The 130,395-nt window shown below is 37.3% G+C and overlaps 2 protein-coding genes and 2 pseudogenes across 2 annotated transcripts; 3 read left to right on the top strand and 1 right to left on the bottom strand.

Moving 5' to 3' along the window:
• The first annotated feature begins 8,854 nt into the window (after positions 1–8,854).
• Positions 8,855–72,862, top strand: LOC105226069 (ATP-dependent Clp protease proteolytic subunit). Its single transcript, XM_049446168.1, has 3 exons — positions 8,855–9,011; positions 48,603–49,019; positions 72,475–72,862. Exons 1-3 carry the CDS (start codon positions 8,976–8,978, stop codon positions 72,718–72,720), a joined length of 699 nt encoding a protein of 232 aa, XP_049302125.1. The 5' UTR covers positions 8,855–8,975; the 3' UTR covers positions 72,721–72,862.
• Positions 40,057–41,032, top strand: LOC125775611 (putative nuclease HARBI1). Its single transcript, XM_049446262.1, has 3 exons — positions 40,057–40,348; positions 40,484–40,631; positions 40,711–41,032. Exons 1-3 carry the CDS (start codon positions 40,230–40,232, stop codon positions 40,942–40,944), a joined length of 501 nt encoding a protein of 166 aa, XP_049302219.1. The 5' UTR covers positions 40,057–40,229; the 3' UTR covers positions 40,945–41,032.
• An 11,165-nt stretch (positions 72,863–84,027) lies between the features above and the next one.
• On the bottom strand, positions 84,028–84,157 carry LOC125775914 (small nucleolar RNA U3; annotated as a pseudogene).
• Positions 84,158–89,717: 5,560 nt separating this feature from the next.
• LOC125777785 (uncharacterized) lies at positions 89,718–90,904 on the top strand (annotated as a pseudogene).
• Positions 90,905–130,395: the final 39,491 nt, after the last annotated feature.

Here is a 130,395-nt window from a genome sequence, read left to right as displayed (position 1 = left end):
CTGTACATTATTGGGCATCCACAAGACACGGACAACAGCGTTACATCCACAATCAGATGGAATGGTGGAGAGATTCAACCGAACGCTCGAAGAACATCTGCGGAAAATCGTTGATAAAGATCAACGGAATTTGGACAAGTGCATCCAGATGTTCCTGCTGGCGTATCGTTCAGCGAAGCACGAGACAACTGGTTACATGCCAGCAAAGATTATTTTCGGATCTGAACTGCGACTCCCTGCTGATCTTAAGTTTGGAACGAATCCTACAGCCGTAAGAAATGATGGAGATTATTGTTCTGCCTTAAAGGAAGAAATGAATGAATTGCATCTAATGGTAAGACAGCACACGCATCTGATGAGCAATAAGATGAAGGACCGGTTCGATCAAGCGGCAAATTCAAAAGGTTTTGAAGAAGGTGATCTGGTCCTGTTGAACAATCCACTTCGAAAGAAAGGCTTGTCCACGAAATTGCAGACAGCCTGGGAAGGACCCTATATGGTGATGAAACGACTTAATGACGTGGTATACCGCATACAAAGAAATGGAAAAGCACGATGTAAAATGAAAGTAGTACATTTGGAGAGGCTCGCCCCATTTGGTTCAAGAGGATTTGTGCCTAATCGGGACGATTAGGCTTTAGTGGAGGGCAGTGTTACAAAAGTAATATTAAGTTGTATTTGTGTTGCTATATGCATCCCTTATTATGAACAATAGCTGTAGGTATATGGAATAGCATTTATCTTGTTGTAGACATCTGGCGCCGCAGCTGTCTGCTTGTCTACTTCAACAATCGCTGCGTCTGGCACCGCGGCTGTCTGCTTGTCTAAACGATAGCTGCATTTGGCGCCGTATAGCATTATGTTCTTGTAATTTCCAGACGCAATATTCTAGAAGGACACGTCGGCATCAGCTAGGAGTGCGTGGCTATATAAGCCGTGGCAGCGCCAACGTAATCAACCAGTGCTAAGAGTAAACTGATATAGTGTAGACGAGTTGTAAAATAAAGAGATTTTGTTGAAGTGAAGAAAAACGGCTTTTGGTTTCATTTGTCAATCCAGAGATACGAACTCAGTAAAGTAAAACTAGCAAGGAGTAAATTCGTAACAATATATTAAAATAAAACGATTTTCTTTTGAAAATGTATTAAACTTTTATGTATAACCAATATTTTTGGGACAACTTTTCCATAAATTTTAAGAAAATAACACAATGCAACCATTTTCCGGTTAAAAGTCAGCCATCTAGGACTCCAATAGAAACTCAACCCCGGACTACACTTGACGTTTCTACAGTGGCACCTCTCAGCTGTGTCTTTGTTTACATAACATCAGCTGATAGTGACCTTACTCCACCTCTACCGTGACTAAACTGATGTTTGACGTGTTAATTTGAACGTTTGCGGGCAACACACAATTGAACATCACTAACACATATGCACTGTTTGACGCAATTATTTGATCGTCTCCAGGGCACTTAAGTCCCTGCTCGGGCGCTATGAAAATTCTCAAGCGTTTTTGAGAAGCGATAATATAACTTAGGGAATGCGTGAATAAAATAAAGAAGCCTAATTGCTTGTCGAAAGAAAATTACGATAAAACGTCCGGTCGATTCCACGGTTCAATTACAATAGAGCATTTATTTAATTTCATTTAGTTGCTTAGCCTAAATCTTAAAACTAACGGCTTAAACTAGTGGTAATGTTCATATGTATAAAACAAGGGTAAGTATAATCACTTTCAACTTTCGTTAAATATTGTAAAAGATTACGTTGAGGTAAGTAATATTTTAGTATTACAAATGTATTATTAAGGTAAGTATACAATAATAATATAATTCAATATTTTACAATTTTTATAATTCATTTTTCTTAGATTTAGTTTTACAAAGATGTCGCTTGGCGCAACAACTTCGTTAAAATACTTTGTTATGAACATATTCTTTGCCATACCTCAGTTCTGGGTGTGAATTTTTTTAGGAAAATAGCTGATGCAATCTTATTAAGAACTTTCCTTTGAAAAATTTATCCAAACTAAATTATAATGTATAGCAAATGTATTTTTTCAGAATGTATCAAGTTAATTTTTGAGGCAACAATGCAAATCTAACACCCGAGTGATGTTACTAGGTAACGAAAAAGCTATCATGCTTGGCAATCTGGTACTTTGTTACTCGGTAAGACGGTAATCTGCTAATTTTACATAAGCAAACCGCACGTAAAAAACTAAAGAGTAACGACTAACAAAGCGGGTCTGGATATCTCTTATGAGCTTTGAACATGTGCGCATGCTACAAATTTTCGATGCGTGAAAACATCTGTCAGCGTATGGTATATATACGAGTATGTACATATGTGTTTGAAATGTACAGCAAGTGGAGGAGTAAATCAGTGGATAGGTTGTTATACTATATATTACAACTCAAACGCTGTCGAACATTTAAATTTTTTAGGAAATGGGTATGAATCATTTACGTTTATCTTCTGCTAAAGCGAACGTTTATAAGCGACTTTTCTTCTCTACTGGAGAAAATAGCCGAGTTAACAACCGCGCGCCAGTCGTTTCTTCTCTTCTCTACGTGGCGCCAATTGGATATTCCTAGCGAAGCCAGGTTCTTCTCCATTTGGTCCTTCCAACGGAGTGGAGGTCTTCCTCTTCCTCTGCTTTCCCTGGCTGGTATTGCGTCGAATAGTTTCAGAGCTGGAGTGGTTTCGTCCATTCGGACAACATGACCTAGCCAGCGTAACCGCTGTCTTTTAATTCGCTGAACTATGTCAATGCCGTCATATATCTCACACAGCTCATCGTTCCATCGAATGCGATATTCGCCGTGCTCAACGCGCAATGAACCACAAATCTTTCCCAGAGCCTTTCTCTTAAAAATCATCGCCAATGCCTTTGTACTATATAGCAAGACGGAAATAATGAGTGACTTATAGAGTTTGGTTTTTGTTCATCAAGAGACTTTACTTCGCAATTGCCTACACAGTCCGAAGTAGCACCTGTTGGCAAGAGTTATTCTGCTCTGGATTTCCAGTCTAACATTGCTGTTTATACTAATTTCAAGATACAAGTTGCCGAAATTATCTACGACTTCAAAGTTATGACTGTCAGCAGTGACTTGAGAGCCTAGTCATTAATTAATTAATATCTGCAGCTCGAATTATTTTCTCCAATTGCTATTCGAACTTCTGCATGGTCGGGCAATGGTACGTCTGCTCCATCGTCATCTATTGGGGAATCAGGTTCGCCTTATCCTGGCGTTATTCTTTCACTGCTATTCAGCAGGCTGGAGAAGTGTTCCCTTCATAATTTTAGTACGCTCTGGGCATCGGTCACTAGATCACCTTTGGGGTTCTAAAGGAGTATGCTCCAGTCTTGAAACATTCTGTAGCCACCTCAATTTTTCGTTTCATTTTCGAGCATTACCTCTGTCGGTCATTTCGGCGTATTTTTTTTCTGTCTGCAAATGCGTCTCTTTTCCCTCTTAAACTATCGGTATCTATCGGGATGGGATATGTTGTGTAACGTTACGAAGTAGGCAGTCTGTTTTCCCTCCGCAGCTGTTTTTTTGCATTTTCCGAAAACCAATGGTGTTGGTTGCAGCTGTACGTAAGGAGTTTAAAATGCCGTCCCACAGTTCCCTTATACCGAGTTGTAGGCGAGTGCTCTCGGAGAGTAGGGGTGCAATCAAAGTAGAAAATCGTTCGGCTGTCTGTTGTGATTGCAGCTTCTCTACGTCGAACCTACCTTGTGTTTGTTGACGTGCGTTTTTTGCTGCATTAATATAGTTGTCTGAGTCGATGTTAGGACCTCGGAGCGTACGCACATCTAAAACACTGGAGACGTGTCTTCCGTTTATCACAACATGATAGATCTGTTCTTCAATCCGGAGACAGCCAGGTAGCTTGATGTATTTTCTTGTGCTGGAGTCTAGTACTTATTCTTCTTGATTGGCATAGACACCGCTTACGCGATTATAGCCGAGTTAACAACCGTGCGCCAGTCGTTTTATTAGTACTACAGATAACCATATTTCGGGCCCCGGCGAAGTCGAACAGCCTCAACCTTTTTTGGGATGTTTCAACGTGTTGGCTGAATTTAGCAACCATAGTGCCAAAGATACCTTCTTTACCCATCCTGTCGTTAAAATCGCCAAATACGATTTTGATATCGTAGCGGTGGCAGCTCTCATAGGAGCACTCCAAGCGCTCATAGAAGGCATACCCAGTCGCATCGTTTTTCCCTTCCGTCAGACCGTAGGCATAAATCAACGATATGTTAAAGAACTTCGCTTTGATGTGGATTGTGACTGGAAGTTCATCCACCGGGATGACGACGTCGGCGACGGATCTCTCTCCCACCACGAATCCCACACCAAACTTGCGCTGCTTTATATGGCCACTGTAGTAAATGCCACAAGGACCTACTCGTCTCAGTCCTTGTCCCGTCCATCGCATTTCTTGGACGACGGTTATGTCAGCCTTCACTCTAACGAGGACATCAACCAGTGAGGCAGCGGCGCCTTCTCAATTAAGGGACCGGACATCCCAGGTGCATGCCCTCAAATCGTGGCCCTTAAGTCTTTTGCAATCGTTGTCATCAAAAGGGTGGTCTCTCATCCGAAACTGGTTGTTATTTTTCATTGGGTGTGCTTTTTTACGTGGCGGGTCCCAAACCCAGCGCACAACCCTGTGTAGGGGATGTTTCGCCTTCTCACCTTAGCTCGCCTTCAAACGGATGTTCTTATGCTACCCAGAGGATACATAGTGATAGACCGGAAGTCGTTAGCTGCTTGAGCCATACGTAAAAGGATCATTTCTGGCCACTCCCAAGTGAATGGCGATCAGAGAACCTTTTTCAATTGTGTGAACTTCTACACATGGGTCCATCTTCCATTCAACGTTCATAAGCAAATCAAGTAAAAACTGATCCCTAGTGATTCAAGGTTGTTCTCTTTCCCTGATTTGAAGACAAACGGTTCGATTCGTGAAGATGAATCGTACTGACAGAATCAAACAGAGTAACAAATCAATACCCGATTATGAACAAAAATTTATTAATCGTTGTAGTTCTCTGGTGTGTATTCATTATTTTTTTGCGAAGAACTCCTAAATTCGTTGGCGGTCTTCGGCCGCACTTACAAGTAAAACCATAACGGTCCAACAGCGTAATATCAATTTCTTTGGGTATTGCGGTGTTTTAAAAATGTAACCCTGGTGAATCAAACACCGGAGGTTCTTAAGAGAAGTGAAACACTGAAAGATTTCATTGGGAATCAACAATTATGATCCCTTTCCTTGGAGTGATACAGTCTCAAGTCTCTAAATTTGAGATTTCAAGTTAGAGACAATTTTTAAGACTTGACACGATATTGCTATTCTGTAAGTGACAGTCATATTTCATTATTCAGAGATGTTTTTACACTTGAATGAAAATAAATATGTCAATAACAAATACTAAATTTTTTATAACATAGTCAAAAAACATAATTATCAATAAAAATAAAAAAGTCAACAGACTTTGTTTCATAATATTTACGAAATTTATGTAAAATTTATTCGTTACCTTTGCGTGTGTGAGTTGCTTACAAAATATTAAAAAACGACAATCGATTAATATCTATGATGATCTATTCCGTATATTCAAAATGCAGTCGCAACCGAGTTGTCAAACCGTACGGTCGCATTTTTCTTTTTCTCTCGCGGTCATTCTAGCGGTGTCTGTGTTATAACGGTACTTTACAGTTGTGCACAAATAACTTTTTTACTGTTAATTTCTCGTTGTGTTTATTTCGTATTATTAACTTGTGCTACATTCATACATTTTCGCATACATAAGAAGTAATATTTTCACAATGCCCCCTGGGGCCAACAATCTGGGTGATAATAGGTTTACCCTATTATCCTCAGCCCAGAAGACTAAAAGAAAAAAGCTTGAACAAACAACGTTGGACCCATTTCCGAACTCCTCATAACAAAGAAGGATGACCCCAAATACCTCGTCATTAAGTCGCGGGATGCCAGTAAACCTATTACTTCCATCTCCTGCTTCGCTATTTATAAAGGTATTCAATCTATCAGTGAAGATATTAACAACGTCTCGTCACTTCGCGATGGCAGCCTACTCCTCCTTGTAAAAAATCAAAAAATTGCTGATAAATTCCTTTTTACTAAGAATCTACCCGGTGCAGGTGCTGTTGAAGTTGCTCTTCACAGTACCCTTAACTCAGTCAAGGGCACAATTTATGCCCCCTTTATTTGCCAACTTAGCGACGATGAAATAATTGAAGGTCTCAAAGAACAAGGTGTCTCTGCAGTTCACAAGTTTAACAAAATATTTAAAGGCGTTCGTGTACCTGCTGGTGCCGTATTATTAACATTCAATAAATATACACTTCCTAACGGAATTGATGTAGCCTGGAGAACCCTAGATGTCCGTCCGTACTACCCTAATCCTATGCGCTGCAAGCTATTAGGACACACCGCTAAACACTGCGTAAAAACTCCTTCCTGTGTCATTTGCAACCTTCCTCCTAACCACTCTCCTCCTTCTGATTGCACCAGAGTTTACTGCCCTAACTGCGCAGGTGAACACCCCTCGTTCTCAAATGCTTGCCTAAATTTATTTAATCGAAAGAAATATTAAAAATTAAAACTATACACAAATGCACCATGCGTGACGCCATTACCATGTATAAAAATCAACTTCCTTCCACCCCATCCCCCTTCTCCTTCGCCAACATGTCAAAAATGCAAACTAACAGTGATATAAATACAAATTCAAAAAATCCTAATAACAAAGATAATACTTCAATATCAAAAAACTCTAACCTCAATAATAACGCAACCACAACAAAAACTAACAACGATTCATCCTCCACCAACAATCAATTGCATCATATAGAACTTCCAGAAACTTCAAAGAACTCCCCTCTTCTATACCCTCCAACCTTAGATTCTTCCCCCTCCCCATCTTTCTCTCCTCTTTCCAACATCTCATCGCCCTCCTCACACACACACTTATCTCCCCTGGCATCTTTTGCCGTCTCCCCTCTTGCTCATAACACCCATCGAACTTCCTCCTCCCTTTCATCTTCGTCATCCTCGTTGATGGAACAATAAATTCCCATAACCTCACATTATTATTTTTTCTTTATTTTTCTATCCACCTTATCCATCCTTCAGTGGAATATGAACGGATACTTAATAATTACATCGAACTCCAACTTTTATAAACTCATCATTATTTGTTCCTATTCCCCTCCTAATGAATCTTTCACTTTAAGTTATTTCAAAAGTTCACTAGTTTAACCTTCTTTTTTCCGATTTCTCTCCTCCATTCTCCTCGTGGCAATCTACTATATCCGCAAGATATAGCCTTAGAATTTGCTCTTCAAAGTCAGTACAATTTTATCTGACTTCCCTAATATCAGTCACCAAAACTATGCTGATGATTTAGTATTATTTTCTAATTCCTCCGATTTGTCCGTTGTTACGTCTTCCTTTTCTAAAATCTTATCTAAATCTAAGTTATTACATATTTGTAAGAAACATCATTGTAATACACCCACACTTACCGTTAATAATATAAATTTAATCTGTACAGATAATTTTAAGTTCCTAGGCTTAATATTAGACTCTAATACTATGTTCAGACCGACACTTAATCACACGATTTCGGCTGTTGAATGGATTATCCCACTAATCTTAAAAATTTATCAAGATTTCGCCATACAAAAATGACAGTTTCAAATCACTTCATTGAAATGATTTGAAACTGATCCACGCTAAATCTGTCCGTGCGACTCTGATTTTGCGCAATCTACTTGTCAGCACTGGAAAAATACTAGTCAGCACTGGAAATCTGTTACGTTATCACAGCTGATTTAGACACTACAAAGGGAAAAAAATGTAAACAAACACATTTTTTTTAGAGCAATGAATCTAATTTCACCTGAAAATCGACCAGAAAAATGAAAAAATGCATCCATTATTTCTATTATATGGAAAATATTAAAAAAGACGGCTTTTATTTCAAAATACTATATGACAATCTTTTCTTTTGATAAATATTAAGCGATGTGAATTCTTGAATGACAACAACAGCTGTTTTTTATTCTTTCTAACGGCAGTGAGAACACTTTTGGGTTATGAAATGCTTAAATGTAATCTAATCTTTTAAATTTTCGGTCTGAACATAGTATAAGTATTCATTTAAGCAACATTGGCAATATGTAAGAAAAAGACTAGTTGTTACCAATATCTCCGATAAAAAACATATTGCCTGAATCTGGACTGCCTTTTTAAAAAGACAATATGGAAGACAGCTTATATAATCTCTATCAACAATGATGATCCTGCTCAGCTTTTAATGAACCCAACTATTATCGCACCAGTAAGCCGAAAGCCTATGATGCTACTGCTGCGTACTATAGTTTATATAATAATTTGTTTATTATGTAAGCTTTAATAAAATAAAAAAAAATATTCAAAATTGCAGGCAATATTTCTTTTTAGTTTTATGTCCTGCTAACTACCATGTCTCAAATTTGAGGCAATATTTTGAAATTAACGCTAGAGACTGTTTAGTGAATAGTAACTAGTCACAAATTGATATTTTAGCTCAAAATACCTCAAATAGAGACTAGAGACTGATTACAAAATCCCGCTAAAAAACTTTTTGTTTTGTTTAATATTTTCAATATAAAATTTATAAGTCTAGCGTTAAACGCATTCTAAATTGGAGAACCACACATTAAACTATCCGTACGTTCCCTTTTTAACCTTGAATTTTAGGGTCTATATTCTAAATTTAACAAATAAATAACTATTTACATATGAAATGAACCGACTTAATGGCAATATGTAAGGTGTTGGCTTGACAAGTGTTATTGCTTGTCGGTACATGTCGTTAGATAAAATTTTTTTTATTACTAACCTTAATTGGAGTGAAAAATTTAATTACTTAAGATAATAATGCAGTCATTGCAAAGAATTTGGAATCTGTCCGTGGTACGTGCTTTTATATTTACCAAGTACTTAGAATGTTCAGGAATATATGTGTCTGACTTTGTAAAATGTTATACGATACAGCATTTTGGCTTTTCATGTGGTACTCATTGAAGGTGATTTGTATCAAGGAACAATCAAGCCTCTGCATACCTGTACTTATATGGAAGTTACTGAAATTGGAATTGCGTGGTCTAATAGCTTTAATATACAAATTATAAATCGAAATTGTTTCGTTTAACTCAGAATTTGGGGAATGTTTAGTTTCGCGCCGGTTAAGTATCGTTTATGGTGAAAAACGGGGGGGTTACCCCCCTCACGACACCTTATTGAAAAGAGGAAGGATCGAACTTTTTAATAAACCCTCCTTCGACCCCCTAGATTCCCTATAGATCTGTAGGGAGCCGTTTGAAAATGACCAAAAATCAGTGTTTTTGCTCATTTTTCCATACAAACTGAAACCACTGCAACCCAGCCAACATTTTCGTATGGACAAGAAATCAAAATAAAGAAAACCAAAATGTTTCAGTGCAATGTATATATGTACATATGTATTTTTTTATTTTTATTTTATTTTATTAAAGCTTACATAATAAACAAATTATTATATAAACTATAGTACGCAGCACTAGCATCTTAGGCTTTCGGCTGACTGGTGGGATAATAGTTGGGTTCATTAAAAGCTGAGCAGGATCATCATTGTTGATAGAGATTATATAAGCTGTCTTCCATATTGTATTTTTTAAAAAGGCAGTCCAGATTAAGGAAATATGTTTTTATCGGAGATGTTGGTAACAAATAGTCTTTTTCTTTAATATTGACAATGTTGCTTAAATGAATACTTAGAGTCTAATTTTAAGCCTAGGAACTTAAAACTATCTGTACAGATTAAATTTATATTATTAACGGTAAGTGTGGGTGTATTTCAATGATGTTTCTTACAAATCTGTAATAACTTAGATTAAGAGGAAGAAATTGACGTGCCCGAAGAACCGAACCAATGGAATAAGAGGGATAAGATTTTAGAAAAGGAAGACATAACAACGGACAAATAGGAGGAATTAGAAAATAATACTAAATCATCAGCATAGTTTTGGTGACTGATATTAGGGAAGTCAGATAAAATTGTACTGACTTTGAAGAGCAAATTCTAAGGCTATATCTTGCGGATATAGTAGATTGCCACGAGGAGAATGGAGGAGAGAAATCGGAAAAAAGAAGGTTAAACTAGTGAACTTTTGAAATAACTTAAAGTGAAAGATTCATTAGGAGGGGAATAGGAACAAATAATGATGAGTTTATAAAAGTTGGAGTTCGATGTAATTATTAAGTATCCGTTCATATTCCACTGAAGGATGGATAAGGTGGATAGAAAAATAAAGAAAAAATAATAATGTGAGGTTATGGGAATTTATTGTTCCATCAACGAGGATGACGAAGATGAAAGGGAGGAGGAAGTTCGATGGGTGTTATGAGCAAGAGGGGAGACGGCAAAAGATGCCAGGGGAGATAAGGTGTGTGAGGAGGGCGATGAGATGTTGGAAAGAGGAGAGAAAGATGGGGAGGGGGAAGAATCCAAGGTTGGAGGGTATAGAAGAGGGGAGTTCTTTGAAGTTTCTGGAAGTTCTATATGATGCAATTGATTGTTGGTGGAGGATGAATCGTTGTTAGTTTTTGTTGTGGTTGCGTTATTATTGAGGTTAGAGTTTTTTGATATTGAAGTATTATCTTTGTTATTAGGATTTTTTGAATTTGTATTTATATCACTGTTAGTTTGCATTTTTGACACGTTGGCGAAGGAGAGGGGGGATGGGGTGGAAGGAAGTTGATTTTTATACATGGTAATGGCGTCACGCATGGTGCATTTGTGTATAGTTTTAATTTTTAATATTTCTTTCGATTGAATAAATTTAGGGCAAGCATTTGAGAACGAGGGGTGTTCACCTGCGCAGTTAGCGCAGTAAACTCTGGTGCAATCAGAAGGAGGAGAGTGGTTAGGAGGAAGGTTGCAAATGACACAGGAAGGAGTTTTTACGCAGTGTTTAGCGGTGTGTCCTAATAGCTTGCAGCGCATAGGATTAGGGTAGTACGGACGGACATCTAGGGTTCTCCAGGCTACATCAATTCTGTTAGGAATATGTATATTTATTGAATGTTAATAATACGGCACCAGTAGGTACACGAACGCCTTAAACTTGTGAACTGCAGAGACCCCTTGTTCCTTGAGACCTTCAATTATTTCATCGTCGCTAAGTTGGCAAATAAAGGGGGCATAAATTGTGCCCTTGACTGAGTTAAGGGTGCTGTGAAGAGCAACTTCAACAGCACCTGCACCGGTTAAGCGGCCCACTCACGACAAATTTGTTTGACAAATCTGTTTGAGTTTGAGGTGGTTTTTGTCGTGAGTGGGCATGTTGTCAAACGGATTGAAGGTTTGCGACAAATTTCAAAAACTAACAACCGATTTGTGGATTCGTTTGTCGTGAGTGGCGTGGTTTACAAACATTTGGTCAGTTGCTTGAAATTTTTGCAGAGTAAACATCAGCGGATAAAAAAATGGCAAGCGTGAGCAAACATTTTTTGGAAGAGTTTATTGAATTATTTAAAAATGAACCGGCCTTATGGCAATGCAAAAGTGAAAATTATAAGAATAAATGCCAAAAAGATAAGTCGTGGAAAAATTCAGCTCCATTGAATTTAATAGTTTTACATGTGAGTGGTTATATTTCTCACATAACCACTCTTTCATCCATTCTTTCTTCATTATTTTTTTTTTTTTTTTGCATTTGGCTTTTTTCGCTTCATGCACTGGTGTATTACTAGTAGCGCAAATACATCATCCGCGTTATAATCAGACATGTTAACTCCGCGAAGCACACAATGGAAATAAAGTTTGTCAAATCGGTTTGTCGTGAGTGCTCAACCGTCTTCAAACAGATTTGTCAAACAAATTTGTCGTGAGTGGGCCGCTTTAGATTCTTAGTAGAAAGGAATTTATCAGCAATTTTTTGATTTTTTACAATGAGGAGTAGACTGCCATCGCGAAGTGACGAGACGTTGTTAATATCTTTACTGATAGATTGAATACCTTTATAAGTCGCGAAGCAGGAGATGGAAGTAATAGGTTTACTGGCATCCCGCGAATTAATGACGAGGTATTTGGGGTCATCCTTCTTTGTAATGGGGAGTTCCGGAAATGGGTCCAACGTTGTTTGTTCAGGCTTTTTTCTTTTAGTCTTCTGGGCTGAGGATAATAGGGCAAACCTATTATCACCCAGATTGTTGGCCCCAGAGGGCATTGTGAAAATATTACTTTTTATGTATGCAAAAATTTATAAATGTAGCACCAGTTAACAATAAGAAATAAATACAGCGAGAAATTAACAGTAAAAAAGTTATTTGTGCACAACTGTAAAGTAGCGTTATAACACAGACACCACTAGAATGACCGCGAGAGAAAAAGAAAAATGCGACCGTACGGTTTGACAACTCGGTTGCGACTGACATATGTATTTAATTGAGGTAAATGTTCAGGAGAGCGGCTTTTCCGAAAACGTGCACCAATTTTCACGGGACAGGTCTTAAAATACTCGTTTTTAATTCTACTTTACGAATATGTATGGCGCGTGCCTTTAAAATCAATATTTTCTTTGTTTTTTTTTCAAAAAACATCATATTTCCCGAAATGATAAATTCACTTTTGCGCTTTACACGTCTCGATCATCCTCAAATTTTGAGAATATCGATATTTTAATTTATTTATATTTTCCCAATTATTATTATTTTTCTATTGTGTATTTCTCATTTTTACCAATTTTCTTTCAAACTCGAATATTGAAAATATCGATATTTTAATTTATTCTTATTTTTCCAATGAGAAATACATAATAGAAAAATAATAATAATTGGAAAAATAAAAATAAATTAAAATATCGATATTCTCAATATACGAGTCTAAAAACGAGTATTTTAAGACCTTTCCCGTGAAAATTGGTGCACGTTTTCGGAAAAGTGTAGTACTCCTTTTTGCGTTGGCGGCCTTCGGCCGCGCTCTAATATAATAATCCTGGTCGAGCGAATACCCGGGTTGACCGAAGTACTTTCGTGTAGTACTCCTTTCTGCGCTGGCCGCCTTCGGCCGCGCTTTAAAAAAATAACACTGGCCGGTCCAACGCCGGCTACGCCATACACAGTATTTTAGCATTGAACACCTTTTCGCGTTCACTTCATACCTTTATTGCTAAGTGGGCTTAATTTATTCCCTTTTGTTCGTGCTTTCTCGGTAATTTGACAGTTCAAATTAGGCAGTCATTTTGGTTTTTCGCATTATTGAACTCAATGCAGAAAAAGGTGTATTTTATGTAAAGATTTACAAAGAAATTAACAAACAAAAGTAAATAAAAACATTACTAGTGGTTTTCATAATTCATTAGTAATATATGTGCGTGAAAATGTTTCCATAATTGGTTTCGTACAATGCACAACAGATGAAAATGCTAGTATATTTAGAAATTTGCAAAAAATAGCATTTTTTAAAGTGAATTTGTGGAAAAACTTGTGAACCGATTTTTATAAAATATGTTTTAAAATAAAGTTCGATAATTTAAGCATACATGCGTGTTTAAAATTTTCAATTTGATTCTCTCGTTTAGTTACAGTGATCCAAAATTAACCGGCGCGATACTACACTCAACCCCAGAATTCGACTTTAGAGAAACCAGAGTGCAGGTTATCCACGTTATTTGAAGGAAGTGGTCTAAATGACTTCTTAAGGGGGTATTCTAGTAAAGAGGCTCGAATTTCGAGCTTTTCTCAACAATAAATAAAAAAGAAGCTCTAGATAATATTTTTACTATCGGTTTTTGGGTCCACTTTAGTATACCATCCCACGATTTCAGGGTTAAAAGTGGTATGGTTGGATAGAACTGATGCTCCAGATTAAGAATCTATATTATTGCCGCCGCAAATTTACGGTGGTTCGGCCTTAGTATACCATCCCACGATTTCAGGGTTAAAAGTGGTTTGGTTGGATAGAGCTGATGCTCCATATTAAGAATATACATATGTATATAATTATTGCCGCCGCAAACTTATAGTTTTCGCGATATTTGCATTTAAAGTTGAAAATTTGCAACTTTATCTTGCAATTTCTCGATTTCTAGTAATTATTTCTTTCATATTATGCACTTATACTCCATTACATTGTTTCTACATATTTATTTTTCACTAATTATTTAGTTATTTGCTTAAAATAAGCATTTTATATTTTACTCACATTTCACATTTAAAAAATAAGATTATACCCCAAATACATAAATCATTGCCCCTTTTCTTGATACATCATGATTTTTCATCGGGCAGGCTGCCGACGCCAAAAAGGAGTTTTACTCAAAAAATACCTGACACACCCGGTGGTGGGTCGGCCAGGGTTATTTTTTTGAAGCGCGGTCGCCAACGCAAAAAGGAGTTTTACTCAAAAAAAAAAAAATCTGACACACCCCAGTGTTGGTTCGGCCAGGGTTATTTTTTTTTTTTGAAGGGCGGCCGCCAACGCCAAAATGAGTTTTACTCAAAAAAAAAACCTGACACACCCCGGTGTTGGATCGGTCAGGTTTATTTTTTTCCTGAATTTGAGTTTTTTTTTGTATTTATTTTTATTGTTTTCAATCGTTTGGGATAAGGTAACACTTATTATTTGACAACACGGAACACTTATGTTATGGAAGGCATACACGCACCAATTAGTTGATTGATTGAGTTGGGCTAGAAATTGCCCTTGTCGCTACATACGACGCAACTTTTAATACAATTTTGAGGCCAACTTCATTTTGAATATTCACTTCGTTGCTTAAACATGAGTTCGGAAGTTGTTGCTTTACTTATTATATATGACGCGCTCTCTTTGACAGTCGAAATAAAATGGCGAAATCGAAGTTTCTCTAATCTGTTTCTATACCGCTTTCCTATATGTGCAACACTTTCGAAGTTAAAAATGAATGTATGAAGGGAAAAAAGTATTTTTTCCTAAAAATTTATTTAGAGAAACTGTAATTCTTAATTTTTTTTTTTTAATGTTTTTTTTTCAATTTTTCTTTTCACTTCCTTAAGTGAAATCCATATTTTTGTAGTTGTTTCGATATTTCATACTGAATGGCCTTACATTCATCTATTGAATCTGCTCCTGTCATTAAATCGTCCATGTAAAGGGTGATTTTTTAAGAGCTTGATAACTTTTTAAAAAAAAAAAAACGCATAAAATTTGCAAAATCTCATCGGTTCTTTATTTGAAACGTTAGATTGGTTCATGACATTTACTTTTTGAAGATAATTTCATTTAAATGTTGACCGCGGCTGCGTCTTAGGTGGTCCATTCGGAAAGTCCAATTTTGGGCAACTTTTTCGAGCATTTCGGCCGGAATAGCCCGAATTTCTTCGGAAATGTTGTCTTCCAAAGCTGGAATAGTTGCTGGCTTATTTCTGTAGACTTTAGACTTGACGTAGCCCCACAAAAAATAGTCTAAAGGCGTTAAATCGCATGATCTTGGTGGCCAACTTACGGGTCCATTTCTTGAGATGAATTGTTGTCCGAAGTTTTCCCTCAAAATGGCCATAGAATCGCGAGCTGTGTGGCATGTAGCGCCATCTTGTTGAAACCACATGTCAACCAAGTTCAGTTCTTCCATTTTTGGCAACAAAAAGTTTGTTAGCATCGAACGATAGCGATCGCCATTCACCGTAACGTTGCGTCCAACAGCATCTTTGAAAAAATACGGTCCAATGATTCCACCAGCGTACAAACCACACCAAACAGTGCATTTTTCGGGATGCATGGGCAGTTCTTGAACGGCTTCTGGTTGCTCTTCACCCCAAATGCGGCAATTTTGCTTATTTACGTAGCCATTCAACCAGAAATGAGCCTCATCGCTGAACAAAATTTGTCGATAAAAAATTTTCGAACCGAACACTGATTTTGGTAATAAAATTCAATGATTTGCAAGCGTTGCTCGTTAGTAAGTCTATTCATGATGAAATGTCAAAGCATACTGAGCATCTTTCTCTTTGACACCATGTCTGAAATCCCACGTGATCTGTCAAATACTAATGCATGAAAATCCTAACCTCAAAAAAATCACCCGTTAGAAGTCGTTTTTAATGATGTTTGAAAGCAAATAGTTGTGGGGTTCGCATAATTTGGCAATTTCTTGTAGAGTTCTCGTTGCCAAGAAAGGAGCTGATGCTGTCCCATATGTAACTGTTTGTAGTTTGAATTCTTCTACCGGCTCTCGTTTTGTTGCTCTCCTCAATAAACGTTGGTAATCTTGATCACTATCTGTTATTTTAATTTGTCGAAACGTCTTTTCAATATCACTTGTTAATACATATTGCCAAAGTCTCCATTTGACTATAATGTGAAATATATCTTTTTGGAGTCTCGGTCCTATGAAGAGGATGTCATTTAAGGGGGTGCCTACTTTAGAGGCTTCAAAAAATCTATATTTTCAAGGATTTTTTTGGAAAGGAAAGAAATGTCTGATTGAAATGAAACTTTAAGGTTATTCTTATATATTTGAAGAGTTTTCTCAATTTTTTTATTATTGTACGTTAGATATTCTTCATGTTTGAAGAAATTTACGGAGTCGCCTTGAGTGTTCAATTTCTGTGTGGCGGGAAAGATGCAGGTCGCAATTTTCATCTGAAGCAAAAAAACAAAAGAAATCCTTAATTTTCAATAGTGTAATTCTTAGGAAAACCAAGAAAATTCAACAAAAATAGAAAAATTAAACAATTTTTCGCAGATTAAAAAAGAAAAATGCATTAAAAGAAAAATTTACTTTAAATCGTTTAAAAACCTGATTAATGTTAACTTTCTTAAGGTATTTTAGGTTCACCTAGGAGAGAATTTAATTCCAAATACAACGCATTTTGATTCGTTTCGATAGGACGTTTACTTTTTTTCCTATCTTGCCCGCCAATCCAGTAAAATCATAAAAATGAAAAACCGAGAAATCGCCCGTCAAAGTTTTCGCTTTCTGCTCAATCGCTCAGATATCTGCTAGACGCTCGGTCGCTATTTTCCTTCTAGCTTCGAAAATATTTCGAATTCCCATCTATAACTTTGGGGACATATTCTTAGATATTTTTTAAAGAGATTTAAGCAAAGAAAAAATATTCGATTTTTTGAAGTTTCTAAAGCAGGCTCCCCCCTTAAACTATTTCCATTTGTAGTTTTTGCAGAGGCATCGCAAACTACTCGTAGTTTAGTCGTTCTACTGTCTTCTCGAATCACTGCTTGATGTGGCAAATAGTATTTTCCGCATCTATTTTCACTTGCTTTTTCCATGTGGCCCATTTCTGAATATTTCTTTCATAAATTGCACATATTGTTCTCATTTGTAGCGAACCTTTTTTCAAGATTAAGAAACCTCGCCATAGCTTGTTTGCGAGAATCGCCCAAATTCTTTTTCTTGTTTAAAAGGTAGATTACCGACAAATCAATTATTTTCATCTCTCACTGTTGTTTTTTCAAAAATTTTTAGGCACTCACCATCATCTGCTGTATCTGCTGGAGTTGTGGTGTCTTCTATTTCCCAAAACTTCTCCAATGTTGTGGTAACCGCCGCTAAAATTGTATTGTTTTTTCTCGGTTGTTGTAAAACTCCCGACAATATCGTGGCTTGACCTAGTACTCGATCCTTTTTAAATATTCCTTCTTCTAGTATGTCGGCTTAAATGTCACTTTCAATGACAATATCGATTCGATCCGTTTTGTCTGGTGGAGCACTCGCTCATTTCGGCAAAATTAGTGCTTCGACATTGTACGCCTCGTTGCTTAGGAATCTCGCCTTGATTTTAATGTTGATTTTAAATTTGAGCACTCCCACTGTGGTATTTCCTAAACCTTGTAGTTCAGTTACTTCTCTTCTTCTTGGTAAATGAAGTATTTGAGCTGCTTCTTCGCGAAACAGTAGTCTTTTGGGATCCTTGACCGATTAGAGCTTGCAATGTCACATACTCTCCATTTGCTGCCTTCATCCTTATCTGTGCTGTTGCTAGGAATGTTTCGTCATCATTGTGGAAGATGTTTTTGTGATATTTTCTTCATTTCCTTTTTGGAATTCATTGAAGTGCAATAAATTATAATGATTTCTTTCGCACTTATTGCACTTCTTATTACTATATTTGCCTTCATATACATACGTGATCAAGGCAAATGTTGTAGCTTGTTGTTTGTTATGAATTTTCTCGATTCATCGTAGTCAATATCTGAAACTTTGCATTCACCAATTTGATGCCAGGAACCTTGCAGTATACACAATTTTTTGTGCCGCTGTGTAAAATGTAGCTGTTCGCTGGGGCTGCTTTTGATTATTCCATTTAGCTGGTTTTCTGTCTCGTATTGCTCCTAGAGCTTGGTATTGCTGCTCCAGAAAACTGAAGACGTCATCTAGTATTTTTATATCCCTACTTTTTTTACGTTCTGCTCATATAAACGTAGACTTTTTTTGTCTAGTTTTCGAAACACTATCCGAGCCATGATGGCTTGTTCGTCATTTAAATTTAGATTTAATCCCTTTAATGCATAAATGCATTCTTTGGTGGTATCTAACAGCTGCGTCATGCTTGCTGCACTTTCTCCATTTGCTGCCGGTTGATCAAGTAGTTTGTCTACTTGTGCTGTGAATTGGACCCTTCTATTCTCATATCTTTCCTTGAGAATTTGCCAAGCAGCTTCATAATTTGTTTCTGTTACTGGTAGATGTTGATTAATCTCCCAGCTTCTCCACCTAATGATGTCTTCAATCGGAACATCTTTTCCACTTCTCTCATTTGCTCGAGAGAATTCAATTCATTTTCTTGAATTCCAACGTAGCTAGATCGCCCAACCTCTGCTTCTTGACTCTTCTTAGCCATTATTTTGTTATGATTTGCAGTAAACTCTTTCATAACAATCTGAATATGATCCATATATTCCAGACAGGAAGCCTTTCTTATCTTTCCGCTCAGAATTTTCTGCTCCTCCAACGCAGCTAGATCGCCCAACCTCTTCTGTAGTGTTAGCAAATTCTTCATATTTGCTTCTTTATAGTTGGTTTTTGTAGATATACATTATATATATATAATTTTTTTTGTACTGTTCTTGTTGTTATAGCTACAAGGACGCTTTTAAACTTGTTTTTTAACTTTTACGAAAAGTAATTTTTATATATATATAGCCTATTCCGGCTTACATTTATTTTTATTTGGCTAAGTAATGCTCTTTTTCTTTTAAGAGGCTTCTAGTACTTGCACTTGCTCGATTCTTTTTCAAAAAGAGGATCGAAGGACCAAAATGTACAGAAAAACACTTCTTTTTAATCCGTACTGTGAGAGTTCACGTTTGACTCTGAAATTCTTTATTTAAATCTGTTTCGTCAATACATTTCTTAATTCTAATCTCTTAACTAGGTACATGTGTACAGTACTTGTCCAATAAATTACGAACGAAGTAAAAAATAGTTCTAACTTTAATCATTAATAAAAACATAAATATTTGGCTAATTTTAGAAAAAAATTATTTTTTATATGCTATATACTTTAAACTTAAATTATTATATTTTTGTATTGAATCATATTCAATATTTTGTCGCCATATATATATATATATATATTTGTTTTTTTTGCTCTCGTTCGTAATTTATTGGACAAGTACTGTATATGTGTGCATGGTTAGTGTACATACGCATGTGTAAATATGTATTTTATTTTTATTGCATTCTTCAGATACCAAAGCATAAAGGGGCAGCAGACCAGAAAAGTTGGCAAAAACTAATTTTTTCAAAATAGCCGGTAGCACTTTTCGTTTATTGCTTTGGATTTATGAATATAATAGCAACAATAAACCAACGGTTTTTCAATGTCATTTCCACCACCTCTCTTTTTAGAGCCTTACAAACACAGAGCTTATTTTCGCAATAAGTGCAGTTTGATTTTTGCGCATTTTCTATTCACAGTTTGAATATATATTTTCCAGTCGCTTATTATAATTTAGCAACTTTAATTATGGAACCATATTCATCGGGTATTTATAAAGATTCATTTATGTTCACTTTGTGCGTAATTGTGATTTTCACATTTTGGTCGTTTTTTTCGGAAACCTATCTTAATAAGTTTATTTTCCTACAGTTTAAGTTTTAATAATTGGAAAAGTTAGTGAGCCCGGCATGATCGGCCGGAAATTTTTTAATTATCCTATAATATGTATTTTTATGTACTTAATTGGAAAAAAAAAATTGTGCGGATTTTTTGCGTTTTGGCATTTGCTCGCATTTATGTATGTGCCTATGTACTACCTTTTGTTGTAATTTAGTTCGAAGCTTTTTTTTACTTTGTTTTGATTATTTGTTTGTCAAACGTCAACTACAAGTACAAATGTGAACTGCATTGATCTTTATTATTTTAGTTGTAAATCGTCAAATAGAATCCAGCTTTGCCATACTATCTTAATTTTATAATCTCTTAGTGGTTGATTTAACTTTTCATTTTAGGTGTTAGTTCAAAAACAATTTTTGTCAATCGTAGGGAGCACATTCAAATAATATTTAGTTGTGAAAAAATCACAACTAATGAAAAGTTTATTTTTTTTTTAAATGAATTGGAAAAACAAAGAAAATTTCAGCAAGTGACTAAAGAAGAATTGAATAAAACATTGAACCGCCTGAAGTCTGAATTTAAACTTCGTTGGAACTAATCGTACCGAAAAATAGACGTTTTTAATGAAATTAATAAAACATGGCTGGATTGCTCAATTTGTTTTATGAAAAATTCAAGCCAAAAAGGTGGTCGGCCTGAGAGATCTTTTGAAGAAAGCTCAGAGCGTACCAAACGAATGAAAACAAAAGAGTTGAGGGAATCTACGCCAGTTGATGTCCTGAGTTATGCTACTCAAATGAAATTAAGGGAATCGGGTAAAGTGAAGGCATCAAAACTTTTGATCAAAAGCTTATCTCCGAATTATGATAGCGCAAATATGTGTTCAAACACTTCATCTTCTTCTTCTTCTTAATTGGCGTAGACACCGCTTATGCGATTATAGCCGAGTCAACAACAGCGCGCCAGTCGTTTCTTCTTTTCGCTACGTGGCGCCAATTGGATATTCCAAGCGAGGCCAGGTCCTTCCAACGGAGTGGAGGTCTTCCTCTTCCTCTGCTTCCCGCGGCGGGTACTGCGTCGAATACTTTCAGAGCTGGAGTGTTTTCGTCCATCCGGACAACATGACCTAGCCAGCGTAGCCGCTGTCTTTTAATTCGCTAAACTATGTCAATGTCGTCGTATATCTCGTACAGCTCATCGTTCCATCGAATGCGATATTCGCCGTGGCCAACGCGCAAAGGACCATAAATCTTTCGCAGAAATTTTCTCTCGAAAACTCGCAACGTCGACTCATCTGTTGTTGACATCGTCCAGGCCTCTGCACCATATAGCAGGACGGGAATTATGAGTGACTTATAGAATTTGGTTTTTGTTTGTCGAGAGAGGACTTTGCTTCTCAATTGCCTACTTAGTCCGAAGTAGCGCCTGTTGGCAAGAGTTATCCTGCGTTGGATTTCTAGGCTGACATTGTTGGTGGTGTTTACGCTGGTTCCAAGATAGACGAAATTATCTACAACTTCAAAGTTATGACTGTCAACAGTGACGTGAGTGCCAAGTCGCGAGTGCGACAACTGTTTGTTTGATGACAGGAGACATTTCGTCTTGCCCTCGTTCACTGCCAGACCCATTTCTTTTGCTTCCTTGTCCAGTCTGGAGAAAGCAGAACTAACGGCGCGGGTGTTGAGGCCGATGATATCAATATCATCGGCATACGCCAGCAGTTGTACACTCCTATAGAAGATGGTACCTTCTCTGTTGAGTTCTGCAGCCCGAACTATTTTCTCCAGAAGCAGGTTGAAAAAGTCGCACGATAAGGAATCACCTTGTCTGAAACCTCGTTTGGTATCGAACGGCTCGGAGAGGTCTTTCCCGATCCTGACGGAGCTTTTCGTGTTGCTCAACATCAGTTTACACAGCCGTATTAGTTTTGCGGGGATACCAAATTCAGACATCGCGGCATAAAGGCAGCTCCTTTTCGTGCTGTCGAAAGCAGCTTTGAAATCGACAAATAGGTGGTGAGTGTCGATTCTCCTTTCACGGGTCTTTTCCAAGATTTGGCGCATGGTCAATATCTGGTCGGTTGTTGATTTACCAGGTCTGAAGCCACACTGATAAGGTCCAATCAGTTTGTTGACGGTGGGCTTTAATCTTTCACACAATACGCTCGACAAAACCTTATATGCGATATTGAGGAGGCTTATCCCACGGTAGTTGGCGCAGATTGTGGGGTCTCCTTTTTTATGGATTGGGCATAGCACACTTACAGTACTTGTCCAATAAATTACGAACGAAGTGAAAAATAGTTCTAACTTTAATCATTAATAAAAACATAAATATTTGGCTAAATTTAGAAAAAAATTGTTTTTTATATGCTATATACATTAAACTTAAATTATTATATTTTTGTATTGAATCATATTCAATATTTTGTCGCCATATATATATATATATATATTTTTGTTTTTTTGCTCTCGTTCGTAATTTATTGGACAGGTACTGTAAATTCCAATCGTTGGGCATGCTTTCGTCGGACCATATTTTACAAAGAAGTTGATGCATGCTCCTTATCAGTTCTTCGCCGCCGTGTAGCTCGGCCGGCAATCCATCGGCCCCTGCCGCTTTGTTGTGTTTTAGTCGGGCAATTGCTATTCGAACTTCTTCATGATCGGGCAATGGAACGTCTGCTCCATCGTCATCGATTGGGGAATCGGGTTCGCCTTCTCCCGGTGTTGTGCTATCACTGCCATTCAGCAGGTTGGAGAAGTGTTCCCTCCATAATCTAAGTATGCTCTGGGCATCGGTAACTAGATCACCTTGGGGGGTTCTACAGGAGTATGCTCCGGTCTTGAAACCTTCTGTAAGCCGCCGCATCTTTTCGTAGAATTTTCGAGCATTACCCCTGTCGGCCAGCTTATCCAGCTGTTCGTACTCACGCATTTCGGCCTCTTTCTTCTTCTGTCTGCAAATGCGTCTCGCTTCCCTCTTCAACTCTCGGTATCTATCCCATCTCGCACGTGTTGTGGTCGATCGTAACGTTGCGAGGTAGGCAGCCTGTTTTCTCTCCGCTGCGGCACGGCACTCCTCGTCGTACCAGCTGTTCTTTTGCACTTTCCGAAAACCAATGGTTTCGGTTGCAGCTGTACGTAAAGAGTTTGAAATGCCGTCCCACAGTTCCCTTATACCGAGTTGTTGACGAGTGCTCTCAGAGAGCAGGAGTGCAAGCCGAGTAGAGAATCGTTCGGCTGTATGTTGTGATTGCAGCTTCTCGACGTCGAACCTTCCTTGTGTTTGTTGGCGTGCGTTTTTTGCTGCACAGAGGCGGGTGCGAATCTTAGCTGCAACAAGATAGTGGTCCGAGTCGATGTTAGGACCTCGGAGCGCACGCACATCTAAAACACTGAGACGTGTCTTCCGTCTATCACAACATGATCGATTTGGTTGGTAGTTTTTCGATCCGGAGATAGCCAGGTAGCTTGATGGATCTTCTTATGCTGGAATCTAGTACTACAGATAACCATATTTCGGGCCCCGGCGAAGTCGATCAGCCTCAACCCATTTGGTGAAGTTTCGTCGTGGAGGCTGAATTTACCGACCGTAGTACCAAAGATACCTTCTTTGCCCACCCTGGCGTTGAAGTCGCCAAGCACGATTTTTACATTGTGACGGGGGCATCTCACATAAGTGCGCTCCAAGCACTCATAAAAGGCATCTTTGGTCACATCGTCCTTCTCTTCCGTCGGGGCGTGGGCGCAAATCAGCGATATGTTGAAGAACCTCGCTTTGATGCGGATTATGGCTAGACGTTCATTCATCGCAGTGAATGATAGTACTCGGCGACGGAGTCTCTCCCACCACGAAACCCACACCAAACCTGCGCTCCTTTATATGGCCACTGTAGTAAATGTCACAATGACCTACTCGTCTCTGTCCTTGTCCCGTCCATCGCATTTCTTGGACGGCGGTGATGTCAGCCTTTGTTTTCACGAGGACATCAACCAGCTGGGCAGTGGCTCCTTCCCAGTTAAGGGACCGGACATTCCAGGGGCATGCCCTCAATTCGTAGTCCTTATTTCGTTTGCCATGATCGTCATCAAAAGGGGGGTCTCTCATCCGAGGCTGGTTATGACTATTCACTGGGGGTGTTTTTTTGGCGGGTCCCAAACCCAGCGCACAACCCAATGCAGGGGATGTTTCGCCTTCTCACGTTAGCTCGCCTTCAAACGGATGTTCTTAGGCTACCCAGAGGATACTTGGTCAAAGACCGGAAGTCGTGAGCTGCTTGAGTCACATGTAAAAGAATCGTTTCTGGACACTCCCAAGTGAATGGCAATCAGAGAACTTTCCTCACTTGCGTGAACTTCTACACATGACTCCATCCTCCTTCATCAGGCCATTACGAAAGTACTTGTTTGTCAGGTGAAGAAGCTTTGGCTGTCGTGGTAGATGCCAAGTTGACAAGGAATCAGTACAATATAATAAGATTGGCTGCTCGGGATAAATTTCCTTCCTATAAAGTAATACAGGAAGAAAAACAGAAATGTTATGTAATGAACACATCAAGGCAACTAATACGCTTGTCTGTGCAACTTTACAATCCTTACTGGACCACACAATATGTCGTCTGATTATTGCACAGAGGACTGTATTAGATTCCATTTCCGCAAAGGATTTACACAAATTGCGTATGTACACAAAGTGGGTATTCGATGGTAGCTCAGGCCATAGCTCATATAAGCAAGTATTTCATGGTATTGAAGCTTCTGAATCTGCTGTTTTCATAACTAGTATTGTGCCTATTCGTATTGTGTTGGGCGAAAAAGTTGTTTGGCAAAATCGACGCGCTATTGCAGGCCTTTGAAAATTGAATTTATTAAGGAATGCTTTGAAGTTTCAATAGCGGAGAAAAACAGAGTTACTGAAGAGTTTGGAAATCTTAAAAAATCTAAAACGATATGTGATGGAAAATCTATTGAAGTTGAGCACGCTTTACTTTTTACTATGGTGGATGGGAAAGTTTGTAATGCGATAACCCAGACGATATCCACTCAAAAGTGCTACATTTGTAGTGCAACATCAAAAGATGTTAACAATATTGACAAAATGAAAAATACATGCAGATATCTTAAGCTTTGGATTATCAATATTGCACGGATAGATAAGATTCTTTGAGTGTCTTCTGCATCTGTCATATAAACTGCCAGTAGAAAAATGGCAATTTCGAAATGACTTGAAAAAAAATATTGTTGCAGAAAATAAAAAACGAATACAAAACGAATTTAAAAAACGCTGCGGTTTGATTGTTGATGTTCCAAAGCCAGGGTTTGGAAATTCTAATGATGGCAACACAGCGCGACGATTCTTTAGGGAGGCAGAGGTTTTGGCTGAAATTACAAAATTGGATTTAACTTTGATTAAAAGATTGCACAATATATTAATAACTGTAGCCAGCGGACATGAAATAAATTTTGAAAAGTTCACGAAGTATTGCCAGGACACTGCTAGGTACTTTGTGGATAAATACCCTTGGTATCGTATGCCTCCAACAATGCATAAGTTTTTAATACATGGCCCTGAAATAATTTCTCACGCTTTACTACCAATCGGCCAATTATCGGAAGAAGCACAAGAGGCTTGCAACAAGGATTTTAAAAGATATCGCGAACACCATTCAAGAAAATGCGACCGTGTGGAAACTAATATTGACATATTCAATTAATTTATGCTAAGGTCTGATCCGGTAATAAGTTCAAAGAGAAAATTCAAAAGAACTAATAACCAAAAGTTACCAACTGAAGTATTGGAATTATTGATATGTCCACTTATTCCTAATAACGATGAAGAATATGATATTTACGATGATGACGGTCAACAAATCGAAAATTGGTCTAGTGATGAAAGTAGCAATATAAATATATAAATAAAATAAAGCAGTCGCCACCAATCACTATATCGTCACCTAAAATGCAAAAGGCCGTAACTAACAAAAAATTCAAAATTGACTTTTTGATAATATACCCTTTACATCTTAAACCTATTCTAATTTGCTATTTGTATTGCAGGTTTTGTTGTTTTCAAATGAATTATTTTGTTTTTCTTAACTAGTTTAATTTAATTTTATTTTCTCGAATTAAATGTATTAATTAAATAATTTCTTTTGTGTTAAAATACTTACAATAAATAGATACAAAAAGACATAACTTGTTAAAAACTTTTTTAGTTACAGCCTAAAAGCACATTTTCTTATTTTAACCATTGCTTTCATTTTATACACAATTTTTTTCAAGTAGTTACGGCTTTTTGGTTTCAGAAAAATAGAGTGCAAAAGGCCGTAACTAACATTTCTTAAAAACTGCTTTTTTCCAATTAATTTGGTTTTCAGAAACAAATCCGTCTTTGTTTTCTAAGCTTAAATCTACAATTTGGATATTTAGCTTTAAGTAGTCTTTAATCTATAACGTTTTTTGCTTCTCCTGTAAAATACTAAAAATGTTAGTTACGGCCTTTTGCATTTTAGGTGACGATATGAACGGTTCAGGTAAATCTGATACAGTCTAAAAACTTCGGTTGTAAGCGCAATATTCTGAAATTTGCTACACATACTTACTTTAGTAAGAGGAATCAGGGTACCAATTTCCAACTTCCTAGCTTAAGCCGTTTAGTTGATGCCAACTTTTAGCTCATTCTGCCCCACTGTGCAGCGCATTGATATTTTACAGCTATTTAGATTATACACATACATATGTACGTGGTAAAGGATAATGCATTGATGGTGCTCTCAGTTAATTCGGTGAAGCCGACCTTTGTTTTGTTAAAGTTGACGTAGCTACGGTTGGCCACAGAAATAAAATCAGGGGCTTTTATCAGGGGCAATTATCGGTATCACTTCTCTTGATTAACCCCGGAGTTTTATTGACCAATGTCATTGTTTGAGGCGCTAATGCAATCATGTGTTGTACTGTGTTGCACCCCCACACAGAGGGCAGCAGGATGGGTTACCTCTAGTTAAAAGATGAGAATGAGTAAATATTGTATGCCCCAGCCTAAGACGAATGTATGGCTTCAGAACATTTGCTGGCAAGCTTGCTGGATGAGAAGGTGTAACTCTCTTTGGGTTTAGTTTGCAGTAGTGATGACCTTGGATTGCCCAATCAGTTAAATCGAGTTTAAGTCTTTCGTTTTTTATAGCGTTGTGCAGATCGGATTTGGTCAGACGGTTAAGAGTTAGTGCAGGAGACTTTATCACATTTTTGGCAGCGATGTCAGCTCGTTCGTTTCCGAAGATTCCGACATGACCAAGGATCCACATTAGCTTAATTTTGTTTGGTGCTGCGATTAATGAGTTCCTAATGAAGGAAATTATTTTATTCGTGTTGGAAGGGGATTTGATTGCAGTGATGCTTATTTTTTTTTTTTCGCGTACTCGACCGCCAACTCAATTGCTAAAGCTTCAGTAGTAAAAATTGTGCACATGGGATAAAGAAGCCACTGACATATTGCATCTCCATCTTTGTTTGTTACAGCCAAGTGAATATAAAATCCCATCCAGTAGCGCTGTAAGTTTCGACTGCATCTGAGAATGATGCTCTATAGACCGAAGTTTCAACAACTCTTTTCTCTCGGTAAACAGATATGAAATTCTCCTTGACGAAAACAAGAGATCTCGATAACGCTGATGGGATCCTCAGCTGCCTTTTACGTGAAATTACGTTGTTGAATGCATTTGCTAACGCTGTGTTTGTAGCGTCAAGTAGTTTTCCAAGAACACTATTTGTTGTATCGGACACTCTGTTGGATATGCTCGGTAGGCCAGATTCGGCCAATAGAAATTTCGTTGGTGAAGTTGGAAAAGCCTTGAGACTTCGGCGGATAGCTGCATGATAGGGAGCTGAGATTCTGGAGATTGTAGATTTTGCACAGTGTCCATAGATCGGCAGGGCGTAATCAACTTTCGGTAGTAGTAGAGCTCTGACAACATTGATAAGCGTAGCAGAATGTATATAGCTATGTTTGTATGAAAGATACTTAATAATATTTACCGTGCGATTCTGTAACGTGAGACAGTCTCAAGTCTCTAAATTTGAGATTTTGAGTTAGAGACAATTTTTGAGACTTGAGCCGATTTTGCTATTCTGTAAGTGACAGTCACAAAATCTATTACATTTCATCATTCAGAGATGTTTTTACACTTGAATGGAAATAAATATGTCGATAACAAATATTAAATTTTCTATAACATCGTCAAAAAACATACTTTTCAATAAAAATGAAAATATATGTTGACTTTGTTTCATAATATTTACGAAATTTATGTAAAATTTATTTATTTTTAACTTTTTCGTGTTTGAGTTGCTTACAAAATATAAAAATACGACAATCGATTAATATCTATGATGATCTCTATTCAGTATATTCAAAATGGCAGACAAGAGCTCTTTGTAGTTTTGTGACCGGCTAACTACCAGGTCTCAATATTTTGAGACTAACGCTAGAGACTGTTTAGTGAATAGTAACTAGTCTCAAATTGAGACTTTGCCTCAAAATGTCTCAAATAGAGACTAGAGACTGGTTACAGAATCCCGCTATTAATCTAGATATTAAGGAACTTCCAATATAATTACAATGTTGCTTAAAGCAATATTTGGAGTCTACGATTAATCCTAGTATCTTTAAGCTATCTTTAGTCTTAATTGTATGATTTTCAACATTGAGTATAATGTTACACGGCGTCCTCTTTCGACATATATGTAGCAGGTTGGTTTTTTCTAGTGAGAGGAGTGGATCAAAGTTGTGGACCATGCTGCAATGCCGTTTAGAACATTTTTAAAAATTTTTTGCACAGCAGAGATATCGTTGACCTTTGAGAAGATGAGGACATCATCTGCATAGATTTGATGCTCTATTTTCTTGTGCTTGGATAAAAGGTTGCTTAATTTATCGAATGCGATAACAAAAAGTAGGGCGGAAAGGAGTGAACCTTGAGAAGTGCCGTTTGATAAATTGCGCGTTGGTGAGAGGAAACCATTAACCGTCACTGATAGTTTCCTGTTAGTAAGAAAAGATTTAATGAAATTTAAAATCTTGGGGCCAACCTTCCATTTTTGTAGTTGTTTTAATATAACGTGCATTCCTATGCGATCAAATGACTTTTGGAAATCTAACGACAACAACGATACGTGATTTTTGCTAGACAAAGCAGTGGTCACAAAATTATCGAATAAAAGTAAAGTGTCCATGGTACCATGACCTTTCTTGTAAGCAACTTGACGGGGCTAATTAAGTTGTTTCTTCTCGCGAACCACGCCAGACGAGTTCCAATGATCTTATCGAAGACTTTCCCGAGACAACTCAAAGAAGAGATAGGACGATAACTGTTGACATCAGTTGATAATTTTCCGGGTTTTAGTATCGGGATTATGTTTGATGTTTTCCAGAATTGTGGATAAACAGCGGTGTCAAAGATGTTATTATACAGTTCAACTAGACGTATCTTAATTGAAATCGGAAGGTTTTCCAGCATTGGGTAAGATATTTTATCTAACCCAGGCGTTTTCCCTTTTACTGAGGAAAGAGCATATTTAAATTCAGAAAGCGAGATTCTCGATTCTAACATTTTTGCAGTTGAGGAAAGGTCATATGTTGTATCAGTGAAGCTCTCTGGAATTGATGCTTTGCTATTACGAATTTGAAAGCTAAAGTGTTCATCAGAACTCGCGGCAAAAAAGTGGTTTGCAAAGAAATTCGAAATTTGTTCAGACATGATTAGCGGTTCAACAGGAGTGTTAATCCGTGGGATATACGAATTTTTAGTACCACCTGTCAATAAATTTATTTCATTCCATATTTTTTTGGGGGAGGAAGCAGAATTGATATTCGCTGTGAACTTTTGGAAGCAGAGTTGTTTCGCTTCTTTAGTCATGCGTCGAAAATTAGCGTTCGATCTCTTGTACTCTATTAAGTTTTCAAGCGTTTGACAACGTTTGTATTCGTGCCATGCCTGTTGCTTCTTTGATCTAAGAGACGCTAGATTGGCGTTCCACCATGGTACATTGTGCTCGGATTTTCTACCATTTGTATGTGGTATAGACAGATTTGCTGCGGAGCGAATAATTTTTTGAATAAGAGCAGCTTCTCTATTATTGTTATTAGAGATGGGTATTTTGTTATTTGCCTCTTCACATAGATCTGAAAATTTACGCCAGTCAGCGAAGATAGTTTTAAATATGAATTTTGGTTTGAATTTGGAACGATATCGCTGCGTGTTGATTTTGCAGATAATTGGATAGTGATCGCTACCGTGTAAGTCGCTTGACAAACTCCAACTGCAATTTGTGGCAAGGGATGCTGAGCAAAAGGTGAGGTCAAGATGCGAGAATGTGCCATGAGTTGAAAAATGGGTTGCACTACCATCGTTAAGGCAAATGAGGTCGGAAGTGAGCAAAGTATCTTCAATGTGTTTTCCTCTTGTGTTTTCTTTTGGAGATCCCCATATTGAACTCCAAGCATTAAGATCACCTGCGAGTATAACAGGTGATGAGACTTGTTGCAGCAAGTATATTATGTCTGCGTTTGAAAAGGTTTGTGTCGGCGGTATGTAGGCGCAAATTATATTAAGTTTAAACCCTAAATCAACCTCGATGGCAATAGCAGATATTGAGGATTGAAACATTATTCTTTTAAAAGGCAAGCCTTTTTTAACCAACACTGCGACACCTTGTTTACTTGAAGTTATGTTTGACAAGTTTTGGAATATGCCTGAATAGCGCTTCGGGTGAACTGCATTCGCATTGTAAGGTAAATGCGTTTCATTTAGTAGAATTACTGAGGGTGAGTGGGATTGCACCAAGAGCTGAAGCTCATGGTAATTGTTGTAGAAACCATTCATGTTCCATTGTAAGATGGAAAACATGGATGTAAGAAAAGAAATAAAGGTTTAGCTTGGAAATATGATTTGTGTTTTGAGTTATTTTCGTTTGTTGAGTTATTTGTCAAAATGAGACATGGCCTCGTCGTCTTCTGAGGACATAAGAGAATCGCCTCCATGAGAAAGACAGATATTGTTTGAGTTATAAACTGTGTTACTTGTGTTGTTGGTATTTGAGAGGTAAGTTGAGAAGTTTATAGGTGAGTTTGAGTCAGAAATTGTTTTACTTGTTGGTTGATAGTGAGTTTTTTGTTGTTGCATGAGAGCGTGACAACTTTGCTCAAGTTCTTTATAGTAGCCGGGTGCTGTGAGATCGTGTAAATTGGGATCGGGAAATTGAGAAGAGAGTTCTTCAACTATGTATTATGTACTCGTATGTGAGTTTGTATATTGTTTTCTGATAATTGTTGTTCGTTTGAAGCATTTTCGTAAGAAGTTGATTGCGAATTGGTAGGTATGGGAATTGGGGTTGAGTAAAGTGCTGAGTTTCTTGCTTGCTATTTTGCTGATGAGAGACTGTCGCTGAGAAAGAAGGCGAGTTTTCGGGGAAAGAGACAGTTGAGTTATAAATTTTAATAGCTTCACGCATGGTGCATTTCTTTGTTGTTTTAATTGCTTGTATTTGCTTTGCTTGCATATATTTTGGACACTTGTTTTTGAAGAAGCTGCGTGATCAGCCTGGCAGTTGGCGCAGAAAGTGCGTGTGCATTTTTGAGGGTTGTGGGGAGGAAGACTACAAATATTACAAGCTGCTTTTCCTTTGCAGTACTTTATGGTATGTCCAAGCAATTGACAATTTTTGCAACGCATGGGATTTGGTATATATTGTCTGACGTTGACTCTACGCCAGGCAATATCAATTTGTCCAGGTAAGTTGAACAAATCGAAAGTAAGCAACACAACGCCATTTGGAGTAAATTGGTTGTTTTCATTTTTCCTCTGAAATTTTAAAGCGGCAACTACACCTTGTGCACTTAGCTCGCTAACAATTTCGGTTTCACTTACATTGTGTAGGAAGGGGGCGAATACTGTACCTTTAGTGAAGTTCAGGTTGTCGTAGCTTTGATGCTACAGATTCCTGGAAGTTGCTTTAGTTGCTATGGCCACTGGATGCGACTTCATGTCTAATGGCAAGCCGACTTATTGGGCTTCCGACACAAGAAAATTACCTGACTTGATCGACTTTTTCTTTACTCGACAAATATCCAAGATCGTCATTACTATGGAAAATGGATTGGACTTAAATTCGGACCACTCGCCAGTATATCTATCCCTAAATGGGCATCTACAAGAAATCGGCATATCGCCTTATCTTTCTAATAAGCATACGGATTGGGAGTACAATATTGATATTTTAGAAGGTGAAGTTTTTACATTTACGAAAACCATTCAAGAATCGGCTTGGAAAAGTACTCCTGTTCCTAAACAAAAAATGTATATACTAAAAATCCATCAAACATTTTAGATCTTATAAAGAAAAAGAGAAAATTACGTAAATAATTACAAATCACGCGTTTTCCTGAATACAAAATAGAATTGAACAATTTAACTAAGGTTCTCAGTACCAAAATAAAGTTATTTACAAACCGAAATATTTCTAATTATATTGAGAAATTATCGCCAAACAAACGTTCCGATTATTCTCTTTTGGAAAGCGTTCGATAGAGTATGGCACTATGGCTTACTTCATAAATTAAGACTTCTCTTTCTACAGCATCTAACTGACCGCTATTCCGAATCAAACAGGGACAATGGTATACTCGTACTACGTTACAGCCAATAAGAACGGGTGTACCCCAAGGAAGTGTCCTGGGACCACTCTTATATAGGGTGGACCACATAAAATTTTAAATTTCGAAGATAGGGCGTAAAAGATTGAGTGTAGCGTTTGCTGTATGGCACGTAGCGCCGTCCTGCTGGAACAAAATGTTGTCCAAGTCTCCCTCTTCAATCTGCTTGAAGAAAAATTCGGTTAACATAGCTCGATATCGCTCACCATTGATGGTTACAGTTCCTTCTTCATTTTCGAAGAAAAATGGGCCGATGATTCCACCAGACCAAAATCCGCACCATACAGTGGTTCGTGCTGGGTGCATTGGCTTCTCGACGATTACGTGCGGGTTTTCTGTGCCCCAAATGCCGCAATTCTCTGTTGGAAATGAGCCTCGTCCGAAAAGATGATTTCGGTAAAATTGACCATCCTCGGTCAAACAATCTTCTGCCCAATCTGCGAACTGTAAAATAGCGAACAGGGACCCATTTCGTAAATTTTAGACTTCTACTGAATATTTGTCACTTTCCGAATGGTATTTGACGTTTCCAATGTCAAAATATAGATAATTCAAATTTAAAACGTTAGATGGCCCACCCGTTACATTGACACAGTTTTTTTTTCATTTATGTACATACATATGTTGCTCATTTTGATATCCGTCAATTTCATTGAATTATTTCTTTGCATTTATTTCATATTAAACAAATCAAAAGTTGCAAGGGTTACAGTTCAAAAAATAACTATTGATAACTTTACTGGATACATTATTTATTAAGGGTGAGCGTTCGTTGCACCTGTTGATTTCCTTTAAAGAACTGCGAACATAAATCGATGTAAACTGAAAACTTCATCAACGCCCTCCAAAAAATGCGGTGGACGGAACAAGGACTGAAGCGATTAGGTCCTTGTGGCATTTATTACAGTGGCCATATAAAGGAGCGTAAATTAAGTGTGGGATTCGTGGTGTTAGAGAGACTCTGTCGCCGAGTACTATCATTCACCCCGGTAGATGAACGTCTAGCCACAATCAACATCAAAGCAAAGTTCTTCAATATGCAGAAGAGAAGGACGATGTGACCAAAGATGCCTTCTATGAGGAAAGATCTCCAAATGGGTTGAAGCTGATCGACTTCGCTGGCGCCCAAATATGGTTATCTGTAGTACTAGATTCCAACATAAGAAAATACATCAAGCTAACTGGGTGTCTCCGGATTGAAAAGCCATCAACCCGATCGATCAAGTTGTGATAGACGGATGACACGTCTCTAGTGTTTTAGATAAGCGTACGCTCTGAGGTCCTAACATCGACTCGGACCACTATCTTGTTGCGGCCAAGATACCCACCTCTTTGCAGTAAAAAAACGCACGTCAACAAACACAAGGAAGGTTCTACGTCGATCGCAAATACATCAGACAGCCGAACGGTTTTCAACTTGACTTGTACTCTTACTCTCTGAGCTTGACAAGCTGGCCCACAGGTTAAAATCCCCGCAGCGATTTTATAGATATTGTTGTAGCTTGTAACTGCGCTATAGCATGAGATTCTAATGCGTGATGGCTTAACTGGTTTCTAACAAACACTGCTGTTCCAACATGTGCCTTTCGATGTGGGTGATTCGTAACATGTAGTCTAAATATTGGTATAACGAAATTGTGTACACTAATTTTTTACTTAAAACGTTTGCAATATTTGTAGAACATGGTTGGACGAAAGTATGTACGACGATTGGAATTTAAGTGTGCTCTGCCCAATCCACAAAAAGGGAGACCCCACAATTTGCGCCAACTACCGTGGGATACCGCGCCTCCTCAACATCGCAGTTCTCTCGATCGTATTGTTTGAAAGATTAAAGCCCATCGTAAACGAACCTGGAAAAACACCAAATATTTGTCGATTTCAAAGCTGCTTTTAACAGCACCAAAAGGAGCTACCTTTATGCTGTCTATGTCTGAATTTTATATCCCGGCAATATTTATACGTCTGTCTAACCTCTCCGAGCCGTTCGATACCCACCACAGTTTCAGACAAAGCAACTCCATTTCGCTCCGTCAGAATCGGGAAGGACCAAACGAGGTTTCAGACAAGGCGATTCCCTATCGTGCGACTTTTTCAACCTGTTTCTGGAGAAAATAGTTCGAGCTGCAGCACTAAATAGAGAAGGTACCATCTTCTATAAGAGTGTACAACTACTGGCGTACGCTGATGATATTGATATCATCGGCCTCAACACCCGCGCCGTTAGTACTGCTTTCTCCAGACTGGACAAGGAAGCGAAACAAATGGGTCTGGCAGTGAGCGGGGACAAGACGAAATATCTCCTGTCATCAAACAAACAGTCGTCGCACTCGCGACTTGGCACTCTCGTCACTGTTGACAGTCATAACTTTGAAGTTGTAGATAATTTCGTCCATTTGGGAACCAGCATTAACACCACCAACAATGTCAGCCTGGAAATCCAACGCAGGATTACTCTTGCTACTTCGGACTGAGTAGGCAATTGAAAAGTAAAGTCCTCTCTCGACGAACAAAAGCCAAACTCTATAAATCACTCATAATTCCCGTCCTGTTATATGGTGCAGAGGCTTGGACGATGTCAACAACGGATGAGTCGACGTTGCGATTTTCGAGAGAAAAGCTCTGTGAAAGATTTATGGTCCTTAGCGCGTTGGCCACGGCGAATATCGCATTCGATGGAACGATGAGCTGTACGAGATATACGACGACATTGACATAGTTCAGCGAATTAAAAGACAGCGGCTACGCTGGCTAGGTCATGTTATACGGATGGATGAAAACACTCCAGCTCTGAAAGTATTCGACGCAGTACCCGCCGCGGGAAGCAGAGGATGACCTCCACTCCGTTGAAAGGACCAAGTGGAGAAGGACCTGGCCAATTGGAATATCCAATTGGCGCCACGTAGCGAAGAGAGAAACTACTGGCACGCTGTTGTGGACTCGGCTATAATCGCGTAAGCTGTGTCTACGCCAGTAAAGAAGAAGAAGAAGAAGATGCTTTAGTTGGCATTTAGATTATTTCTCAACAAAATACTAACTTCGTTATTTTCGAGGTTCGAAACACCCATTGGGTAAGTATATATTCTGGGGTATACCGCTTCTTCCACTTCTTTTCAAATAGTTCATGTTGAAAGGTTTATCTTTAATGTCATCAGCTTTTGATCGACTGTAGTTTGATATTCTTATTCCTCTTGAAAATAAGAATTTTTAGTCTGTTAAATATAATTTTGTTGCTTTGGGCCCGTATACCTTGCAGTGCCACTATTTGGCCTTTTGATCTGATTCGAAAGTGATACATAAGGAGAGAAACTTCTAATTCTTCGTTTGATAGGCTGTCTGATTCTGGCTAAACTGTTAATGTTCATTAGTTGAGGTGGCTCCTGTTCTCTCTCCTGCTTATTAAAAAATAGAAGGTTGTTCAACCCGAAAAGCTCTTTCTTCCAAGCTTTTAGCAAAATTATTTGCGAATTGAAAGCGTTCACGATTAGACTAAACTTCTTGACGTGACTTAAACGCGGATTGCAAGTCACTTGGACGAATACCTAACGCTTACTAATGTTTCGAACTTCCCTTGTACTTTTCGAAAACCTTATACTACTGTGAGCAAAAAATATTCATACTTTTTATTTTAAATTTCGCGCCAAAACCCATCCGTCGAAATATTTTTTTCTCTAGGTTGGTATGACTGTCAGTGACGTATGTGCCAAATGTCGCATCGAAATAATCATTAGTGTTTAGTGTGAGGTACAAAAAGTGCATTCGGCGAATTTTACGATTAGTGAAAATGCTGACTGCATCGAATAAAATTGCCCGCTACATTGCGTTCCAAATAAAAATGCACGAAACCGCAAAACAACGAGTTAAAAAGCTGAAGGAAGATTTCGTTACGAAATTCGAATACTGCATAATGGATGACTAGACCTACGTTTTAGCGGACTTTTTTCAGCTACCTGAACATGAATTTTATACAGCCGATTCTCGAGGAAATGTTTCTGAACAATTCAAAACCAAAAAGTTAACAAAATTTTCAAATTGCAGTTGTGACAAAAGAAACAGCTCATTCGTTACATCGGGTACAATCAACAGCGATATGTATGTGAAGGTGTTCGAGTTTCCCTGCGCCATGAGACGTATGTATGTTTCGTGTTTACTTTCAAAATCAGGTACTAACAAATCATATCTAAATGATTCTACCTCGGCTATCGTTACTAAATCAATTAAATTTTTGTTCAAAACTTTGAACATGGTTTGTGAGTGCAGTGTTAACTGCAAACTCGATAAGCACTTTGATTTCTGATTCTCTGAACCACATTTTATTTGTTAGGCTTTAATAGGACCACCAATTTTCGCTATCACCTGGCTTTAAGTTATTATTTTGACTTGGTCAATACGACTTGATTTAATTTTTTACACATTAAGTTAAAATTCTTTTTTGTTTTACTTTGTTTTATAGTTTTTGCCGTTGGGCGCGAATTAATACGTTTTTATTATTTTCCTTATTTGCTCTATTTATTAAGAGCGGGCGTTCACTGCACTTGTTGAGTTCCTTTACAGAACTGCTAAGTTAAATTTAAATAATCTTAGAACTAAAGCAAAGCCATTCGGTGCTACATACGTGAGGGTTGCCAATAAAATTCACACAAGCAACAAGCGAAGAATACGTATATGCAGTCAGGGTGAGAACGGAAAATCGCAGACTCAGATCACGCGCGGTCTTTAATGCATCTCTTATAACATTTACAATTCTTTCTATTCCATTTTATTTTTCTCCGTTCGCAATAATTCTTGTTTTGTTAATGTGTAAATTAGTCAAATTTAATAAATTTATAATTACGATTTAAAACTATTTGTGCATTATTTATGATTAAAGAAATGTCTAAAAACTATTTGGCGAAGTGTTAGTGCATATAATGTAGGATAATATTACAGACTTTAATTTAACTTAAAAAGCTAATATCTCGAAAACTATCGGTTTTCTGCGGTTATATGTGTATATAGTATATTCTTAATTTGGAGAACATCCTGTCTCCGCCCATACCAATTTTATTTTCGATTTCGATTCATGCTATACTATAGTTTTCGCAAACGGTTTAAGGATTTGCTGTTCTTTCCTCTGGTTTTGGGTTTTCACGTGCTGATTATTAAGCCAGCCATTGGGTATCTCCTTAATAATTTTCTTTCGTACAGTTTCACCATAAGTTTTCGTCTATATCGATTGCATCTTATACTTTTCGTTATTTTATTTTCGAATAAAAACCTCAATATTATAATTTATGTAATTATTGTTAAGGTGTTAATTATTGTTTAAGGTTTAGATTTTCGTGTAAAAATATTACTTTTTTTTTAAGTATGAATTTTATTCGGACCATTATTGAGCATACTTTTAACAAAATAGGGTAATTTTTTAGTTTATAAATTTTAGACACGTTTTTATCAAAACTATTTTTTCAAAGTCCGTGTTTACTGTAATGTAAAAACTGCTTGACCGATCCATTTCAAACTTTGTACAAATTTTTGGCATATACAATACCTGCCCCATCATTAAGTATTTTTTTTGTTTACATTAAGGGTGTTTTCCACTCACAAAATGGCGGAATTTTTTAGTGGAAAATATCAGTTTTCACTTTAAATGGCCGCAAACAATTTTTAAATGAACAAAAATTTTCAGAGAACGATTTTTCTTGGTTGTTTATTTTCGGATAATTTCCAGCCGAGTTAGGGTGAACATCGCAAAGTGTTTTTTTTTCTTAAAATTACTTAATCCATATTTAAGAAATAAATTCGCAAAAAAAGTATTTTTTCTACCTTAAAAACCTTACCCACGCCGTCATTCACATGCAAACCTATGTCGATAAGAAGTATTGTGGGTTTTGACTAAGCCAATAGGTTAGTCTCTATTCCCTTTCATCATTAAAAATCTCTCTTGGACAGCAAATACACACCTGGAACTTGCCACCAAATTTTTTGGGGCGGCTAATATATATTAGGTTGTCAAAAAAGTCTTGCGGTATTTTCGCTAATTGGCGCTGAAAGCTCGTAGTTCTAGTTTTATTCGTCGCATCGGGTCATGCTATACCTTTTTGGAAAGCTCATTTCACCCGCTAACACGTGTTTGATTGTCGTTTCTTTTAAGTCGTTCGTGAGTTATAGCGTCGCAAACATGGAGCAAAATAAAGAGAAAATACGGCATATTTTACAATACTACTACGATAAAAGCAAAAATGCATCTCAAGTCATGCGGGCATTTTTTTTGTTTGATCGCAGGACTGTGCTAAAGAATTAGCTAATGGGTTTGGGTGATCTCGAAGTTTAGATATACATATATTACATTCTGCTGTCCTCTACTTCTTTTTTAACTAAAGGAATACCAAGATCTCTAGCGATATTTTCATTACCCATATACTAAGTCGAGGACGTGATTGTTCTAAGCATTTTCGATATTAACGTTTGTATTATATAAATATTAGTTTCAGAGGTCGTGTTCCACAGTTGTATGCCATACATCCAAATCGACTTTATGACCGCATTATATGTACATATAAAAACACTTTGTTGTATAGGTTAAGTTTGGTGTATTTATTTAAAAGCCCATTTAAATTTGCAGTTTTTATCTTCATGCAAGCTATTTTACTAGAGATACGTTTTCTCCACGTGAGCCTTCTATCTAGGTGAATACCAAGATAAGTTACTTCATTCACTTGGGATACTAAAATATTATTCATTTTTACTGCCGGGAACATTTTGGTCTTATCATTCACATTTATACGTCAGTTAGCTACCATTCTTCGACAGAAATTAAGCACTTCGCTAATATTCTTGAAGCTAAAATGTGTAAAAAAGCTGTGTCATCCGCAAAACTTGTCGATACAACTGTGTGTACTGTGTATATGATGTTTACAGCCCTATTCTCATGCCCTCACAAAAGTCACCAACCTCACCACAGTTATGTTTCTCACTATAATGAGGGTTACCTTATTCTGGCGAAAATTCAAAAGCTCAAATGCTCACTATTATCACAAATATCTGTGACGTGTGAAAGCAGCCATCATAATAAAAAACATCTGTGTTTGTTTTGTTTTAAATCAATATTTTACATTTTAAAAAAATTGAGAATTGAGTGTTATAATTAGCATGGAGGAGCTATTCTTTGTATATGCGGCAATTGATGAGGAGGAGGAATGGGGGGTAGGAGGAAAATGTTGAAGGGTTTGCGAGACAAAAGCGATCCTTGTACTATGCAGGAAACAACATTTATTAATACATTTCGATTCTCAAAATCGCTATGCAAATATACCTTTTGATCTGCGTTTCCTGGCGTGTTTATATTTTTACGGGCATGGCTCTTACCAAAAATGCGTTGGTAATAGTTATAAGCTTTCTATGAGCCAGCCCTCTGTGTCTAGAGCTCTGCACTTTATTTCGAAATTAATTGTGGATGTTAAGGGCAGTGAAATTTGTTTCCCTTCAAGCGCGCAGGATGTTTCGGATACAAAGAAGGGGTAAGATAAATAAATAAAAATAAATATAAATAAATAAAAATAAATATAAATAAATAAAAATAAATAAAAATAAATATAAATAAATATAAATAAATAAAAATAAATATAAATAAATAAATAAATTTTTTCTTAAAGATTTTACACGAAATTTGGGATCAAGGGCACAATCGGCGCAATCGACTGTACCCATATTGGGATTGTTTCACCCTCAAGCACAGACGCCACTACTCCTCTCTCACTTTTCATGAACCGGGAAGGATTTTACAGCCTTAATGTAGAAGCAGTACGTAATGTTCTATATTATACAAGCTATTTACCAATCTTTCTATTAATACATATGTATATATTTGCATTTTTGGCAGGTTTGTGATCATCGACTTCTGTTCAAAGCACGTAATACCATTGACAGAGCCTTTGGTGTTTCGAAGTCACGATTCCGGTGCCTCTCAAAACACCGCATTCTTCATTACAGCCCTCAAAAAGCGTCTTTGATTATTTACGCGTGTACAATTCTTCACAACATTTTACTGAAGCATGGTGTGGCTGCAGACCTTGGCTTCGAAGAAATTTTAGAAGAATCACAAGACACTAGATAGAACATTACATTACATGTCTTTATAGTATACATACATATGTATGTATATATTTCCAGTGGCGTTATGTACTATAAATATATATATATATATATATATATATATATATATATATAAATATATATACATATAAGTAAGTTACTTACTGTCTCTGTACATTTTACTTCCTCTAAGAATGAATAAAAAGACATCTACATATGTTTAAATAATTCATTTTATTTCATTTAATTTTTTTTACATTTTTAATAATTTTTTTTTTATTTTTTTACATTTTTATTTCATTTTTTTATTTTTTTACATTTTTATTGTTACTTATCTAATTTCTCAGACAATTTAGCCATAACCTCTGACAGCGAGGTTAGTGCTTTTGTCATTTGGGTCAGCACCCCTGTCATCTGCACATTTTGCTCTACAATTGTCCTTTATAGAGCAATGGCCTCCTCCTCTCGCTTTTCCCGAGCCTCCATTTTCTTTAGCACTGTCCCAAGCAGCTTCGCTGCAGTCAATTTTTCAGGAGGGATGTAAGAAGGAGATGGCATAAGAGAAGATAAGATGGGAGGAGATAAGGAAGATATGAAGGTGATGGTGAGGAAGAAAAATGAGGTGATGGCGAGGAAGAAAAATTTAAAGTTAGAGCAGGAAAAGCAGGAGCAGGCGATGTGACTGCTAGCGAGGATGCTGGAGCAGGCGATTCGACTGTTGGTGTTGGCACTGGAGCAGGCGATGTGACTGTATTTAAATACAACGGCAAAACCTGTAAGTATAAAACGGACCAATTATTGCCTCATATATAGTCCGACAAATATTAAATTAAAATATTACCTGGTGACCCAAAGTCACAAAACCCGGCAATCCATCCACCGCTGCTGCTCCAAAAGTTGAAACTGCTTGCTCCTCGAATTCGCTCATTCCATTTATCGGAGGGCCTCCACCAGTCGCTTGCGCATGTGCCTTCAGTTGCGCACTCGCATTGTTTCCAATGCATCAATGACTATAGAAACATATTTTATTAATGTGAAACATACACAAACATTTAGGACCTCTTAAAGCATTTAAATTATCTGCTAACTCCGACCAAAGTATTTGCAGCCCTTGAGGGTTGGTCGGAGTTAGCTTCCCCCGTTGCAACTCAGGATGCTGCTGGCAAAACATTATGTAATGTTGCAGCTGCTCCTGAGTTGTCCTTTCCGTTTTTGTACGCCTAGGAATATATGAAATTATTGTATATATAGATGTATATTTAAAATTTGCAAAATTACTTACATATGCTGATTATCTATTGTTGTGTACTTTTTGGTTTGCTTATTTTTCGTAAAACAGCTGTTTGACAGCTAAAAGCTTTTTACCTCACGTGGTGACTTTTTTAAGCTTTTTTCTTATGAGGTTTGAGAAAGAATAGCCTCACAAAATATGCCTCACAAGAAATCTCTCAAATATTTCCTCTTGTCAGAATGGGGCTGTTAGTCTTGAACCTAAAACCCTGCCCTGTGGTACACTAGCCCTTATCCGTCGTTTATCAGATATAAAATCTTCCGCTTTAACTATAAATTATTTATTTTTTAAATAAGACTCCAATATTTTATACAAGTCTTAACCTTCAAGCGGGCGCGCGGTCATTTGTAACGGGAGCGGGCGCGCGTAACCGAAAAGACGTTTGAGATGAATAAAAGAAATAAAGTACTAATTATTCAGTAATTATTTATTTATTTGTACTTAGATATATTATCATTGTCCTTAAAGTCTATTTTGTCAAAAAAAGTAATTAAAATTATTAAAAATGTAATGTGTAATAATAGTAACATAAACGTAAATGTACTAAGCGTCGTCGATTCGACTACGCGCGCCCGCTTGAAGGTTAAGGTAGAAAGTTTTTCATCTTATATAAAAGGCCTTCATGCCACACCTTATCAAACGCCTAAGTCTAGAAATATAGTTGAACAGTACTCTCTGTGCTCATATGCTTTTCGTATTTCCATTTATTTGCTCTACCGTGATATGTTTATCACGAAACCCGAATTGGAATTATATTATTTTCGTGGAGGAAAGTAGACACCTCTGATAGGAACAACTTTTCAAATATTTTAGATATACAGGGTAGAAGATTGATTGGTCTGTATGAAGACGGCTATGTTAAGTCTTTTCCAGGTTTATATAGTATCCGAAACTAAGAATTGCATTTAAGAGCAAGGAGAGCAAAGTTACAGCAATATTTGGTAACTCAATTGACATTTTGGGGTAATATTATTCTGTCCTGGCGACTTTTTTGGATTAAGTTCTTTTATGATTCTAATATTTTCAGAAGGTGATGTCTTAAAAGACTCGAACGTCTCGTTAGCTGGGTTGGGTATGATGACAGCTTAAAGTTGTTCTTTGGGTAAAGAGGTTGAAATACACTTTCTTGCAAAACAATTATCCCTTTCTTTGACACTTTGGGCCCAATTTTCACCCAAGTCTCGTATAGGCATGTTGGAGTTGACTGGTGGCTTCATGGATTTTTGTGCTTTCCAAAGGGAATTCTGCTTGCTTAAACTTTGACACAGCTTCTTTATATTCGTTTCTTTCTCACGTTTAAGCTTTTGTAATTGAGTGGAAGTGAAGCGATTTATCTACCATTCTCGTCTTTCACGGCTTTTTTCATTTACAAGCTTTTCTATTTTTCTATTACTAATTTTTCTGGGACCAAGCGACTTATAGTTTTTGTTTGATGTTTCTAAGACAGTTGCGTTAGTTATTATATCATTGAGTTCTCTTATGCTTTCGTCAATATCTCTTCTCCTATTTTTTATATTTTAACCAATTCGTTTTATAAGATGTTAGATCCACTTTCGCTTCAACGGTGGTTGTTCACATAGCTTTATTAGTGCAGGAGAATAATCAGAAGATAGATCAGTACATGTATTAGCCGCCATCCGCTATTTATCTAAGAATATTTTTGATTACAGCAAAATCAATTAAATCTGGAATTTTGTTTCGATCACTAAGCCAAGATGTTGGCTTACCAGGAGATATTATATTTATGTTTTGTAGTGTAATCTCCACCTGCTAGAAATCTATGACCTAGTGTTCCAAAAAAGTCTTTAAATTGTGCCTTTCCATCTAGGTGATTTGTAACATAGAGTCTAAATCCCGGTATAACGAAATTATTTTATTCGTAAGATGAGTTTCTGATAATGGCATAATATCTATATTATTTTCATCATTTTGTTTTAGGATGTAAATCACCATACTCCACACAAACACTAATTAGGGTGCAATATGCTTTCGGGTGTCCATATTCTTGGCAGTTTATGCCTTGTACTGAACCGTTCTTTTATATGGTTCCTCAAGAGAAATTCTGCATTGGGCATATATTTTAGGTTGTTAATCGGATATGTTTCAATTTTTCTTAAGTTGGTTAGAATTTGGCATCAATTTTATTTTGAACATTTGTTGTGGGACTTTGTTCCTGTTAAAAATATGTATTACTGATTTAATACTAAAATCACTTTCTTCCAGTGCTATTTAACATCGTTAGAGTCTACCTTTTCTGACAACTACCAGACCTTTTGAGCTCTTCAGTTGGTAAGAGTAGTAACTCTTCTTCTTCTTTACTGGCGTAAACACCGCTTACGCGATTATAGCCGATTCAACAATAGCGCGCCAGTCGTTTCTTCTCTTCGCTACGTGGCGCCAATTGGATATTCCAAGCGAAGCCAGGTCCTTCTCCACTTGGTCCTTCCAACGGAGTGGAGGTCTTCCTCTTCCTCTGCTTTCCGCGGCGGGTACTGCGTCGAATACTTTCAGAGCTGGAGTGTTTTCATCCATCCGGACAACATGACCTAGCCAGCGTAGCCGCTGTCTTTTAATTCGCTGAACTATGTCAATGTCGTCGTATATCTCGTACAGCTCATCGTTCCATCGAATGCGATATTCGCCGTGGCCAACGCGCAAAGGACCATAAATCTTTCGCAAAACTTTTCTCTCGAAAACTCGCAACGTCGACTCATCGTTTGTTGTCATCGTCCAAGCTTCTGCACCATATAGCAGGACGGGTGCAGAGGACTTTACTTTTCAATTGCCTACTCAGTCCGAAGTAGCACCTGTTGGCAAGAGTAATCCTACGTTGGATTTCCAGGCTGACATTGTTGGTGGTGTTAATACTGGTTCCTAAATAGACGAAATTATCTACAACTTCAAAGTTATGACTGTCAACAGTGACGTGGGAGCCAAGTCGCGAGTGCGACGACTGTTTGTTTGATGACAGGAGATATTTCGTCTTGCCCTCCATTTGCGTTGCTTCCTTGTTCAGTCTGGAGAAAGCAGAACTAACGGCGCGGGTGTTGAGACCGATGATATCAATATCATCGGCATACGCCAGCAGCTGTACACTGTTATAAAAGATTGTACCTGCTCGATTAAGTTCTGCAGCTCGAATTATTTCCTCCAGCAGCAGATTGAAGAAGTCGCACGATAGGGAGTCGCCTTGTCTGAAACCTCGTTTGGTATCGAACGGCTCGGAGAGGTCCTTCCCGATCCTGACGGAGCTTTTCGTGTTGCTCAACGTCAGTTTACACAGCCGTATTATTAATTATGCGGGGATACCAAATTCAGACATTGCGGCATAAAGGCAGCTCCTTTTCGTGCTGTCGAAAGCAGCTTTGAAATCGACGAATAGGTGGTGAGTGTCGATTCTCCTTTCACGGGTCTTTTCCAAGATTTGGCGCATGGTGAATATCTGGTCGGTTGTTGGTTTACCAGGTCTGAAGCCACACTGATAAGGTCCAATCAGCTTGTTCTTGCTTGGGGGGTTCTACAAGAGTATGCTCCGGTCTTGAAACCTTCTGTAAGTCGCCGCATCTTTTCGTAGAATTTTCGAGCATTACCCCTGTCGGCCAGCTTATCGAGCTGTTCGTACTCACGCATTTCGGCCTCTTTCTTCTTCTGTCTGCAAATGCGTCTCGCTTTCCTCTTCAACTCTCGGTATCTATCGCATCCCGCACGTGTTGTGGTCGATCGTAACGTTGCGAGGTAGGCAGCCTGTTTTCTCTCGCTGCGACACGGCACTCCTCGTCGTACCAGCTGTTCTTTTGCACTTTCCGAAAACCAATGGTTTCGGTTGCAGCTGTACGTAAGGAGTTTGAAATGCCGTTCCACAGTTCCCTTATCTCATCCGAGGCTTATAGTTGATTTTCATTGGGGGTTTTTTTTTACGTGGCGGGTCCCAAACCCAGCGCACAACCCTAAGTAGGGGATATTTCGCCTTCTCACTTTAGCTCGCCTTCAAACGGATGTTCTTAGGTTACCCAGAGGATACTTGGTCAAAGACCGGAAGTCGTGAGCTGCTTGAGTCATATGTAAAAGAATCGTTTCTGGCCACTCCCAAGTGAATGGTGATCAGAGAACTTTCCTCACTTGCGTGAACTTCTACACATGACTCCATCCTCCAGAGTAGTAACTCTTGTTATTATTTGACAAGTATTTAACAACATTCGGAAGAAATTGTTACCATTTTTCAAAGGTGCTATGTGAAAATTGTTGCAAACCGCTGATTTAATTGGACTAGATATCCTTTTTACGTTTATATAGCGATTAATGCTAGTCTGAAAAGATGACCTTAATACTTAAATTCTGCAGAAGTCACTTTCATCCGTCAGAGTTTTAATTTTTCAACTATTTGGCCTTTATACTTAGTCCTATTTTAAGTTCAAATTTGAATGCCCGTGTTCTCCAATTCTGACCACAAGCTGTATTCCAATGGATTCAAATTTGAACTTCCAGACGGTCAGTCCTGGAGCTATAAAACGAGAAATATTACTTTTTAGCCATTGCTTTGTACTTTTTGACGTGCTGGAAGCTTTAATGCTCCCGAGCGAAGAAAGTATTATTTAAATGCTTTACGACGCCTTTTAAAATATACTGTATGTGTACTACTTATAGAGTTATGTATACTATATGTAAGTGTTAAGATTTACGAGACGAGTTGAATTTCGGTAATAATTTACGATAATTTTCGAGCGTTGTACTAACGTGAACGTGACTTACAGAAATGGCAAATCTTATTGAACCTATTAAAACATGGCTGTCACGAGTTGTCCAAATCAAGTCATCCCTATTTGTAGACGCTATCTTTTGCAATTAACTAAAGCTACATATATCGCCCATACTTGCAAAAGGCAAGTTTTTCAATCACATTAGGGGTATTCGCTTGCTCTTGCAAGATTGCAGAATCTAGTGATATATGAACGGCTGATTCGGTCAATTTATTGTGAGTGACTATTATGCATGGCTATTATGAATTGGTGCACCTTCTGCATACATTTTTAACAAAAAAAAACTGTAACAAAACTTTATAATTTAAATAGAAATTATAAAACATATTTAAAATTTACCTTCCTCAACAATTTAACGACGTAATCTGTGTTTATGTAAAATTACAGCTAAAACAGGGTTTCAATTATATTTTTGCGTGACATTGCACGCAAATATACGAGGGTTTGGGTCTGACATATTTTACTGCCATTGCAAATAATTTTCTGCTTGTGTTTGTTGTTGTGCCGGAGCACCAAGAGAAAATATATGCAATTCTTGCACCGTGCAAGGGTTTCGCAAAAGCAAGCGAATACCCCTACTGTGAAAATGTGTGATATCGAGTGGTAACTATGTCCACTTTCCATATAAGGATTGTGTTAAAAATTATTATCTCTTTAATACAACTCTTTAAGCATTTAGCATTAGGGTACATAAGACTCAGTGTACTGCCAATTTTCAGATAAAATCACAAATTTGGTGCATAACATTATCCCAGCATTCCCATGTTATAATGAGAAACAAGACTAAATTTGATCACAATCGCGCCTGTATCACAATTTTAAATCAATCCCAGTCAAACTGATTTTGTACAAATATTTCCTGAATACGAGGTGTGTTCAAAAAGTATCGCGAATTTTGTGTTTTTTCAAAAATTATTTATTTATTCATGAATATTTATTTTGTCCCCTTCAAAGTAATCCCCATGAGATATTATACACTTGTACCAACGGTTTTTCCAATCTTCGAAGCACTTCAAAAAATCATTTTTTTATCTTCTTCAGCTCCTCCTTCGATGCCGTCTTTATCTCGTCAAGAGAAGCGTAACGTCGTCCTTTCATGGGCCTCTTCAGTTTAGGGAACAAGAAAAAGTCACAGGGGCCAGATCTGGAGAATACGGTGGCTGCGGCATCATTAGTGTGTTGTTTTTGGCCAAAAAGTCGCGCACAAGCAACGATGTGTGAGCAGGGGCGTTATCGTGGTACAATTTTTTTGATAGGTAAAAATCGAAGACGATCCAAAACACGTGCAAGCAAAGCAGCTGTCAACAATTAAATGAACATTCAAAATGGTCGAGCTTGTCGGCATAAGTGAGAGACATGAGTACCAACATAACGCCACAAAAAATTCGAAATTCGAATATACATACGTAACCCGCGAAAATTCAAAATTCGCGATACTTTTTGAACACACCTCGTATCATGTAATTATTACATATCTCGAACCACGGGTGCGGTTTACGCGGAATTTGAATGAAAATTTACATGTAATTTTGATCCTCGTTTGTTCGATGAAAAAGTCTGAAATTATATTCCTGAAACGACTTGTGTTTATTTTAATTATATTATTTAGTTGCTGTAATATTACTGTTTTAGGGGAAAAAAACGTCAAACAAAAGATATATTCATCTAATTCCAATGGTTGTTGAGCAAACGGGTAGAGGCGAGCGAGCTTACGATATTTTCTCACGGTTATTAAAGGAACGTATAGTATGTGTAATGGGTCCGATACATGATGATCTAAGCTCTTTAGTTGTGGCCCAACTGTTGTTTCTGCAATCTGAAAATTTTAACAAACCAATTCATATGTACATTAATTCTCCTGGCGGAGTTGTAACTGCAGGACTTGCAATTTATGATACAATGCAGTATGTTAAACCCCCAATTTCAACATGGTGTGTTGGTCAAGCATGTTCGATGGGTTCTTTACTGTTAACTGCAGGCACTACAGGGATGAGATATTCGCTTCCTAATGCGCGCATTATGATACATCAGCCTTCTGGAGGAGTTCAGGTATGTTTGCTAATATAACTTTTAAAATCTTACAACATTTTGCTACATAGTATACTAGTTTTTTTCACCTAACTGTTTTTGTTTCACATCATCAAGATAGATGTGGAGTTACATATATTAGGGTGGGTCAAAAGAAATTGAATGTGTTCTTAAAAATTGGTTGATAGAGACCTCCAAGTATGATCGCTTAGTTGTAACGGGAAGGTCCTGTACCTAATGGTTTTCTTACCGTTAAAAAGATATTAATATTATTATTTTAAAGAAATGGTGGAATCGAGCTATTACCCATATAACACAATTTTAAATTCCCTCAATATTACACTTCAAAATACCTGAGAAATGATGTTGTTTTTCTTGTAGGTCTTGTCGAATAGAACGAGAATTAAATTTTGGAACATCCAAACACAAAATCTCGAATTAAACTTAAAAACCGATTTTTTCGTACTTTCGAGCACTATTAGTATTAGTATGTTAATGTCCAAGAAGATTTATTTGTTTTTGCAAAACCAACTTTAATTGTGTTACCGCCACCGTTAAATTTGCGCCAACGCGTTTTTATCTGTGTTCCTATTGACGTTTATGCGAAAAAATAATGTTGTGCACTTCTGCACTTCTACTCCTTTCCAACGGTGTATATAGATGTAGGCGTTTTCATTGACCTTAAAATTCTCTAAATTATAAGCGAACAAATTAGCTGTGTTGAGAAACGTGCGAAGAGTTTTGTAGCGCTTTGTGATAATTTCCTTGCGAATAACAGAACAGACGACTATATCACGGTTATACACGAATTCTTAAGAAACGGGTTTCACCATGTCGATAAATATTCATTTCTTGCACTCGCATTTGGTCTTTTTTCCAATAATCTGGGCTAGTTCAGTGACAACCAAGGCGAATACTTCAAGCAACGCTACGATCGAAAGACGTTGCTTCCACCAACTGGTACTTAATCGAAACCTTTCAAAGCTGGACTGTTCCATTCGGACGACTGTCTCTTGATTCGCCGAAGTATGTCAATGTCCCCATATATCTCGTGCAGCTCATCATTCCATCGACTGCGGAACTCGCCGTTGGTAATGTATTGATGACAGGAGATATTTTATGGAACCAACGACGAGGTTGTTGAGGCAAATGAAATCAATATCATCGGCGTACGCCAGCAGCTGTTCACTCTTATAGAAGATTGTATCTTCTCTATTTACCTCTGCAGCTTGTATTATTATGTCCAGCACTAAATTGAAAAACACGATAGGGAGTCTCCTTGCCTGAAACCTCGCTTGGTATCGAATGGCCTGGAGAGTTACTTCCCTGATGGAACTTCTGGTGTAGCACAACTACACCTAAGTTCACACTTAGCGACATAGAAACAGTTCCTTTTCGTGCTGTCAAAGGCGGCTTTAAAATCGACGAAGAGGTATTGAGTCTTTTCATGGGTCTTTTCACTATTTGGCGCATGGTGAAATCCTGGTCAATAGTTGATTTTCCAAGTCTAAAGCCACACTGATTAGGTGATATTATATAAGGTCTTATCGAGAGTAGTGTGTATCAACAAACTGACTGGACTTTATCAATGTGGCTATAGGAGGCTTATTTCACTTTAGTTGACGCCCGTGCTTTGCAGTACAGAGGCGGTCGCGTGTCTACGATACAACAAAATAGTGGTCGATGTTAGGACTATACTCACGTCAAAGATGCAAGATCCATCTATCACAACATCATCGATTTCATTTCAAACTTTTCTATCCGGAGCCAGCAAAGCAATTTATGAATTATTTTGGGCCCCTTCGAAGTCAATCAGCCCAACCGATTTGGAGGTGTTTCGCCAAGCAGGGCGAATTTTCCAACTGTTGTAACAGACGGCTTTTTTGCCCATCCTGGGGTTAAAATCGCCAAGCACAATGTTTACATTGTGGCTGGGCAGTTGTCATAAGCGAACTTCAGCCGCTCAGAAAAGGCATCTTTGAATAAATCGTTCTTCTCTTCCGTGGGCCGTGAGCGCAAATCAGTGTTATGTTGATAAAATTTGGTCCAATGCGGATTGTGGCTAGACGCTCCTCCACCGAAGCGAATGCCAGGACTCGAGACTCGACGACTGAGTCTTTCTCTCACCACGAATCACACACTGCTTACCTTTATATGACCGCTGTAGCAAATGTAACTACGTCCTTGCCCCGACCATCGCATTTCTTGAATGACGGTGATGTCATCCTTTACTTTTACGAGGACATCAATCAGCGTGGCATCAGCTTTTTCCCAGTTTAGGGATCGCACATTCCATCATAGTCCTCGTCATCGACAGTGGGGTCTTTCATCCGAGGCTGTTGTTTCTTTGCATTGGTAGTGGTGTCTGCGCGGCGGGTCCCAAACTCAGTGCACAGGCGAGTAGTATACATTTTTTTACACATTTGTATAGCGAGCAGCTTGTTTCAAGACCGACGCCCGCTCGCAACCGCACTCCTGGTGAACAGACGCTGCTATTAGACGTCAGCGAGTCCTGAAACTGGTGTGGCTCCGCTGAAACTTTTAGCCAAGACCCCAGACTTCAAACGCATCTAAAACAAGGGTTACTCACATTTCCAGAGTGCACGACGAGGACACAAGAGTAGGAATAAAAATCTCATTTGGTATCCGAAAGTAATTCCCTCGTGCTAAGAAACAATGATGTCATCCGAATTCCAAGTAATGTGTACAATGTAACAAGTCAAATAAAAAGTCCATGGCCTGACACATAGATGGCTCTACTAAAATTAAATGCATATGTTTCCCTAACTTTCAAAAGGAGCATGTATAAATTTGACAGCTGACGGAACAATAGTTTGAGAATTATAATGCGACGGTTTAGTTTCAAGTGTAAAATAGTACTCAGCTCTGATTGCCAACAGTTCCTTTATTTATACATTGGCTTATCCTAATTCATATACGCACCACATGCAGAGGACACACACATATCTTAATATTAATCTACTGTACATAACAACAGTATGTACACATACATTTCTTAATCATAAGTGTTCTCAACGACATAACACAACTAATTCTTATCTGTTTATTAGTTAGGATCATTTGTGATCCTTTACATAGCCAGTACAATATTTGTATTATTGGAGACTGTAGTATTTGATATATACTACAGTCTCTAATCATTATTACCAGAAATGAACATTATTTAGTGTTGATAGATGTGGGTATTTGTAAATACATACATATGTATGTATCTACGTTTAAGACTATATCATTATGTGCTGGCGATAGGGAATATAAATATTTGTAATATGTACGGATGTACAACAATATCTTATTTAAATTGTAGCCGTTAACCACACTTAACAAATATGAACAATTTCCTGAGTTGCGAAAATATATCTTTTTGAAGAAAAAATACAGTTGAAGCAAAAACTTGGCTTAATAACGTGTTTCCGAACGTTATCTCCGGAAAATCAACCATCGGGGATTGGTATGCTAAGTTTAGACGTAGTGTAATGAGTATCGAAGATGGTGAACGCAGTGGACACCCAAAAGATGTTGTCGCCGACGAAGAACGAAATCGCCGAAAAACGGATGCATTTGAAGAAAAAGAACGTGCTGTTTCAGCAAGACAATGTACAGTGTCAAAATGAATATAAAGATGGAGTGAGATTGATCTGAATGGAGGCATGCTGCCTAGTTGAGCCGTAGTGATTCGTTGTTCGTCACCTGACTGTAAATGAATGTGTTACACCTAACTGAGGTGAAGTTTGGATGGAGCTTATTGGCGCGTATGCAGGAGAATTTTTCTACCGGGCCCGTCACAGGACACAGCACAGCTGCTAGGAGTTGCTGTGGTGATAAAATAGTTGATTTATTGGTGGTATTGGTGTTCGCTTTTTGCTGAGTGTTGGATCTCTTCATCCTCACACTATCCTTTGAATAGATTTGAGATAAACGCCGCATCTCTGTCAGTAATAACTCGGCTTGGATTTCTAAACACGGCTGCTCGCTTTTTCAAGGACTTTACGACTGCTTCTGCTCCAGTATTCTTAATTGTATATGGCCAAACGAATTTGGAAATATCATCCATGGTCAAGAGAATATAATTTTAGGATTTTTTCCTGTTGATGGGATTAAGGAAGCCTTGTTTCCTTCCTCACTTGGCATCGTTAACAATACAGTCTACGCAACTCCGTACAACCTTCGCTGTTCAACTTTGGTATGTAAAATGATTTTTCCACTACTTCCTGCGGTTTCTTGACGGAAAAGTGCCATTGCCTATGCGCCATATTGATGATTTCTGCTTCCATAACTACCAGTAGTTCCCTGGTTGTATCTTTATACCCGTGCCCGTGTCCACAGTCTCGTAGACCGACTTCGTACTCGCTTCCAACATCCTGCACTCTCTCGGCTCCTTGGCCACAATGCGACCTCGCTGTCATTGAGTGCTACTTCGCAAGTCCTTCTTGCACGAATTGGATGGCAGTACCTCTTAGCAGCTTCCTCATGCTGATCTTTATCCTTCTGCACCACTGTACTAACATTGGGTTTGACGACAGGTTCTGCTAACCCAACATGCCAACCTTCACCTCCTCCTTATTCTGTGCCTTTTCCTGCACCTTCTTCTTCCTGAACTCGGCGCCATGCTCAGTAACTAATAGATCGACTTGTCTCAGAAAGTAATTTCAAATCACAGGAGCATATTTAATGTCTCGGTCTCTCACTACATGAAATGTTACTTCCAACTTTATGTTGACTACTTCGATGGATATGGTAAAGCTACCCATTGTCGATGTCCAGACTAAGTATGTGTAACGTATCATAACGTATGATGCATATACCCGTATCGATCAACGCCGGTGCACATTTTCCATTAAAGTTTACATGACCTTGTTTACCGCAATCGTAACACGAGATCTGTTTGTGTGGACAGCTTTTAGCAAGATGTGATGAGTCCCCACAGATAAAAGATATCTTGCTGGATGGAACTACCATCTGGAAACTCTTATGCGATGACGATGGCTTCACATCCACGGATTGTGAATGACTGGAACGCATCTTCTCATATACATTGATCTGCCCCTTTAAGTCTGGGATGGTTTTTGCCTGGTGCAAGCTGCTTTTGTTTGACTTGGAGTCCGGTATGCCTTCGATGAAATAATCAATTAAACTTGAGTCGTCCAATTCTATTCGTTTCCCCATCTTCTTTAACTAGTACAAATGTTCTCTGAGAAATTCTTCATACCGCTTTTGACGATTACGCAAAGCTGTACATCGGGTTTGTACGGAAAGTAATAGCACTGATTTTTTCCCCGACGCGATTGTACTTCGTAGCGGCTGGTCAGTTTTCTTCGAGCACCTAAAGAGTCAGGACACATATTTTCACGCGAAGGATTTCTTTGAGTGCTGCAAGCCGAAAATCAGCGTTCGTTAGAACAGAGGTACGCCATTAAATTCTGTGGGAAACTCGGTAAATCTGCGTCAGAGACGTTTGATATGGTTAAGCGGGCTTACCCAGATGTTGTTTTAGAAAGAAGTGGTGGGTTTCGGTGGTACTAGGCCTTTTTAGACAGCCGTGGGAGGATCTCTGATGAAGACGGTGCTGGGAGAACTGCGACTTTGAGAAAAACAGACAATGTGACTCGTGTGCGCAAATTTTGAACTCAGACCGTCCACTAAGTATTCGTTTAATTGCCCAGATGTTAAATTTTTCAAAACCTCTGGTTCAAGACATTGTGACGGAGCACTTGGACATGCGTAAGGTGTGCGCGAAGATGGTCCCAAAATTGCTCACTGACGACCAGAAATTGCGGCGAGTGGAAGTGTCCTGTGAACGTTTCAACATGTATGAAAGTGACCCCCACTTTTTGAATAACGTAATCACAAATGACAGACTGACTTTTTTTGTTTTCTTGCCTGAAAATCTTAACAGCTTTTATATTAATTAAATTGCATCATACTAGTCGCTTAAATATTTACACAAAAAATGTCGTAACAAATTTTTTTTATACTATCAAAATTGCATCATATTGGCCGCTTAAATATTTACACAATAAATTTCGGAAAACCTTAAAAAATCTTTATTGAAAAATTAAATTTAAAAGTCTTATCTGTTGTTTCTTCGCTCCGTTGAACTCTGCTATCACGCTACCTCCTTGGCTGAACTGTTCTTCCAACATCCCTCAACTGCTCCTACGTACTGACGCCGTTACTCCGTATCTCCCGTAATTGCTCCAATGTAGCAGATCACAGCTCGCGCACACACACGGACCACTCTCGCCGAAATTTTTACTTTACTTTTACTTTAATTATACCACAATTATTACTATTAACATGTATAAAAAGAATATAAATTTAGATGGTCGATCAGAACTGAAATGTCTGTAGTGGTCCGTGGTTGCGCTAATAATGTCCAGTGTCTGTCCTGTTAATTTGTCATCGTCCCTAATGTTTCGTTACCATAGTGGTTCGTTCCCTATTGTCACATCTGTTCTCAACCCAGTGCTGAATTTTTCGAATGTCTTATGGTCTGTTTACACACTTATTCTTTCATTTAAGGGGTTAGGGGTAGTCAGAGGCACAAAAAAATTTGAGTTTTCAGTATGTTTTTTGCTATTAAATCATGTTATTTTACAAAAATAGTAATATGGCATTATTATAGGATGTGTTGACTTGAAGTCACGAAAATTTCAAAAATAAAATTTAATTTCCGAAGTTATAGTTGTTTGTGTTGACCCTGTTCCAAAAAAAGGTACTTGTGATAACAAGCAAAAGTCCTTGGAGGTTTATCTAAAAACAATCGGGCAAAAAAAAAATAGTTTTATAAAGAGATAATCCCGGGCCTGAGCGAAGGATTTTATTTTTTTTTTTTTTTTTTAATTATGGTGGCGTCAAGAAATTTTTTTCTAAATTTTTGCGAAAAAATCTAACTGTTGATCTTAAAAAATCCAAATTTTCGAAAAAATAAAAATCCTTCAATCAGGCCCGAGTTTATTATGTATTCTATAAGCTGTATAAATGTCATTAAAATTTACTGAGCGGTTTTCGAGATACAGTTGTCACCGATTCAAAAAGCATAGTTTTGAGAAAAGCGCGTTTAAAGTTTCACACTAGCGCTGTGAAGTGCCCGAACTCTCTTTGTTATTTGTAGAATAACTAAAAAACTAATTATCGGATCAACGTGAAATTTTCAGATAATATTTTTAAGATATTACACTTAACTAAAATGAAAAAAAACATTAATTTTTTGAAAATTCTAACTACCCCTAACCCCTTAATAGTGTAGGTATCCACGCCTACTTTCTATATAGCGAACTTTTAAATTTTATCTAATTCTTTCACTTTACGGTACATATGTAAATCTAATATCAACGAAGTTATAATAATAAAATTTTGCGCAAATAGTGCTCTGAAGCTATTTAATTTTTCGAGCAATTTATTATAATCGTAGAATTTGTGAAGGACCCTGACCCAAATCTGTTGCCCGAGTGTATATGGCTAATTTTTTACCGAACATATATGTAGATCAACTTGTGAAGTCTAATATTTTAATTCGGGTATAATATATTTGTTATGACAGCATACTCTTGTGTCAGAAATTGGTAAAATCGAAACAATACTTCCCGACGAAGGGTCACTCGAGTCCGACAACACATCGCAGCCGATTAGAAGTTGCACCACGACATCGCTCCGGCTCACACCACCTTTCTTGTGAACAGCTATCTTATCAAGGCCGGCATCCCAATGCAGCCGCCGTACAGCCCAGATGTGGCCTCCCGGACTTTTTTGTTTCCTTGCCTGAAAAGGCCGATGGAAGGCAAGCGTTTTAAGACGAGAGAGTAGCCAAGTAGCATGAACCTCGGCTCTCAAGGCTATTCCAGAGAATGCCTTCCGTGACGCGTTCAATGCTTGTGAATCGCGTTGGCAGCGCTGCATCGACACAAAAAGAGCCTATTTTGAAAGTTTTTAAAGAATTGTAACGATTGGTTCAATAAATTTCTTTTAATCGACTCAGTCCTATTACTTTCCGGACAAACCTAGTATATGTTAATGAAATAAAAAATGTTTATTGTAGTCTCTTCAGTTTTTGAATAAAGTATGTTGAATTGCTAATTAATATGAAATTTTAGAAACAGCTGAAGAGTATAAAATGTTCGGTTACACCTGAACCTGGGCCTTCTTTATTTATTTCTTATTTAAAATTTGGCCAAAATCTGCCTCTGGCTTTTAAATTCGATAATTGAGGGAAAAAAGGTAGATAAAGTTTTGCCAACACTTGTAAGTTTTTTCCAAGCTTTGATTCGGGAAATGTTAAAAGTTCGGTTAAAGATGAACATATTCCTTTTTTACTTGTTTAATATATTTTGTTAAAACCTGAAAGTAATTCTTAAGTTTTAGTCATTGCAAATTGCGAACGTATACGTACATAAGGTTGTCGACATATAAATATTAAGGGAGTTGACTTTTGAATTCAATAGTTTTTATTCATCTCTTTTAACAAAAAAATCGACGGAAATATTTGAAGATATTATTTATTGTATAGTATAAGTTAGTCTTTTGTTCACTGTACCTTTTATTATTTCTATTATTTCATTACTTTTAATCTACTGCGATGTTGCTCGCTTGGTTACAGTTTTCTTAGTGCTCTACTAAAATTAGACTCTAATTAAAGTGACCTGCTCCATATGCTTATAGTTGAGTTTGAGTTGTTGTTTGTTGCTGTAATGCTGGATCATCGCAAGTCGTGAGTTTTGGCGGGAAACCCGAGCTGCGTGGGTGTCGTTGTTGGTTGCAGTGCTGGCCAATGAGCGAACGCCACGCACATACTGCATATATCGGGTACTTTGACAAAACTTGAGTGCAAGAATTGGATCAACTCAAATTATAGGACAATGATTGGTGTTATATTTTGTTAACCCTCTGTTGACCAACAGTTGCACTTTTGATACCTTAACTCTCCCCTTGTTAAGCTCGAACGTCCCCGTTTCGATAAGGTCATTTTGAATCTCGAAATCGGCGTGATAGTGGAAGCAGGTCAAATGTTTTTGTTTTGTTTTTGTTTTTACAATTGTAGTAGCTTAGAACTAAGTTTACCTTACAAGTTGTTTTAATGAATTGGTAAATAATTCAATGGTGACAATTCAAAATTTTTGTTTTTACAATTGCAATACCTTAGAGCTAGGTTTAGTTTACAAGTTCTTTTTAATGAAATGGTAATAATTCAAGATCAAAAAAAATATTTTCTTTTAATTCAATTAGTTTGTTAATTTTATGTGGCTTAAAACATGTTATTTTACTTTAGTTCATTATTTAAACTTAATTTCATCAGGAAATCATTAAAGAGGATTATCGCAAATTGCTTTTGTGGATTCTTTTCCCTTCGATCATAACTGCAGTACCGAGATCTCTTTCGACAACTTTTTCTATAAAAATTTTATCAAATTTATTACCTAATCGTTTGTTTCTTCTCAAAAAAACTTTTTCTCCAACTTCGTATGTTTTGGGTGTTTTCTTTGCGTTAAGTCTTTTAAGAGTTTTTTCCTGAGCTTTTGCTAACTTTCTTCTAACAGCATTTAAAATTTCAGCCGGATGATTATGAAACACGTCCATAGGCTTAGCGTTTATGACAGAGTGAATGCTGTGATTGTATTTGTGAGTTGCTAGTAAAATTAGGTCAATAGTTTCATATAATTGCTGCTGTTCCCTAATACAACGCGCTATTTCAAGCAAGGTGGAGTGAAACCTTTCCACTTGACCGTTGCTTTCGCTGTGAAGTGTGGGTATGAAGAATTGATCAATAGAAAAGTGATCTCTCAGTAGTGTTTTTATTAGATTAGAGTGGAAAGCCTTTTCGTTGTCAGATACAATGGTTTTTGTATTCTTGAACAATAATAAAATTTGTAGAAGAGCATCTTTGACATCAACAGTGGATCTTGATGCGATTGGCTTCACGACGGCAAATTTAGAAAATTTGTCGATGCATGTTAAAAAGTTTTGTTTGGTGGTAATAAAAATGTCTAAATGGAGGATTTCCCCCGGGAAGTTTGGGATAGGTGTTTTGCCAATGCCAGGGTCTGGTGGTTTGCGCTGGTACTTATTCTCCAAACAAATCTTACAATTTGCGATTAAATTTTTTAACATTTGTTTTAAATTCGGAAAGTAATATTCTTTGGAAATTTGATTAAAGTTTTCAGATAAGCAGCGGTGTGCTCGATTATGCTCAGTAGCGACTGTTTCCAGTTGGTCATCCTTGTTTGTCAGATCAATAACGAGTAATTCTGTGTGAACAAATTTTACACCTGGAAATTTAGATAATATGAGGTTCTGTATTTTCGCTAAAGTAGGACGGTCACAATGAATTCCATTTGTTACGTTATAATTTATTGAAGATTTTAGGCAGTGTATTAATTGTTCGACAGTGTTAAAAAAAATCGTGTATCGAATAAATTTTTTAAACAAAATTTTAGTGGTTTTACTAAAAGTATTCGATTTAGTTAAAATGAGCTGATTCTTGAATTGATTAATGGGTTGCTTTATGGTTTTTATAATGTTACTAGATGACTCTTCACTATGAGCGGTTTCATTTGTTTCAGATTCTTCTAAGTTATTAACGTACTGCCTAGAGAGCGCGTCAGCTACCTTATTCTCTTTTCCTGGTTTATAGTGAAAGTTTGGCGAAAATTCCTCTATAAATGCGCGCCATCTCTTTATTTTACTGTTTGGATTTTTTTCGGATATCGAAAAAATAAGGGGTTGGTGGTCGGTAAAAATTTCTATATTTTTTACTCCGTAGAGATAAAGCCCATACGATAGCAAGCAATTCGCGTTCATTGGTGGCGTAATTTTGTTCTGTAGCAGAAAGAGTTCTTGAAATCATTGTAATGGGGCGGGAATTTTGACACAAAATTGCACCTAAGGCGGTTGACGAGGCGTCCGTTGTCAATTCGAAAGGTTGGTTGTAATTTGGATATTGAAGAAGGACATCTTCGGAAGCTAACACTCGCTTTACCTTTTCAAAGGCGCTTAGCGCCTCGCAATCAAGTGTTATTTCAACATTTTTCGACTTTTTTGCTCCTACATACCCATTCTCGCCACGAAGATATTTGGTTAATGGCTTTACCATATCGGCATAATTTTTTACAAAACGACGATAGTAGCCTGAAAGACCGAGAAAAGATCGCAGCGCACGCAGTGTTCTTGGAAGATTATAATTCAAAATTGCATGGACTTTATCTGGAAAAGTTCTTATACCCTTTTCTGAAACCAAAAAACCCAGAAACTCAACTTCAGTTTTATAAAACTTCGACTTTTCTGTCGACACTCTCATTCCCGCTTTTTCTAACTTGCCTAAGATTTTATCGATGCTAGCCAAATGCGGTTTTTCGTCGGGTGAATAAATAATTATATCATCGATACAAACGTGACAACATTTTCCGATATCTTCGCGTAGGACATCGTCTATCGCTCTCTGAAATATGCTTGGCGCATTTTTTAAACCGAAGGGTAGCCTACAAAATTCATACTTCCCATTGTTAATGCTAAACGCAGTTTTTTTTTCTATCTTCCTCGCACATAACAATCTGATGGAAACCGGATTTTAAATCTAAGGTGGTGAAAAATTTCGAATTTCCCAAATTGGCTAAAATTGTGGTAGTATCAGGTATTGGGTATCGATCAGGAATTGTTTTTTCGTTAATCTTCCTATAATCGATTACCAGTCGTAGCTTCGGATTACCGCCTTCATCTAGACCCTTTTTGGATACAACATGAACGGGAGAATTATATGGAGAGCAGGATTCTCTGATTATACCGTCTTTGAGGAGTGTTTTTATTTCATTATTAATGAGCGGCGCAACTGATACCGGATACGGATAGATTTTGCTATAAATTGGATCGTTTGTTTGAGTGCGAATCCTAGCCTTAACACTAGTGTTAAATGGTAGTGCTCTATTTGGGTCAGCAAATGCATTAATTTTTTTTTCTTAATCATATCGTGAAAAATAGATTTAATGTGAAATGGAACAGAGCCTTCTTCTATTGTAATATGATTGCTTTGGTTGCATGAGAGATGCTTTAGTTTCTCTACACCGTTACGGTAAGACAAGTATCCATTCTCAGCATCAACATTTGCCTCAATTTCTCTAAGGAAATCGTATCCAATGATACCGTCAAACGCACCTAAGTCAGGAAGTAAGTAAAACGTTGAGGTATGACCGAGAACATTCATTAGGCATTTTTTATTTATTAAATTCGACCCATTGATAGACTTTAACTTGAACGGCTTATCGATACTTTTGATGCCGTGCAGAAACGAAAAATTTTTAACACAGTTCTTAGAAGTTCAGGTGTCAATTAAAAGACGTAGCTCCTGACCGCTTTTGGTAGTTTTAGTTATAAACGGCAGGAGCGACTTTAGTTTAAAAAATTAATTTCCTCGACTTGTTGCGTATCGACATCAACGTTATTGGTATTACCATCAAAGCAATAACTTTCAGCATAATTTCTTAAACTGTCACCTTGAAAATTATTTTCATTATACCCTTCCCAATCTTCTTGGTCGAATATTTCTTTTTCAGGCATGAAGTTAACTTTTTGCATTTTGTTTAGGGGTGTGTGATTTGGGGAGGATTGCTCGCGTGATCGCTTAAATACCGGAGGATGAACTGTAAAATGCTGCTGCGGCGGAGCATTTCGTATTAACTGATGTTGTTGAACATTATTTTTATTTTGCTGATAATGGGGATTATAATGATTCTGAGGAGAGGAGCGTTTATGGTAATAAGAGGTGTTGTTGTCGATTTCCATTGGTGTAGGTTTAATGTTGGCGTTTTAAAAATTTCGTGTACTGGGATGAGTATTCCGATGAATCAGTTGAAAATGAGGTGTTACCTTTATTGAGTTACCTGCGGCAAAAGCGCTAGCAAAGTCATGGCGCATGTGACTTACTTCGAGCTCTTGAGCTACTGCGAGCGCGGATGACAGATCCTTTGGCCTTGCCGAAAATAGAATGTCGCACATTGGACGACGAAGCCCTGATATGAACACCCGCAAAGCGTTTCCTCTCGCTCGATCGTTAAGAGCTGAAATAATTTCCCTATTACCACTATGGGTCATTATTTGTTTGTTAATTATGAGAGTTAATTGCTTGTCGACTATGTCATAGTAGTCAGAAATTGACAACCTATCTTGCCTTAACACGCTAAGTTCGTTCTCTAGAACGTACAATGGTCTTTTATCGGAGTACGATTGATCTAACCTCGCAATAATTGCTTGAAAATTAAGAACTGTATTGAACGATGAAAGAGTAGAGTTAGCAGATTCAGTAATCTTGTTTCGAAATATGCCCATTGCCATATAATATTTTTCCGAACCCTCTTTATAATAATTCATTGCAAACTGCGCAGCGGTGCGCCATGCCGGATATGATGAAGAATCGCCTTTAAATTCTGGAAGCGACTTAATTAAGTCCAAGCTAGCATTATCTTGTGCAACTAAGGGGTTGATGGATACCAGAGCATAAGTCTGAACAGTGGGAGGCGCTAATCGATTCAATTGTAAGGTTAATTGGTCAAGCTGCTCGGAAAATGCTTCCCTAGTCCGCTCAGTAGCAGCGTTAACTATTTCTACAACTTGTTCCCTGCTAATGTTCATGTTGATATTTAAAAACACTTAAATTTAACTTTTTATAAACTTTAAATAGTGGTTTGTAGCAAATATCACGAGATATTAATTTATAAGACGCCAGCTTATTTTGAAAAGTGGAGAAAAAGTAATTTATTTAAAACGATATGTGAAAGAGACCCTTTTACCAAGCCAAATCGGGGATTATAATTTTTTATGCAAAATGGGTCATCAAACGAGAACTTAAAAAGCAAAATCTTTATTGCTTAAGTTAAATAAATTTTATTATTATTCGCACTTTTCACAAGTTTTAACATACAAAATTTTTGGCTTTCCGATCAGAAAATAAACGTGTTGGAAGAAAATATTTAATAAGAATAAATTTTAAGCACGTGCTCTATTATCCCTTTAAATGAAAAAAATAAGTTTGTAACTAAAAAAATATTTTTTCCTTTTGTTATTTAAAACAAATTTATTTTATGCCACATAAGTAAATTACTCTCTTTTTTTAACAAAATTTTTCAGAGCTTTATTAACTTTTTATTGAACACAATACGACCACTTTTATTGATCTTAAATTAGTACTTACATACAAAATGTATTTATTTTTTTTTAATTTATTTGAGATTCCTGTCCTCAGTGGAAGTAGTCCTTTTCCCGCAGGATAAGTGTCCTTCTTTTATGTCCTTGGATATTATAATCCACTTTTAAGGATATTATAAGAAACCTTGCGTTGGGCGCCAGTTAGTTTTTTGTTCACTGTACCTTTTATTATTTCTATTATTTCATTACTTTTAATCTACTGCGATGTTGCTCGCTTGGTTACAGTTTTCTTAGTGCTCTACTAAAATTAGACTTTAATTAAAGTGACCTGCTCCATATGCCTATAGTTGAGTTTGAGTTGTTGTTTGTTGCTGTAATGCTGGATCATCGCAAGTCGTGAGTTTTGGCGGGAAAACCGAGCTGCGTGGGTGTCGTTGTTGGTTGCAGTGCTGGCCAATGAGCGAACGCCACGCACATACTGCACATATCGGGTACTTTGGCAAAACTTGAGTGCAAGAATTGGATCAACTCAAATTATAGGACAATGATTGGTGTTATATTTTGTTAACCCTCTGTTGACCAACAGTTGCACTTTTGATACCTTAACTTATATACAGCTGATGGATAATCGTAAATTTAAAATATTTGATGCTAATATTTCCATGCCAAGCTTTAATGTGGTTAATATGCACTTAAATGGCCCCTTTTTTAACCTTTTCTATTTCTGCATGTACATAATTTGGAAGTGCAAAACTATAATTTGTAGTAGGTTAGGCAGAATCCCCATCCTCAAGCAAGGAAAATATCTTCTTTTTTTTATGCACCAGAATTTTGAAGCCTGTCTACCTGTGAACTGTAAGCATTGTGTGTATAGTGGTTCGAATGGTTCCGTCAAATAACCAGCTTATTGAGGAGAAAAGGACATGTGCAAAATTTAATAGTGAAAGCTCACAAAATGTGGACTAGTTCGCGCAAATGCAAAGACGGACATGGGAAAGTCAGCTTGTTATGCTGATCATTTACCCGCTGTTCCAAGTATAAGTACTTTTTTCAATAGCCTTTTTTTTGACAGATGACGCGTAAGTCGTGTGAAGCTGTCATGTAATTTTTGTTCAGTAATGTTTCGAATTTCATGCGAAGTTTCCATTAAAAATAACATGGATGACCACGTTGGGCGAATACCTAGCTATAATAAAGCAATTTGTACTGACCACAATACTATTGCCAACCATGCCGAACTTATACACAAAAATGCGCAACAATGTGTACTTGCCCAAAATAACCCACGGTCACTTACCCGAGCAACAACACTACTATAGTGTGCACCTGCCTTTTGCACAAACAAGAATACTATCGGTACGCACATGCGCCAAGCAATAACAGTGCCAGCTCGACTGCGTAAACAAATAACAGCAAAAAGAGAATACTCGAAATCACCGAAAAAGTCACTATAAAAATTTCAACGACGCTGGCTAAACAGAAGTATAACCGTCACTTGAGTTGGCCAAAAGATTGCTAAGTAGCGTAGGTGATGGAAAAATCGGAGTTAAACGAGCAACAATTTTCGTTGAAGCGGAAGTGGTCTCAAGATAAGAAATTCTCTCTCGGCAAGAAACCACGTTTTTTTTTCAAACATCCTCCGCCGATCTCCTGCTTAATCTAGGACCAAGCTGACCCTGTCCTTATTCAAGAGCTATGACATCTTTGGATTAAGGAAAAAGAATTGCATGCTTCTGACGGTAAGTTATACAGATATTTCAGCCACGAGGATGTTGTCACTGATAGGCTAAAACAATACCATAGAACACGTTCTTGTCTCGGCTTTTTTGACAGATCACGCGTTCAAGCTGTTATGCTATTTTTGTTTAGTATATTTTAGCATTTCATTACGGAAAGACTTACACCTGAACAACGTTCACAAAGTGTTCAACTTAATACGAAAATTCACGATCTGTAAACAATGAGTTTTGCGCGCTTCGATCAACTTATAGTCAACATAATCGGCCTACTGAGCGTACTATTCGCAACACTGTCACCCATCTTGAGACCCAGCATTCATTATTGAATATAATTCGACTGAATAGACCACGTCCAGTACGCCGTGAAGAAAATATAGAAGCTGTAGCTGATAACTTAAAATGAAAAAACAACCTGAAGAGATGCAAGATTTCATCCAGAAAATGATGCCGATGAGAACGTAACCGTAGGTGGACACCGTTATCGTGATCTCGGCGACATTTGGTTGCAACAAGACGCAGCCACTTCCCACACATATTATTTTATTGAGAAAACATTTCGGTGAGCAGATAATTTCACGTTTTGGGTCAGTCGATTAGGCACCAAAATAACACCGTTATACTTATTCTTGTGAGGATATGTAAAGTCTAGAGTATATGCGGAACATCCCACTTCGATTCACGTCTTAGAGCAAAACATCACGAGTGCCATTCGCCAGTTACCAGTCGAAATGTTCGAACGAGTCATCGAAAATTGGATGAAATGGGTAGACCATCTAAGACATTGCCGTGACTAACAGTTGAAAGAGAAAACCTTCAAAAATTTAATATCGAAAAAAGTTCTTTCGAATGATAGTAAACATTTCACATTAAATTTGAAGTGTGTTTTTTCTTTATGAAAGTAGTGAACCTCGAAATGGATCACCCTCTATATATTGTATATATTCCGACGTTCCCTTTTGGATTTTATAAACTTTGTGGCACCCTGGTAATGATATAAAAAAAGAACCTCTCATACTTCAAATATCTTGTTCGTTCTTTTCTAACTTTAAATCACGCTTTTAAAAGTGAAATGTAAATTTTTGCGGATACCTTGACTGATGTTGAAAGGAAAATTCCCTACATGTACTCAAAAGTTATTTCTTTAACTTTTTAACTTTGCACACCTTAGCTGAATCTCGTAAATACATAAACGTCAGGTTTTTATTCTGTAACACAGTATTATATTTCATGAATATAAAAACAACTTATCTTGATGTAGTACTTTTTCACTTTCAAATAGCAAACTATTCATGTCTGTTATTAAAAAACATCTCGAAACCGGTTAAAAGTTTTCAATTTGTCGCTGATAAATAAAAATTTATGTGCGCAGCATGCAACGCGTTAAAATTAATTTTTTTTTTACATATTGCTACAATCTGTTAGTTCGCTCCGCCTTCTTTACGATTGGCAAAGTTGTGAAAGATGTTTCCAAATTTGTTTTGCTAACATCATTATTCATGTCAGTCTAACGAAATTTGTCCATATTTTTGCTCATACCTACCCACTCTACATTTTCTCAGCAAGTCTTGCAAATTTTAGATTCTACCACACTTTTTGACTATTGTTATAAATGGCATTCAATTAAAATGATATGTTGCTATGATGTGCATATGTGTGTATATACATTTTTTTAGAAAAATAAAAATTCAAATAAAAATGAAATATCATTAAAGTCTATAAAAGCTTCGAGCATATGATACCAAATGAGGTTTCAGACTAGAGGACTCACTATCCTGTGACTACTTCAACTTATTGCTAAAGACAATAATATGCGCTGCAGAGCGAAATAGAGAAGGTACAATCTTCTATTAGAGTGTACAGCTCCTGGCGTACGCCGATGATATTGATATCATTGGCCTCAGCAGCCGCGCCTTTAGCTCTGCTTTCTTTATACGGGACGAGGAAATGAAACGTATGGGTCTGATTTTCTGGGACAAGACGAAATATCGCCTGTCGTCGAGAAAACATTTATGGCATATGCGACTCTTTGTATTATAAATTTGAAGTGGTAGATTAGTTGGTCTATCTTGGAACCAGAATCAACACCAACAACAATATCAGCCTTGAAACCCAACGCAGTAGGCAATCGAAAAGTAAAGTCCTCTCTCGACGAACAAAGGCTATACTCTACCAGTCCCTCATAATTCTTGTCCTGCTATATAGTGCGAAGGCATGGACAATGACTTCATCTTAGCGGTGTTCGATAAAAAAGTTTTGCGAAAGTTTTACAAGGTATGTTCCAAAGTAAACTTTTTGAATCTAGCGCCGCCTGGTGGCGCCATCTATATGTCGACTGGTGCGTTAGAATCTGCTATCTTTATCGATTGACGAGTGAGAATTTCATGACATTTTATAGATTGGAAGTGAAGTTATTGCGTTTTAAGTGTCGGTATGTTTGTGTTATCGGTGCGAAAATGAGCTTCGAACAAAAAGCCAACATTAAAATTGATAAAACTTTTACCGAAACATTTCAATTGATGAAAAAGTTTATGGCGATGATTGCCTATCCCGTAGCAGAGTGCACGAGTGGTTCCAACGTTTTCAATTGATGAAAAAGTTTATGGCGATGATTGCCTATCCCGTAGCAGAGTGCACGAGTGGTTCCAACGTTTTCAAAGTGGTCGTGAGCCAATCAAAATCCGTGGTCACCGGAAATATCATCGAAACTGAAACGTATGGGTCTGATTTTCTGGGACAAGACGAAATATCGCCTGTCGTCGAGAAAACATTTATGGCATATGCGACTCTTTGTATTATAAATTTGAAGTGGTAGATTAGTTGGTCTATCTTGGAACCAGAATCAACACCAACAACAATATCAGCCTTGAAACCCAACGCAGTAGGCAATCGAAAAGTAAAGTTCTCTCTCGACGAACAAAGGCTATACTCTACCAGTCCCTCATAATTCTTGTCCTGCTATATAGTGCGAAGGCATGGACAATGACTTCATCTTAGCGGTGTTCGATAAAAAAGTTTTGCGAAAGTTTTACAAGGTATGTTCCAAAGTAAACTTTTTGAATCTAGCGCCGCCTGGTGGCGCCATCTATATGTCGACTGGTGCGTTAGAATCTGCTATCTTTATCGATTGACGAGTGAGAATTTCATGACATTTTATAGATTGGAAGTGAAGTTATTGCGTTTTAAGTGTCGGTATGTTTGTGTTATCGGTGCGAAAATGAGCTTCGAACAAAAAGCCAACATTAAAATTGATAAAACTTTTACCGAAACATTTCAATTGATGAAAAAGTTTATGGCGATGATTGCCTATCCCGTAGCAGAGTGCACGAGTGGTTCCAACGTTTTCAATTGATGAAAAAGTTTATGGCGATGATTGCCTATCCCGTAGCAGAGTGCACGAGTGGTTCCAACGTTTTCAAAGTGGTCGTGAGCCAATCAAAATCCGTGGTCACCGGAAATATCATCGAAACTGTGTGTGAATTCATCAAAAGTCAGCCGAAACCATCATTGAAACTCATGGAAATGAAATTGAACATCTCCAAAACATCGATTTATCTTATTTTGATCGAACATTTGGGCTTGCGAAAGGTGTGTGCTTGGTTTGTTCCGCACAAATTGACTGACGACCAAAAATTGCTCAGAATCCAACATTCGAGCGACGATTATTTGACCAAAAATCACATTTTAACCATTAGCCACTCCCCGTATTCACCTGATATGGCAACGTGCGACTTCTTCCTTTTCGGAAAAATGCATTTGCCCACGAAAGGAAAGCGTTATGCAGACGTAGAGTCTTTTAACAAAGTTTCGCAATTTGTACGATTTTTGGAGTATATCTAATATTATATTGCTTCCGAGCTTAGTTGTGGTGTAGTAAATAATACCGATAATAATGAGGAATGTTACCTAACTAAGAGTTCATGGCCAGAAGTATGTAAAATACAAATAATGTTAATTTTTTTTTATATTACAAAGTTAACACCTATTTATTTCGAATTATATTATTCATTCTTTCTAGTATAATATTTACTAATATTTTGGAAGGTATATGTGTTAATCTTTAAAAACTTTTTTCGTTTGTAGGACCTATGCCATGCAAAAAGCAAAACCCCCAAATGTGTATAACGTTTATGTAAGGTACATATATGAATATATATATATACACCAGGTTGTTCCATAAGTTTTGTCATTCGATAAGAGAGTACGTTGCTACTAGCCCAATTTTTTTTTTATTTTCTCTTCATATGAACGTATGTGAAGTTTCATTTCAATTTGTCAATTCATTCTTTGTTCACAAATCATTTAGTGTCGGCGTGTCACAGTATTTTTTTACAATGGAAAAAATTTAAGATCGTGCAGTGATAAAATTCTTATTTTTGGAAGAAATTCGAAAGAAATTCACGAACAAATGTTAAAAGTGTTCATCTTATTGTTCACCTAGGCACGATTACGATTCTTTCGGTGCCGCGATTTGATAGTACGGATGGATAGAGGATTAAAAAATGTATACACGTATACCATCCTCAGACTCATAGTTTTCGAGATATTTCACTTTAAACAATTTTTTTTCACTTTCCACAATTTTATATGCAATTCACTGTTATTTTGTTTTGTTTTGTTTTTCTTTACATGTCATGACAAATACCAGTGTTGCCACATATTGTGTTTTGAAAAAACTATTAAACAAAAAAAAAACTATTTAAACAATTTTCTGTTTAACATATATAAAGAAAATGGTACAAATGGTTTTTGTATCTTATGTTATTTGATAAATAAAGTTAAAAAATAATATTTGTTTTTGTCGAACTGCTTTTTGCAGTGGCGGCCTTCGGCTGCGCTTCAAAAAAATAACCCTGGTCGGTCCAACACCGGGGTGTTTATAGTTCTTTTGTGTCGAACTACTTTCTGCACTGGCGGCCTTCGGCCGCGCTCCAAAAAAAAAAAAATAACCCTGGTCGGTCCAACACCGGGGTGTTCATAGTTCCTTTGTGTCGAACTACTTTCTGTTGTATAATAATATTTTTTAAATAATATATAGTATGTTATATAATCCATATAAATATATGAAATCATTTGAATCATTTATATCTCTAAATATGAAACAGAAAAATTTTTGATTATATTTTCAGGACACAAAGTATGACAACACTGCTATTTGTCATAAATGTAAACACATATGTAAATCTCTTGAAACTTTGAATGTGCAAAATAGTTTTTAAAGTATATTTATTTTCTTAAAAAATATACAATTAGTGTAAATTTTTGATATATACAAATGTGTACAGTATAATTAAATATATATTAATTAAAAAATGTGTGAAAAGTGGGTTAAACATAGTGAAATAACGAGCATTGTTTTTACAAATTTTTGTATTTTAAAGTGAAATATCTCGAAAACTATGAGTCTGAGGACGGTATATGTATGTATTTTTTAATCCTGAGGACTCCTCCTATCCATCCGTACCATCAAATCGCGACGCCGAAAGAATCGTAATATTGCCTTCACCTAGAATAAGAATAGTAGAAAGATGAGTTGCTGAATTTAAACGTAAAGTATTGAACACGATCCACGTGAATGACGTCCAAAAACCGCATCAACACCAGAAATAATAACCAAAACACTGGTTATGGTTTTGGAAGATTGACTGAGAGAGATTTAGTAGAGGCCGTACACATGTGTGGCAGTGTGAGTCATATTTTTGGTTAAAATTTGGGTTTTAGAAAGCTGTGTGCACATTGGGTGCTGCATTCGCTAACAATTAAACAAAAACACATTCGAGTGAGACTTTCTCAGCAACATTTAAAGCGTTTTAAAAAGGATAAAAAAGATTTTGTGCGTCGATTTATGACTAAAGGCTAAAGAGTGGTGTGAACCTGGTTATTCGGCTTTGAAACGAGTTCGTGTCTGGAAATCGGCCAAGAAGGTTATGTCATCCGTTTTTTGGGATTCGAGAGGAATTTAGTTTGTGGATTACATGCAAACTGGTAAAACAATTAATTCTGAATATTATTGCAACCTTTTGGACCAGTTGAATGAAAATATTCGTGAAAAAATACCTGGTTTGCTGAAGAAAAAATCCTTTTTCATCAGGCCAATGCACCGTGTCGTATTCACCAGATTTGGCATCCACAGATTGGAGGATCTTTGGAGCAAGTGTTTTAATGTTCAGGGAGATTATCCTGCATAATAATAAAGTCTATTTTGAATCATAAACTTGTGTTTTTCTTATGAAACGACAAAACTTATTGTATATATGGGCCATTCCATCAATTGACGACATGGTTTTGTACCCGTGGTTCTCCGATTTTGACGAAGCTTTAGAATATCATAATATAGACTAAAATAAGAATATCTGTAAACTTTTTTGTGGTCAAAGTTGATCCATTGATTTTTGGCGCGCACTTCAAATTGAGATCAAACAAAAAAATGACTTTTTCTTTTATTTTTTAACGACCTCAAAATTGAGTGAAAAAAATTTTGAAGTTATCCATTTTTATGTAAAAAAATCTCAGCTTTCTGATAAAAATATTTTCAGAATCCAAAAAAAAATTTCAAAATCCAAAAGAACCATGTTTTTTCCAAAAATCCCGCTTTTTGTGCTCTTCCCCCACTTTTTTTTTTCAAAATTGACATTTTTATTCGATTCCTCGTTAAATTTTACATAAGAATCAGTGTTCAAAAATATGGGACTCTGCTCCCATGAACAGCAAAAAAAATTCAAAGTTGACGCTCAAAATCCAAAAAAAAACATTATTTTCCAAAAAATCCGGTTTTTTGTGCTTTTCCACCAACTTTTTTTCAAAATTGACTTTTCCATTCGATTCCTCGTTAAATTTTGGACTCTGATCCCATCTGCAAAAAAAATGCAAAGTTGTCGCTATACGGTGCATATTTTTTTGAATGAAGACAGTGATTTCTTTTAATCCAAGTCTTAGAATACAATTTACACATTTACCTCTTTCACACAACCTTCTAAGCGAACACACTGCGCCAATTGATGGAATGGCCCATATATATATTTGTTAACAACCATCTAATACTTTATAAACAAGACCGCAAAAACTATTATAAGATCTAAAGTTTTTTCACTACTATAATGTTCTTTTTTCTGGTGTAAGTATTATTTTGAGTAAACTTCTTTTGATTATGGCATTATTTTTCTTAAGTCAACACCATTGCCTTTTTGTAAAGTGTTGACAAAAATCTTCTTTAACTGAGATATAAACATGCTCAGACAAGATTATTATTTTTAGCAGGTCTCTTCTAATTGATGACGAAAAGTAAAATAATTGCTTAAAAAGATGGAATTTGCAGCATTTTTATTCAACTAATCTCATATTTATTCGTTTGGCTAGATAGAAAAGCGTTGATACTGATTGTAGGTAATATATCCGAAATTTTTTTACTATGTTAATAAATTTATTGGGATTTTAAAAAAAATATTGCAATTTTTATTCGTTAATATTTTATAGCAAATTTAAAATAATTTCCAAATTTCTCAAAGTTTATACATTTTAGTTGCATTCAGTTTATTGATTTGTAGGTATACATATGTATTATTAACCCAATACTTATGTTTTTTTTTACTCAGGGACAAGCAACGGACATACAAATCCAGGCAGAAGAAATTATAAAGCTAAAAAAGCAATTGATAAATATATACGTAAAACATACGAAACAATGCTACGATAAGCTTCAACAGGATATGGAACGTGATAACTTTATGTCGCCAGAAGAGGCGAAAAGAATGGGTTTAATTGATCATGTTCTGGAACACCCTCCCCAAACGGAGGCAGATGGTGATGTTATGACCACAGTTAAACACTCAGATGGGTAAACATAGATAACTAGAATTGTACACACTTATTAAAGCCTTTTGAAGCGATAAAACCATTATGATATAATATATGTACTGATTTTTAAAATAATAAGTTGAATAAATATTCGCTTGAGTAGGTAAAATGTGCTACATAAACACACCTTAATAGTTTTTTCAATCAATGCATTACATTTATATTTTTTCATTGTATATAAAATTTTGTTTTATTCTATATAATTAATTATTTTTAAAAATTATGAACCGTAAATGACCTCCATGCTCAGCCACGCATATGCGACATTTAATTCGAAAATTATTCAATGCGGCTTGAAGGGTTGAAGTTGGAATTTGCAGAAATCAAACGCTATTGAAAAGGATACGGTTCGGAGCAGTTTTGAGTAAACAATTCATTCAACATCCTTAAATAACGGTGCTCATTGACAGTTACTGTTACATGGTTATCTTCAAAGAAGTATGGTCGGACAATGTTCCTTGATGAAACTGCGCTTCGCACAGTAACTCGTTCTGGTTGAATTTCCGTTTTCATCAAAAGTTATTTTCTTCTCCAGCCATTTCAATAATTTTTTGGCGAAATTCCAGAAGAATAGGCAAATCTAGAGGGTGGAACCGGCTTGTATTTTGGACATTATACGGAAACAGGTTTAAGTTTTAATAACCGTCTGCTAACTCCAATTTGCGCCGATAAGTTGTAAGTCGAAACTCTTTGATTTGCCTGAATTGACGATACAACTGCTTGTTTGTTGACGCGCTAACACTCGGATCTGAATTTCCAAGATTCGGAAAACATGTTTACCAACCTCATAATGAAGTGTGTGCTTACTTTACCATTAAAGATATTAAGGACTACATTTAGCAACACATCACCGACTGTTGTCTTAATATGAGACACTACAATCACTACTTTAAACTTTCTAATCCATCAGCCCAAAAACCACTTTATTCTAATACCATCACCTGTAAGAATATAAAAACATTCATACGACTCAGGATCGGATACACATTTGCTACACGTAGACACCTTTTAAATGGTAGAAACAGACCCAGGCTTTATTTAAGTGGCTCGGATGATTACACAGTACCTCATATCCTCGATGGCTATATGCGTACACGTGCAACAGCAAAGAGTCTTGATTTTTGGTAACAACAAACCCTCTGACTTACTGGTTCGAGCAGATGACAATAACATTAAACATTTATAAAATACTAGAGGACCCGTTTACGTTTTACTGTGGCTGATACATAGATAGTACTACTAATACGATCTATATGATTTCTATTAGTTAGGTTATAAGTATTAGTTAAGGAATAATTGCATTTTTGATGAAGCAACAAAAATGAATCAAAAAGCATTTCGTGCGTTAAGAAAGAATTGGTTTTTGGGGTAAAAATACTTTGGGCTGTGCATCAGTGAAATCAATCGAGTCCAATCGATTGTCAGCCTGGTGGACTGCATATTAAGAAACGGTTCTCAAGCGTGGAAAGACAAAAAAATCGGCTGGCAAGATTATGGCATCAGTCTTTTGGGATGCCCGTGGTATATTATTCATCGAATGATAAATGAGCCAGTTTTAATTTATTGCATTGTGTATTTGATTGCAGTTCTATTCTACCATTCCCAATATTTAGCAATTTTATTATTTTTCAGGAAGGATCAGCTTGAAATTGTACGCATATACATATGTATTCATCGTTCCCGTTTAAATATTGCATTGCTCTGTGCAATGCTTCGGAAAGATTTCTGTATATCTCAAATTTTTTATCAATTTATTTTTTTATGCCAGACCTTTTGCAATTTTAAATTGCCTGTCAAGATACCCCCTCCAATAGTTAGCAGGTATGAAAAAAATGTTATAGCTACCCATAGATGTATTGAATCACCCAATGTATTACTTAAGAACGAACAACTCTGTCCACAATATAAAAACTTGATCCACAGATGTCGCCTTTTACTTTGGCATCGTTTTCTTTAATGCACGTTTACGCCAATTTAAGGTTTGAATATTGGATACTGCGATGGCGCCATCTATCGGTCAAACATTCCAAAATTAACAATTGATTAAAAATGAAAAAATAATTTAAAAAACATTTTCCAGTTGATCAAATTGTAAATCTAAACCATTTTCGAATCTCCTTGAACATACACACAAAATTTCATCAAAATCGGTCCATCCGTTTAGGAGCAGTTCAAATGCAAACACACGGTCAGAGGATTTATATATATAAAGATTTGCAAATATGCAACTTAAATACTTAACACGTTCTACCCGGGGCATTTTTTGCGTGTTCGTATACAGCGCGTGCACGAGAAACCAAGTTGTTCCTTCAACGGAACTCTTCTACTGCGCAATAGTTTTCGTTATTGTGAGCTGACAACTTTGCAAGTTTTAAAGAATTTTGTTTATGTTGAAAACGCCTACAATAAATATAAATTTATAATTTCCGATCTATTGTGTTTTATTTCTTCCTAGTATGGTTTTTGAATTAAATGTATAAACATTTGTGTACCACTGGTGGTACACGCCACCAGATAAACGAAGTGCCCGTGTCCCAAAATGTTGGCAATTTGTTTTCCTTTACCGCGTAAACAGCTGTTAAATACAAAGGATACAAATAAAGGAAAGGTGGACACCGAAGGAAACGGAGAGGCTTATCCACGAAGTTGAGTCAGGAGAAGGGATGTGGAATTTCCTTTCTCCTGACTATAGGGATCGTAACCTTCGAGCATGAGGTGGCTGACATATTACAGATGCCGCGGGCGGAAGTAGCAGCTAAATGGAGCAGCCTTCGCTGCTCTTTTCGCGTAAGTATAGGGAAATAGTGCACAAAAAATTATATAACGAGTATTTTCTTTAGGCGGCTTTCAACGGAAAGTTTTTTCTAAAAGTGGACCAGCTGAAGGTAGGGCCACCACGATGAGCCCCCTCTATCACTGAATAAAGTTCCTGGAGACCGCTTTGTGTGTTGAAGCGAACACCACATCGAATTTAAAATATATAAGTATATACATTTATGCATAATAATCTGTAAAAAAATATTACCATTTGTTTCCCATATATATGTACATATATTTGTTTTTACAGGACAGGCCGCCGACCCTGACCTCTTGTTGTTGTTGTTATAAGAGGTACCTAGTCTCCTGAGTGTACGGGTAGAAAGAAGTGTCGTCGAAATCATCTAACGGAAGGACAGTTGTTAAATGAGGGGTTAGTAGGGTATGCAAAGAGGTGGTCAGTATCATGCGAAGACTCATTGTACGAAGGACATATGTTAGATATGTCGGGGTCTATCGTAAATAAGTAGTAGTAGTTTAACCTGCTACAATATCCAGAACGAAGCTGCGCAAGGTTCATTCTCTTTTCTCGCGGCAACTCGAGCTCTTCGTCTGCTATGGGTGGTGGTTTGACTCCTAGTGCTCCATTCACTGAGAGGGAGTCATTGAAGGTGTTGATAGCGCCACTGTGAATGGGGGTCAGTGTTTATCGGAAGTTAGATGAGTCCAAAGTTTGGCCGAAGTATTGTCTGATGTCGTCGTCATAGTTAAGGAATGACCTCTTGGTGTTCTTAGGAGGCGGTTCCCCTCCAAGCAGGAAAGCAACCTAGCAGAAACTGCCTGTAGAGGAGTTCATTATGCCCCTTAACTGGGAGCATATGGGCCGCACTATGCAGGTTTTCGATCGGGGACATCAAGAGGCATTTCGTCGTTGTCCGTAGTGCAGTGTTCTGACAGTTCTGAAGCTTACTCATCTGCGTTTCACTGCATCCAGGTGACCATATTGTCGCGGTGTAATTTAGGACTACCCGCCGATTGCCTTGTACGTTGCTAACAACGTTTCTTTGTCCTTTCTTCATGTGCTACCGCCTAGCGATTTGAGGATTTTGTTGCAACTTTGTACCTTGACAATAATCGCGATCGTATGAGGAGTGAAGTATCACAGACTATCAAAAGATACACCTAAAATTTTATGATTATTCACAGTCGGAATCTTGACGTCATCGACTGCAATATCAAGGTCAAGTCTATACTCCGTCGTCCAGTTAGTAAATATGGTCGGTGTTGTTAGTGGATTTTGCCTGACGACAATATGCAATCATCAGCGTGCGAGGGGATGGAAACTCCTTCTGGTGCCTTTGGGTGTTTCGAGATGTCTGAAGGTCGAAAGTAGCAAGACCTCAAGCGTCTTCACTATTGGGAGAGGAGAGTTATCGGACGATAGGACTCTCCTTTGTTGGCGGGTTTCCCAGGTTCCAGTAGTGGAACCACTCTTTCGACTTTCCACACATCAGGTGTTTGAAGAGTGGTCAGCGACAGGTTGAAGACCTTGGTAAAGTAGCTTATTCCCGTCGAGCCTATGTGCTTTAGCATGTTAATTCCATCAGGGCCAATAGATTTTGACGATTTCGTCTTGTTGAGGACACTTTGCACGGCTGCTCATCAGTGAAAGTAAATGGTGCGCAGTCTTTTGTATTCACTTTTAACTCGGTCATTATGTTTCTTCGGATTAGACAAAGCCTTGACAGTAGTCCAAAGCTTACTCACAACGGTGCAGAGGTTACAGGACCACAAGTGCTCTAAACATTTTGTCCGCTTATGCTGGTTTACCATTTCCCGAATCCCCTTATTCGGAGATCACAGGGATCGACCTAGGTGTAAGGTAGCCAAAATGGCTCCTTCGGCTGGGTTTTGGGCGGAGTTCCGCAATTCGTACAGCCGAGACGAAGCCAGCGATTACGTCCGTAAAAATGGGTAAAACAGTGAAGATAAATTCTGTGAAGCCGACCCAGTTGGCGGCAGCTTTCTCGATCGAGATAATTATAGGCAAATGGTCTGATGCGAGAGTTAGCATAGGTCGTCGGGTTATGCTATTTATTAGACCACCACGAGCAGTGTGATGCCGGGCGAGCTATTGCAGGTGCCCAGAATTCTGGTGGGTGCTTCGTAAACCAGACCCTGACCCCTTAAGCAATATTGTTGGAGTCATATGATTTATCTGGCGCTCAGCGCATCCAAATCACGAGACAGTTTAGGGAAACGCCGAAATCAAAAAGACCGATGGTGAATACATTCAAGTGGTGGAACGAGGGCTGGAGACCCTCAAATCAGCTGCGAAGAGTGACGCTTGGGACGATTTTAGAAATTTTTTGATATTTAATGGCCGAGAATGAGCCCAAGAATTTCCACAACTGGTCAATGATTTTGAGCGGGATGTACATATATATATTCAAGTATCAACAGAAAATAGCAAGACAAGATAAGTTAAACAATATGTTTTAATAAAACCTAATTTTGCTGTTTTATGGTTTATAGCTCACCATACTGGCTTCCGCAATCATATGAATATGTAAATATCATGTATCATTGCTAGCCTTTTGTATCTTCTTATTTTCTTTTTAATATTTTTTCAACTAAGAAAGCAATTTTAAGAAATCTGACCGATTATGTATGTGCGTGTTTTTAAAACGCTTTTATTAGCTTCACTTGTATGTATGTATGTTTGTAACTTTTTTAAGTGGTACTGAAACCTAGAATATTTGAGCGACACTGTAGGAAGGCGATAGTAAGTTTAAGCAGCTCACCAAAAAGATGCGCTTAAAAGTATTCAACATCTATATAAAACTAGTTTTGGTGACATTTAAATAGCGTACTGAGTTGGGCGTCGACCGTTCATAAGATGCAAGGTTGTACAGTAGAACATGCAGTAATTTATCTGGGCTCTCGACTGTTTGCTGCTGGGCAAGCTTATGTAGCACTTAGTCGTTGTAGATCTTTGGACGGTATTCGAATTGAAGAACTAGACTGTTCAAAGTTGACAGGTAAAACCCCATGTAACATTGAAGCTATAGAAGAAATGATTCGATTAAGAAGTAATAATTCGTAAAGTTGTCAATAGAACTTGGTCGCAAATAATGTTACAATTAGTCAATGAAAGGTTACGAGTAGATATTAAATGCTGCCTAATTATCGATTTACTTAACCAGTACTACATGTCATAGTTCATATTTTAACAAATTTGGGGTTTCTCACATCAAACTAAAAAATTAAAAATAAATGTAGTTTAAAAAAACTAAAAAAACACGCTTTTAAAACATATCAAACTAAAAAGTGAAAAATGATTCTTTGTATAAACTAAAAATATTAATGAAGGGAAAATTCCTGCATTATTGTGAGAAAAGCGTGGGGTGCTTTGTGACATATTTGTCATATATCGAGCTTGCCACGCTTTTCTCACAGTAATGCAGGAATTTTCCCTTCATTATTATTGTTAGTTTATACAAAGAATTATTTTTCACTTTTTAATTTGATATGCTTTAAAAGCGTGTGTTTTAGTTTTTTTTTTAACTATATTTATTTTATATATGCGAATTTTATAATGATTATATTTACTACCATTGTAAATGTTGAATTAAAATATAATAATAATTATAATTAATAAAATATATGTTATATATGATTTAATGATATGATTTAATTTTATTTAGGGTTTTCACAAGTCTTTTAAAGTTATAAGTTATAACGATTCGAAAACATAGCATTGAGAATTGTAAATGTGTAAACTCGTTTTTGTATGAAATCCAACAACAATTTTTTTAAACAAGTGTAAAATTTTATAATTTTACGATTTTACGATGCTTACGACGGGTTGTGAATACCCCAATTATTTTGTAATAGTTTTAACTTTCGAAAACTCCCCCATCATTTTCACGACCATAAGCTCCAACTTCTGCAAACAAAAATTTATAATCGGCATCAACTATAGACATCAGAACAGTGCTTTTGTATTTCTTGTAGTTGAAATACTTTGAACCGCAGGCGCCTGAATCGCTATGTGTTTTCCATCCAATGCTCCAAAGCAATTAGAAAAATGCCATCGCTGGTAAAAACGCTCCGATACATTTATGCATTCCTCACGAGTGCTGAGAACCTTATTAAAATTCAATTTATATTTTTTCACCGAACGGAAATAAAACTCACTTTTAAAAACTCGTCCTTTAAAGCTTGAAAAAATGCATCTTAATAGAAAATCACTCATCAAGTTCGAGAAGTAGTCGCCTGTGGCTAGTATCGTAGTGTTACCGCCAGTCCTTCACCGACCGAGATCGCTTTACGGAATGTGGTATTCCTTTTGTAAGCATAAGGTGACCTAATCCGCTATTGCTTTGGTTTTCTTTGCCGTGTCCTCTTATTCCACGCTTATTGGACACATCCCCGTAACTATTGCGCTTTTTCTTTTTTTCATTCACTACTACGCACTTTTTTAGCGAATTATATTCTAAATTTAACAGCTGCCAAAATTGCCACAATTGACATCTATAGTAAAAAACGGGTGGTCAATGACATGACTCCAAAAACTGACGACAGTTTTTTAAATGCACTGCTATATCGACATTTGGTCAGTTTCAATGTTGTAATGGAAACGCATTTGACACCAAATGCACTGCTGCCCGTTAAGGCAGTTTTTTATGTCAATTATTTTGCCCTATTGAAAACCAGGCATTAGTACGAACTAATCTTTAATTTGCCTTACACTTAAGTAATATAAGTGTATCAATTGACTCCTCTTCTAAAGGAGTAAATAAATAAAAAAAAAATAATAATTGTACTTTTTTTTAGGAAGAGTATTTTAAGTTAATGTAAACAAATAGCGCTCGCATATCAAAACTTTGTGAGTATGCAGTATACCATCAAAAGTGCCAAATTTTGCGATGAATTTGTAAGACACTAGTGTTACCAAATTCCGACGAATAACCTACGTATTACAATATTGGATATTTGTGTTATTATCTAAACTTTTAATCGTTTTTGATGTTATTGCAGATTCTGAGCTTAACAGTGAAAAAAACTAGGGAATCATTCTATTGTCCAGGGGCCCTATTCTGTAACTCGATTCAAAAATGTATTCTATTCGAAATTCGGATCTAACTTATAATTATGCGAAAGTTGTACCACCCTGTGTCAGAATAAATCAAGAATGATAGAATACAAGATTACGACAACCGCCATTATGAAACGTCGTAGTTGCGTGTTGAGAAGAACAATAGTGAAAAACTGTCAAATGGCTAGCAAATTGTAAACAGAAAAGTGAACACTTTTCTAAATTCGCAAAATATTATTAATTCTTTCGATTTTAATGAAAAGTTTTAGTGAAGCGATTGAATATTGTTGAGTGAAAAGATTTGAATCATTTCTAAAGAAATATATCGGCCTATTGATAATAAAATTGTCTATTAAGTTGTGATTCAAATGGAGAAGACGTTTCTTGTGTTGTATATAAATATATACATATATTATAAATTCAGAAAAAAATCGTTTTCGATCCTTTAATTGCATAATAATTATTACAACAAGCCACTGCACATTTCATTTTAAAAAATTAATATATTTATGCTTAGAAATTTAAATAAATACAACAGTACACTTTCACTGGTTTTCTTCATTTGAACAATTTCCACACATGCTACTCTATTTATTGTGGATGTGCCTAAAACTACTTACATATATCTTTTCTCGCAACAATATTCTAAACATTCCACTGAAATTTTTCCTGCAAAGACGAATGAATTAATATTATTTTGGGAATTTCCAAAAGTGTTTACTTTTCTGTTTACAATTTGTATGCATTTCTATACTTGTTCTTCTCAACGCAAAAGTGTGACGTCACGAAATTGTTGCACAATGTATTTGTTTTTGTAAGAATTGTCAAGAGCTAAACCGAAAAAAACTAACGGTAAACTAGTGTCGTAATCTTGTATTCTATCATTCTTGGAATAAATACTTACAATTTTCGTTTTTGCTTTCTACAACTCAAAAGGTATCGAATATTTTATCCGAAAATTGGCTTGCTTCGAGTTACAGAATATATAAAATTCGAATTCGAGTAAATTTTTTTTCGAATCGAATTACAGAATAGACCCCCAGCCTTGTAAAGATTTTGGTCGGTTACTACCATTAACTATTCGTGTGGGGTTTTGCTAATGACATATTAAATTTTTTTTGTTTAAGTCTTAATTGTGCGCTTTAAAAAACACTTATTTAAATTTGGAGTGAGCAATAACTTTGAAAATACGTGATTTTCAATCACCAAAAATTTGTTTCCTGGTACTGATTCGCTGTACCAAATTAAAAAAGAGTACATTTTGAGACTGACATTGTATCTAAAAACTGCTAAAAAACAAAAAGGTGAAAAAGCCTGAAGCTAATTTTTCAACTTGACATACATACATAATAACGGGTGATTTTTTTGAGGTTAGGATTTTCATGCATTAGTATTTGACAGATAACGTGGGATTTCAGACATGGTGTCAAAGAGAAAGATGCTCAGTATGCTTTGACATTTCATCATGAATAGACTTTCTAACGAGCAACGCTTGCAAATCATTGAATTTTATTACCAAAATCAGTGTTCGGTTTTTTTTTTTTTTCGGACAAATTTTGTTCAGCGATGAGGCTCATTTCTGGTTGAATGGCTACGTAAATAAGCAAAATTGCCGCATTTGGGGTGAAGAGCAACCAGAAGCCGTTCAAGAACTGCCCATGCATCCCGAAAAATGCACTGTTTGGTGTGGTTTGTACGCTGGTGGAATCATTGGACCGTATTTTTTCAAAGATGCTGTTGGACGCAACGTTACGGTGAATGGCGATCGCTATCGTTCGATGCTAACAAACTTTTTGTTGCCAAAAATGGAAGAACTGAACTTGGTTGACATGTGGTTTCAACAAGATGGCGCTACATGCCATACAGCTCGCGATTCTATGGCCATTTTGAGAGAAAACTTCGGACAACAATTCATCTCAAGAAATGGACCCGTAAGTTGGCCACCAAGATCATGCGATTTAACGCCTTTAGACTATTTTTTGTGGGGCTACGTCAAGTCTAAAGTCTACAGAAATAAGCCAGCAACTATTCCAGCTTTGGAAGACAACATTTCCGAAGAAATTCGGGCTATTCCGGCCGAAATGCTCGAAAAAGTTGCCCAAAATTGGACTTTCCGAATGGACCACCTAAGACGCAGCCGCGGTCAACATTTAAATGAAATTATCTTCAAAAAGTAAATGTCATGAACCAATCTAACGTTTCAAATAAAGAACCGATGAGATTTTGCAAATTTTATGCGTTTTTTTTTAAAAAAAAGTTATCAAGCTCTTAAAAAATCACCCTTTACATCGTATTAAAAAAACAATCCAAACAGGTCGAATCATGTGCTTTATTAGAAAGGGGTGCAAAAAACCGCGATTGAGTATGAAAACATATAAATATGGATCACAAACCCATTTTTTAAATTTAATACAACCTAATAATTTCAAACAAATAAATCACACGAAAAGAAGATGTACTTAAATAAAATATTTTTTTTTTGTGAATAAACTTTGTAATGTACAAGAGTAGGAAAAGAATTACTTGAGAAGAAAATCAAAAAAGGTGCGTGGAGTCCCTACGCGCGGATGAAGTTATACTTCTAAGTGATATTCAGAAATGCATATCATTTTGTATGAAAGAAAACTTAAATTCACATTTTATAAATTTATTATGCACATAAAATGAAGAATAAAGCAAAGTCTAAATGAATGAATTTTGACTCAGAAAGTAGTTCCGTCTCTTCGTTGCGGAAGAGAATATGCAGCGTAATCATCTCTCTTTTGTTCTTCGCCAATTTGGCTGCCGGATTGACTTGTGAAGATCAATTTTTTGTTGGTGACATATTCATATGTGTACGCATATGTATGTTTGTATGCTTGTGATTTATTTGTTCGGCAATGTATGCAAATATATGTACATATAAGTATATATGAATGTATGAACATGCAAGTCAATGCGCGCACATGCGTATACTCGAAGAAACATTTCTAATATGCCAAAAGACAAAATTAGAAATATACATATATATAATGTTGCTGTGATAAATTTAATTTCTATTAGTAAGAAAAATATTTATTAGTATAGTATACGATGTTAAAAGCAAAAAATTTATTCTGTCCAGATTCGAACCTGGGACCTGTGTTAGCCTCTTGACCTTCCAAGCGCTTACCACCAACACCACCATTGACAATTAGGTTGCGCTGACTTAAGTATGATTGGTTATGCATGCAAGAAACATACGGTGGTTCTAATAATTTTGTTTAAGTATAGAAATATACATACTTTGTAGAACATTTGCTTTCGCAATAAATTTATCACAGCAATATACATATACATAATATGTATAAACATACATGTACATAATATTGCTGTGATCCCTTAGAAGTATAGTCTTAACTTCTTAACGGCCAACCCAGAGTATTCAACTAAAAGAAATTTATTCATTAAAATCACCACTCAGAAGTCGTTTTATCCCTTGTAAGCGAGCGATTTTCCTAAATCTCACGCTCTCAGATAAAACGATATACCTCGTCCTCGTGGGTCAATTTCAAAAACCACAGAAATGATTCTGTGTGATTCTGAAAGGCCAACGCAGAGTATTTCAATTAAAAGTCACACAAAATAGTTGAGAATTCGCAGAAATGAAAGACAAACGAAAGAATAAAAAGAATAACTTCAAAAAGAAGTATAACTTCAATAATGCACAAGCATACAATCATATTTATGCGCACACATGTGAATATGTCACCAACCAAAAATTGAAACATTGTTCTACGAAAACAAAAACAACAACAGCAGAAGCATGGCAACTTTGTGTTGTTGTGTCGGCCGAGCTGTGCCGAAAGAAACGAACAAACGATCGCCGATTGTCACCGCTTCGCTTGCTGCTCGCACATCTTCCCAGACAAGGTTGCTTTACATTCATATGGATGGAGCGAGGTTGCGCAACCTTGCGTTACTTTTATATGGAAAGTTGCGCAACCAGAATCTATCGCAACCTTTTCCGGCGTCGTATAAGAAGTATAACTTCAATAATCAATCGATTTGTTAATTGTCAAAACAACAAGGAAATTTAGCGGAACTCGCAAATTTATGATTTCCTCAAAACTCCGCCAAATTGGTCATTTCTCTCACTGTTCGTTGTACTGTATTTTCTGCTTACCAAAGTAGCACTATGATGCTAATTTCAATCTTTAGAAATGTACGCGTATATATTCGTATATTTACAAACCCGCAAACTACTACGGATATCATTTAATGATATTCTCTATATATTTGATATTAAGGCAGATAAGTACATATGTGCAAATTGACCTATTCTTTTGTTGAATTCCATAAAATCTGTTAAAATGTATACTAAAGTAAGGTTTATAATATTACCTAAATATAAAATTAATATAGGTTATATACATATATATTTATTTGCTTTGCGCATCAAAAGTTTTGATAATACCTTAAAAGACCAAGTGTCTACGGACATTTTATCATACATATATGCATATGTATGTATTAATACCTGTGTATGAATAAATTTCAAAAAAAACTTTCGTGCAATGCTTGTAAATTTGTCTAGACACAACTTTGTAGGTAAATATTACCATTAACAAAAATCTATGTTGCCCCCCTCAGAGCAATTCCTCTTGGCCCTAATACACTTGTGCCAAGGTTTTTCGGAATAGCCTTCAAGTTTTCTGAATAGCCAGGAGTCACACGGAACTCAATCCGGCGAGTACAGTTGATGTGGCACGGTATTGGTTGAAAATTTGGCGGAAAGCTCACAAAGTATCAATGAAGTATGCGAGGGTGCATTATAGGGGTTCAAAAAACAAGAGTTGTCGGCATATAACCCCGACATCTTTTTACGAATAGGCACGCACAAATGACGATAATCGAAGAAAACTATCAACATTATCTTGTTTTTTCGGCCTATTGATCGTCTTTTTCCGGGTCAAAAGCATAGATCCAAGACTCGTTGTCACTGATAATTCATTTAATAACATCCTGGTAGTCGAAAAACATTGTTTCATAGACGTTAACGCGACGATGTTTCCCGAAAGAATTGAGTGGCTTTGGAACCAATCGTGCACTCTTCTTAGGCCCAAATTATCTCTCAAAATGATTATCACTGGTCGTCGATCCTCTATCACCAATTCCTTTATATTATTGACGTGTTGATCAACAGTTGATGTTGATGGCCGTCCTGGATATAGTTCGTTGGGTCAATGAAATATAAAAAATATATTTTTAGTTCCACAAGAGCGAAACGTTCTTTATTCATACACGTTTACGATTTAAATAATCTAATACTATGTTCAGGCCGACATTGAAAACAAATTTGTGGGTTGTGGAATCTAAGTCGTTCAGACAGACAATGTGCGTTGTCGATGAGTTTTTACTGACAACTATCAATAGGGGGATTCGCCTGCTCTTGCAGGATTGCACGATGACACAAAATGCAAAATCCTATATCCTCCTATCCTATATCTATTAATATATATGACGGCACGAAAATAAACATGGGTTTTGGTCTGACATATTTTACAGCCATTGCAAATAATTTTCTGCGTGTGTTTGTTGTGCCGTTGCACCTAGAGGAAAATTCTGCAATTCGTGCACCGTGCAAGGGTTTTGCAAGAGCAAGAGAATTCCCCAAAATATGACAATGTCAAGTGACAGCTGTATTTGTATATGGAATGTAAATATGTCTTCCAATAAAATCGGTTAAACTAGAGCAGGCACCGATTATAATGAGTGGAATGTAAGTTTTCAAGTAGTTTTCAGTGAAAACTGGCATGTGTGCTGCCTCCATTTATACATATGTAATGCTAAAGTAAAATAAGAGTGTTGGCTGTAGTTTAGTATTTACGCCAATGGAAAATTACCAAAGTGGCATGGTAAGCATGGTGTTATCGCTTGTTATATACGGTGCTGCTTCATATGCAGAGTTCATAATGCAGGCGTTAACTCTCGCGACAAGCAATTATATCCGAAGACATTTTACAACTTTCTGATAATTTGTTTGATGAATAATTTCACTCATTGTCAAAATTGACGAATACTCTTTATGTAGTTCAGAAAGACAACCGTATACTAAACACTAATGATTATTTTAATGTGACATTTGACCAATATTCACAACATTGTGTTGGTAAAAAATCCGAAAAACACAAACGTCCAATTGTCACCGCTTCCATTGCCGTTGTAACAGCTTCACCTACAATCCAGCGTAAATATGCATGTTTATGTATGAGCTTGCATTCATATTGACGCAGATTTTTGCCAAGTACGGAAAAGTATTTTAAAATTGTAAAATATTTGAAATCGACAAGACCTATGTTACCACTTTTTTCTGTGCTCTACGGGTTTAGGAGTTGACACTTGAACAACAGAAATTGTTCAATTAATAGGGCAATTCAGAATCTTGTGCATCTGAGTTTGCAAACTTATGCAATTCCAAATATTTACCATCAACAATGAACGTTTTTTTGTGGTATCTGTGCAACCCTTGCAAAGACCATTAATTCACAGCTGATCGATGACATAAAGCTGTAATTTGGTACAGAGGATCGCTGTGGCAAGGGACAACTGTGGGAATTTTTTTTTTGTAAAAGTGGGCGTGGCCCGCCCTCCTATAAGTTTGATGTATATATCTCATAAACCAACAAAGATGCAACAACCAAATTCGTCCAACACCTATTGTGAAAATTGAAGAAAGCGGATTAAAACCCAGTTCACTCCCATACAACGGTACTTTTCAAAACTACTAAACGCGCAATTAATATATAACTAAGTGCGTTAGAAACGTAAAAATTTCGGAATAATATGACAAGGCTTTACAGGGTCCAGGGTAAAAATTGGACGATGAGCGTCCTATATCCCGACTGACCGATTTCGACAAAATTTGGTACGTGGCATTTTCTTCACATTCTTATGTCACGTTGTGAAAATGAGTCAAATCGGACAATAACCACGCCTACTTCTCATACAGCACAATTTTAAATCTTGATTCGTTCAGTTTCCAGTATACAAATCATGAATCATGACCCCGGTACCTATACCTGACTTTTATTAGAAAATAACGGTGATTGTCTGAGATATATAATTCAAATTCAGGGAAGAACTTCTCTCACTATGGTATGCCAAAAATTGGTGGAATCGGACCAATACTTCCCTTAGTCCCCATATACGGCAGAACAACAAACACAAGCAGAAAATTATTTGAAATGGCTGAAAAATATGTCAGACCAAAACCCATGTTTGATTTCGTGCAATGACAAGTAAAAATATATTTGCTACTCTGTTTTAGCTGTCATTTTACATAAAGACCCTGCAAGACGGAGGTAACAAATTGCACAAACTTGGAAACATTTTCAGCTGTTCACTAACACTGTTACATTTTCTGGAATTTTCAATTGAATGGGAGATTACATAAACTTGCTAGAATAGGAGTTAAATAGTGCATCTTTAATTCAAATAGTTGTCATAGATAGTGAATTTTTGTGAAATATGTAATTTTCTTATTATACCTACATATAATGTATGTAAATGTAAAAAAGTTAAAATCTAAATTGAAACGAATTGTGCGGTTACAATTATAATTGTGTAGAATTTAGAATTCCCAAGATTTCGGGAATAAAATAGGTATGGTCGGATAGAGGAGGTTCTTCAGATCAATAATGTAATCCTTTAGTTAATGTTAAATAAATATAATTGAACAATAAGTTAATATTAATAAAAAAAATTCACACGAATTAGTGAAGTGTAAGTGGACATAAAAGTGCAAAATATAAGTGTAAAATTAATTTTAAATTGAAAAATACGTTCTTCAGATAGTGGTAATTTTCAGCTTAAAATCTCGAATATTCCCGCGAGTATAATTATATATATTCCTGAACTGGAGAACCTCCTCTATAACTAAAAATGTTCATTTGTTCGCCCAAGATATTTGTTCGTATGCAGAATATCTAATATTTTTTAAAATACAAAAAACATTAGTGATTCATAATGAATAAAAGTGAACATAGTTTGAATATATACAAATACGCATTTCTGCTCCGAAGAAAGATTTTAAAAATTAAATTTAAATAATAGTGGTCTCGTACGTTCTACTTTTTCAAGCTTGCTTCAAGCTAATGAGGAGTGTCTTTTCAAAAGAGGATATTTACATTTAAATTTTTTTTAAACTACTTATGCAGTCTTGTCCTTAGTACTGAAATACACAACTTCTTTACTTGGATATTGATCTCAAGAAGATATTTCACATGTAAAAAACCGCTAAATTGTGAGTCTTAAACAGAAATATTATTATTCGGTAAATCAGTAAATGTTTTCCATATAATGTTTTCTCATTATAGAAAAATTAATTAAGAAGTAGATATTCTCTTTTAAACAGACACTTCTGAAATATATTTTTCTCCTGTCATATATTATTTGTAAGTATTTACAAATCAAAAATCTTTTTCAAATTAATATTTGTTGCTATAAACTACTTAACTTTAAAATATTATTAACATAAAGTACTAACATTTCATTTCATAAATTAGTTCACATTTTTAATCGGTATTTTTTAATTAAATGAATACTTAATATTTTTTTTGTTTCAGTTTGCGGCGTGGATACTTGATTCCTATCCGTTGAGCCCCCATAGAGGTTGTATTGAACATAAATATTTTTCATTTTTTAATAATATTTTTTTTACAGATAAAATGTTTAAATAAATATTTTCCAACCTCGTTTGCGCTCGTCGAGTAGAACCATCACAAATTGTGGTACCGTCACCATTTTCTGGCGGCCATGCAGGTCTAATGTATTATTATATACGAGGTGTGTTCAAAAAGTATCGCGAGTTTTGTGTTTTTTCAAAAATTATTTATTATTAGATATTATACACTTGTGTCAACGGTTTTTCCAATCTTCGACGCACTTCAAAAAATCATTTTTTTTTATCTTCTTCAGCTCCTCCTTCGATGCCGTCTTTATCTCGTCAAGAGAAGCTTAACGTCATCCTTTCATGGGCCTCTTCAGTTTAGGGAAGAAGAAAAAGTCAAAGGGGGCCAGATCTGGGGAATACGGTGACTGCGGCATCATTAGTGTGTTGTTTTTGGCCAAAAAGTCGCGCACAATCAACGTTGTGTGTGAGCAATGGCGTTATCGTAGTGCAAAAGCCAATTTTTGTTCTTCCACACGTCCGGGCGTTTCTGGCGGATTGCATCGCGCAAATTGCGCATAACTTGCAGGTAATATTCCTTATTGACCGTTCTTCCCTGTGGCAAGAACTCATGATGCACCACGCCCCTGCAATCGAAGTAAACTGTCAGTTACGATTCGCGATACTTTTTGAACACACCTCGTAAATCTATTAGTATTTGCTTTATAAAAATACATTTATGTTTTTCAGATATAATCAACAAGCTGGATGCCATTGAGACCCGACCCACTGCCATTGAAAAGTCCCTAACAGACAAAGTAAGTAACGCAGTATTACATTACCAAATTAAAACAGAAGTTAATTTTTATATTTTAATTTTCTAGATGCCAGAAAAGGCCGAGGTGCAGGCACAAAGTAAATTATTGCGCGAATACGGAGTCATAGTGGCAAAGATGCTCATTCAATTAGCCGCATCACCGGTGACTTGGAGGACGAGTATTACGTGGAGCTCGCTTCGTAACTGTCTATGTCATCGGAAGAGCACGTGCGCTTCGTGGAAGACAAACTTGCACAAAAGGAAAGCACGGATGCTATGGTAAATATTTCGTTTTTAAATATTATGCGATTATAATATAATTTACTGTATTTTTTTTACAGATGCGGCTAATATTGAAGTAAAAGGGCGCAAAAGGCAGTGTGGACGGCGTACTGCGTGGTATGTTTTCTGACGATCTAATGTACCACTACATTTTACATGGGCGGAAGGAAAAGGGATCCCTAATGAAGCTAAAAGTCGTATGGTTATTTTTTGGTAGGTTTTTTTACTGATATATATTTGAATGCCTTAACTTATACCGTTATATTTTAGATATATTTCCTGACAAGGATAAAAACATTATCTGTGGGGAGCTCCGGAGATTTGTGGCCTTAAGTCACAATCGTTTTAAGCAAAAAAAGGATAAAGTTAAGGCAAAATTAATATAAGTTTTCTTATTATTACTTACATATATTAGTTTTAAGTTTTAAATATTAGTTTTAAGTTGTACATATTAGTTTTAAGTTGTAAATATTAGTTTTAAGTTGTACATACTAGTTTTAAGTTGAAATTACTAATTTTACTTTTATAAGTATGAATTTTTGAATTATAATTTTTATACTGAAATAAACTTAATTTGTATTATTTTTCTGCCGAATTTAATAATAGTAGGCAAATTATTAGTTTATGTAAATATTTGATTATTTTGATTTTATTAATAAATAAAGGAAATAATAAGAAAAAAACTGAGTTTTATTTAAAAGAATTGAATTTGCTAGAAGTAACAAATGGGTAACAGATAATCTTGTTACTGCTTGTTCTTGCTAACATGTTTATATGTTGTAGATAATAAACTGATAACGAAAATAATAACACTAACAGATATTCGGGTAACAAATACTTTTTGTTATCCATAACACATAGGTAAGCTATGCGCTAACAAAAGAATTTTTCGGGTAGTAACATACTGTGAAGAGTTTTGCTAACAAATAGCTATGTGCTATTTTTTCCCCACTCTCTGAACAAAAGTAACAAATATTTTAATGCAAGGCATACACGCACCAATTAGTTGGTTGGTTGAGTTGGGCTAGAAAGTGCCCTTGTTGCTACACACGATACAACTTTTAATACAATTTTGAGGTCAACTTCATTTTGAATATTCACTTCGTTGCTTAAACATCAGTTCGGAAGTTGTTGTTTTACTTATTGTTACAAAAGTAGTATTAAGTTGTGTTACAAAAGTAGTATTAAGTTGTATTTGTATTACTATATGCATCCCTGATTATGAACAATAGCTGTAGGTATATGGAATAGCATTTGTCTTGTTGTAGACATCTGGCGCCACGGCTGTCTGCTTGAGAAACAATAGACATCTGGCACCGCACTGTCCGCTTGTCGAAACAATAGACATCTGGCGCCACAGCCGTCTGCTTGAACAATTGCAGAGTCTGGCGCCGCGACTGTCTGCTTGCGTCTGGCGCCGTATAGCCGTATGTTCTGGTAATTTCCAGACGCGATATTCTAGAAGGACACGTCGGCATCAGCGAGAAGTGCGTGGCTATATAAGCCGTGGCAGCGCCAACGTAATCAATCAGTGCTAAGAGTAAACTGCTATAGTGTAGACGAGTTGTGAAATAAAGAGTTGTTGAATTAAATTAAACAGTGTTGATTTTATTTGTCAATCCAGAGATACGAACCTAACAAAGTAAACTAGCAAGAGTAAATTCGTAACAATTGGTGTCAGAAGTGGGATTGTCAAATAATCCAAATTCAAGATGGTTAAATTCGGAGAATTGAGAATTCAGCAATTAAAAAAGGAACTGGAGGAGCGTAATTTGCCGATAAGCGGGCAAAAGGCGGATCTGCAGGCACGATTACGTGAAGCAATGGAAGCGGATGGAATTAATGTGGACGAGTTCGAATTTGTTGGGCCAGAAACTTCTACAAAGGTAGAAGAGAAAGTAGAAGAACAACGAACATCATCAAGTGTAGACATGAACACGTTGTTAGTGGCTATTAAGCAAATGGCAGAAAATGCAGTGCAAACAGAAAATCGTCTGGCACAGCAAATGGCAGAAAATGCAGTGCAAACAGAAAATCGTCTGGCACAGCAAATAGCTGAAAATACATCGCAGTTAAAGTCTTGCCTTACACAACAAATGACTGAAAATAATACGCAGTTAGAAAAGCGTTTGGTACAACAGATTACAGAAAATAATACACAAGTGCAAGAGAAATTTTCAAAATTTGAAGACGAATTAAGCACAATAAAAAATGACGAAGAAAATTTAAGATCAGAATTTCTTCAACTGAGTAATCGTATGCGAGAACTGCAACTGCATGGCCCTGCACCATCAACAAATAATCCAAGATTGAAGGCACCCACATTCGATGGAAGTATTCCATTTCAAATTTTCAAACTTCAGTTTGAAAAGACAGCATTGGCCAATAACTGGAATGCAGCGGACAAAGTGGCGTCCTTGTTTGTATCATTGAAAGGACCTGCGGCAGCAGAAATCCTTCAGACTATTCCAGACTGTGAACGGGACAACTATGAGGCATTGATGAGTGCGATAGAAAGACGTTATGGTAGTGAGCACCGGAAACAAATATACCAGATCGAACTGCAAAATAGGGGTCAGAAGATGAACGAGTCATTGCAAGAGTTCGCAACTGAAATAGAACGACTGGCTCATTTGGCAAATGCAGATGCACCTGTGGATTACATTGAGAGGGTAAAAATTCAATGTTTCATAAATGGAATTCGTGATGTGGACACCAAACGCGCCACATATGCAATGCCAAAAAGAACGTTTGCTGAAACGGTTTCGCACGCCCTCACACAGGAAACAGCTTCCCTACTAAGTAAACCAGCACCCAAAGTACAAAGGGTTGAAATGGAACAACCGGCTCTGATGGAGGAAATATTGAAGACTCTGAAGACAATTGCTGCACAGCGAGTAAATACAACAGGAAGATGTTTCAACTGTGGAAAAGCGGGTCACTTTGCCCGAAATTGCAAGATAAAAGTAAACCCATCAAAATGGAAACAACCAACAGAACACCGAAAGGGGATTCACCACAAAAATGCGGATGTATTATCACGTCGCCCTTGTCCACTGGAATGTAAACATTGCTCCAAATCAGAAGGAAAAGAAGGTATAATCGACGTGCGATTACTGAATATAGAAACTGAAGATGATTGGACTCCTCACCGCATCAGAATCAATCAGCTGGAGGACCCTGATCTTGCAAAGCTGATAATTGCCAAAGAAAATGGGGTACGACCACCAAAGGAACAAATAAGTAGCGAGAGTCCAACTGCAAAAGCATATTGGGCCCAATGGAACAGCATAAACCTCGTTAATGGATACCTTCATCGTACCTGGGAAAGTGAAGATGGCAAACGGTCTCGTCTGCTGATCATAGTACCGAAGTCCATGATCCCGAAAGTGTTGAAAGAATATCACAATGGACCTAGTGGAGGGCACCTTGGAATTACAAAAACTATAGAGAAGATTAAACAACGGTTCTACTGGATCGGTTGTCGAGATTCCATAGCAGAATGGATAAGTAATTGCGTAGAGTGCATGGCAGCTAAAGGTCCTAAAGCCAAAAGTCGCGGTAGGCTACAACAGTACAACGTGGGATCACCATTTGAACGAGTCGCAATGGATGTCGCAGGTCCGTTCCCAACCAGTACGGCCGGTAACAAATATCTACTGGTTGTCATGGACTATTTCAGTAAATGGCCAGAAGTATATGCCTTACCAAACCAAGAAGCGAAGACAGTAGCCGAAGCGTTTGTAGAAAATTGGATAACAAGGTTCGGAGTGCCCGTCGAATTACACTCAGATCAAGGCAGGAATTTCGAATCTTCCATTTTCCAAGAAGTCTGTACATTATTGGGCATCCACAAGACACGGACAACAGCGTTACATCCACAATCAGATGGAATGGTGGAGAGATTCAACCGAACGCTCGAAGAACATCTGCGGAAAATCGTCGATAAAGATCAACGGAATTGGGACAAGTGCATCCAGATGTTCCTGCTGGCGTATCGTTCAGCGAAGCACGAGACAACTGGTTACACGCCAGCAAAGATTATTTTCGGATCTGATCTGCGACTCCCTGCTGATCTTAAGTTTGGAACGAATCCTACAGCTGTAAGAAATGATGGAGATTATTGTTCTGCCTTAAAGGAAGAAATGAATGAATTGCATCTAATGGTAAGACAGCATACGCATCTGATGAGCAATAAGATGAAGGACCGGTTCGATCAAGCGGCAAATTCAAAAGGTTTCGAAGAAGGTGATCTGGTCCTGTTGTACAATCCACTTCGAAAGAAAGGCATGTCCCCGAAACTACAGACAGCCTGGGAAGGACCCTATATGGTGATGAAACGACTTAATGACGTGGTATACCGCATACAAAGAAATGGAAAAGCACGATGTAAAATGAAAGTAGTACATTTGGAGAGGCTCGCCCCATTTGGTTCAAGAGGATTTGTGCCTAATCGGGACGATTAGGCTTTAGTGGAGGGCAGTGTTACAAAAGTAGTATTAAGTTGTGTTACAAAAGTAGTATTAAGTTGTATTTGTATTACTATATGCATCCCTGATTATGAACAATAGCTGTAGGTATATGGAATAGCATTTGTCTTGTTGTAGACATCTGGCGCCACGGCTGTCTGCTTGAGAAACAATAGACATCTGGCACCGCACTGTCCGCTTGTCGAAACAATAGACATCTGGCGCCACAGCCGTCTGCTTGAACAATTGCAGAGTCTGGCGCCGCGACTGTCTGCTTGCGTCTGGCGCCGTATAGCCGTATGTTCTGGTAATTTCCAGACGCGATATTCTAGAAGGACACGTCGGCATCAGCGAGAAGTGCGTGGCTATATAAGCCGTGGCAGCGCCAACGTAATCAATCAGTGCTAAGAGTAAACTGCTATAGTGTAGACGAGTTGTGAAATAAAGAGTTGTTGAATTAAATTAAACAGTGTTGATTTTATTTGTCAATCCAGAGATACGAACCTAACAAAGTAAACTAGCAAGAGTAAATTCGTAACATTATTATAAATTAAGTTTTAGCGGAAGAAGAAGAACAGGAGCAAAAAAGCATTCGAAAAAAAAGAAAATGGTCTAAAATGTGGTTGCAAAATAAAAATGAATTTTGAAATAACAAGCTTTTGAAGACGTTCAGAGAAACCGAGCCAAAGGACTATAAGAATTATATGAAAGTGAAAGTTTTTATTGAAAAAAAGACACAATAATGTGAGAAGCAATTAGTGCAGAGAATTGGCAATAACTTTAAGATTTTTGGCTACCGGAAACTCATTTGAAGACCTAAGATTTTCAACCGCAATATCTGCACAAGCGATTGGTAAAATTGTAATTGAGACTTGCAAGGCTATTATAAAAGTTCTAAAAGACTTAATTAAGGTAGTATTAAAAGAATATCCGAGTAATAAAATGTATATATTTAGCACAATATATATTTTTAGCTTTCTAAAACACCTGAGCAATGGGTGGCTGTAGCTGATCAATTTTATGAGAAGTCGATGTTTCCCAACTGTCTAGGCGAGCTCGATGGAAAGCACATAAATATTTCATGTCCTCCTAACTCCGGTTCATTCTATTTTAATTATAAAAAGACATTCAATATCGTCTTGTTGGCAATTGTTGACAGCAACTCCAACTTTTTAATGGTAGATGTAGGTGCAAATGGACGAATTTCCGATGGAGGCGTTTTCGGAAATTCGAAATTTTTTAAAAAGTTGGAAAGTGGAAGTTTAAATTTACCGGAACCACAAGCAGTGCTTGCAGACGAAGATTCACTCCCTTTTGTGTTTGTGTCGGATGCGGTTTTCGCTTTGAGGAAAAATGTTTTAAAGCCATTTGGTCTCAACAATTTGACAGAGAATGAAATGCTGTTTAACAAAACTCTGAGCTCAGCACGGGTTAAAGTTAAAAACGCTTTTGGTATTTTCGACTTCTTCAAACGACAATAAATTTATGTCCTGAAAAAGTTACTACAGTTGTTCTTGCCTCTTGCAACTTACACAACTACTTACGGTGCCAGTCAAACTCAAATCGATTTGAATGTGAAAATATTCAGCTATCAGACATGGAACCAAAGCTGACTAGAAATGCATCTAATGAGGCCAAAACAATAAGGTTGAAATATTGTGAAATTATCAAAAAACTGAAATCTCTTTAATTCCTTTTATTTACATATAAAATAGTTAAATTAGTTGTGTTCTTTAAATAAAACTTATATTCATTTTCTTATAACTAATACATAAAAAATGAAGTAAAAAAAATAATTTAAACAAAAAATGAGAAAAATAAAATAAAATATATGTACTCTATCTTAATATGTTTTAATTCATTGATATTGCGAGTCATTAAACAAATCAAGAACACTTGTGTATTGATTTTCGTTTTCATCTGAAAAGTGTAACTCTGGAGTTATTTCAATTGTTTTAGGCTAGTTAGTGAACAACGCAGAATCGTGGGTCGTGTCAGCTGGCACGACCTATCTTATGGGCGCGCAATGTAACTGAACAGTGAAAAACGCTACTCCCTTCTCTACTCCCTTCTCTCTGACGTGACGATGACGTGAGAATCTGCCACATTTGGATTTTTGCCGTCGCAAACGTCTCAGCTGATTGCTCTCTCACAACGCAGGGTTGCCAATATCGATATACTGCAGTAATTATCAACTTTTATAATTCAATCTGTTCAATATGTTTGAAATTTTCTTAAAATAACTCAAAATCAGAGTCGAATGCTATTATTTATAAATATATAAACTATTTTTAATAGTTTGTTTTCAGTTTTGATATTTTATATTGTAAAAAATTGTAATTGAAAACAAAGATGTGCTCAAAACTATATATGCGTATTGGGCAATGGCAACATTGTTCAAATGAAAACAAAGCAAAGATGGCTGATTTCTGCGTTTTTACCACGTTTTTGACTGTGCACACATTTTGCCGATAAGGAAGGAAAAGGAAGGAAGGGAGTAGCGTTTTTGACTGACTAGCCTTTTTGTGATGTTGATTCTATAGGACTTCTAGTTGGCACAGAAATAAAACGTGGATTTTGCTTGTATGGGGCTTCCAGTGGGCACAGAAATAAAACGTGGCGAATGTGGTTTTGCTTGTATGGGCACAGAAGTAAAACGTTGCGAATGTGATGTTGCTTGCATGGGGCTTCCAGTTGGCAAAGAAGTAAAATGTGCCGAGCGTGATGTTGATTCAGTTGGACTTACAGAAGATGCCGAAATATAAAGTGGCGAGTCATTACTTAAATAAATGTACTTTAAAAAAACTAAAAAAACACGCTTTTAAAGCATATCAAACTAAAAAGTGAAAAATGATTCTTTGTATAAACTAACAATAATAATGAAGGGAAAATTCCTGCATTACTGTGAGAAAAGCGTGGCAATCTCGATATATGACAAATATGTCACAAAGCACCCCACGCTTTTCTCACAATAATGCAGGAATTTTCCCTTCATTAATATTTTTAGTTTATACAAAGAATCATTTTTCACTTTTTAGTTTGATATGTTTTAAAAGCGTGTTTTTTTAGTTTTTTTAAACTACATTTATTTTTAATTTTTTAGTTTGATGTGAGAAACCCCAAATTTGTTAAAATATGAACTATGACATGTAGTACTGGTTAAGTAAATCGATAATTAGGCAGCATTTAATATCTACTCGTAACCTTTCATTGACTAATTGTAACATTATTTGCGACCAAGTTCTATTGACAACTTTACGAATTATTACTTCTTAATCGAATCATTTCTTCTATAGCTTCAATGTTACATGGGGTTTTACCTGTCAACTTTGAACAGTCTAGTTCTTCAATTCGAATACCGTCCAAAGATCTACAACGACTAAGTGCTACATAAGCTTGCCCAGCAGCAAACAGTCGAGAGCCCAGATAAATTACTGCATGTTCTACTGTACAACCTTGCATCTTATGAACGGTCGACGCCCAACTCAGTACGCTATTTAAATGTCACCAAAACTAGTTTTATATAGATGTTGAATACAGTGTCGCTCAAATAGTCTAGGTTTCAGTACCACTTAAAAAAGTTACAAACATACATACATACATACATACATACAAGTGAAGCTAATAAAAGCGTTTTAAAAAGGGGAGCTGGTTCGTGATACATGCGGACTACTTAAATTTGGTGAGCTTGAAGAACTGTGCAGATAATTGAAACTTAATTTTCCAAATCGGCCCAACGGCATCACTTCGTCTACTGCTTGCTTTGCAAAAAGTTGCTGCTCTGGTTTCATTTGCCTGTACATGCAAGCCCATGCATTTGCATAAATTACCCACTTTTTTAAATTTCTTCGACGATTGCCGTGTAAAAAAACATATCAGAAATAAAAACAATAAAACTTTTAAATGTTTTTTCAATATACCACGCGAACGGACGCTTCTTCCTCTTTATCCGAACTGATGGATGTTACACCAGGAACAGGTGTTTCCAGGTCTCGCAAAAAGTCGAGCTCCTTGAAATACCATAGAGGTGAAATGTATAAATCATCAGCTCCTGCACCAGATGTTTCACTTTGCAAAGTTTTTTTCTGCTCCCGGCGATAGCAAATACGCATATTTGTCAGTTTTTTTTTCATATAATAAACGAAAAAGCCGCATCGTTTTTTTATTTTTTTAAGATCTAATAAAAGTTTCTGATAGCTTCTACGGCGTACATTTTTGTTTTTGTAACAGTCCAGTTTGCTGTTCCACAACTCCGGCATGGTTTTATACACTTCGATATTTTTTTTATTTTTTCTTTGCTCCATAGACGCGCTCTCTTTGACAGCCGAAATAAAATGGCGAAATCGTTTGAAATCGCACGACCAACCCAACACTATCCAACTGACACAACCAACTTCACAAAATATCAAAAAAATTTGATTTTCATCCAACCAGTTGATACAACTCATACAACTGCCCCATATACGTAGCAATCAGTTGTTCAATTCGTTGAAGTTGACACAATAATTGGTGCGTGTATGCCTTGCATAACGAATGCAAAAGTGAACAATAACAAGTCGCTTACACGTTTGCTAACAGCAACCCGTCTTGCAGGGGGGTTTTCTTGACGTATCACAGGCGTTCGATAGAGTATGTCGCAATGGCTTACTTCATAAATTAAGACTTCTTATTTAACTGAACTACTTGCCTCTTGCATGAGCAACAGCTACTTCAGAATCATGCAGGGACAATTGTATACTACGCTACAGCAAATAAGGAAGAATCCTGGGATCTCTCTTATGCATATTGTTTACTGTAATCGAACTGCAGTCCTCAATGAACCAAATTGTAAAATGGACACAAAATTGGTACATTTCTCTAAACGTGTTGAAGCCTATACATATAACCTCCACTAATAAAACTATCACCTATACCCCTTCATATATTGGAAATGAAGTAATCCCACACTCCACCTCGGTGAAATATATTGGTATGTCGCTGAATGCAAAGTAACAACTTAACCTTAACAACTTTAAATAAAATTCTAGTCTATAATCAAACGTTAAAGCCCATTTAGACATACGGAATTCAACTATGGGGATGCGTTGCACCGTCATACATACACCATATAAATGCTGGAGGATGGAGTCATGTGTAGAAGTTCACGCAAGTGAGGAAAGTTCTCTGATCGCCATTCACCTGGGAGTGGCCAGAAACGATTCTTTTACATATGACTCAAGCAGCTCACGACTTCCAGTCTTTGACCAAGTATCCTCTGGGTAGCCTAAGAACATCCGCTTGAAGGTGAGCTAAAGTGAGAAGGCGAAACATCCCTTACATAGGGTTGTGCGCTGGGTTTGGCACCCGTCACGTAAAAAAACACCGCCAATGAAAACTAGCAACCAGCCTCAGAAGAGAGACCCCCCTTTTGATGACGACCATGGCAAACGAAATAAAGACTACGAATTGAGGGCATGCACCTGGAATGTCCGGTCCCTTAATTGGGAAAGTGCCGCTGCCCAGCTGGTTGATGTCCTCGTGAAAATAAAGGCTGACATCACCGCCGTCCAAGAAATGCAATGGACGGGACAAGGACAGAGACGAGTAGGTCCTTGTGACACAGTGGCCATATAAAGGAACGCAAGTTTGGTGTTGGATTCGTGGTAGGAGAGAGACTCCGTCGCCGAGTACTATCATTCACACCGGAGAATGAACGTCTAGCCACAATCCGCATCAAAGTGAGGTTCTTCAACATATTGACTGGCTGTCTCCGGATCGAAAAACCACCAACCAGATCGATCATGTTGTGATAGACGGAAGACACGTCTCCAGTGTTTTAGATGTGCGTGCGCTCCGAGGTCCTAACATCGACTCGGACCACTATATTCTTGCTGCCAAAATTTCGCACCCGCCTCTGTGCAGCAAAAAACGCGCGCCAACAAACACAAGGAAGGTTCGACGTCGAGAAGCTGCAATCACAACAGGTGCGAGATGGGATAGATACCGAGAGTTGAAGAGGGAACCGAGACGCATTTGTAGACAGAAAAAGAAAGAGGCCGAAATGCTTGAGTACGAAGAGCTTGATAAGCTGGCCGGTGATCTAGCCACTGATGCCCAGAGCATATTTAAATTATGGAGGGAACACTTCTCCAGCCTGCTGAATGGCAGTGAACGCACAACACCAGGAGAAGGCGAACCCGATACCCCAATCGATGGCGATGGAGCAGACGTTCCATTGCCCGACTATGAAGAAGTTCGAATAGCAATTGCCCGCCTGAAAAACAACAAAGCGGCAGGGGCCGATGGATTGCCGGCCGAGCTATTCAAACACGGCGGCGAAGAGCTGATAAGGTGCATGCATCATCTTCTTTGTAAAATATGGTCGGACGAAAGTATGCCCAACGATTGGAATTTAAGTGTGCTCTGCCCAATCCATAAAAAAGGAGACCCCACAATCTGCGTCAGCTACCGTGGGATTAGCCTTCTCAACATCGCATATAAGGTTCTGTCGAGCGTATTGTGTGAAAGATTAAAGCCTACCATCAACAAGCTGATTGGACCTTATCAGTGTGGCTTCAGACCTGGTAAATCAACAACCGACCAGATATTCATTATGCGCCAAATCTTGGAAAAGACCCGTGAAAGGGGAATCGACACACACCACCTATTCGTCGATTTCAAAGCTGCTTTCGACAGCACGAAAAGGAGCTGCCTTTATGCCGCGATGTCTGAATTTGGTATCCCCGCAAAACTAATACGGCTGTGTAAACTGACGTTGAGCAACACGAAAAGCTCCGTCAGGATCGGGAAGGACCTCTCCGAGCCGTTCGATACCAAACGAGGTTTCAGACAAGGCGACTCCCTATCGTGCGAAGGTACCATCTTCTATAAGAGTGTACAACTGCTGGCGTATGTCGATGATATTGATATCATCGGTCTCAACACCCGCGCCGTTAGTTCTGCTTTCTCCAGACTGAACAAGGAAGCAACGCAAATGGAGGGCAAGACGAAATATCTCCTGTCATCAAACAAACAGTCGTCGCACTCGCGACTTGGCTCCCACGTCACTGTTGACAGTCATAACTTTGAAGTTGTAGATAATTTCGTCTATTTAGGAACCAGCGTTAACACCACCAACAATGTCAGCCTGGAAATCCAACGCAGGATTACTCTTGCCAACAGGTGCTACTTCGGACTAAGTAGGCAATTGAAAAGTAAAGTCCTCTCTCGACGAATAAAAGCCAAACTCTATAAGTCGCTCATAATTCTCGTCCTGCTATATGGTGCAGAGGCTTGGACGATGACAACAACCGATGAGTCGACGTTGCGAGTTTTCGAGAGAAAAGTTCTGCGAAAGATTTATGGTCCTTTGCGCGTTGGCCACGGCGAATATCGCATTCGATGGAACGATGAGCTGTACGAAATATACGACGACATTGACATAGTTCAGCGAATTAAAAGACAGCGGCTACGCTGGCTAGGTCATGTTGTCCGGATGGATGACAACACTCCAGCTCTGAAAGTATTCGACGCAGTACCCGCCGCGGGAAGCAGAGGAAGAGGAAGACCTCCGTTGGAAGGACCAATTGGAGGAGGACCTGGCTTCGCTTGGAATATCCAATTGGCGCCACGTAGCGAAGAGAAGAAACGACTGGCGCGCTGTTGTTGACTCGGCTATAATCGCGTAAGCGGTGTTTACGCCAGTAAAGAAGAAGAAGAACACTAGAACGTTATGGTCTGGTGGACCTGCTAACCATTTCCATAATGTTCTTAACTCTTGCATTACTCTTTTGTGTCTATTATATATTTTATTCTAAATTTTGTATATCAAATACATCATTTTTGTTAACTTCTTCTAAGTCATTGCACCTCATTTAACTATAACAATATTTTTTATCTTATATTATTATCTCTTCAAAAATGTTAAATTAGTAATATGAAACACTTTCCCATAGTCAATATTAACGCTTAATGTTCTCTCGTAAAGTCCACAATGTCTGCCTTTGCCATTGTTAGCAATATTGAAATTATTATTCATAATTTTCTGAAAAAGTAAATAAATATTCGCTTAGGACGTTATAACGGGTGATTTTTTTGAGGTTAGGATTTTCATGCATTAGTATTTGACAGATCACGTGGGATTTCAGACATGGTGTCAAAGAGAAAGATGCTCAGTATGCTTTGACATTTCATCATGAATAGACTTACTAACGAGCAACGCTTGCAAATCATTGAATTTTATTACCAAAATCAGTGTTCGGTTCGAAATGTGTTTCGCGCTTTACGTCCGATTTATGGTCTACATAATCGACCAAGTGAGCAAACAATTAATGCGATTGTGACCAAGTTTCGCACTCAGTTTACTTTATTGGACATTAAACCAACCACACGAATGCGTACAGTGCGTACAGAAGAGAATATTGCGTCTGTTTCTGAGAGTGTGGCTGAAGACCGTGAAATGTCGATTCGTCGCCGTTCGCAGCAATTGGGTTTGTGTTATTCGACCACATGGAAGATTTTACGCAAAGATCTTGGTGTAAAACCGTATAAAATACAGCTCGTGCAAGAACTGAAGCCGAACAATCTGCCACAACGTCGAATTTTCAGTGAATGGGCCCTAGAAAAGTTGGCAGAAAATCCGCTTTTTTATCGACAAATTTTGTTCAGCGATGAGGCTCATTTCTGGTTGAATGGCTACGTAAATAAGCAAAATTGCCGCATTTGGGGTGAAGAGCAACCAGAAGCCGTTCAAGAACTGCCCATGCATCCCGAAAAATGCACTGTTTGGTGTGGTTTGTACGCTGGTGGAATCATTGGACCGTATTTTTTCAAAGATGCTGTTGGACGCAACGTTACGGTGAATGGCGATCGCTATCGTTCGATGCTAACAAACTTTTTGTTGCCAAAAATGGAAGAACTGAACTTGGTTGACATGTGGTTTCAACAAGATGGCGCTACATGCCACACAGCTCGCGATTCTATGGCCATTTTGAGGGAAAACTTCGGACAACAATTCATCTCAAGAAATGGACCCGTAAGTTGGCCACCAAGATCATGCGATTTAACGCCTTTAGACTATTTTTTGTGGGGCTACGTCAAGTCTAAAGTCTACAGAAATAAGCCAGCAACTATTCCAGCTTTGGAAGACAACATTTCCGAAGAAATTCGGGCTATTCCGGCCGAAATGCTCGAAGAAGTTGCCCAAAATTGGACTTTCCGAATGGACCACCTAAGACGCAGCCGCGGTCAACATTTAAATGAAATTATCTTCAAAAAGTAAATGTCATGAACCAATCTAACGTTTCAAATAAAGAACCGATGAGATTTTTATGCGTTTTTTTTTTTTAAAAAGTTATCAAGCTCTTAAAAAATCACCCTTTATTATCCTTGTGATCTATTTCTCTGATTAATTCTAAACTTATTCCCTAAATCCTCTTTTGCAAAGTTTTATTATATTGGTGGATAATAACTGATCAAGCCATATCTTGCTTCACGCATCGAGCAATTTCGATTAATGTTGACCGTTTGTGGTATTGTGATTTGGGTTACAAAATAAATTTCAAGTATAACTCTTTGTATCAAATTCTTAAATTGCACCGTTGTAAATCCTGATTCATTGTCAATAGTTATCCTTTTAACATTTGGAAAACTTTGCTATAAAAAAAAAACTAAAAACTTCGAATATGCGTAAATACATGCATGTAATACATAAAAAATCACCCTATACATAAAATATATCCATGTGAACTTGTGAACTTGTGTCCCATCATTCTTAAGTATAAAAACCTTGCCTGGTACTTTCTGCGGATGCCTATCATATCTATTTTTATTACAAATCTCACCATTTCTTATGTACTCTCTGAAGTGCTTCTGCTCTATTATGAGTTTGATCAATGATCATACCCTGATCTTCCCAATTTAATACATTCATTGGAAATTTTTTTCCATATACAAATTTATATAATAAGTAAATGTTTCCCTTTTGTTGTAGTATGTGTGTGCGTGTGATGTGGAATGTAATGATGATGTGGTGTGTAGTTAAGATGTGGTTGTGAATGACGATGTTTGTAATGTGTATGGTGTCGGAGTGTAATAATGTGAGGTGGGTCTGAAACTCATTTAGCCATCCGGACCCCCCTAGGCAACTGATTAGCCTAGGAGTCGCTGCAGCTGTTGCAGCGTTGCCACGACGCTGCTAAGACCCATGGATCGCCGTGGCTGGGGCCTAGGCTGTCGACGCCGAATCGATATTCCAACCCGCTAATGCACTGCTCGACTGCAACGGTCGCATTCCTCTAAATATCCAACAGTGGTGTAATCGATGTGGGCACCGGCATAGGGGGCATCTTAAACGATGCCCGTCCGAGACCCGTGATGAACGATTGCCTGTTGCCGGCGTTGTTGACGGTGTTGTTGCGGCTGCAGTTGCCGGTGCTGTTGCAACTGCAGCTCGGGGCGTTGGGGTAGGCCTGGTGCGTTGCACGCTGGTAGCCGACAGAACGGTTGGCGTGGCTAACACTGGCGTATCTAGGTTCATGGTAGTCTACTATGTATAAAGGAGATTGTTAATTATAAAGCTGCCATGCAATTAGATCTGAGCAATCGTGCCGCGATATGTGGCATGAATGGGTCGTCGTATTGACCGACCATTGGCCTTAGTTTTCTTTGTTAATTGCTTACGGAATATTATTTATAACGGTTTGTGTTTGTGTTAGCGTGTTTCCCGCATTTTAGCGTTTTATTTAATTAATTAATTGTATAGCGGGAACATCGACTTGTTGTTTGCGGATTCGCGATCATCGGAGGTTGGCAGAAAGCACAGCTGCACGAGCGGTCGGGTTAGCGTCCGTTTTGCGTACGGAGATCAACGACTCGTATGTGACCGTCGGAACCGTATTGTAGCCATTCTGTAGGTGGAAGACAATCATCGTAAATAAGTACACAATCTCCAAGCTTTGGCGAATTTTTTGATGTTTCCATCAGTATCTCTTGTGGAGGTCCTTTAAATAGTCTTCTTTCCATCTGCAGCTGAAATTATAATGGAGAATTTTAATTCTCTCCCATCGATTTAATAAAGAATTAATAGTGTTGTACATTCTTCGTAATTAAATTTGTATAGTTTCCAGCTACCTTTTTTAAGTGGGATTTGAAGCTTTTCACAGCTGATTCCCATAAACCACCCATATGAAGAGGCCTTTGGGGGATGAATTGCCAATTAATGCCTTGGGGAACGTACTTTTGTACAATCTCAGGGGAAACTTGCTTAATAAAGTTCACAAACTGTTTTTCTGTGGCTCTTTGAGCCCCGATAAAGGTTTTTCCATTGTCGCTCATAAGTTTGGACGGAAAACCGCGTCATCCGACGAAGCGAGCAAGTTCCGCGAGAAAAGCCTCTTTTGTCAGATTAGTACATAGCTCGAGCACTGCTTTTGTCGTAAATCAGACAAAGACAGTCACGTAGCCTTTCATTAGTGGGGGAGACCTTAGCATGGACGCCTTTATCTGAAAAGGCCCAGCAAAATCGACACCTGCAATGGTGAAAAACAGAGCGAAGTTGCAGCGTTCCGGTGGAAGTGCTGCCATAATCTGCGTCCTCATCTTTTGTTTATGCATAGTGCAGACCTTTCAGAATGAAAGTGCTCTTTTTTATTTGAGGCTTAAGTCGGGGAATATAGAACTCTTGGCGGATTATATGTTGCATTAGGCGATGTTCCACGTGCAACGTTAGTATGTGTATATACTTGAGTAGCAATGTTGCTAGTCGAGACTTCTCTGGTATTATTAGACCTTTTGTATCTATGAATGGGTTTAGTACTAAGAGTGAGCTCCTTTTGTCAATCGGCTTCGATTCGCTTAGTAATGACATCTCGCAGCTGAAGTGGCGCGACTGAGTATAAGTGAGAGCGACCTTTGCTTTTTTAGGTCTAGGTGCGTCAATGTATGACCTTGGGAGTACAACGTGGGTTCTCTTTTCACTATAATTTTGAGTCACTTGATGAAATTGAACATTCTATTTTTTTTTTTATTTTATTTTATTAAAGCTTACATAATAAGCAAATTATTATATTATAGTACGCAGCACTAGCATCATAGGCTGTCGGCTGACTGGTGGGATAATAGTTGGGTTCATTAAAAGCTGAGTAGGATCATCATTGTTGATAGAGATTATATAAGCTGTCTTCTATATTATCTTTTTAAAAAGGCAGTCCAGAATCAGGCAATATGTTTTTTATCGGAGATGTTGGTAACAAATAGTCTTTTTCTTACATATTGACAATGTTGCTTAAATGAATACTTAGAGTCTAATATTAAGCCTAGGAACTTAAAATTATCTGTACAGATTAAATTTATATTATTAACGGTAAGTGTGGGTGTATTACAATGATGTTTCTTACAAATATGTAATAACTTAGATTTAGAGGAAGAAATTGACGTGCCCGAAGAACCGGACCAATGGAATAAGAGGGATAAGATTTTAGAAAAGGAAGACGTAACAACGGACAAATCGGAGGAATTAGAAAATAATACTAAATCATCAGCATAGTTTTGGTGACTGATATTAGGGAAGTCAGATAAAATTGTACTGATTTTGAAGAGCAAATTCTAAGGCTATATCTTGCGGATATAGTAGATTGCCACGAGGAGAATTGAGGAGAGAAATCGGGATAAAGGAGGTTAAACTAGTGGACTTTTGAAATAACTTAAAGTGAAAGATTCATTAGGATGGGAATAGGAACAAATAATGATGAGTTTATAAAAGTTAGAGTTCGATGTAATTATTTAAGTAACCGTTCATATTCCACTGAAGGATGGATAACATGGATAGGAAAATAAAGAAAAAATAATAATGTGAGGTTATGGGAATTTATTGTTCCATCAACGATGGTGACGGAGATGAAAGGGAGGAGGAAGTTGGATGGGTGTTATGAGCAAGAGGGGAGACGGCAAAAGATGCCAGGGGAGATAAGGTGTGTGAGGAGGGCGATGAGATGTGGGAAAGAGGAGAGAAAGATGGGGAGGGGGAAGAATCCAAGGTTGGAGGGTATAGAAGAGGGGAGTTCTTTGAAGTTTCTGGAAGTTCTATATGATGCAATTGATTGTTGGTGGAGGATGAATCGTTGTTAGTTTTTGTTGTGGTTGCGTTATTATTGAGGTTAGAGTTTTTTGATATTGAAGTATTATCTTTGTTATTAGGATTTTTTGAATTTGTTATTGTTTGGCGAAGGAGAAGGGGGATGGGGTGGAAGGAAGTTGATTTTTATACATGGTAATGGCGTCACGCATGGTGCATTTGTGTATAGTTTTAATTTTTAATATTTCTTTCGATTGAATAAATTTAGGCAAGCATTTGAGGACGAGGGGTGTTCACCTGCGCAGTTAGGGCAGTAAACTCTGGTGCAATCAGAAGGAGGAGAGTGGTTAGGAGGAAGGTTGCAAATGACACAGGAAGGAGTTTTTACGCAGTGTTTAGCGGTGTGTCCTAAGAGCTGACAAGTTTTGCAGCGCATAGGTTAGGGTAGTACGGACGGACATCAAGGGTTCTCCAGGCTACATCAATTCTGTTAGGAAGTATATATTTATTGAATGTTAATAATACGGCACCAGTAGGTACACGAACGCCTTTAACTATTTTGTTAAACTTGTGGACTGCAGAGACACCTTGTTCCTTGAGACCTTCAATTATTTCTTCGTCGCTAAATTGGCAAATAAAGGGGGCATAAATTGTGCCTTTGACTGAGCTAAGGGTGCTGTGAAGAGCAACTTCAACAGCACCTGCACCGGGTAGATTCTTAGTAAAAAGGAATTTATCAGCAATTTTTTGATTTTTTACAAGGAGGAGTAGGCTGCCATCGCGAAGTGACGAGACGTTGTTAATATCTTTACTGATAGATTGAATACCTTTATAAGTCGCGAAGCAGGAGATGGAAGTGATAGGTTTACTGGCATCCCGCGACTTAATGACGAGGTATTTGGGGTCATCCTTCTTTGTTATGGGGAGTTCCGGAAATGGGTCCAACGTTGTTTGTTCAGGCTTTTTTCTTTTAGTTTTCTGGGCTGAGGATAATAGGGCAAACCTATTATCACCCAGATTGTTGGCCCCAGGGGGCATTGTGAAAATATTACTTCTTATGTATGCAAAAATGTATGAATGTAGCACAAGTTAATAATAAGAAATAAAAACAACGAGAAATTAACAGTAAAAAAGTTATTTGTGCACAACTGTAAAGTAGCGTTATAACACAGACACCGCTAGAATGACCGCGAGAGAAAAAGAAAAATGCGACCGTACGGTTTGACAACTCGGTTGCGACTGAAATTGAACATATAAGCAATTACTCTGAGTGCTCGGGGGTATGATGAAAATCGCTCAAGGATGTCACTATCATCCAATGTCGTGTGAAAAGAAACGATGTTTCGACTTTTTGGGGCAATTATGTTGCGCATGGGCGATCATGGCCAAGAATCGGGAGATTCTGATAGCCATCGAGGACCATTCCACCAAAGAGTGGTGGTTGCAGGGTACCGAGGCTTGCACCCTCTTGTACCTAGATAGGCGGTATTGGCAGCACTGGCTACGTGTCGCCAAGTGGTTGATCCCACTAGGTCAAGTATTTGAGACGTTCGATTGGAAATATACGTATTCCATGCATGTGGAGGTTTTTCTAACCAGGCTAATACAATTTCGGAATCAGACCAGAGATACAATTTATATTTGGTCATATTTAGATGTGTTTGCACCATGGATACTAGTTTGGCTGGTAGTAACGCACCACATAATTCCAGTCGTGACAGACTTATTGTTTTTAGCCACCTTTACCTTGGCTACTAGTAGGTGAGTGGTGGTCGCTTTGTCGGATTGTGTGCGCACATAGATGGTGGCACAATATGCCTTTTCAGAGGCATCACAGAAGCCATGTAGTTCGACTTTGTGCTCTGGAGCATAATTTATCCATCGTAGGGCGTGTATCTGTGAGATATCATTCAAGTTACCCGCGAACTGGGATCACTTTTCTAAACGAAATGGTTTCACTTGTTCATCCCAGTCAGTTCCGTCAAGTCACAATTCTTGTATTAGATTTTTTGCTTGTATCATAATTGGCGAAAGCCATCCAGCAGGGTCGAAAAGTTTTGCCACCGAGGATAAAATTTGTCTTTTTGTTATAGCTGATAGTGCGGATATTGACTAATTAGTGTAGGAAAACTGGTCAGATATCGCATTCCATTGTATCCCCAAAGTTGTGATTTGCTTTTCGCATTTAAGGAAATTAGTGTCTAATAGATTTTCTTTAGGTATGTCCTTTAAAATATTAGGGTGGTTCGCCGTTATCTTTTTCAACGGAAACTCTGCTGTATTGAGCGCTTGTGTCACTTGTGCTAGTGACTCGTATGCCTATGAAAGACTGTGGCTTCCAGACACAATGTCGTCTACGCACGTTTGTGTTTTCAACACTTGTGTTGCCAGAAGAAATTCTGACCTTGTGTCTTCTGCCAGTTCTGGAGTGTACGAATGGCTAGGTATGGGGCACAGTTTAAGCAAATGGTTACTGTTTTTAATTTAAAGTCGCGTAGTCGACTATTGGGAGATTTTCGGATATAATTCGCTGAAAATCTTAATCCTCTTTATGTACGACTATTTGTCTAAACATTTTTTCAACATCCCCACTGAAAACGTATTTGTACTCGTATATATACGCCAGTTTAGTAAGAGGAGCATTAAATCTGGCTGAAGCGTGGGTCCAGTAAATAAAATGTCTTTAGGAAATTCCCCGAACTTGAGGATTTTGATGCATTAAAGACAACTCTTACCTTTGTGGTTTTTTTGTCTGGCTTTATTACTGTATGATGGGGCAGATAAAATGAATAGTATTTACTTTTTATAAATTTTTCGCCAGGGCTGATTACCTCCATGTGGTCTATATGGAGAGGTATTCTTCCAAAACCCTATTGTATTCTGGTTTTAGCTCGCCTTTTTTAAGTATGTTTTTCCATACTTAAAAACTGTTGGATAGCAGAGGTGCGGGAATGTCCTAAGGTGAGAGTGTGGGGAAATTCTGGCTTTAGTGGTAGTCGTACGACGTACCGGCCATTATCTAATAGAGAAGTTGTGGATTTGTAAAAATCCGCACAATATCGATCCTCTGCGGTTGTGACTGATATGAGGGGGAGTTCTTCTAACTCCCAAAATTTCTTCAGTTTTGTATTGAGGTACTCGTTTGAGATTTCCTCAACTTGAGTTGTCATTGTTGCGACTGGTTCCGCAACTAGTCTGCTTAGGACCTTTCCGAAAATGGCATTTTGCGCCAGAAGTGTTTTTGTAATTTTCTCAACGCTTTCGAGAATAATTTGTGGTATGAGATCGCTGCCTAATAGAATGTCTTTTTGAGCAGGAGTGTTGCAGTTGGGGTCGGCTAACTTAAGGTATGAAACCTTTTGCCAATGCTTGCTATTTATATGATAGCTTGGAAGCACGTTTGGTAGTTGCGGTAAGACAATAGCTTCTGCTTGTATGTGCTTATCCGCTTGGGGAGAAATAAGGGTAATGGGCTAATTGAAAAATCTCAAGCTTTTTTGAGATATGAAAAAAGTTATTATAACTGGGATGCGCGATTAAGAGATAAAAAATTACCAATTGCCTGTTTCGAAAGGTAAAGATCAGCCGACAAATTAAAATGCGTGCGTACCGTTTCACGTTCAAAATACAAGAGAGCATTGTATTTCATTTTATGCAATCGCTTATCCTAAATCTTAAATTAACGGCTTAATCTAGTGGTAATATAAGTATATGTTACAAAAAGGGGTAAGTACTTATCTTTTGTTAAACATCGTACTAGCTTATGTTAAGATAAGTATTAAGGTAAGTAATAGATTAATATTAAGAGTGCATCATTATCGTAAGTAATTTACGTAATAGAATTTCATAATTTATTTTTAATAATTCAATATTCTTAATTTTAGGTTTAAATATATATATATTGTCGCTTGACCCAACACTAATGGTAAATGGCAAAGTTTGTTTGAGTTTTGTACTACTCTTCCGCCCATTCCCGTAATTTCAAAATTAGCTAGTTTTGTTGGCAGTTGTAGCCTACTTTGTGCCCTAGACGCTATAAATGATCGTTGAAATTCTTGGTCTATTAAGGCCCTAAGTTTAAACAGTTCTCCTCTTTGCTCGATGGAGACCACTGCTGTGGGTAATAATACACTGCTTTGGTTTTCGCTGTGTAGCGTCTGAGTTTTTAAAGCCTTTGAGCAGCATGGTGCTTCTTGGCAATTTTCGGAATTTTGTAAGTCGGGATTTGCTGTTGCAACTAACCCCGAAGCTCTTTTAACATTAGCGTTATTTTGAGCGATGCTGGAAAAATTTGTAATGTGAAGCATTGAGTTATGTAGCTTATGGCAAAAAACGCAATTAAATTTGCTTTCGCAATCTTTGAGCGCATGCGCATGTGACAAACAGTTGGTATTAAGTTTTTTCGTTCTTACGAAATTGTTTCTTTCGTTAATATTTAGTTTTTTAAATTTCTCGCAAGATTTCAGACTGTGCCCTCCTTTACACAGTTCGCATGATGTATGTTTGTTTTGTTCGGATGTGAACACCTGTGTTTTGAAAAAAGTACGATTTAAGTTGTTGTTACTCGCTTCGGGTCTAATGAAGCTTCGATTTAGGTCGTGTTGAACGTGTTTAGTTCTGACCATTTTTTTATCTACCCTTTCCGCAATTTCATATTGGATAGTTAAGAAATCTTTCATTTGTTGCTACGTTGGGTACTTTCCTCGTGATGAGAGCGATTGCTCCCAAAAAAGTAACGATTTTTCTGGTAATGCGGATGTGCATACATATATTTACCAGAATGGGGTCCCAATTGTCTGTGGAAATATTCTATGTCTTTAGAACCGACAAGCAATTTGAAACAGTGGATTGAAGTTTTATAAATTCTTCACTTGTTTCTTTCTGAATTTTTGGTAACTTCATTAATATTGTCACTTGTTTGTCGACTAATATTCTTTTGTTCTCGTTCTCGCTTTTAGAGCTTCCCAAGCATAATTGAAATTTTCGTCATTAAGAGCGAATTGTTTGGTTATTACGCCTGTTTGACCTTTTGTTTTGTATCGGGGGTGATAAAATTTTTGCGCTTGTGATAATTTTGAATGGTTTATATACACGGCTGTAAACATGTCCCAGAAGGACGGCAGTTGTTCATAACCACCATGAAAAATTTCAGTGTCACATGTGGGCACCTTGAGGTGGATGCCTGAACTCGCCTCTTGGCTTTGAACTTGTGTCGGCTCTACAATTGCAATTGCTTTAATTAATTTCAACTGATCGGAGATCATAGCTTTCGTGTCTTCGTGCTGGTCTAAGCAGTTTTCATATTTGGAGTATGCTGAAGATTTTAAAATTTCAGGTAAATCTGATTCGTCAGATTCTACAATTGCGTCATACGCAGCTTGGAGACGTGTCCAGAAATTGTCCGGATTTTCTTTTTTGATTTCTAATACCGATTCAGAATTATCTTGAATCGGTGAATATGAAAATCCAGTGCAGTATCGAATTAGACTGTCACTCTCAGAAGTAAATTTGGTGTATGAGATATCTTCCATCCTTTTTTGTTTTGTAGCACCTTGCTTTGAGCGTGTAGCATCTGCAGGTGTACACGGACTTTTTCGTCTGAAATCATTTTCGGTACTTTTAGTGACTGTATTGCTTTACTTGGAATAATTTAAAATGTCTAAGTGTAAACTAGACTGGTAGATATTCTGAAATAGCTTCGTATATAATATAAAGAATAGAAAACTCTTTTGTATGCAAGAGTTTCAAAGAGATACTTTCAAAATATTTTCGTATATATACTTATGTACTTATGCGTTTGGACGCGAACTCTTTTGCGTAAATAAGAGTTTTGAACGAAATTATTATATAATAATAACGGGTGATTTTTTTGAGGTTAGGATTTTCATGCATTAGTATTTGACAGATCACGTGGGATTTCAGACATGGTGTCAAAGAGAAAGATGCTCAGTATGCTTTGACATTTCATCATGAATAGACTTACTAACGAGCAACGCTTGCAAATCATTGAATTTTATTACCAAAATCAGTGTTCGGTTCGAAATGTGTTTCGCGCGCGTGTTTTGTTCAGCGATGAGGCTCATTTCTGGTTGAATGGCTACGTAAATAAGCAAAATTGCCGCATTTGGGGTGAAGAGCAACCAGAAGCCGTTCAAGAACTGCCCATGCATCCCGAAAAATGCACTGTTTGGTGTGGTTTGTACGCTGGTGGAATCATTGGACCGTATTTTTTCAAAGATGCTGTTGGACGCAACGTTACGGTGAATGGCGATCGCTATCGTTCGATGCTAACAAACTTTTTGTTGCCAAAAATGGAAGAACTGAACTTGGTTGACATGTGGTTTCAACAAGATGGCGCTACATGCCACACAGCTCGCGATTCTATGGCCATTTTGAGGGAAAACTTCGGACAACAATTCATCTCAAGAAATGGACCCGTAAGTTGGCCACCAAGATCATGCGATTTAACTATTTAACTTTAGACTATTTTTTGTGGGGCTACGTCAAGTCTAAAGTCTACAGAAATAAGCCAGCAACTATTCCAGCTTTGGAAGACAACATTTCCGAAGAAATTCGGGCTATTCCGGCCGAAATGCTCGAAAAAGTTGCCCAAAATTGGACTTTCCGAATGGACCACCTAAGACGCAGCCGCGGTCAACATTTAAATGAAATTATCTTCAAAAAGTAAATGTCATGAACCAATCTAACGTTTCAAATAAAGAACCGATGAGATTTTGCAAATTTTATGCGTTTTTTTTTTAAAAAAAGTTATCAAGCTCTTAAAAAATCACCCTTTATAACAATAACGCGTTCAATTGTACGTGAAGCCGAAAACCGAAAACTCTTCTAGATTAATAAGAGTTTTTCAAACAAAGTACGTAAATTACGCGTGCTCAGTTTTTAGTTCAATTAGGTTTGAATTAGTTAGTAATAACCGCAGAAAATTTCTTTTTTCTGTATGCATATATGAATATGTATATATATAATATAATATATATATATTAAGGTGGGCCAAAAATTAGTTTATATTTTATTTTTCGTAGTTACCATGAAAATCTCATTCAACATGACTAAAAACAAGTCCTGGTAAAATCTGAGCTCTTTATATTAATATTAAGAGGTGCCTCATCGACATTTTCGATTTCCCATATAAATTACATGGAAAAAAAATCATTTTTTTTTGTGGTGGTTATTGTGCGGAGATTTTAATGTGCACGCGATGGCGGCCAGTAGGGATGGTAAAGTCGATTCCGATACTACTCGAGAATCGAGTTTTCTCTTAAAATAATCGATTTTTCGAATGTCAAGAACCGGTTCTTAATCCACTACGACTACTGAAAATCGATTTTTAAAAATCGATTATTTAACGAGAAAACTCGATTCTCGAGTAGTATCGGAATCGAGTTTACCATCCCTACTGGCCGCCATCGCGTGCACATTAAAATCTCCGCACAATAACCACCACAAAAAAAAAATGATTTTTTTTCCATGTAATTTATATGGGAAATCGAAAATGTCGATGAGGCACCTCTTAATATTAATATAAAGAGCTCAGATTTTACCAGGACTTGTTTTTAGTCATGTTGAATGAGATTTTCATGGTAACTACGAAAAATAAAATATAAACTAATTTTTGGCCCACCTTAATATATATGCTTCAAAAAATGTCTTAAATTTTTTTTCAACTCTTACCCCCTCAAATGTTAGTGATTGACAAACGCTGTAGCTTAACTCTAAGGTTCCCTTACATTTTACATAGGAATTTTCATTTTTTCATTCAAACTAAAATTTCACCAACTAATTTTCGTTTCTCAAAAATAACCATCACATATTCAGAAAGTTCACTTTTTTTGTTTTGTTTTTGATGGTGAAAGAACAAGGGGTATGCGAGATGGATGCCAAAGTGGACTTTGAAGCGATATTTATGTAGTGTGATGCATTTTCTATTAACCCGCGTATTTTTTGTTGGTTTTCCGCAATATTTTCACCGTGAGAGAAGATATACCAAGAAAGCGCAGGTATTTCTGCCGTAAATATTCAAATATGTATCAATTTGTTACAAATAGGTATATGTGGACGCAAATTACAGCTTATGCCAATAGAATGTGTATATATGTATGTATGTATTATATTAATTTTCTTCTTTTTTTGTTATTATTTTTCGCTTTTGTTATAAATATTTCTGCCTTAGCTTGGGTTTTTTATAAGCAATCCTGCTTACTGCTTTAAGAAGCAGGAGTATTGCGGGAGAATGGTGCAAGTAGATACTTGAATTTGTACTTTTGTATTGTGTTTGTGTTATGTACAAATGTATAACCGCATGAAAAGACAGCAATAATTTTAGTAAAGCGATATGTATGTATGTTTTAATATTTTTTCGTATATCGGTTTTTTTCGTTTGCTCCGTTAAAGGGCTGGGGAAATATAATACCGATGGGTTTTTTTTCTTTATTTTACTGGTATCCGTGTTTTTTAAACCTGTTTAAACGGGTTTTTCTGGTTTTGCTAGTACAAACATACATATATATAAAATAAAAATGCAAACGATACACTTACTTTGACGCGCTTCAAGGGACTTTTTCCCTTTTTTTTGGTTTAATGTTGGGGGGGTATAAGTATATGTGCTATGTTTTTCCTTCTGTTCCGTGGCCTTCTCTCCTTCCTTCTCGTTTGTTGGTAGTGTGCAGGTCTCTGTGATGTCCAGATGTTTAGGAGCGTAGTTTTGCTCCCGCGTTGGTATTTGTTGTTTGTATATTTTATATTGGTTTAGTTTCGCGCTCGTTTTTTATTATTTTTTAGTTTTGTTTATCGCGACCGTTTTATTTATTTGTTTTAATATTTCTAACGCACCCGTTTGTTATTATATAGGTATATATTTTTTATTATGTAAATTTGCGCACCCCAAATTTCACCTCACTTTATACTTGTTTCTTGTTGTTTAGGTCAAGTATATGTGTTTGTGTATTATTTTTCGCAGTTTTTTTTTTATTTTGACACCTCACTTTTTTCCTATTTGCACTTTTGGTCATTCTTAATATGTGTAAGATTTTATATGCAAGAATAATTTTTTCCTTACGAATTTGTTATCACTTCACTTTGATGATTTTGTCACCGCTTTTTTCCACTTGTTTTATCGTAATGTATGAGATTTTGTATACACACACGTAATAGATATATATGTATGTATATATATTTTTTGTTTGTTTTTGGCACTACCGGTATTGGTTTTTTACCGGTACCTTTTGCTCTTGTTACCAACTGTCGTTTTTTTTGTTACAGAATTGTTTCACCGTTTATATATATATTTTTTTTTTGTGTAACAAACAGCCTTGTTTTTGTTCACTCAATCACCACCGGTTTTTGTTTTTTTTTTGTTTTGTTACAGAATTTTTTTACCGTTTATATATATATATGTATGTGGGCAAGATCAATTACGTAGACGAGATTAATTATATTTAACAAATTAATAATGTGGTTTATTAAACAAAACTGTTGATTTGAAGTATACAAAGGAAAAAACGATTTATATAATATTAAAATTAATTCAGCTCTATCTTGCCGCACGTCGTACACTTCTTGTTCGTCTTACTCGTCTTGCTGATACTCTTCTTCTGACTTTTCTGTGCTGCCATATCGTTTCATTCCCACATATATATATATTTTTTTAATGTCACAAACGGCATTTTTTTCTGTTCACTTGATCACCACCGTTTTTGGTTTTTTGTTACAAAAATTTTTATTATTACATTTTTTATTTTAATTTATATAATCACTTGTGCCGTCCAGTACGGCTCGAAGGACCATGTAATAATTTGTTAATAGATAAGCACTATAAAGCTTTCGCGGCACTTACCTTGGATGGAAAAAAAAATTAATATGCGCAATGGAAAAAGCGAATGAGCGGAGGAACTTAGGCGATGTTTACGAGTTCGTAGCGATAATGCGAAAGAGGCTGGTGTCTTGTTCGTCCGTCCCTTTTGTTCCATTGTTTGGTATGTTGAAATCGTGATGTTGTAGTATTTGTGTGCGTGTGATGTGGAATGTAATGATGATGTGGTGTGTAGTTAAGATGTGGTGGTGAATGACGATGTGGTGTATGTAATGTGTATGGTGTGGGACTGTAATAATGTGAGGGGGGTCTGAGACTCATTTAGCCTAATCGTTTCTGGCCACTCCCAAGTGAACTTACCTCATTTGCGTGAACTTCTACCCATGACTTCATCATCCATTCTCGTGCATCAATCCCCTGTGCTTTGTAATCGACGACCGTTTTCAATTTTGTTATCCCCTCTATTTGTCTTCGCAACTCCTCTCCCTACAATTTAAGGAAGTATTTGTTGTTGCAATTGTCTCGTGATTATTCTTTCGTTTATATTAGAAAAGTTACTGATTACTCCGTCTATTTTGAAAGTTTTTTACAATTTTTTGTTTGGGGATTACTTCCACAATTTTTGCAAGAGTCTGGTATCCTTTTTATTAAATATATTCCTAACACTGTCCATGTAATAATCAGTCCCTAAAATTTTCCACATACAGTTCAATTTATGCTTTAATAAATTTACTTACTGTTTCTAAATATAAACATCTCTATAATTGCTTCATAATCTTATAAGGTATATATATTTCACTCGCGTCTTGGTACACATTTACTCTTCTTCCATTGCGAATTTAGTATTACGTGTGCGCCACTTGGTCCTTCCAACGGAGTGGAGGTCTTCCTCTTCCTCTACTTCCCGCGGCGGGTACTGCGTCGAATACTTTTAGAGCCGGAGTGTTTTCATCCATTCGGACAACATGACCTAGCCAGCGTAGCCGCTGTCTTTCAATTCGCTGAACTATGTCAATGTCGTCGTATATCTCGTACAGATCATCGTTCCATCGAATGCGATATTCGCCGTAGCCAACGCGCAAAGGACCATAAATCTTTCGCAGAACTTTTCTCTCGAAAACTCGCAACGTCGACTCATCGGTTGTTGTCATCGTCCAAGCCTCTGCACCATATAGCAGGACGGGAATTATGAGCGACTTATAGAGTTTGGAGCTTTTCGTGTTGCTCAACGTCAGTTTACACAGCCGTATTAATTTTGCGGGGATACCAAATTCAGACATCGCGGCATAAAGGCAGCTCCTTTTCGTGCTGTCGAAAGCAGCTTTGAAATCGACGAATAGGTGGTGAGTGTCGATTCTCCTTTCACGGGTCTTTTCCAAGATTTGGCGCATGGTGAATATCTGGTCGGTTGTTGATTTACCAGGTCTGAAGCCACACTGATAATGTCCAATCAGCTTGTTGACGGTGGGCTTTTATCTTTCACACAATACGCTCGACAGAACCTTATATGCGATGTTGAGGAGGCTAATCCCACGGTAGTTGGCGCAGATTGTGGGGTCTCCTTTTTTATGGATTGGGCATAGCACACTTAAATTCCAATCGTTGGGCATACTTTCGTCCGACCATATTTTGCAAAGAAGCTGATGCATGCACCTTATCAGCTCTTCGCCGCCGTTTTTGAATAGCTCGGCCGGCAATCCATCGGCCCCTTCCGCTTTGTTGTTTTTCAGTCGGGCAATCGCTATTCGAACTTCTTCATGGTCGGGCAATGGAACGCCTGCTCCATCGTCATCGATTGGGGAATCGATTCTTCTGGTGTTGTGCGTACACTGCCATTCAGCAGGCTGAAGAAGTGTTCCCTCCATAATTTAAGTATTCTCTGGGCATCGGTGGCTAGATCACCTTGGGGGGTTCTACAAGAGTATGCTCCGGTCTTGAAACCTTCTGTAAGTCGCCGCATGTTTTCGTAGAATTTTCGAGCATTACCCCTGTCGGCCAGCTTATCGAGCTGTTCGTACTCACGCATTTCGGCCTCTTTCTTCTTCTGTCTGCAAATGCGTCTCGCTTCCCTCTTCAACTCTCGGTATCTATCCCATCTCGCACGTGTTGTGGTCGATCGTAACGTTGCGAGGTAGGCAGCCTGTTTTCTCTCCGCTGCGACACGGCACTCCTCGTCGTACCAGCTGTTCTTTTGCACTTTCCGAAAACCAATGGTTTCGGTTGCAGCTGTACGTAAGGAGTTTGAAATGCCGTTCCACAGTTCCCTTATACCGAGTTGTTGACGAGTGCTCTCAGAGAGCAGGAGTGCTAGCCGAGTAGAAAATCGTTCGGCTGTCTGTTGTGGTTGCAGCCTCTCGACGTCGTGTGTTTGTTGGCGTGCGTTTTTTGCTGCACAGAGGCGGGTGCGAATTTTGCCTGCAACAATATAGTGGTCCGAGTCGATGTTAGGACTTCGGAGCGCACGCACATCTAAAACCCTTGCATAAATTACCGTCTTCACCATAAGGGCACACGGAGCCCGTGCCCAGGGCCTCCAATCTCAGGGGGCCCCGAAGGACAAATTCTCTCACACATTTTTGTCGGGCATATTACACTTTTTTCACAAATCAGTAACCTTATCTGAGGGTATATTTCCGAACACATCCTACCTAATTTACTAAGTACACCATCTAGCGATCACTCACCCAATCACTCCGATTCTAAAGTCAAGCTGCATCGTGTAAACAAGGCCTAACATAAATGTCGACATTGTCTATGGTTGGGGGAATCCCCGAATGATAACACATCTCCTTCCTCCTCGTTTCGTTTAATCAGTAAACACTGGATTATTTATCTAAGGTTTGATATTTAAAATTGAGTAAAATAGACAGAAGTTTTGATTTGTTCGTTTAAACATAATTTCATCATGTCAAAAAGAACATATTTAAGTGGTTCACAAAAAAGAAAAAAAGTTACAGCTCAAAACGAAATAACGGAAAAACTTCCAAAGCTCACTTCGTTTTTTACGGTTGAAGAAACAAATAGGGCGAGGGATTATTCATTCTCATCACCGCAAGACAAAAGTACCTCTGAATGTCACCAGGAAAAAGAGGTTACATGTGACGAAAATGACAAACATACATTAGATTCTGAACCATCGACTTCAAGGCACTGTGAATTAATAACTGCAAGCTTGGAGAATGTATCTGCGTCTCCTGACCCTGGTACTTACTGTGACGACATTTTACTGGAAAAAGTCCGTGATATTTGGATTCAAAAATGACCAGAGTTTTTCCTAAATATAAATAGTGACTTCTCTGAAACTTCTACAAGTTTTCCATATTCAAAGGTAAAACGAAAACTAGATACTTAACTAAAAACATTTTTATTCGTAAATTTAGGAATGGTGAGTCTTTACAAAGAAAATGGCTTCTTTATTCACCAGCAAAGAAATCTGTATACTGTTATTGCTGCCGTCTATTTAATACCACTGCTGGTAGTAGTGGTTTAAGTTCTCCTAATGGATATAAAGATTGGAAGCATATAAGTAACTTATTGATTGAGCATGAGAACAGTTTACAGCACAGGGAATTTATGATGAATTATGTTGCAAGAATGAAAACTACTGGACGAATTGATACTGAGTTGCTGTTCCAATATAACACAGAAATTAACTATTGGAAGAATGTGCTTAGGAGGATTGTTGCGGTAGTGAAATTTTTGGCTTCAAAAGGTCTTGCTTTTCGTGGCGATAATGAGACATTAGGATCGCAAAATAATGGGAATTATTTGGGATGCTTAGAACTGATTAGTGAATTTGATCCTTTTCTTGCTGATCACATACAAAATTGCGGAAATCGTGGAAAAAAAGTACATCATATTTATCGGCAAATATTTGTAAGGAATTTATTAGATAAATGGAACAGCAAGTTTTGAAAACCATTGTCAAAGAACTTAAATCAGCAAAGTACTATTCTATTAGCGTAGATTCTACGCCAGATCTGTCCCACGTTGACCAACTAACTTTCATATTTAGATATGTAAAAAACGCACAGCCTATTGAGAGATTTATGCAATTTATAACAGATACCATTTTAAACATTTTTGAAAGCCTTGATATTCCTATAAAATATTGTCGCGGGCAGAGCTATGACAATGCATCAAATATGTCTGATCATCAGAGACTGCACAGTGGAGAGGCAAGGATTAGTTTCGTGTAGATACTTTCATTCCCATAATTGACACATTAAATACACATTTAAAAAAAAGTTCGGCAGCACACCAAGAAATTTATAGCCGATTTAGTTTTCTTTGTCAGTTAACAACAATTGAATCTGGCGAGTTGATCAAAAAATGCACAGAATTTTTAGAGTTTTATCATGAAGACATTAAGGGGGTATTCTACTCTAGAATTTAGAAAAAATCGATTTTTTTCATGTATTTAAAGTTTAGACCCTTAAGAACATGGATTTTTAAAAATTAAAATTATTTCAAGAGCTACAGTTACTTTAGTGACGCAGTACCTAGCCCGGTTCGGCCGTATCGAATTTTTTAAACGCATTTTTCTCGAAACTACTTTTTTCCACACGGTACCGACATTACCTCAAGTTCTATACAACCGATTTTTCCAACTTTTTTTAAAGATCCTATTAGAAATTTACAAAAAGTTTTGAAAACTAAAATAAAAGTGACTTATTTTACGCACAGCCTTTCAAGTTTATATACCGATAAAACACAATTCTTCCACAAAGATACTGTAATTAAGTATATTTGAGCGTTTCCCTAAATATGGATGATATGGGTGGATAAATAAAACCGTTTCGCTTAAACCAAAAAAAGTTTTTTCGGAGTGATTCTGCAAGCAAGTGGGGGTGTCAACATATAGTCTTTGGAGCCATCCTGAAGGTGTTATAACTATTGTGAAAGGAGTAAGCAAATTTTGCAACAAAATTATGAAGAGAAAAAAAACTAAAACCATTGAAGTATACAAAAAAGAAACATAAGTTGGTGACAAACAAAATTTAATAAGTGCAAGTGCAGTGAAGCAGTGAAATTACAAAAATACATACAAACATAGTGACGACGAAAAAAAAAATGTGAAAAGGGCGAAAGTGCAAATGTATGCAATGAAATTACATAAAAAGTCCATTAGTATACGTATGTACAAAAATACAGTCCCCGAAATGGAAAATAGTAGAACATAAAAAACAGTATAAGTGTAAAAAGTTCAAAGAGTGCATACACACTCACCAAGTAAGCATATAAGACAAGAAACAAAAATTCATGTGCACGCGAAAAGCCCAAAAAAAGTTTTGTGTAGTGACAAAAAAAAAAAAAATAAATAAAATCAAATAAGAATATACATACTTATGTATAATATGGGAAAAAAGCAGTTATTACAAAAAAATAGCATAAATAAAACGGGCGCGAAAAAAAAATATATACAAGGAGCGTTTCAAATTAAACAGATTTTTCAATCTAGCGCCTCCTGGTATATATATATATAGTATTTTCCCGTAAATCCTAGGTGGAATATAGGGCTTCAATAAACAAATAATAATTAATTTTATTTAAAGCTATGAATTTAATTTCTCTCCAAGGGAAACCACTTCTCTGTGCTTCCCGCCTCCAAGTGTTGGTTGGTCTCTTGCGTCTTCGGCTTCCTTGCTGATTCTAATCTAGCGTTGTTCTGCTAATGTCATCGCGAGGCTTTCGCGAGTGTGGCCGATCCATTTCCATTTACGACGTCGAATTTCGATATGGATCGGTAGCTGTTTGGTTACGGTCCAGAGGTTAGCATTCTTTTTCGAAGACATCGATTAAGAAAGGATTGCAGCGATCGTACAGATCGCAGCCATATAATACAACGGATTTCATGCTTGAATCGAGTATTTTTAGCTTCGTTCGTAATAATATATGTGTTGATCTCCAGACTTTATCCAACATTCCGAAGGCAGCGCGGCCTTTGGATATACAATTTCGGGCTAATCCACCAGTTTTAGTTATAATGCTACCTAAATAACAAAACTCGTCGACTTCTTCGAGACATGTTCCAGCGATCTGTAGGTTTGGCGTTTTTAAATCTAGTTTGTGCGGCGAGATCACTAACAGCTCCAAGTTACAAGGAGATGTGCGAATATTTATGGGATATCAGACAGATATCATCCGCATAGTCCAAATCTTCTAGGCAACCGCTAAAACCCCAAGATATTCCTCTGTCAGCCGCACACACTTTACACGTCAACTTATACCAAGTTATATAAAAGGGGAGATAGCACGCATCCCTGCCTGACTTGTATACCGCTACTTAAAATATTTCCACACCTTACTCGACAACTAGCTTCTGAGTACAGCTGTTTTATTAGGTTAATTAAGTTTTCCGGAACTCCTTTGCATACTAGGACTCTCCAAATCGCATCATTTTTGAGAGTGTCGAACGCTTTCTCAAAATCGATAAAGCAAAGGTAGAGAGGAGTTCTCCACTCTACCAAATGCTCTACAATTACTCGTAAGGTGTTGATGTGATCGACACATGAGCAATGGGGTCTAGACCAGCTTGTTCTTTACGTAGCCCATGCATCAGCGAATCAGATAACCTTTTGTAAATTATGTGCATTATTATTTTATTCACCATACTTAGTAGTAGTTTATTAGTGTTTAGAGGAAACAGTATCCGCGCAGTCGTCTGAGGATCAGCTTTTAGGAGTTCTGGGTTGATGTCCTTTAATGCCCTGATAGTTATTATTATCTACGTCTCATTTGAGTACGAGGTGTGAATGTCACTTCTTGGTAAGTGACGTTGGCAACCGCATGGCTGAATAGCCTCCGACGAAGATGGTGAGAGCAATTTTTCATAATAACGCTCCCAGATGGTAGTCTGCTTATCTTTGGCCGTTGTCAATTTGCCAGTTGCAGTATCGTTTGATATTATAGGTCACGAGTGCGGTACGTTTCCGCAGCCTCATGCGCTTTTCTAGCTAAATTGTCACTCCAGATTCGTTTATCCGGTCTATCGCTTTTCTTTATCAGCTTGTCGGTTTTGCTGTAGGTGTGCTGTAGTGCCGCCTTGGATTCCTCCTAGCGGAATTTAACTGATTTTTCATTTCTCTGGGTTCTTTTATTAACCACCATGTGAAGTCTGGAATCCATGATTTTCGTTTATATCTTTGAATTCAATTCAATCTTCCACTTCTTTTAGGAAAGTTTGTTTTATATTTTTCCAGTCGTTAGTCAGAGTGTGTTCTGTTTCGACAGATGCATTTAGCGATTCGATAAACCTTGCGCAGGTAGATTCGTCTTTCAGATTCTCTACGTCGAATTTTTCTGTATCTTTTTTCGAGTCGCTAACTGAAGCCACTTTGAGTTTGACTGACGCAATTAAAAGATCACTTCAATATCAGATCCACGTTTATTCCGCGTGTCCATAAGGGAACCGCACCATTTACGACTTATTACTATGTGATCAATCTAATTTTCAGTCATTCGATCTGGAGATGTCCAAGTTATTGTGTGGACGCGCTTATAATTGAATAGTGTTCCTCCTATAACAAGATTAAAACTAGCGAACAACTCGCCACTCTCAGTCATCCCCTAACCCGTGCCGGCCCATTGTCGCCTCAAACCCCTTATTGTGATGACCCCAAGTTAGTCACCAGTTAAGATGATTATGACACGCATATGGATTTCACTCATTACTTCTGTGAGGTAACTTTAAAAGGATTTCTTAACTTCAACTTCTGCTAAATTCGTTAGAGCATGGCTTTGTACTATAGTCATTTTTCTAGCTCTTTTGCGCAGCCTCACTGCGATAATTCTATCCGAGTGAGCTTTTCATTCTATAAGCGGCGCAGAGGCTGACTTAGAAAGAAGAAATCCGACGTCCATTTCTCTTTTTTGAGTGGGTTTGTTTCTAGAGAAAATGAAGTTGTTGTAACTTCGCTGTAGTCGGCCCATCTAACCTCGCACACACCAAGAAGAATGAGTTTGTAGCGTTTAAATTCTTTACAAAGTTGCGGTAGTTTAATTGGTTCTAACAATGAACGTACATTCCAGGTTCCTATTTGTAATCCATTTTTCATGCTGAAAGGCGTCATCAATTTATCATGCTTAATCTTAACTTTGTTTACTTCGGTTTCGATAATCAGAGGGATTAAGATGAGTAGGCGATTAGTCTTCTGCATCTGAGGTTAGTTCCGGGGCTGCCGGTTTCGCCTCTAGGCAGGCAATGGCGTAGGAGTTTCCTCCTCGTAGGTGCTAAGGTTATACCACCTTTATTCGGTCATCAGAGCCTCGTTCGTAGTGAGCAGGGAGTACCGCTCGAAGGTAAGGTTGACGTTTGGGAGGGATAGGCTAAATATTCGCATCAGCAACCCCATTTGCTCCCTGGTGACGCCATCTATAAGTCGACTGGTGCGTCAGAATCTACTATCTTTATCGATTGTCCGGTGAGAATTTATGATATTTCATAGATTGGAAGTGAAGTTATTATCGGTGCGGAAATGATTATTTCAAAATTGGTAAAACTTTTACCAAAACGTTTCAATTGATGAAAAAGTTTAGGGCGATGATTGCCTATCCCATAGCAGAGTGCACGAGTCAACATGTGGGCCAATCAAAATCCGTGATCACCGGAAATTCAATCAAACCAGCGTGTGAATTCATCAAAAATCAACCGAAATCATTATTGAAATTCATGGAAATGGAATTGAACATCTCCAAAACATTGATTTATCGCATTTTGACCGAACATTTGGGCTTACGGAAGGTGTGTGCACTGTTAGTTCCGTACAAATTGACTGACGACCAAAAATTGCTACGAATCCAACCTTCGATCGACGCTTTTGACCGAATATTTGACCAAAAATCACATTTTAGCCATTAACCACTTCCCGTATTCACCTGATATGGCACCGGGCGACTTCTTTCTTTTCGAAAAAATGCATTTGTCCATGAAAGTGGTGTCATATTATGCGCGTTACGCAGACGTAGAGGTCATTCAAAAGGCTCGCACCGGCATACTGGCCGCCATACCGGCCAACGAGCTCAAACACTCATTCCACATGCTTTTGGCCCGTGCAAAAATCTGCATTGAAGCAGAAGGAGACCATTTTGAATAAAATAAATTGATTTTGCCGAAAAACCCATTTGTTCTGTTTGTTTTTTTTTAAGTCTTGTTTACTTTGGAACGCACTTTGTATATATACATAATGAGAAGAATACGGGCGCGGAGTAAAAACCAATAAAAATAACAGCACGCACAAGGAACTCACCGAACCATTTCATGGAAAGTTTACAGAAATACTTACAAACCTACATATTCGCTTACCCTAATCCCTAAAATCCTCTTAGTATTTCATTTTCCATTTCATTTCAATTTTTGCATAAATGTAAGTTAGCACCCCACACATTCAAAAAGTATCATATTGTTGAAATGTTACTTGAAAATGCAACCCTGCTAATGACAATGCATATGTTCAATTTCGAATTCGTGCATAATTACATGCAATATATTGTTTCCAATTCCATTTTGTTACTTCTCAATAAACTGTTCAATCGTTAAGACGAATACTGCGACTGCGCGTTTCATTTTAATCCTACAGGTTATGGGCCCAGGCCCCGCTATAAGTAACGGTGAACAAAGTGGGCACATAAAGGCAAATTGTGTTGCTAAGCGGAGCGAGCAACAAAATGACAAGTTGAAGCAACAGAAACAGTATTGATTTACTGTGTTAGCAACATCGGGCTGCAACATGTTTAACAGAATGAAAAGGTGTTTGGACAATGGCGCAACAGCACACATGTGTTGCGATCGCAACATGCTCTCGAACTTTGTGGAACGTTCTGAGTTGATCACGTTAGCAGGTGAGAACAGTTTGCAGGCAGAGAGTAAAGGCAGCCTGAAGATTTTTACAGACACTACTTTATTGACATTAAACGATGTGTTATACGTCCCACGGATGAGGGGAAATTTTATTTCGGTCGGTCGTGCCGTTGAAATGGGATGCGATGTCAGTTTCGCAAACAAGCAAGCTATGGTGAAAAAGCATGGTGTTTCCTTATCTTCGAAAATAAACGCAACAGCTGTTTCAGTATCACTCAGAATAGTGCAATGCTTTGGCATAATAGGTATGGGCACCTGAATTATGCGAGTTTGGCAGAACTTCGAAATAAATTGTTGATACATGGGATGGATGAAGTGAATTTTTCTCAGAAGTCGGCATGTAGAACATTTATGATAAGCAAAATACAAACACAGCCACATCCAAAAGCAACAGAAAATAGATCAAAGAACGTGTTAGAGTTAATACATACAGATGTATGTAGGCCGTTTGCTACACAATCGCTGGGTGGATCAAAATATTTTCTGACATTCATTGACGATAAGTCAAGGAGAATTTTCGTGTACTTTTTAAAGTCAAAATCAGAAGTATTTGAGAAGTTTGTGAGTTTTTGCACTATTTTCATTTAAATCCCACACATATGATGCATTAATATCATATGATACAAAGCAATATAATATGGCACCACTAAAGCGTGCGACACGTGTAGTGGCAACCTGTGGGAAGCGCAGCGTCAGCAGCTCCATACCCGTTGCAGCGGCAAATATAGGTCTAGAGTTAAGTATAATTAATTGTAAACTTTAGTTGTTAATCGGAATTCAATAAAGGAGCACAGCTCCCGAAAAGCATTTTTTACCAAAACTAAGTAAACGTTTTTTAACTGCCCCCGAGCAGGGACCAGCATGTGTAGTAATAGCTTGAAAATAAAAAAGGAAGGCTACGCGAGTGGCGAATGTTAGTGATTGTGAATTAAAAATAAAGCCTGAAAATAAAAGAGTAAGGCTACGAGTGTGAAAAACAAAAAAATACTGTGCTGACGAGGGCTACTTCGTGTAAGCTTCATAAAATATTTTAAGATTATTATAAAGAATATTGTTATTATAAAGAACACGAAATTACATTGTTCAACCCAAAAAGAGAGGGAATCAAAAATAGGTCTCAAACTGAAAGAAAATAAACTTAAATTGAAGGAATTTAATTATCCGACACAAAAAGAGAGGAAAGAAGGGTCCTATATTAATGTAAGTTTTTACAAAAAACAAAGGAAAAAAATTAATTGACTTAAAAGTAAAAAGATTAATATAATGCCAGACAAAGCTGAAGAATTAATTGAACAACTAAGCCAAATGAGGTTAGATTATGGACAAACCACCCATCCTTCAAATCTTTCCACGCATCCTTTAAACCCTCCCACCCCTAACCAGGGGTCAAAAACTAGACAACATGACGTATAGAATAAATCATGCGAATTAACATATTCCCACTCCCCCAGACGAAATTTCGACCAACATGCATTCGGTCGTCAATCAAGCCGATATCCCCAATACTCTCCCAACTATATGCAAAATAATCAAGGATTCATGCCGAGGCTCAACAATTACCCGAACAACCGCCATATTACTAGAGAAAATACCTCCTTTAATAACAGATCGACTTTGCCACCTAAACCACCGACCCCGATGGAAGTCGACCAATCAATACGATCAAGACAGATTAATTTACAGAATAGGCCCAATACATTCCAAGACAATCGACCACTGAAACGTCCGATTTCTGCACAACTGACTCATCCTCCAAGCAAAATACAACGAAATTTTTTTACTAACACAGTAGAAGTAGCCCCGAACAGGATATATGATGGCAATTCCTACGATAGCAATATCGATAATGCAGGTAAAAATGAGCCTGATACTATACATTTTTAAATTAGTGCCGTCTTCGCTGCCTTATTACGAATTTAGAACAAGGCGCGAGACACAATAAATTTTCTTATCAATACCGGATCCAATAAGAATTCCATTCAATCAACTAGGATTAAGAATCCAATTCTGATCGAAAAGCCCTTTACAGTAAAATCAGTTGCCGGGACAATTGAAATTACCGCCCATACCTTTGTCGACATTTTTCGACCAACAGTAGGGAAAATAAAATTTTTCATATTACCAACTCTAAGGTCGTTCCACGGCATAGTAGGCAACGACACACATAAAGAATTAAAAGCAATCATTTGTATCGATGAAAATTTAATGACAATTTGTCAAAATATAAATATAACGCTAAAGTAACGAATATCACACGAAGTGAATAATGTGGCAATCAATATTCCACATCTGTCTTTACAACAACAAAGCAAAATTTTTCTGATCGTGATGAAAAACTTACCTACACCACCCTCGTAAAAGGTGAAATCCGGACTACAACCGAAACTCCTGTCTACTCCAAGCCATACTCATATCCCATGGCATTAAAATACGAAATCGAACGCCAAATTAAAGAACTCCTAACGGAATAATAAGGAGATCGAAATCTCTGTATAACTCCCCAATATGGATAGTTAACAAAAAGTCAGATGCCTCTAAAAAGTATTGAATGGCAGTTGATTATCGTAAACTCTATTCAGTTACGATAAATATCCTATACCAAAAATTAACGAAGTCCTTGCAAATCTGGGAAACAATAAATTATTTATTGTTATCGACTTAAAAAGTGGGTTCCATCAGATTCTACTTCGCGAGTCAGACATTGAAAAACCCGCATTTTCCGTAAATAACGGAAAATATGAATTCCTCTGCTTACCTTTCAGTTTAAAAAATGCTCCAGCCACATTCCAAAGAGCACTAGACGATATCCTTCGTCAACATATAGGAGTAAGATGCTACATTTACATCGATAATATAATAATGTAT

This window comes from Bactrocera dorsalis, chromosome 1 (assembly GCF_023373825.1).
Source record: "Bactrocera dorsalis isolate Fly_Bdor chromosome 1, ASM2337382v1, whole genome shotgun sequence".
NCBI classification, from domain to species: Eukaryota; Metazoa; Arthropoda; class Insecta; order Diptera; family Tephritidae; genus Bactrocera; species Bactrocera dorsalis.
The sequence above is the reverse complement of the archived record's forward strand: the minus strand, read 5'-3'. Positions and strand labels throughout refer to the sequence as shown.

Coding starts and splice junctions, on each gene's coding strand:
- LOC105226069 (XM_049446168.1), top strand. CDS start 8,976: ATGCAGTCATTGCAAAGAATTTGGAATCTGTCCGTG. Junction 9,012..48,602: donor GAATTTGGAATCTGTCCGTG/GTACGTGCTTTT, acceptor TTACTGTTTTAG/GGGAAAAAAACGTCAAACAA. Junction 49,020..72,474: donor AGCCTTCTGGAGGAGTTCAG/GTATGTTTGCTA, acceptor TTTTTTACTCAG/GGACAAGCAACGGACATACA.
- LOC125775611 (XM_049446262.1), top strand. CDS start 40,230: ATGAGCCAGCCCTCTGTGTCTAGAGCTCTGCACTTTATTTCGAAATTA. Junction 40,349..40,483: donor GTTTCGGATACAAAGAAGGG/GTAAGATAAATA, acceptor TTTTTCTTAAAG/ATTTTACACGAAATTTGGGA. Junction 40,632..40,710: donor ACAGCCTTAATGTAGAAGCA/GTACGTAATGTT, acceptor CATTTTTGGCAG/GTTTGTGATCATCGACTTCT.